The following is a 108428-nucleotide window of genomic DNA, read 5'->3' on the forward strand; positions in this document are numbered from 1 at the left end:
AAATCACGCATTTCACAGCAGGAAACAAAAGCAACAGTGGGGGCAAGTTGTAGCACAGCAGATTTACAGCCTTATCCTAACCATGCTTTTTTCAAAAGCAAGTTCCTTTGCTTGCAAAATGACTTCTTTCTAAGCATCCATGCTATAGTTAGCAGCTGAAAGCCGCATATCAGGAAGCACCTTTTCACTTTAAGAAGCATCAGACAATGGAACAAGTTGCCCAGGGAAGTAGTGACATTTCCTCCTAGGGGCTTTTAAAACACCAGGATGATGGGAAAACACACTTAAGTAATGGGCATGATTTAAATGCCAGGAAGCTGCCATTGCAGGGGGATGGCCAGTATTTATTCCAACCATTATTTCACAAGGTATCAGCTTAGCAGAAGAATTAGAAGTGTCATTATTAATGTTTTCTCAAATGGCAACCCCAGATATACCATGGCCCATCTGCTCTCCTGGTGAGAATTTTAAGACTGGTTCATAGTGGCAATGTGGGTGCTCCTGTGAATGTAAATCGGGTAGTTGTTGCTTCTCAGAACAGTTTCTCATACGGTAGGCTTAGGCCACTTTTAACCACACCAGGGACCATTGCTGGACTATGGCTGTCATCTGTAAGGGATGCCGGCAGCTACAGCAACAAAACAAGGAAGGTCAAATTTCCCCCATTCCAGATCTTCCGAATTCATATTCTTAGAAGGGAGTGCATTGCCAGTGCAATGTAAGAGACAGATCTTAAATGTCACTCTAGTAAAGAATAACAGGAGGTACCACAACTTAATGACATTGAAATCAAAACGAAAACTCCCCCACAGCTTCAGGGCTGTTTCCTACATGTAACTAAATGCACAAAGAATTATGTGTGTGGGAAATATAAATAGAAGCAAGCTCTTTTTATATGGCTATATAAGCATCATATCAATAAAGCTAAAATATAAACACTTCAGTTACAGCTCTAGCGTGTGTAGATTTAGTTTTATTCTTTTTTAATTTATAAAAATGAGATTTACTTTCATTCCTGATGTTAGAAAGCACAGACTTACTTTCTGCAAGGAGAAAGTTGGTAGAAGATGGGTAGAGTCTGTACAAAAATATACGGTTAGATCAGGACTCTCCCTGTACAGTCTACTCTACACCTTTATTGTTGAGGAAGGAGATGAAAAACTACAGTCACCTCACCAGAACCTTGGGAATGAGGAGGCCGACAGGGATGGTCCACATTTCAAGTCCCCACCCAACAGCCTTCTTTCATTTCAGGCCAAGGCGGGAGAAACATGCTGACTTTGGGGCCCATCAAAATGCCCAGAGTCAGAAGAGTGACAAGGATGCTTGATAAAGATGGTTTACATTAGGGCAGTGCAGAAGTTAGATCAGAATCCACAGATCTCTGGCTGATTTGCAGAAGACTGACAAGGGATTCTGACTCCCAATTGTTAACAATGGCAACAACAAAATGATTTTTTCTACCTAAATTAAGCTTCTGTTAAGAGCTCAGCCCAGTTCTGGTCACATTCCTAGTCTCAAAATGTGCTCAAGGGGACCTTATTCTTTAATTCTTCCTATCTGTCATTTGCACCTGGCTATGGTTCTTAGGTCTTTTGAGTTCTAGCTAACAGAAAGAAAAAGGCTCAGCAGAACCAACAAGTCGTAAGTCTACCCACCCTGCTATAGAAACGTGTTTTTTTTGGGGGGGGGAATGATTGCTTTCTCTTTCTGAACCACAGCAACGCGTGGCCGGGAACAGCTAGTAGTTTTATAAAAGTGAAAAGGATTATACACATGGTTTTATTTACAGAAATAAACACATGGTTTTATTTACAGAAAGGATTGCAATACATTTTTCTCCTCTCATTATTGTCAAAGAATTGATTTACTCTGTTCATAGTACAAAGGGGGAGGGGGCAAGTGTATACTCCTACTCCTCACAGAGGAAAATTGGGATGATCCAAAGTGCATTGGGCTCACATGTAATTGGATTTCATATGTCCTGTGCCTTCTTAGACTCTGTGGCCAAAATGGCAGGAAGAAACAATGTAGCACAGAGGAAGACAGGGATAATTTGGGAGAGCAGAAGTGCAACTCACAGTTTTCTCGCCTCTTCCCAATACCATGGATGTGGTTCTGTATTTTATTGGCACTTATCTAGATTCTGGCTCAATTGGTGCAAGTTTAAAAAGACTGGAAGTACCTCCCTAAAGAGATCTGAAATGCAGAAGTTCATCCTTGGCTCCTGCCATGCCAGTCAGAAAGGCATAGTGGGCTTGCCTTTTTACATAATTAAATGAAATTTGTTTTGAGAGATTTCCTTTTTTCTTTTGAGGTGATCCATCAACTATTTAAAAACTACAGCTTTATAAACTGTGGTCCATGGCCCCGCAAATGAGGCCAGCAATTTCCTAATTTCTTCAAGGATTGTGGCAAAAGAACATCAAGTCACTTTGTCACATGAAGCTTTAGTCTACATCTTCATCCTTCAAGCAACTGATCAATACTGGGCTTGCTGGAGCTTCTGGTTCCATGACTTCATCCTTTATGCAGCTGAGCAGCACAGAGCTTGCTGGAGCTCCTGGTTCAATATCCTTATCCTTTAAGCAGCCACCTGGCATAGGACTCAATGGGGATTCCGTGTCCATATCTTCAACCTTTAAACAGCTGATTGGTACTGGTAGCGGTGGGGCTTCAAGTTCCATTGCTGAATCGTCAAGAATTTCTTCTTTCACCTCCACAGCAACAACTGCAAGAAACAGAGAGAGGGGCTACATTCACATTGCAGGACACAATCCTCAGAGCATGCACATACACAAGTAAGAAATAAACAATAGCAAAAGCTTGTGGTAAATTACATCTATATATACCAAGGCTGGGAGACCTGTGACTGGAGTTTCCTACAACAGCAAACAGATTCTGCACTGGAAATGGTGAGCAGGAAAATAGCTAATTTACACAACCACCACCTTCCCATCTCCAATCCCACTGGAGGGGGGGCAGCAAAAAAGCAGGCGCAAGTGACACCCCTTTTAACATACTTTCATCAGAAGCTGGTTTCAGTGAGGTCTTGCTTGCAGTTTGTGTGCCCTCCTTTGCTTTAGGGGCAGTCCTTTTCTTGGCAGCCTGTGCTTTCTTCTTTACTTCAGGGGCAGCCGTCTTCTTTGCTGCTTTCTTGATGGAACGGGCTTTAGCAGTCATCTTCTTCCCTTTGTATACAGAAGAAAGGCAGTTATAAGAAAACCCACCTTTGTGGCTGTTTTGCTTCTTATATTAACATCTTCTTGTTAAGTTTTTGTTTTGTTTTGTTTTGTTTGTTTGTTTTTGGTATGGCAGCAGCATTCAGTCAAGTGAGCTCTCAGTGCAGCTGAAATTACTCAAGACTACTGACTACTTCAAAGAGAGCTAGAATTAAGACTCATAGGAATCTCGCAAGATAGGTTAGGCCACTCACTGAACTTAACAGGATGCTGAACAATCAAACAGTTCTCTAAACACACCGTTACAACACTGACACAAGTGCTACTGATAGTCATTTTGGTTTAGCTTAAATTACAAGATGAGCTTTATGGCTGAGTGAGGATTTGAACCCCGGTCTCCTAGATCCTAGTTCAGCACTCTAACCATTACACCACACTGGCTCTCATATGTTTAGTCTACAGTATTTAGTTGGCCAGTTCAATAGAAACGTAAGGCGTTCGCCATCAGGCCAATGGTTCACCTAGCCCACTAAAGTCATCTGATATTCAGCCAGAGCTCATTTCCCACCATGTTAACAGAGACACTCTTAGTAAGAGATGTTCAGGGTTTCAAACACAATTGTTGTAGCCACAATTCTTGAAGAGCCATAGCTCATGTTCTGTACAAACAAGGTCCCTGATTCTGTCACCTGGCACCTCCATGTAGAAGGACCTTGGGTATTACAGAGAAGAGCCCTATTCACAGCAAGCCATCCTCACTGGCAGCATAAGAAAGGCATGCTCCTTTAAGGCTCAGGTTGGGTGACAGAGGGACAATGGGATGATGGGAATTGTAGTGCAACAAACTTGGAAGAATCACAGGTTCCTCATTCCTGACATAGAGCCAAGTCATATATGTGGTCCATCCAATCGAGAATCCCAATTCCAATAGTGACAGCTTACGGTGATTCGCAAGAATGCATGGGACAAGGCACAAGCTAATGATGAGGCAGTCCATTTCATGTCCTGTCAGACAGTCTTATCATCCACATTTCAAGCTACTCCGTTTTGCAATGCCATCCTCACAGAAGATAGTCCAGGCAAAGGTTCCACCCCCCACCTTCTGTACCTTAATGTTCCTTGCATGTGCACTGGTAGTTCTGGGCAGCATACTATCTGCAGGAAGCCTTAGGATCAAACCTTGCAATATTTGCTTTGTTATTAAGATGAATCATAGAGACAAGGTTGTTTCAATTGCCACTCACTTTTCCTTCCATATGGCTTCCGTTTCTTCTTCGGCATCTCCTTAGCTGGCACTGGTGACATAGGCTCTGCCACCGAGGAAACAGATCTACAATCAGAAACTACACAGGACACAGGAAACGTTAAGCAGCAGCTAAGTATAAAGACACAGCTGCATAAGGTTTCCAAGCAGGAGGGTTCATGATTAGTTCCCAGTTTAACAAGCTCGGAACACTTTGTATAAAAAGGTAGAGGAGACAGAGAAGGACAATTTTCTGTCTAGTCCCCCGCAAGCCCACAAGTTTGCTACATTTGTACATTTTATTCTGGGGCCTCACAATGATTTCATCTTTTAAAGAACGTTAGCGGCTCCGAGTAAGGTAATTCAAAGGTAGAGGAAAAGCCAAAAGGCTGCTCTAGTCCTCACTTAATGGGCTGCATGTATATGGAGCTGGTACTGAGAGCAGAATCAGTTTAACGACCATTTCTGCTTAAACCCCCCCCCCCCCAAATAGGGAGCTCCTGTTGTTTTGATTTCAGCTTCAATTCCTCATCAACTACTGAACCTGCCCAGTCTGGTTCCCAGCCTTTAACATGTCCAGGTTTCCTATGAAATAAAGACATAGGGTGGGTCACATGGAAGGTACCTCTTTCTCATAAGGGAAGTAAAAAGAATAGCAATAGGTTAGATTGCCACTAACAGACCTTGAATGAAACTGGTGATGCTGGATGAAAAGAAGATACATTCTCTTACCTGGTGCTACTGGGGGCTGTAGCTGGTAGCCTATCAGCTCACACCAGCCCACAGGATAGATATCTGGGGACTCACAGTCCACCCACTGGTCATATTCGCTGTCCCAACCATCAAAGTGTATCCTGAGAAGCCGATGTACCACTCGCTTCACTGTGGCCACACAGATAAGCCTGGGCTCCATCAAGTCTACTGCTTCTAGCTTGGCACCCATCTTGAAGCCATGGTTTGGGCAATCCTGGGAAAAGGAGCAGCACGATATACCCAACCTCAGATAATAATATACATCCATGAGGGCTGCATGCTTTATTGCTTGCTTGCTTGCTTGAAGGCACTCAACGTTATTGTTTTCAGAAATCCAAATTCTGCAGAATGCTTTCTGATTTTACATTTTTAAGCGTATGCACACACACACACACAAACACACACACACAGCTGTAAAACATTTTTTATTATATAAATATTTTAATTAATAAATAGCCAATTCTACTGGGGAAGCTTAGCAGTTCAAGTTGAGGGACAGTGTGGGTGTCCAGAAATGATATTTGTAATGAGATAAGGAATGAATGTAGACCAGGGAGAAGGGGAGGGGGAGCCCTATGCATGTAAGTTAGCAGTACCAATGCCCATGTTATAAATGAGAGATTTGACTGTGCCACAGAGTGCAGTCTTCTTGATCTCTTTTCAGCAAAGCACACTGTCAAGAGTGAGGCTCTGTCCAGCCTGGATCATTGAAATTCTATGTACAAAATGAATCTTACTTCCTTATCTAGACTGAAATATCCCAGACACTTGGACCTTTCCACTTAGGGAAGCCATTCACATCCCTTGATAAATCTGATAGCCATTTTCGGTAGCTTCAGGGAAACACTTTACACAAAATTTCATCAGTATGCTTGCATCTGCACTGCACTGTATCTAATAGCATTTCTCATAAGGCCATTTGCTTCTCAACAACAGAGCCACTAGTTTGGGGGGATGCTGGTGGCCTTTGAGAACTTGCCCTCCCACATGGTACTCACCAGGTTGAACAGATGTGCTGGTGCAGCCTTTGACTTGGTCTTTTCTAGATAGCTTGTCCAATTGAAGGTCTTGGCATCATGCCCTGAAGTATGAAGTTGAGGGGGGGGGTTACTGGAATGAAACACCCCCCCCCATAAACACCACAACCAGAAGGAGCAGGAGAAGCATGCAAGTTATTGTCTGTCCCCTTGCACATATTTGCCCAAGAAGCAGCCAATGCCAGCCACAGTGGGGCAAAGCAAATGTTTGCTTTCCAGAGTGGAGATCAGACAGAACACAATGCTATTCAGAAAACCAAGTAGTTCTTGTTTCCAGAGGAGTGCAGAGGCAGGAAAGGATGAACAGAGTATGTTGGTTTCACACTAATAGTCTAATGTAAGCAAGTTTTTCTTAGCATTCTATTTTGCAGGGAAGGAGCTTAATCTGCCACGGAAGCCAGCAAAGAGAAAGAGAGCTTGGGGTCCTCACCTTTCGGAGGTGTCAGTTCAATGTTGTTCTGCTTACAGAAATTGACAGGGAAAATGGAGTGCAAGGAAGCATGGTAGCAGAACCAATCAGAACCATCCTCAGAGGCTGCGCCATCAATGCCAATCATAAGATACCCATCTAAAAGGACCTGAAAGACAGGCCAGGGGTGAGAAAGCGACCCTGAAGGTTGTTCTAAAGTATTTCATAACAGCAGTTTCTAAACTCAACAGAGAGGAGAGCTGGAGCACTCTATGGTTTTAAGTGCCTAAATATAACATACTTTCCTCTTACTTTTCTCACTCATTTATTTTAAAAATATTTATAACTTGCTTTTCTTTCAGAAACCAAGATCTGCACTCACACGTGCGTGATTTGAACATCACGTCAACACTGTACAAGCATTATTAGATTTTTAAAAAGCAGACTCATAGCACATAGCCGCTATTTTGTGACTGTTGCCTCCAACATTTTCTCAAAATTTGAAATCTGCCCACTGGCCCAAAAAAGTTGGCTCTAAAGTATATAAACCAGAGCCTTAATTTTTTATTTCATAAAAATTTATACACTACTTCTTTGTTAAAAAACAACAACCCCAAAGTGTTTCCTTTCTTCCTTCAAAGTCTGACTCCCAATTCCTTGAAAGCCCAAGGTGCAAAGCGCTGTGCTTGGCTGAAGCAGCCGCTCCCTCTTTTCAAACCGGAATACCTTACGGACCGTAGCCACACAAATGTTGCCCATATTCAAAGGGTCAATGGCTTCCAGTTTCATGCCTTCCTCAAACCAGCTACCTTCTGGGTAGACAGCACGCACCTGGAACAGATTACGGATGAGAAAGAAGTTGGTGATAAAGAAGTAAAACACATGCAGGGACATGTGTGGGTAACTAGAAAGACTGACCCTGGTGACTGGGGCGTAGGAGTTCAAATTGCTTTCCAGCTTTGCTGGCTGGCCTTGGGGAAGCAGCACTCTTGTTCTCAGTTAATTACCTGATACGCGAGAACAGCAGTGACCTACGTCACAGCACGGTTGCAAGGCTAAGTAGGATAAACATGATAAAGGGAAAGACAAAATCTCCCATTGCTTAAGCTTCCTCCAAGGTCTAGTCCTTCAATAGGGGAATGACTCTTTCCAACCACAGAAAGTCTTCCTCATATTTTTGCTGCAAGCCATCCCTGCTTTGCTTTCAACTCACCCAGGTCCTGTATCCTATCCCTAATAGCTCAACACTGTAATTTGTTTATTCGTGTACTGTATTGTCTTTTAAATAGCACCCCAAAGCACAACAGAAAAGAGACAGCAATCCATTAAGCAAAGTAAAACAGTGTTAAATCTTTGAAAAATAAAATGCAGCAGCGATTGAGGGCAAATTAACAATACCTCCTCTACTACTACTAATTTATTTCTATTGCTGCCCATCTGACTGGGTTGCCCCAGCCACTCTGGGCAACTTCCAACAAATTTTAAAACCACAGTAAAACACCAAACATTAAAAACTTCCCTATGCAGGGCTGCCTTCAGAGATCTTCTAAAAGTCAGATAGTTGTTTATTTCCTTGACTTCTGACAGGAGGGCATTCCACAGGGTGGGTGCCACTACTGAGAAGGCCCTTTGCCTGGTTCCCTGTAACTTCACTTCTCGCAGTGAGAGAATCAACAGAAGGCCCTCAGAGCTGGACATCAATGTCTGGGATGAACAATGGGTGTGGAGATGCTCCTGGAGGTACACAGAACTAAACTATAAAGAACTAAACATCAGCAAAAGTTTGGGAAGAGGCACTTCAGAAGGTGCTGAAGCACCAACAGTACTGGTGCCTGTCTCAGTTCTAGGGCAAAGTGATTCCATGGAGAGCCACCACAGAGAAGGCCCCCCCCCGACTGGTTCATACAACACTGAGCTCCTTGGGCGCTACAACAGCTAGTCCCTTGCAGGGCAAGAGAGAGATTTCAAGAGCTCAATAAACTACAATCCCACAAATGGTGCAAATCCCATCTCACTTGGAGACCAAAGAAAAGAAAGAGACCGTAAACCTTTCCCACCTTCTTGAAGAGATATGGAACAGCATCGCAGTAGATCTTCCGGAAGGTAGGGTGTTGTGCCATGTCATTAGATTTTTCTTCCAGCAAAGACATAAAAGGATATTGAAAGTATGAAATAGTGAAACGAGAAATCTTGGATTTGCTAGCTAGCGGTCATCTTTTGGCAAGGAAAATTCTTCTTCTTCTTTTTCCATTTAAAAATAGTTTATTTGCCACAGCATGCATTTCAACCATTCTCATCGTCTTAAAAACTGTAAAATAACACACCATGCGCTCCAATCTCATTAAAAAGAAGGAATACATTATATCTGCAACAATCTGAAAGGTTAAAATATATACTTCAAGTAGAAGAGTAGTTTTTCTCCTATGTAAATCCTCACCCGTTCTCTTTATACTATGGCCAACCCTTCTAGACCAGCCAACAGGGTGGATTAAGGGGCTCCACATGTGGCACCAGAAATCATCAACGCTGTCCCCGTCTTCATAGAGAAGCCTCAGGCGGCCACCAATCACAGTGTCCACGACAGCCACACGTATCCAAGAAACACGGGTCTTGTCCACCACTTCCAGTCTCATGCCTTGGCGGAAGGGATACTTCATGTTCTCAGTCATCTGAGTAAACAAGGAGAGAGATGATCTGCTGCCTTCCATGGCCCTCCACCACAGAGATTGCGCAACTCTCTGCACTTTTACACTTCCTCCTCTAGAGTGCAGCCTTGCAGTTCTTCTTAAACATGGGATGCCGCATGAATCCAACCCCCACCCACCCAATTGCTGAAGCTTCCATGTCAACATAAAAGCATTCGGCCATCCATTCAGATTGGGTTTTTCCAAACACTTTCAGTAGCCCAGGTCATACACCCATAGTTAATGGTTTAGCATGAATGCAGACGACAGAAAGGGGACGACAGAGGACAAGATGGTTGGACAGTGTTCTCGAAGCTACGAACATGAGTTTGACCAAACTACGGGAGGCAGTGCAAGACAGGAGTGCCTGGCGTGCTATGGTCCATGGGGTCACGAAGAGTCGGACACGACTAAACGACTAAACAACAACATGAATGCAGACATGGCTCCCACTTTGCTCCTTTTCTAGCACGAGTGGGAGTCATGAACCATGGTCCTTGGCTCAGCGATACATCTGAATAAATTTTGGCTTCTGGACTCATTTGATTTGAGTCCAGATCTGAATCCCCAGTTCAGATGCAGTATTAAGCCGGGGCCAGGGTTTGTTGACCCTGCTCAAGAAGCAGTAAAGCAGGAGCCATCTGTGCATTCATGCTAAACCGTTAACTATTATATACCATGAAATGTGAATGTCCCCATTGCCCCCTTTTGTGTAGCCCAGAGCATTTATATAAATAAAACCACAATCTAACCTGATTTATTAATTTGTATCCTGCCCTTTCTTCAAAAAGCTCAGGGCAGCATACATGGTTCTACCTCCCTTTATCCTCACAACAACCCAGTGAGGCAGGCAAGGCTGAGAGAGAGAGACTTGCCCAAGGTACCCTAATACCACACTGACTGTTCTGGGGGGGGGAGAGTCTCAGTCAAAATTCCAGAACCTTCATTGGATTCATATTCTGTGTTAAGGGCTCATGCCCCACATCTCTGGCAGAAGCAGATTTAGCCAACATAGTGCTGTAAACCAGGAGGTGGAGCTACGAACCAGGAAGTCCTGGTGTAAATCGCAACTCTGGCATGAACTTTGCAAACCAGACTCTCGTGTCCCCTGCGCAAATCTGCCATATGTGGATATAACTGACCTACTTTACAATGATGCTGGCCTTCTTGAAAATTAATAAAATTATTTAATGATAAAAGATACAATGTGACTGGGGGGATACCCAACTAACTCATACCCAGAGTGGACCTACTGAAACAAATGGACCTAAGCCCATTGTTTTCAGTGGGTCTCCTCTGAGCATGGCTAACATTTGGTATTATCTGTTGTAAGGATTACTGAGATAATATATGAGAAGCACTCTGAACTTTAAAAAAGCTCTGGAGGGAAAATATATATATACAAAGCATTATTATTATTAATCAATGACCTTCTGCCTGATCCTACCCGTATTTATTAAAAGCAGATCCAACAGATTGCAGTGGAAGCACACGTGCAAAGAATTGCAGCCTTGATATGACCCAGAAGCAGTAACTCACTGGGTCTCCCCCAAGAGAAAGTCTCCTTGCCCCTAACAGCCCAATATACCATCTCTAGCCAAGGCAGCCTCGTAAAAGGGGGGAGGGAGAGGAAGGCATAATGAAGTATAACACTAATTACCCTCTCACAAAGTACATTCTGAAGAGACTAATCAAGACTGCTTAGTGATTCCAACTCTGCATCACTGGTTCGTGCCTGTTTAAATGTGGAAGCTAAAATTGCAAGAGCTCTTCCTCAATCCGCCATCTCACTATTCAGAGGCACAGATTATGAAGAAAAATCCCTTCAGGCCAAAGATGCTTTCTAAAATGTGCCAGCAGGGGGCGCCTCCCCCCAAAAGCAAATATAGCTAAATCGAGTTTTTAGGTGAGCTAGTGAAGGCAACAGACCAAACAGCAGGGCTTTAATTGCTCTTTATTTAAAAGTCTTTTAAACTGAAGGACATCGTGTCATGAATGGGGGAGATTACAGCTAACACATTCTGTTCATGTCTATCAAACAATGCTCTGGGCAGAACCCAAACACTCTGAAGAAAATTCTACCAACTTTATGCTATGCTGCTTATCCCAGGAAAAGCTCAGTCCTGAAACACATTGTGTATTCCAATGCACTGCATTCACATCCACACTATGCATTTAAAGCACTGTCATATCACTTTAACAGTAACTTCTCCCAGGGGTTCTTGGGAACTGTAGTTTGTTAAGGGTTCTGGGTTTTGTAGCTTTGTGAGGGGCAGTATCGTAACAACTCTCAGCACCCTCCCAGTTCCCAAAATTCTTTGGGGGAAGCCGTGAGTGTTGAAATGCTATAAGAGTGCTATAAGTGTACGGTGTGGAACTTGTAGAAGTGTCTTTCCCTTATCACCAAGTATCACCAGGCCTTCCGGACAGAGATAGGCTCCAGCATGGCTTGCAGCCCATATTAAATCTAAACGGGCTGCTGCAGCCTCCGACTTTGTGTTCTATGTACATTTGGACTACAATTCACATTCGCCTCAGCCAGCATGAGCAATGGTCAAGGACGATGGGTGGTGTATTTCTACACATGGTGAGGGCACCAGGTTGGGCTACTGGAAGAATGGATAAGTAGAAAGGCCTTGATTCTTTCCTCTGTGTGCAGGGGGATTGGGGGGGGGGAGATATTTTCCCTCACCTTTATATGAAAATCCACAGGGATAGTCCTGGCTCCCACAAGCTTTTTCATGAGATATCCCTTCCAGTCGGTGTACTTTGAATGGATGGCTGTACAAAGAGGTATAAGATTGCCCAGGTAAATAATAGTTTTGATCTGAGAATTTAGTTTTTCTCCATTATGACTGTCTTAGTTGTATCTGTTTCGGTGTCCAATACAGTACTGTTGTTTTATTATAAAAGTGTGATTTTTTAAAAACTGCTATAAATTGCCCTCAGTATTACATATATGGTTGAAGGCTGGGATAATGATCTTCATATAATTAAAAAATAAACTTAGCACGCCTTTCATTCCTGCAGAAGAATAAAACACAGGGATTTCCTCATTTTTCTTCTTCTCTGGTTAAACTTAAAGCCTCCTTTCAGTTTACACTCACCCCAAAAATTACCTGCAGCAACTTGCTTTGCTCCTTCAAACACTGTAGTCTTTCAACAAAAGCATAAGCAACATCTAAGTCTCAACATACTACCACCCTGAACAGGCTCTAGATTTTTGATGGAAACTTTAGAGGCGACTACAGATCACCTTGAAGTGCATTGACAAGGGAAAGTTCTGCACTACAAGTAGTTAAATTATCCGACCTGCAATAACTATTTATTATTATTTATTTCATTTATCAGTTGCTTTTACAGTAAAATGTCTCAAAAGTTTGTAGGATCCAGGCTGGTTCATATGGGGAGAGGTGGTGCTTGAGGCACTGTGGTCCTGAGCAATAAAGGGCTTTAAAGGTCATAGAATCATATAATTGTAAAGTTGGAAGGGATCCTCATGGTCATCTAGTCCAACCCCCTGCAATGCAGGAATTTCAACAAAAGCACCCACGACAAATGGCCATCCAACTTTTCGAAAATGAGGGGTGCTAAAAAGTTGTAACATGACTTGGGAATTCAAAAGACATTTTGGTTAAATTAATATAATTTAGTTTTGCATGGTACATAGAATGTGTGTAAAATTGCACAGAGATAATTAAAAATGATTGCCAAGTACTTATGGTTATATTATACATTAATATTTTTATTGTCATCAACATTATTATTAGGCATTACTTGACACTTTCAGAAGTAAAATTAAATTTCTTTGGTTTTCTTAAAAGCAGTTTATGCGTTTTTTTCATCAACTGTAGACTTGCTAAGCTAAATGTTGTCCAATCACAAAAATATTAGCAGATTTTAATTCCTCACACTCAAAAACACATTTTTAACACTGCTTTCTGAAGAATTTTGCAAAAAAAAAAATGTTTTACCCCCTAAAATGACACATCCTAGTGGGACAGTCATCTAGAACAAGGGGTTGGACTATTTGGCCTAGAAAGCCCCCCTCCTCAATACCAATACACACATTTCTCCTTCATCTTTGCTTTCTCAGTCCCCTAAACAAAAATGGTCATATTGTAAGAACTCTCAAATTTACAAGCATACATGCAATTTGATAACTTTTTGCTAATGCCCCAATGTATTCCAGTGTGCAGCATTTAGGATTAATAGTCACTAGATCCAATGGGAATCATCCAACTTGAGAAAGGGCAATGATGCAAATTGTGAGTTAAATAAACCCCCAAAGCTGGGCAAGACTCAAAGACACTTACACTGGGGAGGCACCAGGATTTTGCTGTTAACAGCACACCAGCCAATAGGGTGAACGTCCACAGTACCCAAGTTGACCCAAAAGTCACTGCTAGAGTCATTCTCAAAGCCTTCATAACGTAACAGTGCCTTGTATCCTGCAAGGATTGATTTTTGGAGACAGAAAAGGAAAACAAGAGAACATTTTATTGCATCTTGAACACTGTCACCCTCCTTTTCTGATCACTATAGCAACAGTTCCTTCAAGACAAACTCTGTTCTCAGTGTATGGACCATTAGATGCCTCCAACCACAGGGATTCTACCACTTGTTTTATAGGAAGTTGCTCCACAGCCTGAATAACTCTGCCAGCTGGAAAGATAGCCTAGTGTCCTAATTCAGCTCCCCAAATCTTTTACAGTTATGCCCTGCTCTCAAGGCCCATCTGGAACCCTGGGTTGGGACACAGTACAGCATGGCAGGTCTGGAAGCCTATTCCACCAGTGCTCTAGCACAATGTTTCCCAAACTGTGGGTTATGACCTGCAAGTGGGTCACAAGCTTTATTGTTTTTACTGGGATGTCCTAAGCAGTGGTAATAAAATAGGCAAACTTGCAGTTAAAATGCATGAAACTGGTGGCTGCCAAAGATCTGAGGTCCAAAATTCATTTGACAATAAATCAATGGGTCACCTACCATGCCAGGTAAATTTGGGCTTGAGAGTCACCATACCAAAAAGGTTGGGAAACCACTGCTCTAGCACTTGCACTACCCACTTGCACTACCAAATGAACTTCCCTAGCAAATTGAGATCTACTAATAAGGCCTTGTTACAGATTCCAACTACTGTGGAGGTGAGCTTATTCTCTACAATAAGCAGGACCTTCTCTGTTGCAGCCCCAATTCTTTGGAATGCCCTCCCACAAGAGGTGCATGCAGCCTCCTCTCTGCTGTCCTTTTAAAAGACAAGCTAAAATATCCCATTCTGAAAAGGAAAAGAGAGCCTTCCATTACTGTGCTGCTAATTCACTGTTCTGTTACTTCTCTAGGGCTGCTTTTATCAAAAATGCTTTTAATGCAAGTTTTCAAATTAAATTATATTTTGAGCAATAGATCTGAAACCTGCTTGAATAGCTGTGTATCAGTGTTAAAAAGTAAGTACCGTAAATAACGTTTTATAATAGTGTTGCTTTTATTCCCTTTTAAATATGTTGCCTGCCTCAAGTCTCCAGATGGAAGCAGATGTACATTCAAATAACAATAAGGAAAGTAAATTACTCTTTTCTGTTATCCCCCTCAAGAGACCCACCTGCAATCTTAACAACAGAGGCAATCCAATACACACGACTGGGGAGCACAGCATCACTGTTTAACACTTCTACCTTCATCCCTTTTATCACATCTTCCCACTGATCATAAAGAGGCACCTGATGATGGAGTGGAGAACAGATTGAAGCAGAAAAACAGGGAGGCATAGAAAGAATAGCAAATTGTCAGAATAATTTACATTTGCTTGTGTGTGTATGGATGTGAAATTGCACACATGTGTGATGAGCAGGTGAGGAAATTGCTTTTAACAGAGAACTTTGTGCCCTTAACTCTGTTAGCTTCCGTTTCTCTAGCACTTTTCTATGCAAAAATGTGATTGTGGGAGAAAAGGGGGCATTACCTCCAACACTAGACGGAGAGTCTGAAGTTGGTCATTCTCCTGTTCACCTTCACATCCATGAATAGAACATTGTTAATCATACAGTGTATGTTTCTCATTATTGTAGAACAGCTTATACTTATTTTATGGCCATAGCAGTTTGCACTAGTTTTAATGTTAGCTAACAATTTGTTTAAATGTTCCCCTTTCTGGCAACACTGAATTTAATTGTTCACATATTTTTAAGCTGATTGCCAAATCTAATTGGGATCCATTTGCAGGATACTATTACTGTAAGCTTTTTATCATTTGGAAATCATAGCACACAGTTTACAATATGGGTATTCAAAGTCATCTTGATTTCATGTTCTTGTTTTAAAAAAATAATTAAGCTACTCTGAGCACTTTCCTGGGGACCCTTCTTATCTTATCGGGAGCCTAGGTTCTGTTGCAACACAACACATATGGGCTTGATGGAAAGTAGGGAGTGCTCACATGTTTGAAACTGCCAACAGGCGCAGCCTTGCATCCATGGTCCTGCAGATACGCTCCCCAGTCAAAGCCAACGATGAGAGCTGGGAGGGAACACAAGAGACCATCTCAACACAGAAGGTTCAAGGTTGGCAAACAGATTCGCCACAATAGGATAAGGACAGGTATGGACACATCTTCTATTGGGAGCATCATCCTCTTGGTGTAAGACACTGAGAGTTTCCGAAGAGCTCAGACATCTCTATCCAGCAGAAAGGAGAAAATAGCTAGATCTATTACAGAGAGTGCAGAACAGTCCAGACGTTTTTAGACTTATCCAAAAGCAGAGACTACTTTACAAGGCCAAAAACAGGAAGGGGACGCAAGTATCTCTCTCTGTGCCATGCAGGCACTCCTTCACCTTGCATCCACATCTATAGTGGTTATACATTCGTTCTTTTCTTTCAGCTGGCATATTCTATTCAACCAGAAATACTTTTGTGCAAGGTTCTGATGAACTTCCTATTTACCATGAGGTTTGAAGCAAGTGACAGCCTCTTACTTCCTCTGCCCACTTGCCAGCACTTACCATCCTGGCCAGTTGGCGTTCCATCTGCCAGTTGCCCTGTCCCCTGCGTATGGAGAAAAGCCCCGATTTTTGCAGACCAGGCTGCCTTGTGCAAGACTTTGGCTTTTTTCGTAGGTGGTTTGCCCTGTTAAAGTGTGACAAGACAAAACAAAATGATAAGAAGATGTTAATTCCCAATAGCCTTCCAGTGACACAAGGGGCAGGCAAATCTTGCTGTCTGTGATGGATTTGCAGGTTAAATGGATCAAACCAGAAGGGCAGCTTTAACGAGTACAATAAGTAGCTTTCCTAAATGAGAAGTAACTTTGTTATCTGTATCTGAAGATGTATGGCATGATATTTCAAAGACTATTGTTTCTCTCATCAAATGTATCTGACCCAATTCCTTCATTTTCTTTTGAGGAAACCCTCTTCTCCTCCAACTCACTCTCTTATCTTTGAACTATGCTGTGCCCTGTCAACTAGTGGGGCTGTCCTTTTTCTCCCTTCTGGTGCCTCCTCTCATACTGGAAATGCTTGCAAAAGATCACACTCTTTTTATTCTAAATTTGAAACAAACCACCACCCCGGTGTCATATTCACAATTTCTTAATTATACAATATTAGATTCCAAATAAGGCTTACTTATACAAGATTGTGTGTGTTTGAGAGATTAGACAATCTGAAATAACCACCACTTCGAGGTTCTTCTCATTACAATCACTGACAATGTTTGTTTTTTAAATCACACTCCACAAAAGCATGCATTGGAAAGGGTAGAGAAAAATCTACCTGCTTAGGCCTCTTCAGTAACCTGTTTACAAATATGAAACAGCAGTTAAAGAGCAACTGTTCTGTGTTAAGTGATCTTTAATATGCTGGTGCATGTGAGTGTGCAATTCTATGGGGAAAGCATGGCTTTTCCAACCCCAACTCTCCTCTCCCCTGCCAAAAGCTGCTTCCAAATAATTAGTTATCCAGTGCGGCTGTCTGCTAGGTGCCTCCTAGCACCTGAAGTCCCTGCTTCATGGGAAAATGGCTTTTTGAATATCCCTGGCAGGCATCCAGCACTGCTTACTGTTATTTTCATGCCTCGTTTAGCAAACAGCAGCCTCGTTAAGTGGGCCTTGCTCACCTGCAGCCTTGCCAGGATGCTGGCCTTCTTGGAATTTGAAGAGTAGCTTCTGGAGCAGGAGACGCTGCAGAAACGTTTGGTCTTGGAGAAGAAGGCATCTTTTGTGCCCACAATCCCACACATCTCACAGACAGCTGAGGGGGCACAAATACAATAGGCCTCAGCAGCAGGAAGCAAATCAGTTCCATCAGAAAAGCCCAAGGCTACCAACGGGGATGATTAAACTTAGGTTGACTGGGAGCCACCTTCTCCTGAAAGCTAGGAGGAACTATTTATGTCTCACCCACCCCCAAAACAAGGGGTGAATCAAGGGGGAATCCTAGAGCTAGTCGGCATGTAAGAAGGGCAGGTAGCAACAAAGGGGAAAGTAAAGGGTCACTTGTTGCTACTGATTCAAACTGCTCTTGTCCTGGCATTTCAACTAGCGGATCAGAAGGAGAGAGCAGAGCCCATAGTGTGCTTTAGGATCCCAAAGAGAGACACCTGAAGGAGTTAAGAGAGTGCCACTTATTGCACTTGCCACTAGGAGTATCAACCAAGTTGGATAAAAAGCACAAAGCTGACAGTACTGCATTGCATAGAATTGACTATAAAGCAGAGAGATAAACTACTTCCATAAGTTGGGGGCATGGCGCTCAAGAGGGAACCTGTACCTCCAATAGCAATTGCATAGGTTGACCCAAACATCACACAAGCACACCCTATGAGGCTGCCCAAAAGCACCTCTGTATGGCAGTGCTCCAACACAGGAAATGTGTTACAATGCAGACAGACTCCTGATTGCAGAATTTTGTCTTGAAGCCAGAATTTGATAACTTAAATTCCACCACAAAAGCTGCGACCTAATGGATTGGAAAGAGCCTCTACTCCACCCTCTCATTTTGGACACAAAGGATGGCTAGCTTTTTGGGTCCTCTGGGTATATGCACACATACATACATATGCACACATTCTCTCTCCCTCTCTCTCTCTGCCACCATCTTCTCTCTCTCCTGGGGCACCCCACTTTCTCTCCTGGCCATTTCGTTTTCATACACACACAGTCCCATAGCTCACCTCCCCATCCTTCCTACGCACTTGGTCACTCTACTTTCTGTTCAGCTTCTCATTTGTCAATCTGAGCCTTGAAAAGCACACAGAGTAGAAAGAGAAAGTGAAAAAGATTGTCATTCGTTCAACTTCCTCCTTTGCTTCTATGTACCGGTACTTTTCAAGGGGGAAACCAGAAAGCATCTAAGCCACCTCATGATGAAGGGACCAGAGAGCAGGGGGCACCATGTTGGTAACCCCAACCTTATCTAGCTCCATTGCGATATCACCATTCCACAATTTTCAAGAAAGGTTTGTAGCATGAGGAATTGCTGGATATGGTCTGGTACACTCAGCTGTGTACGGTACATATAACCCACCTTGTGGGAGTTTCATGATTTTCAGACACACTACCCCAAATGTACAAGTCTGGCCCTGCAAACGTCTCCTCTCAACACAAACCTTCTTACTAAAGAAGCTTAACACCAGGAATACGATAAGGAAAAATTATCAAGATAGTACTTTTTTTTTAAAAAATGTTTATTTCTCAAATGGATTTTGAGTACAAAATTTGAATTTTCTGGGCAGAAGCTTTGCTTGCGAAACAATATGGAATAATTGAATTGTTTAATTTCATGTTTTTTAATAAGAACATATTTTCAGGCTGTGTTGTTTTAAAGCTACCATTAAAAACAAGTGTAAAAGTTCAAATACAACTTAATGTTCAAATTGTAACATACAGTACAGTATTTCTACATACAAGTTTCCATAACTGCACTGAATTCATGGAAAATGTATGTCAAAATCTTTAACCAAACTTTTTAAAAATAGCTTGTTTGAAATTGTTTTCTTGGGAGCAAGGCCCCTGTAGATTTAAAAAGTGGGCAGAACTGCATGATACGGTAGTGAATTTTTGAATTATTCCATATTTACACACCACTGTTTTTTCATGCAATACCATATGGCTAGGCATACTGCGTATATGCAATACTCATGTCTGTATGAGATAATATATCACACACACACTCCCTATTAAAAAGCTGATACTGTATTATATTTCGTTTTGGCTCATCCTCCAAATGTAGTGTATTCCATCAACTATCTCTACCCCCCACTCTAGAAAGAATAAAGCTGCTTTGTATTCAATCATTTACAGCCTTCCTTTGCCACAAAACACCAGTACCTGGCTCAGACCCACTTTCATCTGGCAATCGGCTGGTAGGTATTTTGGCCTGTGGAGGCAATGTAGGCAGCTCCCCAGCTTCTCGATCTGCTGCTTCATTCTCACTAGAGTCTTCCAGGAAGGAGGTACTGCCACTCTCTCCACTGCTGCTGTAACGCCGGCAGCTATCATAACCCCCAAAGAGATCCAAGTCATCATCCTCTTGCTCCTCATTCTTCTGCTCCAAGGATGAGGCCTTGCAAGGGGCCGGAGACTCCAACTAGCAGCAAAACAGACCGGAGTATATTTGAAATACCCACAGACATGATGGTGGGAAAGAGGCATTCAGTTCACATATATCAGAGGCGGAATCATTTGAACAGGCTATTAGCCAAGGAAGTGTTCGGTACTTCCACTAATGATGAGGTCCCATACTCCCTCAATATGCTCCCCTTAAAATATTACATATTTATTTACAATACTGTGATGTTTCCTTTAAGCCCAAGCAGCTAACAACAACAACAAAACTAGAACAATTTAAACCAACACATATCAAATATCAAGTGAAAATATTTTTCAGACAGTAAGTGGAAGAGTAAACTGGAAGAGCTGCAGAAAAGGGCAAGCAGATTATCAGATGCTGGACTAGATAGGCCTTTGGTCTGATCCAGCAGAGATCTTCTTAGGTTCTTAACAAAAAGAAAGTTTTTTTTTTATTGTTAAAAAAGACTTTATTGAAACATTTAAAAGAAACATTACAGCAAAAGACAAACAACCATTCCTCTATTGCCATAAAATCACATTTCAAAATTTTAACATTTCACACACACGCAACACGAATCAAAATTACATTTATAATCTTACCACTCTATTATTTCATAAAAAAATTAACTTCCAAACTTGCCCACACCACTTAGCTGTAACTTACTCCTACTACTTGCGTTGTTAATCCATACAAATCAGCCCTAACATACGGTTCTCCCCCATCCAATTACCTTTCTCTATTATTCCCCGCGCTGCCTCAAAGTAAACAGATCTTTAGCTCCGTTCTAATATCCTTTTTCTTAAAATAATCCTCTACATATTCCCATTTCCTGCTAATTGATTGTTTTGACTTATTCCTAATTGCTGCCGTCATTCTATCCAAGCTCATAAAATCTATTAATTTTACCTGCCATTCTTGTATTGCTGGAGCCTCTACTTTTTTCCACATTTGTCCTATTAGCAGCCTTGCCGCCGCACATGCATAAAGAAAAATACTTTCCCTGTCTTCCGGAAGGTTTTCGGGAATCAAACTTAATAGAAAATATTCTGGATTTTTCTTAAACGTGAATTTTAACATCTTTTTCAGTTCCTCATACACTTCCCCCCAGAATTTAGATATCTTTTCACATCCCCACCAACAATGTAAATAGTCACCCACCTTATCTTTACACTTCCAACAGTGGAAGTGTTGGAAGACAAAAAGAAAGTTAATTGGACAAACAAATAATATCCGTTAAAATTCCAGGAGAATGGAAGCGTTTTCAACTGGTGCTAAAAAGGCAGAGTCAAGTCCAGCCAAGTTTATTAGGGAACGTGGCATATATATGACTAACAATATGAAAATGCATCTCTATTCATTTATCATGTGCCTTAAAATCTTTAATCCTGAAGTCATGATAACTCTCAAAATTTTAGGGTTGACTTTTTGAGGTCTTTAGTGAGCACCACATGAATTACAATAGGCACTAGTTCACAATCAGAAAACAGTGATGTGGCAGTAGTGGGCAATTGCACAAAAAGAAGAAAAAGTAAAACTGATGCACATCCTAAGGAGTATACAAAATCAAGCTAGAATAATTGGGGGGGGGAATGATATAACTGTATATCATTTCAGTCTTCTTTGATGTTTCATAACTTCAATCTTTGCTAGCATTTTCCAATTCCCCCCCCCCTTTCAGGGAACACTGTCTATGTTGATGCACCTCCTCCAGGGAACTCCTGAGCATCTGCTGTGGAATTTCTGCATATTGCAGAGGATTCTGGAGAATTCTCAATAGCTTGTCTCAAGTCCATTTGAAGTGATACCCTGGTCCATTGGGCCTAGCCGTCAACCTGACCCAAATCACCACATGAAACATGGATTCAAGCAATGTTAGGACGCTGTAGGCAGAAATGTATGAGGGGAACCCCAGCGAAGCAAACAAGTGAGTTAAGCAGACTTTGGGGGTAAGTGGCCATGACTATAGCCCAGCTCTGTAAAGACATGAGGTAAACAGTGAAGCAGAAAGAGATGTTAAGTTAAGCACCTTTGTGAGTTTAGCAACATACTGAGGAAGCCAGTGCAGTCAAACATCCTACCACCTTGGTTTTTCTTTCTAATTCAATAAGACTGCAATGTCAAGCAGGCAGCAGATACCCATAGTAGCCCACTACAATTTGGGGTCAAAAACATCTGGCCACATCCAGTAAAGATTACTTCAGGCAGATTAGTCAAATCTTAACCACTTTTTGCAAGTATAACCATCAGGACATTTCCCACCTAATGTTCAATGCATGTTTATGGGAGAATAAAAAAAACAATCTAAGCTACAGCTTATGAATATAAAGCCCCAGCAAATAGCTATTATAGACTAAGTAGTTATTCAACAGGAAGGACATGTATGTTTGCTTTTGCATATTTGTTGTGAGGGATCAAGCAACATGCTGTACTGATTTAAGTCCATTTACGCAGCAAGCCACCAAATCACTACTGAGTTCATGAAGTTCTTTGCCTACAATACGACTACTCACCCAGCCATAACGCACCCTACAGCTGGAACCACCACACCATAAATATCAAATTCCATTTCCTGTCTGAGCTCCACCTTCTTCCACAAAGCATTCCTATAATCCCAAGAATCACCAGTTTTACACTCCTAACCAATTAGCATCTTCCAATCAATGTTGCATTAGCAAATCCAACCCTTATTCCCATCTATTGTGTGATCAGATCCTACAATACATTTAAACTGTAAGTTGCCCCACTGTTGTCAGGGGAACTTGCTCTTACATTTGCACAGGATTGCAGACTGGCGAACTCACCAACCTTTGGGTCCAATCTGGAGAAACTGTCATGAGCAGCAGGTAACAAAGCATACACCAAAACTAATTCTACTGACTACAGTCTAATTTCAGTGGAAGGATGGGGCCATGTGGGGGCCAAGGAAGACCTATCCCGGCCATGGGCACAAAACTGGCGACTCCTGAACTATACTGATGGTGCTCAAACAAATACCAGTAGCTGGATGTTACTCTGATTCTATTGCTACTTAACTGTTCACTATGCAACCTGTCATTTAGTTTTAATAGCAGCCAGTTACTAATTTAATAAGCTGTTTGATAAGCAAGAAGCAGTGAGTTTCACAGAGAGCAAAGCCAGGAGGTAATTAGCCAATATGCTTTCAACAGGTCTAGCGCTGTCCCACATACATCTTTCAATACTTAAAAGAAACTTACATGTGTGCAGGATCATTCACATAATAACACACAGTAGTTGGGAGCATCACTCACATGGATTCAATGGGGGGGGGGCCAACACTTTCAGTCTATTTTTATTTTTTGTCAAGGGCCGCAATACAAAGTAAATATAGCATTGATACTAGAAACAAGGCATACTGGGGAGAGCACAGAAGGAGTAAAATGCATTTTGGGGAGGGGGTGAGCTTTGTCCCACATGTTGGTTTTCTAAAAAGAGAAATAACAGTATATTTAAGTAACATTAAGGCTCCCATCAAAAAATATTTTCCCTAAAGGAAAATCTATAGATTTTTATTATTTATAATTATAACCAATAAAATATATATATAAAACGCCTAGAAAAGAAGAATCTCTTTAAACTAAAATACACTTGTGTATGGACTTATAAAATACACTATATATAATCTGATTTGTAAAAATAAATAAATAGACACAGCATTACAAAAATCGCCTTTTGATTGAGGAAGTAACAAGTATTCAATTGCTTCCAATATCCATATCTATCCATCTACCTACCTAGCTAGACTAGGAAGGAGCAACTGTCTTTGAAAGTAAGAGAGAAAGACAAATGAGTTAACTTTCAAGGAAGCTTATTTGAAACCATTTAGGGCTAAAGAAAAGTGCATTTCCTTGCACACAGGGGTCCAGCAAGAAGGGCGGTGGGAGAGAGACACGGGTTGCGGGGCGAGCTGCTTAGCCGGAAGGGGGCACCGTCTATGAGGGAAATATACTGTTTTCCGTTTTGACATGGAACACCCCCTCACCGCCCCTCGCCCTAAGCAGGAGGCAGGCAGGTGTGACGTTATTGCGGCACCAGAGCAAGGAAGTTGGGAGCCCTCCCTCACTGCCGCCTCGTCGCTAACCGAGCAAAGCAACCACCACGACCGACTTACCGCCGGGCCCCCTTCCCGTTCCATGGCTCTCCTCTTGGCCATGCAGACGCCGAGCAGCACCGCCAGCGACAAGACGCGCCCGGCCAGGCGGCGCGCGCTCCCTTCCCCCCACGGAGCGCACGAGCCGCCAATAGCCGCGTCGCCTTCGGAGTCCTCCGCGCGCACCTCCAAGACGCATGGAATCGTTCGCGCTCCCGCCGCCGCCGCCCAATGGGCAGAGAGAGAGAGAAGACGCGGCGCCGGAAGAGCTGGAGGGGGCGGGGTGTTGGCGTGTGGACTGGACAGCCTTCGCTCTACCGCGCGCAGCGTTCTGGGAGTTGTAGTTTTTAGGAGGCGCAACTTTCACTCAGGCTGTAGACCCGTTGGGGAGAAAAACAACAACAACACACTCTTAGAACGCCTCTCCTCATGTTCTCAGTGGGGTGTTTACTTTGCAGAGAAGGCAGACCATGTGCCAAGTCCGTTCCTCGAAGGGAAAAAGGCACCGCCTCCTCCCAGGCCATTGTCTGTCGGCCCTGCAGGCAGCAGCCGTCCTGGAGGGAAGCCCCCCAACCCGCTAACATCATCTGGCAGAGGAGCGCTCGACGCTACCCGCTTTCCTGTGCCAGCAGCTGCCCGCCAGGCAATCCTTAGCAAAGGCCAGGCTGCAGTCGGGCTCTCCCTGCGTTATAAGGAGTGTGCCTGAAAAGCGAAGCGCCGCCTGCACTTTGCATTCCCGACCGCTCGCGTTCTGTCACGTAGCGAGCGAGGGAGCGAACAGGGCCCGGGTCTCCCTCTATATTGCTTCCCACAGCCCTTTGAATGTGGTGCTGATCACTGCTAGAGCAGACAGCAACTCCTCCTCAGTCTATCCGGGGGAATTCAATGGGGCTTGCCAAATAATATTTGGAAAATGCCCCTAACGGCTGCAAGCAAGCAAGCAAGCAAGCGGCCACCTTCGACTACAGAGCTAGGCAGAAAGTGGACCAGGATTTTGCTGATAGATCTCTGGGTCTGGGTGCTTTGAAGCAGCCGGTCGCAAGGATTTTTGACTTCTTGTTGATAACAATGAATGGCAGCAACAAAATTTCTCTCTCTCTCTCTCTCTCTCTCCAAAATACATACATACTGTACATACATATCTACTAAAATAAGAAAGCTGTGTGAGGGGAAAACCTGGAGTTTTGTGTACAAGGACTGTGAGTTCAATTCTGTACTGACACTCAGAACAAATTCCTGGGCTTGTGGGCTCAGAAATGACAGCTCTCACAATAGTTTGCACAAATTAGATATTGCACAAATATCTAAATGGTATAAAAGGACACTTGTTGATAGCTTTAGCAAAATGCTAAGAGTATATAATATACATACATTACTAATATCTATTACTATACTAATAAATCTACATATTACATATGTATATTACTAACTTACATTACTAACAGTGAACTCATTCTCTTGAGTGTGAATCCTTATGTAGACAAAATGGCATTGTCCTCACACAAGGAGCTAACCTCAGGGCTGAGGAAACTAGGAGGTTTGCAGAAACAGAAACAATATTTAGAAAAATAAAACCCTAAAAGCAGGCTAGGGCAGCCCATCACTGACAGAAGGGTGGAGCACTACAGAATCAAAAGTGTTTTAAAGGTATGTTTTTTTTGGTCTCATTTATTATTTATCTTTTAAACAAATGGAATAAGGGAGTTTCCCGCAAAAAAGGGAGGGTTGACAGCTATGAATAAAATGTTTAGTGTGAGGAACTCTGAAAGACAATTACACCATCTTAATCATTCTTTCCTTCCAGTGTAGCCCAGTGCTTTTTTTCTGGGGGTATGCATATAACCTAAACATTTTGTGAATCTTTGTGCTTTTGTCCAGTTACTGTATTTGTTTTTCATGATTTTAACTATAAAATGGTGGTTTTCTTGAGTCAAAATGAGAGTACCCCTAAACATTTTTTAAAATAAAAAAAACACTGGTGTAGTAGCCTACACCTCAATTTAAACTAAATTCAGCAGCTGATTTAGGCTGCATTCTATCTCCCCCTATATTCCAATTTTGAGGAATATAGCCAGACACACACACCCCAATAATTGGGGTGTTTTCTCTCAGTTAAAGCCTTACACCTAGAATTGCAGCTGCCTATTTGTTGCCTGTTAACTCCTCCCTCCCCCTGCAAAAAAGCAAAATGCTTTCCTCTTGCCACAACACAGAGAGAAAAAAACCTAGGCTAATGCTTGCTCAGTAGATCTCACTGTGTGAGGAGAAAGATAGAAGGCAGCCAATAATCACGGTCAGCACATGATTTATTTCAATTATGGGGACCCTGAGGCCCTCCATATGTTGTAGGACTCCAACTTCCATGTGTCCAAGCCAGCATGGCTAAAGATAAAGGATGACGGGTGCCAGAGTCCAGCATCAACTGAAGAGTTCCCAACTTCTGGCTGATTCAGACACTCAATCCCAACAGCCTGTTTGAACTGCATAACAGGGTTTTGTACTTTTTGGATACTACTCTGTGTTGTAGTCTGAGCAGCTAAATTCTCACTCTATTTCTTGGATGAAAAGTACTGAGATAAATTTCTAACCTATGTGTGCTCCTTTAAAATAATTAATTACAGTTTATTATTTAAACTGTGTCTTGAGGGAACAGCATCAGCTTGCAATGGAATTAATATGAAAGAAGGGGGAAGCAGCAGTATCTTGCCAGCTTCCTTAAGTTTTCCAGAAAACCTCATGAGGTGCTTTTCAACCTTTTTGGTATGATCCACAGGTCCAAATTTATGTTGTATTTACTGACCCAGTGATTTATTGTCACATGAACTTTAGACCTTAGCTCTTTGGCAGCCATCAGTTTTATGCATTTTAAGTGAAACTGCCTACTTTATAACCATCCAAGCAAAATTGTACTTGATGCCCCTATTAATGCTGAATTTGTTGAACTATTTGTAGTACTTACAAAGTCAATCAGGTTTTTTTAATGAGAATGTAAGACCACCAGTAATGACTTCAGAATATTGCTTCATAAATCATAAAAATTAATTCTATGAAAATACTAAAGCAGTGTTAGATTAAACTACTGTATTAAAAATATTCATGGTCAAGTCTGTTTTGGCAAGTATCAGTGGGATCCCTAAAGCTTGCATTTTGCCAATGTGTACTCAATGTGGGACCTGAGATTTCATCTTCATAGCAGTCATTGCTTGAAAACCTCTGGCAAAGGTATGGGCTACCAAATGGCAGCAGCACAGGTACTGCTTCATTAGCAAGCTCAGGATAAACAAACAAACAAAACAATCCTTCCAGTAGCACCTTAGAGACCAACTAAGTTTGTAATTTGGTTATATGAAGCCAACATTCAGTTAATCTCAGTTCAAAAAAAAAAATAGTGTCCTATCACATGACAATTCAATAAGTTGTTTTCCTTTTTGCAGAGAATCAGCAGACACCATAGAAGTTTAAAGCACATTTAAAGCATGTTCACACAAAGAATCCTGGTATCTGTAGTTTGTTAAGGTTGCTGGGAATTATAGCTTTGAGAGGGGGAAACTACAGTTCCTATGATTCTCTGGGGTAGTGTGTGTGCTTTAAATGTGTCTTAAACGTAAATTATTGTATTTTAATATTCTATTGGAAGCTGCCCAGAGTGGCTGGGTATAAATAATATATTATTATTATTATTATTATTATTATTATTAGTAGTAGTAGTAGTAGTAGTAGTATGGTATGTACACAGCTAAATACAGCTTTGTGATATCAGCTGCAAATGTGTTCACACACATTCACACTTCTGATTCTTCAGCAGACAAGTTGTGGACAAATATTGGCTAAGCAAACTCAAATCACCTTTGACTAAACTATTAGCTAACGCTGGTGGTAGATCCGGTGATGGTCCACCACAAGGTGCTCATACAAGTTGTTTTGAGTGACTATTACAACTTGCCTCTGATGCCTAGGTGCCACAGGTTTTCTGACCCACTGGTTGGGAAACACAAGTAGGGAGTGATTCAACATACTCTCTTTTGCAGTGGTGGCAAGCAAGGTAGACTTTTTAGCTTGCTTAGTAATGCCTGTGATCCTGTTTTAGGGCCCATTTTGTCAGTGGATTTCTAAAATGTGTAACATGGGGGTCTCAAAACGCTTTGCCTGTCACATAGACTGATGTGTCAAAATCTGGGAGACATTATTCCTAATTTTACATATGTGGAGGATGGTTGTAATTATTTTGTGGTGCATATGGTCTAACTTTTTGGTTTTTTCCTTCAAATATCTGAGGTTGAGCCACTGAGTTGAAAATAGGTTCCACTGTTAAGATGTGGTGGGCTTTCTCTTAAACTTCTATATTTTGTCTGTAGAGCTAAAATAATTAGCTTTTTGGGTTTTAAAAGAGGAAAGGGACTTGAGGTTGTTTCCAGCTTCTACTTAAGACATCAAAATCAATGCACCTACATTGGAATATTAACCAATTTCAGCGAGTCTGCTCTGAATAGAACCAAGCTGAATGCAATCCTTCTGAGAAGTGTGTTTGCTGACATGTAAGATTTTGATTTTTGGCATTGAATGGGCGTGTTCCAATAAATGTGCATTAATTCAATTATTCCATAATTAATTTTAAAATGAAAGATGCTGGAATGTCTGAAAGCTGTTTGTGCCCTTCCACCCCCATAATGAGGGGTATGGAACAGTTCCTTTCTCAGGAGGGAGGCCAAGGCACTCCATTCAGGTTTAAAGGGACATTTTCATTTGTTAATACTATTTCAGTTCTGATTTGGGAAAATGAAATTAAAAATGACAGGCCCTCCACTTCACTAGCTGTGACACTGAGAATAGTACAACCCTAAATTTGTCAAGAAGCCTCACTAAGTTCAGCTGCAGTACTTTCTTCCAGGTAAATAAACATGTATGGGATTGCAGCTTAAATTCTGCAAAATGCATGGATATAAATTACTGTAACCAAATGATATATTTCTGGCTACACATTACTTGCCTTGTTTTAATCCCCATTAGTTCCGAGGTAATCCATGAAGACTACAATTGTATACAGTATATACTTGCCTGCCAGTCCCATTTAGTTTATGCCTGAGAAGACATGCATAGTATTGCTCTGCCAAGCAGCATTAATGTTCAAAACACAGCTGGTTCTTCAGCTAAGTGGTCTCATTGGCTATAATGCAAGTTTGCAATAAATGAATGCCTTTGAAACTTGATCCCATTAAGGTTATTCACAGTACCCTAAACACAGGTACAAGTTGTCTCTCTACACATGTACAAGTGTTTGCGTTGATTCATGCCGCCAAGCTATTTACACAGATTATACACTCATTGAAAGTAACATGTAATCACCCTGTTATGTTATTTAATGATCCCAACGCAATTACCGGTAGTAGGGTTAACTTTCAAATGCAAAGCTTGTAAAAAGTGAGTTTCACCGTTTTGTACTCTGCTATTCCTAAATCCAAATTAGGGTATTTCCCCCCCTAAGGGCCAGTAAGCGGGTTTTTTGTTTTGTTTTTGTTATCCAATTCTCTACCTTTTCTCTCCAAGTATCTCAATTGCATCATAGCTTGAGCAGGTCAGTCATAAGTTTGTAGTCCTACAATAATCAACAGACCCAGGGAAAGAAAAAACCTGCCCTATCTTGTGCTCTTTCGGAAGAATCAGAGCTCAGTTGGAGCATTCATTTTGTATGCAGGCAGTTTCAACCCCCAACATCTACTGATAGGGCTGGGAGAGGACCCCACCTGAAACTCATGCTACTTATGCTCACTATCGACAATACAGAACAAGATGGACCAATGGTCTGACCCTGTTTAAGGCACCTTCCTAGGTTCCTGTGTTATTTCCTGCATGTCAAGCAGGTGGAATGAGTGCTTTCAGCATTTTTTGTACCAACAATTAGAGGTAACATTTGAAGTGATGACCATGATTGTCTACTGTTGCCATCTTTGTACTGCCCTTGCTCATTCACCTTTTAAGAATCTGATACAAAGAATGCCTCTTGTTACATGTACACACACACACCCTTTCTCAATCACAAGAAAACTGCAACAAGTAAAAAAATGGCAGCTCTGCATGCCAAACACACCAATTCCCACGAGGTCCACATGAGTGGGTATAGTTAAGGTTGAAGGAGTCCTTGAACACCAGGTGGAGGTGGTACTCCTGCTCTGCAGCCCAGGTGTACAATAACTTTCATACATAAGAGAATTTATGATATCCTATATTATGGATAGTACATTTTGCATTCTTGTACACAATGAGAATTCAAGATTAGGAGCTGCGGTTATTTTGCTCAAGGTAACTAGCAAAAGCATGAGAATTAAGGCAGGCTGGATGGTTAGGGAAATGCCTTTGTTTCATATATTTTTAATATTTGACGTTATTGCTACAGAAACCACCTATACTTCAATCTCCAATGTAGGTTTGCCCTTTTAAAAATACTGGTAATAATAATGATGCCTTCTCTGAGTGCTGCTGTCCCAGCTGAGGCGTTGCTGAATAATTTCAAGATTTCCAAGCTTGCAGCCTAGGTGAAAGGACCTTCTGGCCCTCCAGCTGTTGCTAAACTACACCTCCCATTATGTTGTTGTTGTTTGGTTGTTTAGTCAGTTGAAGTAAATAAAATTAGAAAAGAACAGTATGGCCAAATGGCTTGTAGACCAAGATGATGTCTATGGTGGAAGCATATGCATTTCTGAGGTAGGGGAGTTGCAAACATTGTATTCCTGACATTACTGCAGAAGAAAAGGAAAATGCACTTTATATTTCTGCATGGCAAGAAGAGAGCTGAAGTCAGTCAGATGTGCATACTGGAGACAGGGAGTGGGCTTCTGGCTTTGCTTAGGTTCTTCCCAAGAAAGAACTTCACATTTAGTAATCGCCTTCCTATTTCTTCACCCTTTTCTGCCTGAGAGAGAGTAACCTCATTCTGCCTAACTACAGGACACAACATTTTAAATATTCTGGGATATTGTTTATCATTGCGGATTACAAATAAAACATGACAAGTTGCATGTTGTGAAAGCTAGACCCATCTGCATACCAAATAGATATGAGAATTTTATGTTTTAATAAGATTTAGACCCAAAGTATCTCTTTAATATGGCAGTATACCTCCACTGATTTGCAGAGCTGTAAGCTCTTATTTCCTGTCAAGGCACTGCAAGTTCACTATAGAAGAATGTACTGACTAACCCTTTTTTTAAAAAAGGATGAGGCAAGTCAGTCTATAGAAACTTGATGTAATTTCTATCCTAAAATTAAGAGGGATCTTTTTCAATCCACTGAATTGTGGATCCACTATATGGCTTTAGGGACACTGTATTTCTCTGTCATTTTACCCTGCGCTTCAATTCTTATGCTGAAATCTGCTCACTGTTTTTATAAAATCCTGGCTGGATTTCATTATACTTAATATTTTGTTTGCAAGCATCTGTTATAAATGCTGTAAGTAAGTGTTAGTTCATCAGTTTTGAATGAGCATTTGGCTCAAGAACTGGTAAACGATTTCATTTTATACATGTATGTGTGCGATATATGTTTGTGTGTGAGCATGCTTGTGGGAAAAGGTTTTAAGCTAATAAATTTAAAACAACCTAACAAGGAGACAAAGAATGATGTATAGAGTGACAGTATAAAAATACAGTGATGATGAAAATCCATAGAAGATAAAAATAAAAGCTGTAGTTGGTGATGTGTCATCAACAATTGCAATTTAAAAATGGAATTTTGTATCTGCAAAATCTACTGAAGAACTACAATTTCAAATTTATCACATTGAGCGCATTGCAACTTTGCACCTTCCCCCAAACAGAGAACACTAAATGCTCATAGGACTGTAGATGCAGAGCCTCTGGCAACGTTATTACCTACAACAATTTTCTATGAGCCACTTTTATTGTATTTTTGCAAAACAAATAATTGTAAATTATCCTGAGTTTTATCATCTGTGATAATATGTATTATTTTACTTCTTTCACTGTACTTCCCATCCAACCTGCATTGCCCTGTTTACCTACTATTCTAAAACAGAGTTTGTCACGGCTAAGGCTAGAGCCTGACTTTGAAACTAAGCCAATCCAGAAAGGGCTACAACAGGCGGAGAAACATTTAGATGACCTTGTATTTAGTAGCTTAGATAAGCACCAAATTGACAGGAATTCTGTAGTACAGTACTGTACTTAATAATGCAAAACCTTCCTTAAACTCTTAGGACTATCCACTTCAGCAGAAACAAAGATGCGTCTACAGTAGTTAAATGTTAACTACATGAAACACTGTATGTGTAGCTAACTCTTTCTCCATCTAAGCTTGTGGGCATGAACAAAATTGGACTACCAAATTGCTACCCCTGGACGGCACTCATTTATAGAGGGAGGCTCAGTCTTCATAGCGCTCATCTAATTAAATTAGAACTGCTGGTGTCAGGGCAGACTGACATGCTTATAATTTGCCTGCAATCTCAACAAATTCTTCAGGTCACCTTGCATGCCAACCCACTGAATTGTGGAATGGTGTCTTGAGATTTCTGTTCTGATAGTCAAACCCTGGACAATATTCTGGACTCTGGCAGTTCTTTTGAGGATCAAGTGCTGTCCAGGTCAAATATGCAGACAGCATCCCACCTAGAGATGAAGAAAAGTTTCCATAGCACAAGTAGAAGCAAATATAGTGTCACAGCAAAATGGACATGGATCATCTTCATTACAGCCCAAAATACGCATGTTTCAAAAACACACATAATGGTATGTTACTATACATCAAATTGACCGCCGTAGTTTTTTGTTTTGCAAAAGCATACCATCTTCTTTCCCCAGTTTAAAATAAGCACCAATTGAAGGGGAAAAGAAGGGAAGCATAAAAAATCAGTCTGTCTCACACAGTTTATTTAACAATAGGTAATAAGAAATCAATTAACAGTCTATACAGTGATCGAAAGTTCATATTTATAAGTAATCAACTTTAATTGCATGATTTACAACATTTGAGGGTTTTTTGCTTTCTATTTTCAAGTTTTACAGAAAATGGAAGAGGAGGAAATGGGAAGGGAGGGATAGAGAAAGCAAGCATAAAGAAGAAACCCCAGGGATTTACTCTCAGGTTAAAATTATACCCTTGGAATAGTTTCTTACCCTCTTTATTTTTTCCTTTGTTAGATGTAAAAATAACGAAAAAAATTCTTTCAAGAAAACAAAACCACAATATATATACTACATCCATTTGGCAGCTGCCCCGTGTATTTGCAAAAAGTTGTCTTCTCTCTACATGTACAAATTTTAATACTTGAAGTTTAAGCTCAGACTCTGGTATAGAAAATTCTTGGAGGACAAAAGTAGACTTCAGGAGGGAGACTGGGTTACTTAATAATTTTTACAGTTTTTAAAAGAATTGACATCTTTCCAACCAAAGAGGAAAAATTGGTATTTATCTTTAATATATATTTTTATATATTTATATATATGCACTGTATTTTAAAGCAACATTCACCCTTTTTGTCCTCCAGTTTTAGGAAATGTTCTGTTTTTTCTGTTTTTCTTTTTTTTCTTTTTTGCAGTAGGCATGAGAAAAACCAGAATAGGGAAAAAAGTTAACCATCTGCCTCAGTAAATTATAACTATCAATATTACATATTTTCATTAATTTAAAAAAAAAATAAAACCTATTGGAGGCTAGAGAAGGAAGCCATTTGGTCAGCAGCCAAATAACTATCCCCTCCCAAGCACCTCCCCAACGCACGCGAAGGGAAAACAAAAACAAGTAAAAGGCCTGGTTATGACCCCAGCCATAACAAAAATATATTTTCTTTGTATTCTATTGTCCCTCAGGTTCATTTTGTTGGTTTCCCATTTTTAAAACCACAAACTACTGCTGCAGAGTTCAGATGTATTCCAGGGAAAAATGTTCTGCTAAGAAAGATTCAAAAAAAATTGTCTTCAGTACAAAAAGTCTTGAGAAAATAAGTTTTTTTGCTCCCAAAATGCTACAGTGTGTCTTAGTGTATGTCTAGTGTACTCTGTGAAAGGTTTGAATTCAAGTCTGAATTATCTGAGCCAAGTCCCAGTTCTGTGGCACTTGCACCATGGAGGCCTGCCATGCCTGGATTGCTAGCAAGCTGAGAAAGCATTGCACTCTGGTCCGGGCTGGCAAAGTGCCCTTGATCCATGGGGTTAGCCTGGGCAGCTACCAGTCCTGGATGAGGGGAGCTGGTCTGCGGGGAGACGTGATGTGGAGAAGGTTGTGGCTGCATCCTAGGGGACGGACTGGAGTGGGGTGGCTGGGACTGGGGACGTGGTGAAGGGACAGGCTGTGGAGAACGCACTTGATTGGTGAGCGATGACGGAATCTGCTGGCCTTGTAAGTGTGGGGACTGGGCCTGGCTAGGGAGCATGTGCTGTTGGGGACTCATAGGATTGGGCTGAGCTGGTGATCCCATCTGCTGCTGAAGTAGCCTCTGCTGGAAAACTTGCTGCAAACTGGATCCCTGCTCTGCACTCATCGCTTGTGGAAGCTGGCTCATTTGTCCCATATTCCCTTGTTGCATTTGCTGCATGTGATGCTGCATCCGCTGTTGCTGCTGCTGCTGCTGCTGCTGCTGAGGGTACCCAACTCCCTGGGGCTGTTGGAACTGATTATGGTTGGCCATGCCAGGCCCCAGCCCTGGTCCTGCTCCTTGACGCTGCTGTTCCATCAGCTGCCGTCTCATTAGGATTTCCCGAAACTGGGGAGACATGGTTGCAGGGTTCATATTCATTTGCTGTGCCTGAGGATTCATCCCGCCCATGGCCTGCTGAGGTGGTGGCTGCTGGGGTGGCGACTGCTGGGGCATGCTGGGCCTCTGGACACCTGCTTGCATTGGATTCATATTTTGCATGCCTGGATTGGGATGCACACCTTGCTGTCCTGGCATGGCCTGCTGCTGCATCCCTGGTTGCCCCTGAGGCATTCCAGGCTGTACCGGCATGCCCTGTGGATTCTGGTTCCCAACATACTTGGCAGCCCTCTGCTTGATGAAAGCAGCTAATAGCTGAGGGTTGGAGTGCAGGATGTTAAGCACCTGCTGCTGCTGCATGGGAGAGCTGGGGGACCTGAGAGTCCGCAGCAGGTTTTGTAAGGCTGCCTGGGGCACAGAGCTTTGCTTTGACGGAGCAGCGCCAGGTACCTGACCCATTCCTGGCTGCTGCGGTGACATACTCATCTGCTGCCCAGCCTGGGCCATTGACATCATTGATGGTCTCTGCATTCCTGATTGCAGCTGCTGAGGTTGAGGCATGCCTCCCTGGGCCCATGCGGGCTGCTGCTGAATTCCTGTTGGTCCCATCCCTTGATCCATATGGCCCCCAGGACCTCTGGCCATCTGAGGTGGTGTTACACTCATAGGCTGTATTTGATTCATCTGGGGCATCTGGTGTTGAATTGGCCTCTGGAAAATTGGATGAGCCATCTGCCGCTGGTGGTCAGCTACTCGCTGGATCTGCATGGCTATTTCCACGGCAGCTGCAGGGGGCCCCGGCATAGGTGGCTGAGTAGCCTGAGGAGTTGTTGGAGGAGTTACCTGGCCACCTGCCTTGCCTTGGGAGACAGCACCAGGAGGCTGAGTTCTTGACATGCTATAAGGAGGCATGTTATTGGGAGGTACGGGTTGTGGCTGCGAGGCATGTTGGGGTGGAGGCTGCGGCTGTGGGGTCTGAGGAGTTGGTGGCTGCTGGCCTGTTGGAGTTGTTGGTGTGGCTGGTGTTGGCGAGGGCAACCCTTGCTGCTGGCCTACTATGCCGGTCCTCTGCATGCTTGCCACCCTCCTCCGGAGCATCTGAGCCTGCTGCAGGCGGTGCTGAAGCTGCTGCTGACGAAGCTTGTGTTTGATGTTGAGGCAAAAGGGCACTGGACACTTGTTCTCCTGGCAGTGCTTAGCATGGTAGCAGCAAAGAGCAATGAGCTGCTTGCAAATTGGGCACCCTCCATTGGTTTTGCGCTTGCAACCTTTGGTGTGCTGGACGACCCTCTTCATCTTCTGACAAGATGGCAATGAGCAGTTGGCATTGCGGCACTGGCAGGCATGGACCAAAGACTGGATGCAGCGCTGGATGCTCAGGCGACGTGAATCACCAGGACTCTGAGTAGTGGCTGTCTGTTGGTTGTTGCTTTCATCATCAATACCAAGGCCCAGTTTCTCCATCTTGTGCTCATGGTTTTTAGAGTTATAGCAGGTGATACATAGGTCATAATCCTAAAAACAGAAATGATCAGTCAGAAAACTGGCCTTATTCTCTGACAGAGGCACACAACTATACCATCTCTAAAAAATTAAATAGCTGATAAAAGATAAGTCTTAATTAACAATGCAATCTCAAAATGCTAATTATGACCTGTCCAAGAAAAAAAAACATCATGAAACTTGGAAAGGCATAAACAAGCATTCACTGAAAATTATGCAATGACTATTAGCCAAAGTGGGACAAGTGTCAGTTCTTAGGGGAAGAACAGCAAGACTGCTATGGTGAGCAACAAAAGTGAAAGGTTGCTCCCATCTCAGACAGATGCAGACTTGAAACAGGCCAGGAGTCACCAACCCTCTCATTCATATATATATATATATATATATATATATATATATATATATATATATATATATATATATAATCTCTAGGCAGCCTAGAAAGTTAACGAGGGAAAATGCAGATATGTTGCTAAGCAATTTCTGTGAATAGAGTCAGCCTGACTTCTGCCACCTGTCAATGTTTTTAGTTTTTAGCCAATAAGTGAAGCCAGGGCTGTGATTAGTAAGTTAGGTAACAAGAATTACTTGGGTTCTGAAGAGCTGTTGTTTCCCCTCTCCCTCAGACTACTTTTCATCCTTATTTTCTAGTAGTCCTTGGAATCTCTGTAATTTGCCATTTCTTTTTCCCTAGCAACCATAATGCATTTTTCCTATGGTGAATTCATCTGAGATCAGGTAATCCCTAGAAGTTATTTTCTCAAATACAACTACACAACGAATGTGGGTGGATCTTGAAGAATCCCCCTGTCTCCAAAAGGAAAATCTGAAATCTTTGCAAAGTGGCTTAAGCATGTCTTCTGCTTTGCAGGAGCTAAAGAACAAGCACCTACTAAGAATGGTAGAGTCAGAAATTTGAGTCCCTTTGTATTTAATGGGCTTTACTCCCAGGTAAATTGGTATAGGATGGCAGCCTAGGCTTTGGTCTAGGATTGAAAAATGGGGGAAGGGAGCACTGTTGTGCCTTTAATAGCTTTATGGTACGCAGAATTTCATCAGGAAATACAACTTCACAATTACTGTACTTTCTCTAATCTTGTGTTATGACATGCCCCCATGGCCGCCATTTTGTCACTGGTACCCACAACACTCTCAAAATTAGAAATGTTTTTTTCCCCTGTAATATCCTAAGAAAGCTCTTTACTCTGAAGCAGAGCCATGTTAAAATGGAAGCGCAAGCTATACAGTATTTCAGTAGTCATAACATAAATATCAAGACATTGGAGTAGGATAGCAAGGAATATTTACTTTTAAAATGTCCTAAGATAAAACCTAATATTACAGTAAAGGTACCCCCTGACCATTAGGTCCAGTCACGGACGACTCTGGGGTTGTGGCGCTCATCTCGCTCTATAGGCTGAGGGAGCCGGCGTTTGTCCGCAGACAGCTTCCGGGTCATGCGGCCAGCATGACTAAGCCGCTTCTGGCGAACCAGAGCAGCGCACGGAAACGCCGTGCTTTCAAACTGCTAGGTGGGCAGGAGCTGTGACTGAACAACGGGAGCTCACCCCGTCGCAGGGATTTGAACTGCCGACCTTCTGATCGGCAAGCCCTAGGCTCAGTGATTTAGACCACAGCGCCACCTGCGTCCCTCTAATATTACAGTAGACAAGACTAATGAAACCCTCCGCTTCAGTTCCAAAAACCTCTTAATGATATAAACCTCTGAATATTTGTATAACTATTTCACCAGTGGCGAGACATACCTCACAGACTGTGCAGTGCCACCTTGTTTCCACGTGGTGTTTGCACTCATTGCAGGTATAAACAAAACGATCCTGGCTCTGAGTATGCAGCTCTACCAGCATGCACATGGTTGACCACATTGCCCTTCGTAGTGAGGAAAACTCAAGGTGTTTGTCTCTAGCAAGGGTGAGGAAGGCATCACGCCCATCCATTAAGTCGCACGGAATGAGTGGGTCAGGTTCAATGATGGGAGGCAGGGAATTGGCTTGAGGACCAGCAATGAGACGGATCACAAAGAATACCTGAAAAAGAAAGTAGTGGATTTTAGGCTTCATCCCAAGAGGTTTGATTCATCACCCTTAACTATACAATGCTTTTTGTTCGCTGTCTTTCAGTCTCATTGTGGAGAATGAAGTAGTCAACATGCTCCAAACATCAGGAACAAGCCACAACTGCTCTATATTTTGTCAAGTTTACTGCACGGGTAGCTGTAGTTTGTTTGGAGGCACCACAGATCAGGGGCTTTGCAGGCAGCCACTGCCAAAGTGGAGGGCAAGTCAGCACTATGAAGGGAAGCCGTCAAACCTGGCCTACAAGGGGTTGGAGAGATAACAATTTGGCTCTCAATTTGGCTCTCTGGGCTAGAAAGTTTCCCACCCCTGCACTAAAAGATACCTGAAATAGTAAAACACCTAGTTATAATACTTAGTGTTGGACAAAGCAAATTCAGATTATTTGGTTTATAATGCTCCAATTTGTATGTTTAACTTCATTTACCACAACAAAGCCAACCCCAAATCACTTTGCCACAATGGTGTCTCAACAACCTCAGCCTGATTGCATGCCCCAATGTCATCACAATTGAGCATTTTCTTCAGTGGTTTTCCCCCCCAGGGGGTCTTCAAGGGTATGCAGTACCAGCACCTCTTTTGTTGTTGTTAAAAAGTGTGACACTTACTGTAACAACTTCATGGTAAGTACCTATTTTTCTAAGGAAAAAAGCACTTTCTTTCTTTCGGAGTTTTTCCTTATTCTCACATGTGTTTGATAACATGTTCATAGGTTTACAGCATGCCTTATGCTTCATTGTGCCTTAGAATTTGGCAAAAATGCTCAACTTTCCAATTTACAATACAGCCCTTAAAATAGCTATATAGTTTTATTAGGAAAAGCTTCTGTTTTTGTATCTTATCTAAATACCCAGGAGAACTAAGATTTTTTAAAAAACCTTTTAACACCAACAGAAACATGTACACAACTATTTTCCACAATGTTCCACAAAGCATGTATGTGTGGAGTCTGCCACTCATTTCAGTACATTCCCTCAAAAGCCTCAGACCACTGGATTAAATTAACCATGGGTCTAACTTGTGTGGCAAATGCCAAGAAGATTATTATTTGGTCATGAAGTTCCCTCAGTCAACATGGAAGTAATAAACCCCCTACTTTTACAGTCCCATGATATATTTCACTTGCACTTAGATGCTGCAGCCATTCAGATACTTTAAATGTTGTTCTTACCTCCTTATGCTTTTCCATAGTGGCATACAGCTTCTGGGAAAGGTCATTGGAGACATTAGGCATTCCAGGTTTCTTTTTATTGCCACGACTCAAGCTGCTCTTATTTTTACTGGTCTTCTTATTATTTTTCTTTTTGGCGTTTTTGCTATCTCCTTTGCTGACCTGCAATGTGAATGGAGAATTGAGTCTAATTTGAAAATGGCAAGGCACATTTGGTTCCCAGGAGTAAACAAGCAACCACCAAGAATTCATTACAACACATCAATTATCCATCAGTCCCAAAAGCAAAGGTGGCAACTTAAGCCAGGTAAGGCACATATTCATGTCTTGATCTTATCCACACAAGAGGGAAAAACTATGACAGCTAGAATATTCTGTGTCCAGTTTAATCTGCCTGTTATAGATTTTAGGAAAGAAAGTGATGAATGACATTTGTTGGGAAAACATTACTTCCTTACATCAGTGCTCTCATTGCTAGTGTTCTCTTCTCTCTTTCGCTCCTCTTCCTCTTGCTCTAGCTCCTTAATGCTCTCTTCTAAAACGTTAGGCCAGAAGTCTCCTTCAAAGTAAGGCAGCTCTTTTGCACTTGTCAGACGGTCTTCTGTTGCCTGCTTAAAAATATCCTGCAACACAAAATGTTTCTCAGTACACATCACATTGATGACAGCAGCAAAAGCAGAAATACTCATGCAGAAGGCCTCCTAGTCTCTCTTTAATAATAATAATAATAATAATAATAATAATAATAATAATAATATTTGTACCCTGCCCATCTGACTGGGTTGCCCCAGCCACTCTGGGACACTTTAATTCTTCAAAGTTGTTTTTCTTCTAGGCTTCTTTTAAAAAATAGTGCTGGTGTTTACGGTGCAAGTTTTTTTCTACCCACCAATTTTGAAATGCTTCATAAGATCCAAATGCTTCTCAGACATTACCTTTTAAGTACTGTTGGCTAAGCAATATTCTCAAAAATATTTCGACATTTTTCTCAAAATAAATTCCTGTTCCAGTATATGTAAGGTGCAAGAACTAAAGGTGATATTTAAACTAATTCACAACTAACCTTGTAATCATGCACTATGCGCTCTGACACAGATTTATCCAGCATCTTTTTGTACCACTCTTGCAGTCGTTTGGGTTTGGGTATCTTTTGGTCAGGAGGATGGCAATGGAAAATATAATCATCACCTTCACTAGGTGGGCAGGCCCATATATGTCCCGTTGTATACCTAATAGGAATTAAAGGAAAAAGCCAATGCCATTAGTTCTGTTATCCATTGTAGTGTTTCACTGTGTTGCCCACTTCATTTATCCATCTTTTCAGGAGCTAGAGTTTCTTTTACAACATCCAAGCAGAACCAAGGTCAGCCTAGAAATATTGCATCTGAGGAGCAATGTATAAATGATGCAGATGACCTCCCCATCCAGGTTAACTGGTCAGACCCAAAACTGCTTAGCTTCAGAGACAGAACTGATTCATATATCTTTAAACTATTCTAAGGGATTGAGAAGCCTGATGCAGTAGCCAATGGAAAGAGCTTATTGTCCAACTCTACCCACCCAACCTCTGTTTGAAAACAGTTATAGGCTATGCTCAATAATACTTGCAAAACTGGGAGAAATTTCAGTTTTTAATGGGTTTATTAATATTGTCTTATTGAATTTTAGGCTCCTTTTCTTTGGGGATGGAAAAATAGGTCAGTTTAGAATACTCACCATTCTTTCTAAACCATTTTGCCCTATATATCCTCCCCAACAAGATGCTGGGTAGTTCTTTGTCCCTTCCAACAACAAAACCCCATTGATACAGAGCTTAAACTGTCCCTTTTGCTTATATTTCAAAATTTGTATAATCAGACACCCTTTTCACAACAACAGAGATATTTGTGGGACCTCTTTTTATAAGCATATCACTAATTATTCTACATTTTCTTCAAATCCACCCCACTTCCTGTGGCTTATTTCACTTTGTTATTTATTTAGTTTTGTCTACAATTTGGTTAAATTAATTCAGGTTAATCTAGTTAAATGAGACCTCTCACATCATGCTGGCTTTATTTATTTTCAATCAATCCACCCTGGTTTATTTTCTTTCCCTCCCTCTCCAGACAAATTATCTCCTGAAGCACCTCATGCATCAAAACTTCTACTCAGTGCTGGTGACTATCACTACATAAAATGAGACAAAAGCTCTACCCTCAGATATACATACTTTAAAAAAGAGACATTAAAGAAAATAATTCAGGGAAAAGCTAGAGACGGAAAAGAATTTTATTTGACAGCAATTACAAGAGACTGTCACATTACTGATCAATACAATAAAAGAAGACAACACTTAAGACTATATATTTTTTATAAGTCAGTATTGCAGGAATTGTTCTCCTTTACAAACACTCATATCAGACTTGACAAGCTGGAACTTCTCTATATACTGATTTCTGCCCATACATTGAAGGGACTCAAAATGTACTGTATGGTTGCCACAAGCAACCTAACTGTATATTCTTGCTCATTAAGGTTAATTACTAATTGTGGGCATATCTATACCCACAATTTACTTCTGAAGATCTATCATTTTCAATCATTTGGGATAGTATGGAGTTTATTGCAGAAGAACAGAAAGCTTACCCCAACTTTTTAACGTATTCTAGGTATCCTATTAGGATTTCATGATATACAGCAGTCCTCAGGCATTTGGGGCGGAAGAAGTGAACACTGTCAAGGTAAGATATGTATACTCTCCTAGATAAAGAACAGAGAACATTCATAAATTCAGGCCATAACCAGAAATATTACTCAAATACCTCACCATTCCATTTTTCCCCCATTACCAAGGAAAAATGTCTGTTGGTGTTTGAATTAAGGTACTTTCAACACTTGAGTAATTCGTCTTCCTTCACATTTTTTGTTTTGTTTACATTACATTGTTTACAATTACATTGCCATTTCCCTGCCCAAACTCTTTCTCTATTTGCCATGTAATATTTTATACTTTGGGTCACCAACATGGCACCTGTGGGCACCATGGTGTTTGAGGACACCCCCTTAGTGGCCACCAATACCCCGTGCCCTTCCGTTCTAATGTTTCTTTAGATGAGCTTTTGGGGGGCTTGCTTGTCTTGTATTTGTTCTGGGGAAGGTTGCCTATTTTTGAGGGTATGTTAACTGCTTTTTCAATCTGATATTTGTTATGAGAGAAGTATAGGTGTTTTGTCTGTTGGGGGGGGGTATTCTGAGCATCACTATTTTCTTCTTCTCTGAAACTGTTATCTTGGGGTGCCCATGACAGTTTTAGATCTCCAAAGGTGGCCTTAAAACTCCAAAAGTTGGGGGCCCTTGATTTATATTTTATTTTACAGCACTCATCTCTGGAAGAAATTAATGTCAGAAAGGTTCAGTCACAATGTCAAACCTTGGTTTGGTGCTACTAGAATGAACCTTCAAGAAGCTTTAGGCTTGCATGCTGTGATTTTATGTGAACTGGAAAACTAGGATTTGTCTTTGGCCAGAAAATAGGATCAAACTTTTGTTTCCAATACTGGCCTGCAGGTGAAGTACTAACCATAGTCTGACAGTGCAGACAAAATGACTAACTCTGGCTTGCCTCAGACCAGAAAGGGAACTGTCCTGTGTAATGGAGGGCAAAAAGTGCACATGCAAGTCAAAAGCTCCTTGAAGTTTTGTACTTATAGTATCAAGTCACAGTTGATATTTAAACCAGTCCTGCACACTTGTTGGGCTAGATCTCTCTCTGGCATGCAAGCCTCAGATGTTGGTTGTTCTCAAGTGTTTTGTAAGGCAAGTGTTTTGTAAAGCTATTACAGTAACAAACATTTATAGTCTCATTAACAATGCAGCATAATAAATAGTAATAATGTCAGGAGAAAAAAATGTGGTACTGGTTTACACGGTGCCACTTCTAAGAAGTACTAACATCTCTCAAATACCGAGTACTTAGCTTGCATTAAAACTTTAGGCATTACTTGACCTCTATAAATAGGTCAATCATAGGCTACTTTCCCCCGTTCAAGAGATATGGGCACATTATGTGGCTAGCACAATGGTCTCAGGATACATCTCCCAACAATTATTGCAATAGTTTAACAATCCATCCCCAAGTGGAAGACCAGTATGAGCTGATGAGCTTATTCATTTAATTCTGTAGAAAATACTGAATTTAAGAGAAAGACCTTGTTATTATTACATATAAAAGATAAACAAGCTTCAACAATTATGCTTGCCATGGGGAGTGTAACACTGCCCTCTGGTGATCCCAATGACCAGAGAGTCTTCTGCCCAACTCTGATGCTCCAAAGATGGGTGGAGATTGTCCCCTGGAAGCATTCTGGTGATCCCTGCCCTCTCCCCATTTTTAAGGTTAGGAAGAAGGTAGGGGTTGGTTAGCAACTTCATTGCTCAAAGCCCCCAGAACACTTTGAACATACAGGCTCAAAACCAACACCGATCTGCTTTGAGGGTTTCTTTGGTGGCTGCTCAATGGCAACACTCCCTCTCTCCCATAGAAGGGGGGCAGTATTTGGCCATTACTTTGCTAAGCACTGGTAAAGCCAAAATGCTCCTGGCCTGCCTTTCCCACAGGACTTCTATTGCTGCTGAGTGGAGGTGATTGCCTCCATCAAGACATGGGGGGATGGGACAGGGTGGGAAGAGCGAACCTGGCAACCACATTTTTGGCTTAGCTAGCAAAGCTAGCCAAAAAAAGTAAAACCGTGAAGATAAAAACACTCCAGCTGCTTCTACCGGTATGAAGTAAACATGGTTGTGCCTGCATGGGGGGAAATCAACCACCAGAAAGGAAAGTCAGAGATGGAGCAGGAGTAGAGGGTAACTGTAGACATTTACAACGAATCTTGCAGTTTGCTTTTGGGCAAATAATTCAACCTCTCTTAAACCTTCAAAATGGCATATCTAGCAACAATCCAAATATAACTACCATCAAAATAATAACACTTAATCAGTATAGTTCTTTACCTCTGATTGGGTTGAGGGCAATCTGATCCATACTCCTGAACATGCATACCAAAAAAGCACAAATCTACACCATCAATCTCCTCAAAAGCAAAGAGGGCTTTTGTTCGATAAGGGAACTGTTCTGCCATCTCTCCACTATCTACAAACCTGCAAAATGTAAAGGCATAATTTAAAGGCATTCTTTGAAGACAAGCACGACAGAATGAAGGTAACAGAAATTCTAGTCATGTGGTACAGTTTCAAAAATGCAGATATGGTACCCAAAGTAAAAATTAGTAACCACTGCTATTTATTTTATAATGGATTTGTTTTAACTGCCTTGTTCTGTTGTAGTTTAACCTTAATGATGAAAACAGCTTTAAATGTCTTGATAGCATAACCGCTTGTCCAATTAATAAACTACACAAAATCTAAATGAGCACACCAGTAACTATGGAGAGAATTAGAGGCATCTTCGATAAGAATTTAACAATAAGAGATGCCTGTTCAGTCTCCTTAATGTGATTAATTTACTACCCTTCATTTCCTAGTCTTTCTCAACATCTCCCCGCATACCTTTTCTCCTCACCCTTACACTGCATTGTATGGAATCTAAGTAACAAGATATGCAACCAACAGTGAATGTCCTAATTGATATAATCATTCATACTATAATAGCAGCATTAAAACACTTCACATTATGACATTCCATGGTGAGTGTGTGAAGCAAGGAAATATCTTAACATTAGAAGAGATCTGACCACCTTAAGTCTGCAAATGAAAACTTAGCAGTTCAGGATATTTATAGCCTACTGAAATATTATGTTTTCCTCCTTAAATATTATTATTAGCTATAAAATAACAAAAGCCAATGCTCTATTTAATCCCTACGATCAACATTTTTGAATTAATTCACCTTACTTAAAAAAAACTGTTATAATGGGAATGCTTTAACACACATAGTAACTGTGCAATGAGAGGATTCATAAGAAAACATAACTCAAAAGACTTGAGGAAAAACGTACCTTGCTTTCATCCCTGGCTTTACCTCTACAGTTTTCTCTGAAGTATGAACCACCCTAACTATGACTTCGCCTGACTCAGGGTGATTCTGTCGTCTCAAGAACTCATTCACTCTGTTCTCTAAGAATGTACCAAGTCTTGTGGACGGTAACCCTGTATACAACAAAGAACTCTCAGCATACTTTCACAGTAAAACATCAACACCAAAATTGCGTAATAGAAATAGGTATAGTTTTACCTTGAGGCCCACTGATTAAAATTTGCATGCTTTTGCCCTTGATGTTAATCTAAAACTTCTGCCTATTAATCTACCAATTGAATGATGTAGACCTGCCTGGACACCGATCAACTAACCTGCTAACTAACAGTTTTCAATAAAGCTAGTAATTAATATCTACATAATGTTCTCCCCAAGAAAAGAGGGTAGCATCAGGTATATATATCGCCTAAATGAAGAAAATGGAATTCATCTAGAAACATGATTCCAGTACTTTTTGGCCATATGCTTGTCAGGATCTCCCCAGCAGGGCACTAGAGTTATTTAAAGATCTATCTCCAGCATCTAAAACTATCCACCATACTAGCAAGATTGTTCCTGAACGGACTACTTAGGAAAAAGTTATCTGTGTATAGCTCACTAAAAACACGGCATGCAGCAGCAGAGAAAAAAGGCAAACAGTATTGGGAATGATTAGGAAAGGGATTGGAAATCAAATAGCATGCACAATACAACATCCCCACCCCCACCCCAGTTCTCAAGCAATGATCCCAATAAATCCAGGAAGCTTTCATTAGGGGGGGGGGAAGCAAACAGATGTTGAGACTTAAAGTATCAGGCTCATATAGTGGCTTGGTTTCCATTTTAGGATCATGGGGAAAACTCCAAGTGTTTTGCTGCAAGTTAATGTCTTCCATATTTCAAGGATGTGCAGAGATCTGGGCCTCCTAATTGCACCTTGTTAGTGCAAGTTACCAAGCCACCTATAGGCAAGGACTTGCATCAAGTGGATGCTCTGACCCCTGAAATGCATCTAGTTGAGTCCATGAGACCTTCTCAGGTTCTGTGTCCAGCCTCTGGAACTCCCTGCCAAGGGAAACTCTTCTTTTTATGAAGGCTCTTGGACTTTAGAGTTTTAATTTTCCTAAAAAGTTGTAAGTGGGCAATTGGGACTGTTATTTTAACTTGCTATTTTATTTTTGTTGTACTTGAAATTCTCTAGTGTATTGATTTTTAATGTTGCTGTTAGTCATCTTGAAGGAAAGGCAGGATTAAAATGCTTTAAATAAAACAATCAAGTGTTGAGGAAGACAAGGAATATCTTCACTTACTTCGAGCACAAAATTTATTTTCTCTCCTGGTTCGGCCAGTTTTCTTTAGGCAACCATCACAAACAAAGCTGAAATAGAATTGGAAAAAAAATCAAAATATATTCTTAATAGAAAGCTGAATAATCTCCACAAAAATATTCCTTTGATATTTTCTAACATCCTGATACCCAGTATTTATTTCAACCATTATTTCTTTTTTTAAAAAAGGATAACATATTGGATTTGATCAATGTTTTAGTATGTATCAACAATAAATTAGGAAATCACTGAAAGGTCTTATTGCCCAAAATATGTTTTATCAATTAACTTCCCTTTTCCAGTTTAAGATGAGCACTAATTTTAAGCTGATCCAGTGATTAATGTACACTATACTATCACTTCAGCCATTTCCCTACAGCACTTTCTTCAAAGGAGAGCATAAATCCCAACTAGGACAACATACGGGATGGACAGAATGGAAGGTGCTGTGCAGAATGTTGGCCTGCCTTCTGAAATACTGCATCATGGGCCATATAAATGATGCTCCCTGTGCATTCTGAGATCTGTGGCAGTAGTAGTAAGGTTATTGGAACTAGAAAATCAAGCTTCCTGGGATCTGAGTTGTAGAAAGTCCCTCTAGGCAGCACTGATATTACGCAGGAGTATGTTAACAAGTGTCTATTAAGAGGGCAAGTTTATCAACTGACTTGAAAACAGTAACTTGATGGCAAGCATTTTAGAAAAACAAATTTAAACTAGCATGGTTGCTGTTTTAAATTAGACCACCAGCACTCTTCCCAGATAGAACTGTAGTCATTTTTTTAATTGTACACAAGCAGCACATCATCAACAAATTACCATCTTTGTAAGAAAAAAGGAAAGAAAAAATCAGAAAGCAACCCACCCAGATGGCCAGATTATCTCATTGTGAAGCACACAAATCTGATGCATTTTTCTTCCACATTCTATACATTCAACAAACCTGGAAGAGAGAATCAAAGTATAAGCAACATAGGAAGTTGTTGAAGATAACTGATTTAGAAAAAAATGTGTTGGAACTGAAGATTATGTAGCCCAAGTACAAAATATTCAGAACTGTACTTTTTCAAACCTGTTGATCTGCTGTACATGTATCTTTTCTCAGCAACAGTCTAGTGTACTATGCCCAAATGCAAACCACTACTCCCTATATGGTCTACATTGATTTTAGTTATGCATTATATAGCTTCTCTTTTCTTACATTCCACTACTAAAAGAATTCAGAGCAACTAAGATTCCTATACATCTAAGTTGTACAAAGCGCAGTTAAATGTTTACAAAGAGGATTGGGAAGCTTTTGAAAAAGTGATGTCAATTTTTATACTTCAAAACAAATATATTCATTATAAATTTGTAATATTGACTAAAGTAATCAAAGGCTTTTCTACCCCAAACTCAGATCATGTGGCTACACTTAGGCAGGGAAATATTTGCTTTCTTAAGATACAACACATCATCAATATTGCAGGTGATAAACTAAGAGAATAATGCTAAAGCCTTCCACTCACCCCTCCCACCCCCTGCAAAAAATATGAGAAAATGGTGAGAAAAAACTTTATTTCACTTTAAAAATGACAAGTGATTTGAGCTGCTCAAGCATTACTTACTGTTCAGGGTCCAGTGTATCATTTTTCCTTTTAGAAAACTGGTCTTTATTTATTGTGCTGGGGAGAAAAATTGATAATCACAGTTGTAACAAAAATAAGTAGCTGCTCATAATAATAATAATAATAAATCTTCCTAGCACCTACAGGAAACCCTGCTATGCAGCCCAATAGGACTCCATATGCATCATGCTTCTTAAGAATTTAAAATTTTGAGAGGAAAGAAAACTACAGGTGAATTAAAATAACTAGGGCAATGTAGTGGCTACTTAAAAGCTTATAAGAAACCAGAGTTGCCATTCATTACCTGTGACCACACACTTAAGCACTCCTGCTCCTCTGCAGATGCTTAAAAATCCAGAAAGTCTTAGGGTAGTCACAGGGCTTAGCAGTTTCATCAGAAGCTACAGATAATTTCTTCCTCACTAGGTACAGGAACCATGCAGCCACCATGCAGCTTCTAACTAGCCAAATTCAACCTTCCATCATAGATTGGGGAGCAGATAAGCACAAAGCACCTACTAGGAAGTACAGAACGTACTATTTAAACACATTCTACAGTTTGACGTATCATGAAACCCCATTTTATAAAACATATCATCTTTATGTATTTATTAATACAGTATACAACTGTATTAATTAGTGAGACCTCCTTATCTTCTCTCAACTGAAATACTTGCTTTTACTATGATAGCCTGGACATAGTTTTCCACCCTCTGGAAATTTCAGTTTGACTACTGTTATATGTTGTATATGGGGTTGCCTTTAAAATTGGTTCAGAAACTTCATCTGGTTCCAAACACAACCGATAAACTGTTAAGCAGGACACACTAGTTTCAGCACCTCTGCAGTATTAATAGTTCTGCAAAGTTACCTAATATTTCCAAGTTCAATGCAAAGTGTCATTTTTATACATTTAAAACCCTGAACAGCTTGACACTAGAGTACTTAAGAAGGACCATCTTTCCTTATATGCACCAGCCCACCTTCCAACACCCTTTTCCAGGTGCCCTCAACTCTTTTAGTGAGAACATCTTTTCAGTGATGATGCTTTGCCTTTGAATAGTCTCTCTAGACATAAATATGGCAGTTACTTCTACCCTGATTCAGCTCAATCTACCTTGATTCAGCTCAATTCCCTTTTTACCAAGGCTTGTAATCAAATTGCTGCTGCAATATCATCTATTATTTTAGTGACTGTCATACTCCCCCCCCCCTGCTGCTTACAGGGGTACCACTAGACAGGCAGTAGCCATGTTAGTCTGTTACAGCTAAATTAACAGAGTCTTGTGGCATCTTAAAGACCAACACATTTTATTATGGCAGATGCTTTCATGGACTAGAGCCCACTTCATCAGATACATGATTTTGTTTATCGCAATGTTGCTGACCATTTCATTCTTTTCTACTATGGTAAGTGTTCCAGAGAGGCTTTGCTGAAAAGCACCCTTTTAGAACAATATCAAACTAATTAAATTAGGTTAGGAAATTATTGTTAACTGTTGTAGTACATGCTTTTGTAACTTCTACCACTGAACTACTGCAGTGTGCTATCTATAAAGCTGCTTTAGGATTTTTTTCAGAAGTTGATCCAGAATGTAGCAGACTTTTGTTGGCCATAAGAATTATGCTACACTTAATAGGATTGATTACTGGTTTGTTTCCAACAAGTCAAATTTCTGGTTTCCACATTTAAGGCCTTAACTTTGGCATCCCCAAACTTTGGCCCTCCAGATGTTTTGGACTACAATTCCCATCATCCCTGACCACTGGTTCTGTTAGCTAGGGATCATGGGAGTTGTAGGCCAGAACATCTGGAGGGCCGCAGTTTGGGGATGCCTGCCTTAACTGATCTGGGCCTCATAACATGAAGGAATACCATAGGTACCCCATATGGAACTGAAATTTTGGGGGGTGGTGCTATCCTCTCAAAGAGGTATGGACAGCAGCAGTAAGATATAGACTGGGGTCCCCAGTGTGACACCTGCAAGTACCACATTGCCCCCAGGCACCCACCTTGGTACAAGCCAAGACCCCCTTGCCCCCCCTTTTTAATGGGGAGTTGTGGTCACTCTACAAATATGTATAATTGCATTGTGATATTTAGAGTTTTCCCCGGTCTCTTTACCAAAGATCCCAAACATGGAATTTGCCTTTTGCACAGCTGCCACACAATAGGTCAACATTTTCACTGTGCTACCAATAATGACTTCAAGATTTCATTCCTGAAGAGTAACCATCAGGTCAGACTCTATAAGCATATATGTGAAGTTAGGATGCTTTGCTCCGTTGCACATTACTTCACACTTGCTTACACTGAACAGCATTTTAATGCCCATTCATCCAGATTGGATTCTTTTGGAGCTCCTCACAATACTCTCTTGGTTTTACCACTGTAACAATTCAGCATCATCAGTAAAACTGGCTAATATACTGCTCGTGCTTAATTTCAGGTGATTTATGAACAAGTTAAAAAGCACCAGTACTAACCCAAATTCTTAGGGACCCCACTTCTCAAATCCCTTCATTATAAGTTGTTGTTGTTCCTTTTTACTATGCATTTTGTGGTTTTTATATTGTAATTTAATGTGAACTAACTGCCCTGAGATCTGTGGATGAAGGGCAGTATACAAAATGAATAAATGGCAAGTTTGGGGAAGGACAGGGGAGTGGCAATTTTTTGTTTTTGTTTTTTTGTGGGGGAGGTTTTCTGCCTGCTTTGGTGTGTGTCTATCTAAGCATTACCTGTTAACCTTCTGTAATGTTTATTTAACAAAGTTTATACTGTATACTGCTTGATTGTAATAAACATCTAAGTGGTTTACAAAACATAACATTAATGTAATGCCAACAAAAAAAAGTTAAAATGGGTATTTTAAAATGTTCAAAGATCAAATGTGCATATAATGAGAGGTAAGGTGATATCACAAGTAAATGGATCCCCAACTGTTGAGGGTTTTGTATTAATATATCAATAGCAACGCCTTGAACTTGGCCTGGATATGAAAGGGTATTTTGTAGTGCCTACCACAGTTTCTCAGATTTCAGAGTGCTCTTGAACTGGGGGGGGGATGGGGACATCTAGGATGTTCTTGGTGGTGATATTCCAGTTATGAAATTGTTGCCTAGAGAAGCTCTTTCTGGCTAGCGCCCTTTCACCTTTTGAAGGTTAGGAAACTTTCCTTTTCTAGAAGACATTTGCTGCCTCAGAATCCAACCAGAGTTATACTTATGTCTCTTGAGATCCAATGTATTTTATCATTAAAAATGTATTTAAAAGCATTTTAGGCACTTATTCTCCAGAAAATCTACTACATATTTTCTCCTATAGGTTAAATTAGTGGTGGACAAGACTGAAGACTAAGTTTTTAGCTAAGTCTCCTTCCAGGCGCTTCTTGTTTAATCCTCGGCATCAGGCTCTTTCCTGCTTCTAAAACCTTCCCTGTTTATATATTTTCACATATAACCCGAATCCATCAGGCAAAGGACCCCCACTTACTGCAATTAAGTAATCTATTTCACATATTATGGAACTATCAGAGCAACATTACAAATATTGAAGTTAAAGCAAGGGAGCATTACACACTGACCAGTCCAGATTTCACGACAAGTCACACATCAGCATGACAAGAGTGAGCCACAACAAGCCTTGAGCTTGTGCACTCCCCTCCTGAGAGTTCCAATGGTTCCACTTCTGGTTTAGATTAACCGCAACATCATGCCATCTGAACTTAACTTAAACTGTGGCTAGCATTAACTATGGGTTGTTTGAAACAAACATACTTCATAACACATGGTTTGAAGTTGAGTTGTTGCAAGCCATAGTTAAGGTTAGTCACAGTTTAGGGGTTCGGACAACATGCAGTTCTCATCTCATCCTTGCAGTTGTGCCTAAGGAGAAGAGGATGTGGCATTCAAATATGGCCAATATGTAAAGGCACATAAATATTCTAAGTGTCAGAACATGGTTGCAACCTCCAGAAAACAATTCCTATGAACACTCTGCTTCAACATAACCCTATTTTTAGCAGGAAAATCTGTCACCCGTGTTTTCAAATTTAGGCCTGCTTTCAGTTAGGTACCTGCCTGAACAATTGCTTACTGGATCTCCTGCTCAACAGGTTAAAGGTAGTCATGGTGTTATGTGTGTGCATGCACATGCACAAAATAGTTAAAAGTTAAAAAAAAGCTGTGAAGTTTCTTTTCTACAAGCAGAAGCAACAATTTTTTTTGCAGGTGGGATTGGAATTCTTAAACATTAGGTCTTTATGAAATCTAGCATATAAACTGGAAGAATGCTTCTACTTTTCAAAAGTGGTTTTTCATATTCTCACCAAAATATGAGTGTGTTTTAAAAGCTAAAGCTCATTCTGAAACATAAGGTTTGTCTAGTTTTCAAATAATTCTGTCCTCCATTCCTCCCATAATTGCACAAGGCCTCAGCATTAAATAAGGAATTTTATCATAAATTTGATGTAAATTGTTTAATAGTATTTAGAGTATGAGATAGACTAATGCTATGATAAATGTTGTAAGAAATTTAAAAATAATTAGAAAGGAGATAGCTACTCACGTTTGAGGCTGTGATGGGTCGTCCCCCAAAGAAACGCTCTCTCCTTGGATTTCATTGAAGCACTTCTCACAGAAATGATACCTGTCGGCAAGAAGGCCATATTTGGGTGAACTGTTCCGTCCACACAACACAGCCCAAGCCAAGCAACGGAGCCACCAATCACAGCAGGCCAAGGAGGGGGGCGGGAGCAGAGAGCAGGTCATCAACGGCGACAGGGACATTCAATGATGAAGATTTATGGGACCCAGAGTTTGTGTTTTGTTTTGTTTTTTTGTTTGGGTTGGTTTTTTTGCAATCAAAGCCAAGTGCAGACAACGACAAGCATGAAGGAGAAATAAAAAAACAACACACACACACGAACAAAGAAATAGGGATTTGCAGGACGAAAAACAAAACACAGAAGCAAGACAGGACAACACAAAGCAGAAAGCCAAGGCAAAGCACAGATTAGCATTAATCTCTCAAATGGGATCACAAGCAGCAAATTATAGCAAATAAAAAGAGTATTCCATTTTAGTATGCCCATGCCCTCCTCATTTCAATAATCAATGCTACAATAAAGCAGAGAATCAAAATGAAGAAAGGGTAAGAGCAATTGCTGCTCTGACATCTGCATCAGGGTAGCAACTCTTTTCACAAGAACATCTGCCAGGAGAGGGCTGGAAAGGGGTGAAAACAATCCATCTTGAGAATGCTCAAATGTTGAAAGGCCAGTCCTTCCCCTCAAAGCATTTTTTGTTTGCAACATCTGTTTAAAGCAGCAGTAACAATCCCCAAAATAATTTCTATGCAATTGTTCATGATCTGCCAAAATGACAGGTGCTTTAAGGCATCTGACAATCAGCTATGCATACGTATGTTCTTAATATGTGACATAGTGATGTTCCATGACTCCAAATTGATGTATTATTGACATATTAAAAGGATTCCATCTTCATCTAAATTAATGTTGAATGCTTTACTCAAGATGTTTTTTTACCCTCAAGAGTGCACAGAAACTGCAGTCTTTCCATTGCTAAGCAAGTTAATTTGAGTGCAAACATACAACAAAAAGAAACAAAAACAAAAAACAAAACTGTGACAGTATTATAAAGCAAAGCAAAACCAACACTAGAGGAAATGTAATTGCTAAAGAACAGATCACTTCTTCACCACCTATGTTTCCTATCTTAACAGGTTAGTTTATTTATTACACTGATACAATGACAAACATTGATTTGGACATTCAAAAGACCAGTGACCAAAGAACCACTTAGTGTTATCTGCTTAGGGGGGCTTTGCCTTGCATGTTTTGGACAGCAACCTTCCATTCCACATTGTTTTTGAAACTCCTCTTAATTTCAAAAGCTGTGATATGGCATGACAGTCTGCTGATTAAAGGTAAAAAAATCCAGTAGCAATGCCCTAGCCCATGTACACACCTACAGCAGTTCTTTGGATCCCAGCTCATATGTATACATATGAAGATTTATTTACTCAAGTTGGCATTTGTGATAAAAATGACTTATGGCATGAAGCTGTAAAGTTATAGAAATAAATGAAAGCTTAGCTTTAGATTTGTTAAAGAACTAGTTGTCTACTTCAGCAACCCACCCAAAGCATGATTTGTAGCAATACTCCTGACAAAAAAAGTTGTGTTCTCAGTTTTGCTTCCTCCCTTAAAAGAGCTCCAAACACAGTTTTTCCTATCAGATGTTTTCCGATGGCTCTTGGTCTGATGCAGTGCAAGATTTAGCTTCTTAAACAAGAGTACATACTCAGGAACACTTGTCAGTTATGCCTCAACAGTTAAGAGATCCCAAGCACACACACAGTAGTGTTACTACCATAGAAATTCTAGCTGAGAGTGAGAGACTGTAAGAGGCCATGGCAGAGTGAAGTCAGCCCCTCTCTGACCTTGCAGGCACCCTGCTTTTCATGCAGCTCTTAAACAAAACACAGCTTTACAGCTACAGCTTTGGTTGAAATAATTGATCTAAAACAGGAAATATGTCTCCCTTAGGATAAGACTGCTTAAATTCAGTGATGCAAACATGCATGCTTTTCTGTGCACTGTTTCATACAGAGGAAAAAAGGATGGCTTTACTGCAAAAGCTTTGAACTTATCTAAAGCATATGGAGAGTTTATATTAACGTCCTAATTTCTGAAACAGGAAGAAAAGGTCAATTGATGCAACAAGGCTTGCATTGGAAGTAATCTGCTGAGTATGCTATAAATATAAGTGCATGCCTATATCTAATATAATTTTTCACAGCTGGTGCAATGCTGTACCCAAGCATTTCCTTACCTGTTTTGGTAACTGTAATATGTAGCATCTCGTGGGATTGTGCATAACTGTTTGCCATAGCAACATAAAGTCTGCGGTGAAAACTCCAACTGAAAAAAGAGGGGAACACAGGTTGCTTACAGGTATCCAATAAATAAGACACTTCAAAGCAAAGTTTCAAAAGCTGCTACTACACTGGTAACCCAAAAGCAGTGAAGGCACAGATCCCACCCAATGAGGGCATGTACACTACCTCCAAAGGGCAGGCTGGGCACCAAATTTCCCTAGTGGATAAGCTCTAGAAGATTCCAGACACTGTCCTGAAGAGGCAAAAAGCCCATACTTGGGATTGCACAGAAACCGCAGGTTTTTGTTAAAGTATTCATAAAGTATTATAGATTCAGTGGTGGTAGTTCAATATCAATCCCCCCCCAGCTGCTAGAATCAGAGCACAACCTACAAATTTTGTGGTGCTAATGATTATTCCTGTACAACGTAACATTTATTAGGCAGTATTCTTATCCATTCGGAATGCAGTTTACCCCAAAGAAAATGTAGGGGTAGACCAGGGACAACAAACTTCTTAAGCCTTGGAGGACCGTCTGCTTTATTGCTTACATGCAGTAGGAATACAACTGAATGTTGTATTTAATGATGAACATTAAAACTCTGGAATAAGTACTGAACACAATTTAAGACAATCCTAAAATAGTTCACCATACTTGATTTCTATATAAGCATTCAAAACAGACTTAAAGGATCCTTAAAATTAGATATTGAAGTGTTTGAGTAATATCCTGAAATTCAGCTTAAGATGACTCTCCTTACCTTTCGTCCACAACAATAGCCAAGGCTCTGCATAACTGGATCAATTTCCTGCTCAAACACCTCTGCCAGCTTGGAACAGTACTTATATACTCTAGATGTTTTGCGGTTGTAAAGCCAGGCATTGTTGAACATGAGCCAAATATCATCGACATACTGCCAGGGTTCCTGGTACTGTCCTGTGTCAAGCTTCCTCTTGATTGTAGAAAGATCCATGGGGTTCTTTACTATATCAAAGTAATCCTGAAAAATAAATAAATAAGAATTCTGAACCCTTGGGTGCTGACCTGGAATGTCTTTGCTTATCTCCTCTACAAAAGCAAGTACACCCTGAAACCCCATCTCAGAAAGGAATGGATAATAAATTTGCTTTCAGTCAGACAAATTTAAGAATGACCAAAAGAGAAGGCAACTTTGCTCTGAATGAGACTAATTTGAAAAAAAAGGAAAATAGAAAAAGATGGAGCTACAGGATTTTTTTGTTACACACAAAAGCCCTGGAAAAGTGGTTATGCATTTGAGAGAAATGTTTCTTTTCAATACACTTACAGGAATTCCTAGTAGTTGGGGATCCACAGGCTGTCGGAAGGGAAGGGACTCTGGGTCCTGACGGTAAAGTGCCTCCAAAGTTGGCATAAGTGCCTGCCTCAACTCTTCTGGCTTGAAAACTTGTGAAAGGAGACACATAAAATTAAATTAACCAAGAAGATTAGAAATCTTATTAACATCAAGACAATGCTTCATTTCCCGTTTCCCCACTCATTATCCAATGGTGAAGTGTTAGGCACTGACTAATTTGCAATAGTCAGAACAGGACTCTGATATGGAACAACAGATTTTACTCAAGAGCTAATGTGAGCTAACGTGTACAGTAAATGTAAAGTTTGGCTAATAGTTAAATTTCATAGGCTTGTCTCCTATCCAGTGTTTCATTAGATAAGGCACATCCTTCTATGGATGTCCTACCGGTATTACCAAAATATTAACATGTGAAGTTCAAGTCTCAAACTAAAGAAAGCTACACAGCTTCTCTATGTAGCTGACAAGAAACAGTAAACTTACTTTTCCTCTTTGACTGTCCTGAAGCTGGTGAAGACTGAGTACCTGGAGTACTAGGTCTTTCCTCCTCTTCCTTCACTTCTTGCTTCACTTCTGGTTTTTTCTCTTCCTGCTCTGTTGATTCAGATTTGCATTCCTCAGACATGGATTCTACCTTAACCTGGAAAAGCAGGAAAACATTTATGAGCAAAAAAAGCAATAAAATAAAATAAATAGTAATAATAATAATAAATGATCACACCTTCAAGAATAATGAAGAAAGCAGCTGGGTGACACTGTATGTTCTCCTTCTATTGCAAGTAATGAGACCATACCTCTCTTATGAAGCTTGTTCCCATTCCCAACTAAGGGACATTTCAAACACTATGCACTTCTTAGTGCTTAGTTAGTACTTCTATGTAGGAAAAGGTGTAAACACCATGACTGATATTCAACATGCTCAGAGTAGCCCCACTCAAGTTTGTCAATTTCCAGTGGGTCTATTCTAACAGATATCACCCCATGAATAGATGTGCAACAACTGTACACAAAACTATCACTGTGTGTATACAGAAGAGGTGGACAACTGCAGTCTCCTAGCACAGGTATACTGAAATAGCTCATACAATCTACATGAAGGTCACATTACTATCAACATACTACTTTCATGCTTCTTCCTCAATATGACACTTTCAATAGGAAACAAAAACTTTGAAGATAGCTATATCTGAAAAATAAGAGAACGCCATATTAAGGAAAAACTTGTTCTCTCCCCTCTGTAGCAATTGGTGATCCTACTGTAGCTACAAAGCAGCCTAACACAGGGGTGGAGAACTTCCAGCCCATGGGCCAAATCAGGGCTAGTACGGGCCCCAATTTCAAACACTATGCAAAACTGCAAAACTGCAAAACTGCAAAACTGTTTACCCAGCCCTTTAGCCTGGCATTGTGTGTAATGTCATGTGTGGGGCAGATGCAGACAGCGCCTCCAAAAATGAGCAGGAGCTTTAAAGGCCTCCTGGTTGTTCTTTTGTAAGTGAAAATTGCTGTCAAATCCATACTGCAGATGAATTTACAGCAATGCCTGGGATCAGCACTTCAAGAAAGCCAAATATTCCACCACCAGCATAAAAAGAAGCCACAGATATAAATGATTGTTCTCTGCAGGTGTGGCTTGTGCATTAACCATAAAACAATTTTTTTTAGTCTGGGTCTTCTGATGTCGCAATGAGTTTTTGCACCAAAAAGGGTGTGTGTCAATGAGACATCAGGTGACCCCACCCACCTGTTAAAATGGACCACAGGATGGGGGTAGTTCAGAATCTGACCAGCTGGCCAGAACCTGTTCCTCACATAAGTGCTACTAAGTAAACTGCTTGGTCATCACTTGAGAGAAAACTTCTAACCCCACTTGTATCATGCCTCAGAGACAGGAGATCTGGATCAAAAAAACCAAAACTGAAATGTTTTGAAAATTAGTGCACCGACTTTCCTAATCAGCAAGTCAGACTGGTATAGTGGATAAAGTACCAATTTGGGTAGACCTGGGCATTTAGAGGGTGACCTTGAGCCACTTTCTCTCTTTTCAGCCTAATCTACTTCATAGGATTGAGTGGATAAATTGCAGTCCTCCTTTCCCATATCCCTCCTGTTCTTCTTGGAAGAAAAAGATCCAGGTGTGATCAAATGAATCAATTCCTAGGCATATCCAGTGTGCATGCCACATTCTCACCTCTGGCTTCTCCTCCATTTGAAGATCTGTTTGTTCTGACTCCTCCTCTTCCATTTTAATCTCCATTTTAATTTCAGGCAAAGGCTGCTGTTGCTGTTGCTGTTCAGGAGCAGCCTGTTGAGAGTTCACATCTGCACTGTTGGTGGATGGTGGGTTTGATACTTGCCCATCAATGTTTGCACCTGGATGTGAAAGCTACAGAATGAAAGCAACAGAACTAGTAAAGCTACATGTTAAATAGTGCCACACAGTTTTGCAGTAATTTTATTCTTTGCTTTATTTTGTGCTTCTAAGCTAGATGGTATCTCAAGCAACATATGCCACATGCATCTCGATAAGAAAAGGTGCTACACAAAAAACCCCAATATCCTAACACTAGCCTACCCTGGAATTATGTCTAGCTATACCACTTTCTCTCCTGCCAACCTAGCAGTTCAAAAACATGCAGTGCAAGTAGATAAATAGGTACCGCTCCGGCAGGAAGGTAAACGGCATTTTCGTGCACTGCTCTGGTTCGCCAGAAGCGGCTTAGTCATGCTGGCCACATGACCCGGAAGCTGTACGCCGGCTCCCTTGGCCAGTAAAGCAAGATGAGCGCTGCAACCCAGAGTCATCCGCAAATGGACCTAATGGTCAGGGGTCCCTTTACCTTTACCCCACTTTCTGCACCCCCCTCCCCAAAAATCACACACATATATTTTTATCAGACATCTGTAGCTGAATTAATTCTTTGAAACTCTGCTATACAAAAGACAGCATGCATTCCAAAGTCCAGCATACTGTTCTATACCTTCATGCAATGCATGCTATTGAGAGAGCAGAAACCATTTAGCCATTGATACTGTATATAACAACCTAAAAAGATTTTGCCCAAGGTTGGACTTTCACTCTTAATAACCCTAGAAAACTTCCTTACGGGTGTTGTAGGATGCTGAGGCTGCAGTGCTGCTGTAGGGGTGGGCACAGATGCAGTTGTGCTCTGTTGCGAAAGAGGTTGCTGTGGCAGCTGCTGCTCTGCAGAAGGGGTAACAGAAACTGGAGGCTGCACTTGTGGAGTCAATTGAGCCTGGGGAGGTGTGGGGGTCTGCCTCTGTGGGGGGTGCATAGTTTGTGACGGTGGTCCAGGTGGCATCGCTTGAGTGGCAGGAGCAGACCCAATTGTTGCCTGTGGTGGTGCTGGTTGCTGCTGCTGCTGCTGCTGCTGCTGCTGCTGCTGTTGCTGCTGCTGCTGCTGCTGTTGCTGCTGCTGCTGCTGCTGCTGGGATATCAATCCTGGAGGTGTATGGTGAGGTGTGGGAGTACGGCTTGGTACTGGAGAAGGAGAGTTTCGATGTAAAGTAGACTGTGGAATAGGAGGGCAATGAATATGACTCCCTTGAGAACCTGGCGCCACTACTGGAGAAGTCACAGGACAGGAAGAGCTGGTCATTTGTGCCTGTTGAAAAACAGAACTGTCAGTATCTGAATAAACTATGTTTAGTATCAACAACTGAAAGGGGCAGATCTAGTCTCCCTCAGCTCCTGCTCCCTCAGTTTGGAACACAAAGGTGAAAAGGATGTGGAGGGAGTGATGTGATTTGCAGGCAGTTCACGTTGGGAGAATGGACGGGGAGCTTTGGCCCATCCTCCTCCTTCTCCCACTCAGTGGCACTCCTGTAGAACTACTTGCCAACCAATGATAATGTGAGTAAAATGGAAGGCAGTGCACAGAGAAGTTAAGGATAAGTACTAAGTATGCTTGCCTGAAAGATGGTCTTCACCAGATAATCAGTAGTGCCAGTAACTGGCTTGAATTAATAATTTTGCTCCCTTTTTAATCATTCATCCACGTCTACCATGCACACAAACAAATCCACATCCAAAGAGCCTGCCCACAGAACTTCTCTCAACATACTTGAGACGTGGGAGTCTGATTGCCAGGTTGAGTCATAGGCGTGCTTGTTGGATTCATTCCAGGAGACAATGTAGGATATTGGGTCTGCTGAAGGAACTGACTTTGATTGGAAGGTTGTGACACCCCTTGTTGCATACGTGGGGGAAATCCCATCTGTAACAAAGTATTTATTATGAATGAATAAAACACTGTATCAAGCTAATAGTCAAAGTTAAGAATGACATGGTACTTCCAGACACTAACATAGCAAATTTATTGATACCCTCTTATCAGATAAGTTGCCAGGGACTATCACGGCCAGAGACTTAAATGGTACTGCCTCTGGATTCTCAGCCCAGTAGCCCAATAAAATTCATTATTTGAAGCATGTTGCAGGCCTAACTTAGTTAACATAACCGGTTAAAATATGAACAGTACTCCCTATTTAGAGAGTGGACTACCAACACATTTACATACATAGGGGGGTGGTATTCAAGGTAGATCCACTGAAATTAATGAACATGACCAAGTTAGATCCCTTAAATTCAACAGGTCTACTTTGAGCAGGACTTGAGTCAAACAACGCCTATATTGTTTTGGCACAGCAGTCAACAATGGAAAGTCAACCAACCTGGCTCATGGTCCCCGTCTGGCTTAGCTGTCCAGGGTGCTGAAGGGGAGGAGTTTGCCGGGGTCCAACTGACTGCATTTGCATGGTCATCTGGCCAAACTGATTCATTCCTGGGAGTTTACATGTTTAAACAAGATTGGTGAGTTCATCAGAATATTTATACTAACAACAAGTTAAATGTGTAAGAATTATAGAAGGCAGGGAATATTCTAAAGAGGCAAGAAAGGAGGAGGAAGATGTCAGGGACAAACCAGTATCAGGACTGTGTGCATGAGAATAAGGAGACACAAGGGAGTGTGAAGCTTGAAATTAAAATGAATAGAGACAGGAAGCAAAGGCAAATAGGAACTTTATCATGGCACTGGAAAGAGACACTTATAGCACAGGCATTCTGAAACAAATCAAGAGAAGAAAATGCACCAGAAATGCAGAAAAATCAAGAAAACACAGCTTGGGGAAAATGATTACATATGGACATGGCCTGTTGCGATAAAAAGAAAAGGGTGGCTCTTGGAGACACTGTAAAGTATGTGGAAAGATATTGGCAACTGACATTGCTGCTGCCATGTCCTGCCATTCCACTGCCATGTCCTGGCCAGTGCTGCTGTCGGCCTCTCACATCTGGACAAACTGACCCAACATATTCCAGCACTTTGGAATCTATGCCAACTCAGTGCTCAGCTCTGATCTGCTGTGGTGGCTTGACATTTTAGAATGATGTTGGACACTGCATGATGGGCATAGCATTTGGGGCAATTTACATTGGTGGGCAGCTGCTAAGCACTAGCTCAGCACCCATTCTGAAGCATGCCATGCAGGAAACACATCTGGAGGAAGGTGAATAACTGATGGCGGTGGCAGCACCAAAGTGGGAGCTGAATAGGGTGGGAGCACTGTCAGGTAAGGGACCATGCTGGAGCTGGCATGGGAAGGGGTAGAGACAATGAAAAGTCCCTACTATAGTGGCAAGTTGTTCAGCTCTCTTTTTCTGAACTCTTACCTGGTGGTGTCTGCATTCGATTCACCATCTGGTTTGGCACATTGGCACGAATCATAGTTGGGTCGGGAAGAGGACCGTCTGTAGTGTAGTTGAACACGAAAGTTAAAAAAATTCAGACATTTTCATTTTTAAAAAACAAGTTTTGTCAGTTTAGGGTAAGGGGAACCTTAATTCTTAAATTCTTGGACATATTTCAGCATTTGGGGAATATTAACTTTTACATCTAGGATGCTAAACACCTAACAGCAGCACTATCTTTTTAAAATTCAGCAGCTGATCAACCAAGTTCTATTTTCAAGTACCAAATGTATCTTTAGAAATGAAATGCCAGGATGAAGGGCATTATTCTGAAGGTACTTTCAACAGAATATGAAAGCATGCACAGTTCTCCAAGCATCCTCCCTGAAATTGACGATTATGTATCACAAGCAGAGCAAAGGAAACCTTAAACTGAACTATATATAACTGAAGAGAGATTAAAGGGTGTAATGCCATTTGTGCAGAACTATTCATTTTAATGATCAAATGATTGCAATTATATAGATATATCAGAATGCTGATAATGAGTTAGCCGTTTTCACACATGCTTGTCCCAATACCTCCTTTCACACAGACACAACTACTTTGCCATGTTTTCACACTATGCACTTGAGGGCTCTGAACAAATCACACAATTATATGGGGTAAAGGCTCATATGGGTTATTCCCCTCTGTACCTAGCTGGAGAATGATTGTCACCCCTGTAATTCTTGAGTGCCCAAGAATCATGTAGATTCAAATGTCTATTGTTGTTGTTGTTAAATTCATTGTTATTGTTAAATCAAACTTTGTAAGGGTACAACACTTACTTGCTGTCATCCCGGGTTGTGGCTGCCCCATGGGCCCTTGACTGATAGGAGCTGGTGGCATGCCTGGGGCATTTGGTATCATATTCTGCCTTTGTAGCCTGGTCCTCCTCTTTTCCTCCAGTTCCTTCTGGATCTTATAAATTTTCTCTGCTAATAAGTGGTAGTACTCTGCCTGCAATTAGAAAAGTATATGAGATGCATACATAAGGAAAGCTTACAATATGTGTATTTCCAATCCACCAGAGACTGAAGGAATCCTCCAGCTACAGCATATTAAGTTGTAATCTTTTTTTCCTACACAGAAAATAGTGGCCACATTCTCATTAGAATTTCATTTTAATCCATAAAATGCTGATCCTTGTGATGATGGTATACACACATAGAAGGTGGGCCGTCATACTGTTCTGATCTAGAAAGAATGTGACTGGGGTCCCCATCAGTAGAGGCCAGGATACTTTGAAGTACCAGGGAGTGGTGTTGTACATGTAATCCCAGGATATCAAGATTCAGTGCCTTACTTTCTATGGCAACAGTGTTCAATTTACACTTCCAAGTCTGGCAGATTGTGTTCCGTAATTCAAGGGCATCATCTAGGCTGCAGTTCTAGGTTGTCTGAGCATTCAGTCCACTGACCCCAAGTACCATTATCTAGTCACCAGGCCCTATAAAATACTAGCCTCAAAAGTTATTCCAAGTAACTCATCACTGGAATGAGCCTACACCAGAATACTTTGCTAATATTCGTTTGTGGCTTTGGAACTCAGCCTCTGCCTCCTGCTTCAACTGACAGATACTAGGTCCCAGAATACAAGGTCTCAGAGTCTGCCCTTTGCATGCAAATACCCAGTGTCTGGCATGGTAGGCAGGTTTGGCCATAAGGCAACATTGTCCCAACTACAGCACTTCATTACTGGAGCAAATGGACAAATCAAAGGAGTATAACCAGGAGAACTACTGAAATGGGGGATTTATCTGCCTCCTGCCCCTAAGTTTCTTGGTCAGAGCAGGTTTCATTCCTCACATTTGCTAAATACTATCCTGTTTATATGCAGTATAGCAGGAGCTGCTCAGAAACCAGGGCTTTGCCACCCCAATCTGGCTTCTGTTTATTGTTGAAAATAGCAGCAGTGGGGAACCTCTGGTCCACAGTCCAAACCTGATCCACCACAGATTTGTATTTGGCCTGCAAAGCAGTTTTCCCCAAAGTATGTCATATATGACATCAGGTGTGGGGTAGGTAGAGATGCAGCTGTCAATGCAGCTGTTGATACACAACTATGAGCCCGAAAGGGTGCCAATGACTGTGCCCTGGAAGGAAAGCAGACTTTGCCTCTGCAAAGCTAAAGCTTCAAACACTTTAAAGCACTGTGCAGGGCTCTTTGCAATGATGCCATTCTGACATCCAGTGATTGACAGGAAGGTAGGCACAAAGCTAGCATCTACTAGGGATCTGGCTTGCGAAGCCTAAAATGTTTCCTACTCCTAAAATAGAACACGTTTGCATCCTTGGAACTTGCTTCAGAGAAAAATGGAATTTGCTACAAATGATGATTCATTGGTATTACTGAAGCATTCCTTCCAAATACTTATTACATATACATACAATGGAAAAGAACATGACTGGCTTTTGATCAACGTAATTATAGAAATGACAAAAAGACAAATTAATTTATAAATTAATACTTTGATATCAGAAAATTACAAAATAACTTACCCTGCTATTTGCTGATTCATACATGTCACCCTCTACTTTCCGAGCATAGGAAACAAGATTTGCCATGCGCCTATCTTTTAGTGCTGCAGGGTCAGGAGTTGGAAATATGGCTTGTACTCTGCAAGAATATAGAGGGAAATCTTGAACCAACTATTTGTCTCCTGAACTTCTGGGTCCAAAAATCTAATGCTCACAGCTAGAGTTTATGTTATTCTTATTTTTTGTCAACTTCTGGTAAAAGCCAAAAACAATCATGGATGGGAATTCTGGAACTGTACTGGACCAAGAGGTACAAATTGTCTAATTCAACTCACTGAAAGCTTGCAACATCCAGATAACATAAGCTGCCTTAATTAGGAATAGGTTTACAAATATGAAATTAGCTGTTGTGATGCTAACTCACAGGCAGAACAAACTCTGGAATAAGAAACTGAAGGGAATCCAGCAGAGTATAGCTTGGTACAGCAGGAAGAAAGAGAAGGCCATGATAACCGTTTCTCAGGCAAAACAAGCTTTTATAACCTTGTTATTTCAGGGAAAGCGACTGATACAGTGGAATCACCCTATAGCCTCAGAGGAAATGATAGCCTTCTGAACCTTTCAATCTGTAACATGAAGTGCCTTACCACAAGGGGCAGCAGAGCATAGATCCAAAAGTTCTCAGTTCTAGGTCCAGGGGTTCCTAACAAAAGGCTACTTTCCACTCATATTCTCTTTGAATATGATGTCTGAATAAGAACCAAAGTTTACCACACTGAAACATCTATTGTCTCAATAAAACATGTCTTAACTGGGCCAGAAGACAAACAACAAAACCAATCCTCACCCAATCAGTGCAGTATGTGAATTATGATTAAAAACTGTCCCTTACTCAACAATGTGCGGTCCGATGAGCAACACTGTTACCTACAGCGCTACTAAACGAGCCCCTGAAGCATGCTAGCAAACACAGCCTGGGCCTTTTCTTTTCAATTCAACTGTTTTTCCCCATCATGAAGAAATGGCAATGGTCTGGTCTAGATTACATGGACTACTTATTACATTCCCCTTAATCCATGTGTAGGCATAAAGTAGATCTCTGGATGATTTGCAGTAGATCCACAATGGTTTGACTCCAAATTGTTTATCAATTTGGCAACCAATGAGCTAGGCAGCAAATTGTTTATCAATTTGGCAACCTAAGGCCCGTGGGCCAGATGCAGCCCAATCACCTTCTAAATCTGGCCAGCGGGCTGTCGGGGAATCAGCATGTTTTTACATGAGTAAAATGTGTCCTTTTATTTAAAATGCATCTCTGGGTTATTTGTGGAGCCTGCCTGGTGTTTTTACATGAGTAGAATGTGTGCTTTTATTTCATATGCATCTCTGGGTTATTTGTGGGGCATAGGAATTCGTTCATATTTTTTTTCAAAATATAGTCCGGCCCACCACATGGTCTGAGGGACAGTGGACTGGCCCACGACTGAAAAAGGTTGTTAACCCCTGCCATAGTTTAAAACAAATTATAATTAAATGTGAAAGGGAAGCATGCTGCTCAAAAGTTCTCATGGCACTCCTTCCACACACACTCATGTTACACTGTGGACAGAATAAGCCAGAGCGACCTAGCTTGTCAGCCAAACCCGAGCATGTGGATCATTTTGTCCAAACGGACTATGGACTGAAACCAAGGTTTGTTCCAGACAAGCTAGTGTCTGATTTGCTTCATCTTTAGCACAGCAAGAAGCAAGGGAGAAGCAACATGAAAGTTTTGAGCGCTGTGCATCAGCATATTAAAGCACTGTTTGCTTTAAACTATGGTTTAATGTGACATGCAAACCAGGCCACTATCATGGTTGTAAGTGAGATGGATAGAGGACAATACACCAAGTATGCTATCTTGAGCTCTTTGGAGGAAAACAGTGATGTTAAATAAAAATCTTCCAAATAAATCTAGTCCAAACCAATAATAATTTCTTCTTCCTTATTGAGTCAGTATAGAAAAATGTTCTGGGCATGGTCAAGATCCTATCTCTTTGTTTTAATGGAAGACATTTCAACCCCCCTATGGATGCCTTGGGGGGGGGGTTATGTGGCAAAGGTTCTAAGTACCGAAAAATGGCTCGTAACCCAGGATAATTTATTTGGGCAGGGTTACAATGGTGTGTGTGTGTGTTTGTTTACCCAATACATCATGCACAGAATTGCCATTTAGCCCTGGAGATGACTTGTGTCTTCAGGAGCAGGGTGTGGAAACAATTACTGAGAAATTAAACACTAATGACAAAAAAAAGATAGCTCAGGACAACATGGATTACATGCTGGAACCAGATCACACAACTTGCCCCCCACTGGCTGTTTCCTCTGAATTCCAACTACAACAGCCTTTCAGGCATTTCGTTCAATGTAGAGATTCCAATGAGCTAGGCAGCAAATTGGAAGTATTGCGATCTTTGGTCATAAGGCTGATTTTCTCCTTTCATTAACAACTCTGTCTGATCTTTAGACTCCTGCTCAGTCTCCCACAACTCCCATACAAGCGATACCAGTAACTGTAATGTTAATGAGGTAAGAAAAGTGAATAGTTACATCAATTATCTATGAAAGGAATGCAGCAGATACATTTAGAAGGTTTAAGTACTTTTATTGCACTATTTCAATTATTTCATCTATAAGTTTGAAGATTTGGTGATCAATACTTACAGTTTATGAACAAGGTGATTTCTGAGGTCCTGAGTAATATCTTCATGCCATGGTTTCCGAATTCCAATGCCAGAAGGATGTGTTGCTGTTGGCATGGCCCCCAAACTGGCAACATTGGCATTTTCATTCATCATAGTACTATTAAAAAGAAGAGATGATTATCAAAGGCACAATAAACCTCTTTAAGTGAGACTTTCTTTATATGTAAACACATCACAAGTAACTCTATATGAAAGTGGCCTACTCATGCTCAGATTCCTGCTCAGCCATAGGTGGATAAACATCTCTCCTCTCTCTCTCTCTCTCTCTCTCTCTCTCTCTCTCTCTCTCTCTCTCTCTCTCTCTCTCTCTCTCTCTCTCTGTGTGTGTGTGTGTGTGTGTGTAGAAATACAATTTTGAACATTAGCTGCCATTTCTTGCATCTGGAAAGTCCTGGGTACTTGTTATTAACCAACAATAATTTACAGTGGTCAGGAGTTGAAGCTTTTTGTCCTCACTTTACCTGTGTCCCAAGCAATGAGCTGCAGTAGCAACATTATGCACAATAACCAACTTTAATTTAATTTGTACAATCTCTACCAGTCACAGCATGTACCTTTTTGTGGAACAGAATTAATTATTTAGCCTGGTATATGATATATATTCATATTATATATCATACGGTAGATCAAAACCTGTGCTATATAGCATGTGTATCACTAGCAGAATGTGCTATACTACTTCACTGACAACATTTTAAATTCCAACACTTTCCAGTCAATATAGAACCAGCAATATAAGAGCTTGCAGCAGCACTACAGAATTCAGAAACGAGACACATGTATATCCACTATGAAAGCAATGCAGCTACTGCAAGTTATTTTGCTTTACCTATAACCTTTACAAAATAAGTTTTCAGGTAAATGTGGAGCCCAGACAGAGTATCTCAACGCTAACTCAGTATGTTGACCTCAACAGATTTAGTTCAGGCGGACAAAAATGCCATCTCTATAATAAAGAGGTCACAGATAAAAATTTTAAAGTATACAATATTTTCCTTTTTAAAAAATCCCTTGTTAAAAGTTACTATTTTGTAGCTCTGCCACTTTTGTGAATTCTTTCCTCAATGTGTTACCGAAAGTTGCTTTCTATACAATTAAAAATAAACTTACTTTTGAGAATTCATAGCTGGATGCAACATTGATTCAGGTAAGAGACTCTGGGCTTGAACACCAACACCTCCATTCACTCCCATAGGATTAGCATCTAAACCAAAAGAAAGAAAGAATAACTACAACAAAACAACAACAACAATAACAACAACAACAATTTATCATTTGTACCTCGCCCATCTGGCTGGATTTCCCCAGCCACTCTGGGCAGCTTCCAACAAAGATTAAAATACATTAAAACGTCACACATTAAAAAATTCCCTAAACAGGGCTGCCTTCAGATGTTTTATAAATGTCAGGTAGTTTTTATCTCTTTGACATCTGATGGGAGGGCTTTCCACAGAAGTAAGAAGAAAGAAAGAAGTAAAATATGCTCTACTGTAGATTAATTGCTTTAGGTGCTTAAGTTGTTTCCAGATATTCTAGGATACACATGCTGCTATCATTGTCGCACAATAGATTTTGCCCCAATTACAAAACGGCTTCTTTCCCCCCATATGAATGTGCAGGAGCAGCTCAAGGGGGGATGGAGGGCTTCTGATGGCAGGAGCAGATCTTGCTTCCTTAACTGAGTCTCAGATTGCAGCATGTTTAATTTGTTTATCAAATTAAAAATGAACTCAATGGGAATCATTGAGATAACCCCTCACTAAAACTACGCTGAGTTCAACTTTTTGGTTATACTAGAGAACAATGAAACCTTGAAAACTTGCTTTTGCCATGTACAAAGTCTCACTATCACCCATTCTCCCAATGGATGCAAAACTTCACAAATCCCTTTAGTAAAATACTAGAATAAGTTGTAGTTTAGGTGTTGGTGGTAATATTTTTGTTTTAATGCGGAATTATATGTTTTATTATTGTTGCCATGATTTGGAGTTGTTAGCTGCCTTCTGAAATAAGGTGGGATATACATATTTAAAACGAAGTTAAGAACATACTTGTAGGATTCATGGGGCGAAGTCCCTGTGGTGACTGTCCTTGCTGCTGGCTCTTCACTTGAGCTTGTGTCTGCGTCTGCATCTGATTCCCTTGATACGTCAGTCCAAGGGCAGCATAAGCCCTCTCAATCGAACTGGGGTCAATCTGGTTAGTAGCATTTATGTTGGGGGTTGTCTGCTGACCCACCCCTACAGAGCCAGAATTTCCAAGTCCTACTGCACCACCACCTAGTAATGCTAGAAAAAATGAAGACATAAAAATGATCAAAAACAGTGACTAGAATGAACATAAAACACATCGATCCTTTTATAAAGTCCTTAGTAACACACCAGTAAGATTTCGGGCATTAAACTGTGTCTGTTGCTGACCTGATAAGCATGGAGGCTGCTGCCTACCACAACCTGGGCAGCTATGGCTGCATCCTACTGTATTTGCAGACAAGACTGCCATCAAAATATGATAGTGAGGCCAGAGTAGAGGGTCTGTGTATATCCAGGGTCCCTGCTGTCAGGAGCACTGCTTGTCCTATAGGGACTCAATCCTGCAGCTGGCTCTCACACCAGCCATTAATAGTATTAGGAAAAACATTATGAGAAATGAAGTGATACTGCAAATCTGTAATGCCCTAAAAAGAAATAAATTAATGACTACTTACATTGTTGATTTCTTTTGTCCCCAGCATTCTTGAGAGGGAGACACACAGGACAGTCATGCCGTGTACAATTCTTCCAGTGCGATATGATTTGTCGTGAAGATGCACAGTGAGCCACTAAAAAGAGGGTTAAAAAGCAATTTTGTTAACACTTAAAACTTCTTTGAGCCAGCTATACATGTGCTACTGATGCACAGAATCTATGCACAATTACTTGGAGTACAGTGTGACTCACACTTCTGAGTATATTGGACTGCACCTTTTATATATATATATATAAAAAGACTAATATCCAGAATTGAAAACTTTTCCCTTAGTCTTCTTTTGACTGATAGGTCAAGGGAAATCTTAGTTGATTGAAACTTATCTTATCAAAGTACAGATCAAGGCTTTTCTGCTCTTTGCAATCTGTATCTCTCATCCTGACCTTGTAATTTGTGGGCACAAATTACTGCAAGATTGTTTTTCAGACAGTATTAGCTTCCTACTGCCACAATGGTAACATTTCTAGAGGGGCTTGACTTGACTTTACAAGAACAGGACCAAAGATTTCTATGAGATGAAACGCTTTATACTTACCCTGGCAAGATTTTCCAGCCTGGCAATGTGTCATGTGGTTGAGGACATTCTTCATGGTTCGACAATGAGGGAGGTTGCACTGTCGCACCTCACCATTTGCTTGTTCCCGCCGCTGACATTTGTGAGCATGTAAGAGGAGAACAAGTTGCTGCTGAATGAGCTTGCGCTTTTCTGGGTCTGCAGTTGGTGCTCCTGATCCCATGCCCTGGGGGGCAGTTGACACCATCCCAGCCTGCTGAACTGGAGGTGTCTGCTGTTGACCCTTCAAAGGTAAATAAAGAAGACAAATGGAAGTCTAAACCTGACAGTTCTCTAACACAAAATAGTTATTCATGTCTTTTGAAAGTTTGCTTAAACCTGTAGAAGAAGCAGCTATATGAATTACTTTAAGATAACCTAATAAAACTTCTCTCTCCAAGAAAGCTCTTATTCCTTTGAAGAAAACCCATTCTCAAGCAAAGTACCACAATGCAACATAAAGAAAGCAGCCATACAACACAGCCTACTAATAAAATGAGTATGAGGAATGATTTCATGAATCAATATTTTCTTCCAGCAGCCAACACATAAATATACCATCCCAGATCAAGCACAGGAGACATAGTTATTGTAGCCACTACCAATGCAACATAGCAAACTAATATTGCTGAGCTTGATAACTAGAAATATATGCTCCTATTCTGCTTAGCAACCACCTTGCAACGCCACTTGTGAGGCTGATCTTTGGAAGTGGCATTGGAAGCATTATTCCATATTGCTTTTCATTCAACTTCAGAGAGCTTGACTTGATTAAGTTTTAAGGATCTCCAGGCTTACTTCATCAACTGCGAATGAATAATTATTGTTTTTCTCTTTTAACAAGGGGTCAAGGTATGAGAGTTCAGCACAGCTAACATAGTACCATCCATGGGGGAAATTCACTTTTCCTGTTAGCTTCACCCAAATACAGTAGTAAAGGGATTTTTTTCACTTTCAGCCTGTTTTCAAGTATACTGGAGCTTCACAGCTTCAAACTAACCGGGCACTAGAGGCACCAGTTTGAACAAAAGTTACACTAATAACTGAAATGAGCTTTCCTCTGCATTACTGATCCATAAGAACCATGCTTCATCCTTCCCAAACTGACTAAAGCATAATACAGTAGAACCTCGGTTTATGAACACCTCGGTTTATGAATTTTCGGTTTATGAACGCCGCGGACCCATCTGAAACGGATTAATTCACTTTCCATTACTTTTAATGGGAAAGTTTGCTTCAGTTTATGAACGCTTCAGTTTATGAACAGACTTCCGGAACCAATTACACCCATGTTTCAGTTTATGAACGCTTCAGTTTAAGTACTCTGCGGACCCGTCTGGAACGGATTAATCCACTTTCCATTACTTTCAATGGGAAAGTTCGCTTCAGTTTATGAACGCTTCAGTTTATGAACAGACGTCCGGAACCAATTGTGTTCATAAACCGAGGTACCACTGTACTACAATTGAATTACCCTTTTGCAATGCTGTACCTTCCAGAACTTTGACTCTTCACATGTATGGGTATTATGGCTATTCATGGTAAAACCCCACTGTCGTGAATGGAACTTCCCTATACAAGTGATAGGATTGTGGCACTCACAGATAGCTTCATTCCCTTCAAATTAATTGATGTACCAAATACCAATCACAACTGATAAACTTACTCTTTATTAGAGTAATAAAGAGTAACACAACATACCTAATTAGCATAATCTACTGTATATTCATACAGTGGAGCTTTTAAAGTGCTCTTTGCCAATGCTATATGGTGTACAATATTACACTGGCCCAGTTTGTACATAGCATTTAGCCATAGTTTATTTTAAACTATAATTTAATTAGAAGTGTGTTCCTGCCCACTCTATAGTTCCTATGGCCTTTTAAACTGTGCATGTGTGTGGGTTACTGTTTTTGCTTGTTACTATGTTATGTATTTTTGTATTTCTGTATTGTAAACCATGCTGTGATCCTCGGATAGAGGATAGTATATAAATTTAATAAATAATAGTAACAATAAATTGTTCCTCCCCTACTCCTGCATGTGCCTGCCCCTCTCTCATTGAGGTAACTGTTTGACCAGTTCCTTGAGTGTTAGAAACAGAGATATAAAAGCTATTTGTCATATGGCCCCTTAAACCTAGGTGATGGGCACACTAATGGAATGTTTAGGCGCTTAAAAAAAAACACACAAAAACAACCATGCTTACAAAGCCGAAAATGAATTTTGTATACTGTCAGCTCCAGCTAAAATCTGACTCATGCCATAGCACAGCAGCAAAAAAAACCCAACAAAAACCAATGCTGCTGTGCGCCAGCCAGTGGCGGAGATGTCAGGTGCCATCTTGGCACCCAGGCATCTTCATTTAGTTGTAAGTGTCTGATAGCCAGGTGCAAAATGAGCATGGTGCCTGGCTAATATTGAATGCTGTAAGAGAGGCAAAAATGTTTACCCATTCCAAGGGAGAGTAAGTAGAATTCACTTCACATCTGAATTTATTAGGTTAGTCAATTCTCATTATGTGCCAGTGTCAGGAAGCCTCTGCAGAGGGAGGCCAATGTTTATGCCCTCACTCTAATTCATTGACATGACAGTAAACTGCCTATACTCATTAAAACATACTTTGAAATAAACTATAGCTTAATGTATTGTGTGGACCAGTCCACTATGGGAATCTATTAGATCTGAGAGCCAAAGCAACTGTTGCTTATTGGCATGCTGATCTGATGAGCAGCGCAACATGCTGCCCATGTGATTCCCAATTGGTTTGGATCACATCAGGAATATGGCTTAAAAGTTAATGTGAACAGTACATAATGGAAGCAAGCAAAGAGGAGCACTGTAAGATGTTTTGACTTCTAATATTCTTTGTTCCCAGTATTTTTTAGGCAAAAGTTCAGCACAGTTCTATTAGGATCAATACGTTAGTTCACTTTTAAAATGCCAATACTGTACCTAATGATGTACAATTTGACCATAAGATGCATAAGACATTCTTTTTAGTCAGCAATCAGAACGAGCTTGAAATAAGTGAACAGCTACACACCTGTGCTGCTCAGAGTAGATGAAGATGATGAAAAAAGATTTTAAAAATTATAGAGCAACACTTGGCTACAAAGATTACTGGCAACAGCAAGCCATTCAGAAATAGCAGTCTAAGAACGTTTGGGGATCTGACTTACACTCTTAGCTTTCCACTTTTTAAGAGCATGGTTCCATGCATAGTCTCAGGCCACACATACAATGCAACATGAGATAAGTAATACTGCATGCATACCTGCAGTTGTATCCTATCCAAGGGTGGTAGAAAAATTAAGACAAGCTATACATGACCCAGGAATCAGCTCTACACAGCCTCTTCAGAGCTCCCCTCCCCAGCTCCAGCCTGCTATTCAGTGTGGCGCCTTCATCGCCCACCGCCCAGGCCCCTCCTGACTTCCCAGAGAATGGAGCACTGAAAGCTAAAAAAAGCCAATATAGGCCACCTGAAAGAGAGGTGGTAGCTCTGCATGGCCTTTTCAGACCTCACAATCCAAGTCAGTCAGTTTGCCCATCTTCACCACCGCCCACAGCAAGGAGAAAGGGACATTGGAAGCTCCAGGAAGTGTCACACTCTCCATGTTCTGACCAGCCTGGCTCCTCCAACATCTTACCCAGCTACATTCTGCCTCCTCCTCCACCTCTGTATTGCCCAGTAAGAAGAGTATGTTCCTTGATACCCCTGCCTCCAACCTCTCCACCATCCCCAGAAAATTGCTGTTAAAAATACCAATGAGGCACACATCATCTGGAAGGGAATAGGGATGCTAAGAACCTTATGAGCATGTACAGGCACCTTCCCACTCACACGACCACTGACACATGCATCATTTTTTGTGCCCAAGGGGGGCAGAACAGGACAAAAAGGACTTGTGTGTGTCCCACTGACATGCACAGTTACTGGGAATGGAATCTCTATGTACACAGAGATTTTCTTGTACTGCTGTGTCACTAGCTCAGCACTGTGGAAGGCAGGATTAACAAGAATCAAGTTAAGTGTGTACACATTCATTACACTGTCTGCTCATTGGGAGCTCAGGTGTATCTGTGGTGCAATGCTCCACTGAATGTGTTGGCTCAACGGCTGCAAACCATAGATTGGCAAATGAATGAACTGATGCAATCACTCCTCATCAAATACATCTTAAATCCTGCTATGACAATGCACCTATGCAAGTTCGCATAAAGTCAGTTTTCAACAAAAAGCAATTTTATGTCATCCTTTTCTTCCTGTATCCCATTTCCCCTCAAACTTTCTGCCCAAATTATCAACAAGCACATGAACACAGTTTCAGAACACATCACAGTTATTTCTATATCTTCTCCAATATATGGATGGAAATAGTACTCTGGGCCTCCTAAAAGGCTAGAATTCAGATGATGAAAGGGTAGATATGAGAGTTATGCAAAAGACAATGAGATATGGATCAAATAGAAATCCCATTCAAAAGAAATTAAACTCAACTAAGATGCTTTTTTCCTCTAGGTTGAATACCCTTATTTCTCATGGTTTGACACAATATGGAACCCATTAAGACAAAATACTGAACTAGCTGTACAATAATTTGAAACAGAAGTTACTACCTACCATATTAGGCATTACTGGACCAGGCACTGGCTTCTTGTCCATTGGAAACTGGGGTAAACTGTTAGGTAATACAGGCTTATTTTGCATCTGGGGACCAAGTCCACTGGCTCCAATTGGTTGTCCAGGATTCTGGCTGTATGGTGGGACATAAGGACCGGGGTTGTTCATCATTCCCATCTAGAAATTAAAGAATGACAATTGAGGAATATTTTCATTTTCTTCTGTTCATTTCATGGTATACACTATAGTTAACTACTGTTTGGTTCAAGGAATGGAATATCAACAAACTGTAAAGTATTAACAAATTCTGATCTACATATACCCTCTTAATACTATCCATCTCTTTCCAAACCCCAATTCAATATTGGTTGTACTGACAATTAATAAAATTTTGCTATCATTCAATACTTCTTGCCTGGACACTGAGGTCCAGCGCCAAGGGCCTTCTGGCGGTTCCCCCGCTGTGAGAAGCCAAGTTACAGGGAACCGGGCAGAGTGCCTTCTCAGTAGTGGCACCCACCCTGTGGAACGCCCTCCCAGCAGATGTCAAAGAGAAAAACATCTACCAGACTTTTAGAAGACATCTGAAGGCAGCCCTGTTTAGGGAAGTTTTTAATGTTTAATGTTTTATCGTGTTTTCAATATTCTGTTGGAAGCTGCCCAGAGTGGCTGGGGAAACCCAGCCAGATGGGCAAGGTATTAATTATTATTATTAACAGACCATTGTATTTTAATATTTTGTTGGAAGCCGCCCATCTGGCTGGGGTATAAATAATAAATTATTATCATTATCATCATTATCATCATCATTACTACTACTACTACTTTCCATTTTCCCTTCATTTTAAATCAAGCATTTCTTCATATACCATATATTCCTCCAGATATTGAATTATATTGAGCACCTCAAAAGTTAATTTATCCTTGAATGCTTATGATCCAAAGATGCACCTTCAATTTTACAATCTGGATATTGAGCCTGATTCCAGTCATAGGTCATAAAAGAAATTGAAGATTTGAAAGAATGTCAAAAAATGGCAGATTAACAAAGAATTATATACCACTTGATCTAAGAAAACCTCTAAGCAAATTACAAAAATATAAAATACAATTATTGATAGTTCCTAAATGTCAAATTCTTACAAGTGCAGAATGAGTATTATGAAGCACCTGTAACAGTGTCAGTGCTGCAGACTGAAGCTGTCAAATGGGCATATATACACAAAATAAGCAGAACACTTTACTACAGGCACCCCCAAACTTCAGCCCTCCAGATGTTTTGGACTACAATTCCCATCTTCCCCGACCACTGGTCCTGTTAGCTAGGGATCATGGGAGTTGTAGGCCAAAATATCTGCAAATTGTCTCCCACTAGCGCAATGGGACTTCTCCTGCTCCACCAAATCTACTCTGGAGGGTCAAGAGAACCCCTAGAACATTGCACGGGGGGGGGGGGGTGTGAAGAGAAGGGACAGTTCAACCTGACAAGCAAAAATGCACGCACTGACAGAACAATCATTACAGCATGAAGCTGAATTCCTCCATATGTACAATGGTGGACTGGTCTAAATCATGACAATCTTTAAACAGTTATCAAAAAATGCATGAGTTTTCAGTTGAAATTGAAGCAACAAGGCTCTGCTCTTCTCCCCAGCTCCAAGCTGGTGGACTCCTGCCCGTTATAAATAAAATACACAATCTCTTGTGCTTCTTTCAGAAGTGTGGTCTACCAGAGCAGGTAATTTCCAATTATTGGTTCTTTATACAGGAAGATTTTCTCTGTCTCAGGTCTTATCTACTTGTCCAAGTAAGTTCATTTAATACTATTTTGCTTGTAAAGTTCCTAGATAGTAGGAAATCTCTTCTGGAAATTGTAAGAAAGGTCTGCTGGCCACAGTCCATTTTACACAGAGATTTTAGTTGCAGAGAAAACAAGCACATTGTTTTTAAGAGAGAGAATATGTGGTTTAGACAAAGTAGCAGGTACGAACATAATTAAGAAACCAGCAGCAGTTAAATAAACCTAGATGGCTATAGTGGAAGAGTTCATTCTATGCACTACTGTAACATACTGGAAATTCCCTTCCAAAACTTTCTGATATCATTATCTTTTACATTATCTAATACTCATCAACATACACAATTCAGTGCCCTGTCCTCCAGTAGCGACAGCTGATGCCACCCCCTAAAAAGGTCACACTGCCAATAAGTTGAGGTGAATATAAAACAGACATAATTCTGTAGTATAGTACAGTAGTAGTAATTAGGGCTGGGAGATATCAGCTTTTCAACATAGCGGTGTATCGCCAGCAAAACATGGCAGTTTGGCGATATACCACAATGTTGAAAAAACAAGATGAATTGGCCTCTGCCAGCGAGACACCAGGTGAAACTGCCCCAGCTCTCACCTTGAGAGCTGAGGCAGTTTCACCCCCTCCCCAGCTGAGACAGCCCCGGTGCTCTCTCATGTGAGCAGCATAGCATTGGAGCTGCTTTGTGCCACTCAGCTGGGGGGAGAGAACGCCTGGGAGTGGGCGGAGCATCAGGGCTCCTTTAACTGCTCCCTGCGGGTAGCAGCAACCACGCTCTCCTCAGCTGAGCAGTTTCACAGCGCTGCTGCCAGCTTGCAGAAGCTAGCGCAGGGCTGGGGGCTCCTTTGACTGCTCAACAGATGCAAGGGCAGCTGCACATTCCTCAGTCAGGCAGTTTAAAGATGCACTTCATCGATACAGCTTGTTTCTCCCTCTCTGTCATATGAGAACAAAGTGGGATGGCGGTTTCACTCAGCGAAATACTGCTGAGTGAAGCAGACATCGCGGTCTGCTCCTCATACCTGTCCTGGGCGATATATCGCCCAGGTCTAGTAGTAATGGAGAATCAGTGTTCCTTAGCCTCAAACCTAGAGAAGCAAGGAAAAATAACTGAACACACAAGTTTGGTTACATCAGTGTAGAATGGAGCCTCTCTGCTATCCTTCTATTGGGGAATAGAAGACAATTGCAAGTTGTTCGGCTCTTGCCAAGTCATCCCATTTCCTCTGTCATCCTTGTGTCTTCAGTTTGTGTACCTCAAAACATGCCACATAAACAACCCTGAAAATTTAGACTGCATAGGTTTAGATCCACCTTGACAGCATAGATCAGGGGTTCCCAAACTACGGCCCGGGGGCCGGATGCGGCCCAATTGGGCTGCCAATCCGGCCCGCGACGACCCCCGCCGCCGCCACCCGCTCTTACGGTGGCAGCGCTCTTCCGGGTCGGGAAAAAAGCGCCGAAAATCCTTTGTGCGCATGCGTATGGGCCTCTCCCGACCCGGAAGAGGTCATTTCTGGTGCACTTCCGGGTCGGGGGAGGCCCATACGCATGCGCACAACGGATTTTCGGCGCTTTTTCCACCCTGGAAGCGCGCCGCCGCGCCAGTAAGCGCCTGTGCGCATGCGCACAGGCGCACACTCCTCCGCCCACCGGCCCGCACAGGCGCGCGCTCCCCCGTCCTCCGGCCCGCCGCACGATCGGCGCGGTGGGAACCGGCCCAAACGCCGGTAAGTCTGGGGACCCCTGGCATAGATCATGAAGTTATACATAAACTGGCAGGCACAGTATGTTGTTCCTCTGGTAGTTGCTGTGGCCAACTTCACAGTCTAACCGGTTATAGTTTATTGTTGCTTTTTAAAGAATGTGTTTTAAAGTTTTCATTTGCTAGATCATAGGAGGTGGGAAGGTGCTCAGTATGCTGTGCACAGGAATCAAGTGGACTGCTCGCAAAGAGATGAAACATTTCCACCACTGCCAGCTCACTTTTCATACTGGATTCTAGAGGTCAAGCTCCCTACTACCTGTCCATCCTAGAAAGCAAGAGAGCTGGTGGCAGAGAAAAGAAGCACTTCATTCCTCTTCCACCAGCCTGTAGTACCTCTATGCTACACAAGTAGGAAAAGGGAGAACAGGGAGGTGTGGAGTGACCCGTGCCTCTGCCACTAGTCCATTTGCTTTGTTTGCTGGATTTGCAAAATGAGTCTTTATTTTCAAGACATAAAGTATAGGAACACAAAAGGCTTGGTGCCCACTGTGTTTCTAGCCTGTAGAATTCTTTACTCTGCTTTTTACCCATAGCAGGGGCTGGCAAAGTATTCTATTCATCTTCCATCAGCCCCTCTTTTGAGTACTGTTTTTGGCTGGCTGTTAACTTTGTGGCCAATTTATACTATTATTGTCATTAAGGTAATTTTTAAGTAGCCTTCTGCACAATCATCTCAAAGTTATGTACTACATGAGAAAAGTGAAAAGACAGTTAAAAACACAAAACACAACAGCAGATACATTTAAAACAAAACTCAAATAATATAAAGTAGATATAGCAAAGACCGTTTATCCAGTTGAGAAAGCTTGTGCACAATTGTTATAATCCTATTATTTTTTAAATATTTGATTGATCTAGGAATAACCTCCAGCATTCTCTTCCATTCATAATTTCATGTGAAAGCTCACTATGGACTATCAGCAGTCCCTAGATTCACAAGTAAAACTCAAGAGATAAATGCTATGACCACCAAGGTCCCTTGCAACTCTTACTATTCTAAAATATCAACAGATTTTAAGTTTAAGGTTTGTAAAGTGGACCCATTTGGGTTCATAACTAAACTATCTTCATGAGCCATTCTTCCAAGCCTCTAACTAACTAACTGAATCATTGCACCAGTGTAGCCCACTACCATTAAATGGAATATGGCTGAGACGTGAAGAGAAAATCTGTTCAAATGCACTAGCTCGCTTACAGGGTACTACCGTATAAGCAGGCCAATTGTTAAATCCCAGTTAAGGCCATATTACGGTATGTTTGGACCACTCTGTGATCTTTGGATGAAGAGAAGTATATAAATTTAATAAACAACAACAATTGAAATAGTATTTATTCTTCAGTAATTGCTCAGGGTGCCTTGCAAATGAACCACTGCTACAAAGGAGTAATTGACAATATTGTCAATTGCTTAACATAACAATGAGTAGTAGAAGCTCCTATATTTGGGAGGGGGTGGTTCTCCACACATGTTCTTGGCAGCAAACTGATCCTCTAAATACTCAAATTTGGAAAATTCTCTATAGATGCTAACAGAGCAGATGGCACTGGAAACTTCTGTTTCAAGAATGCAATTTACTCCCCCTCCCCTGTTAAATTCAATCTGCAGCATGTGCATTTTAAAAGCCCAAAGTGACCACACTCCCACTGTAAACCAGTGTTAGAAACTCAAAACTTTGAGAACTTAAGAATAGCCACTTTATCCAGGGACATTTCACACATACATATAGGCCTATTCTTACCTCTTTTTCTTAATGGCGACACAGACTATTCATAATGTAAGAATATTCTTCACAACTGTGAGCAGGGCAGTGGGGTGGGGTAGGTAAAGAGAAGCTACAACAATGAACTATAACGTTGTTCACCGCTCCTGCTCAGGCTGCACAGAAAAAAGCATTTTGGTTCCTGAAATTCATTCTGATTGTGTAGATAAAATAAAACTTATAGAATTCTACAGGATGTGTTATTAGTGTGTGAAAACAATCAAGATCCAAGGATCCCCAGGCATGCACCTCCAGATGATGGAAATGTCAGGCGCCATCCTCGCACCTAGGCTTCTTCACTTGGTCACAAGTGGCTGATAGCCAGGCGCAAAATGTGCCTGGCTAATTTCAAACACTGTTGCAAGCTACTCTAACATGTTTGCTCTAAGAAAAGACATGTGAACCATCATCAAGAAAAAATAAAGGAGAAGATGGGATGAACTTTCCCCAGAAATATAAGATTACAGTGTTTGAATTAAATTCAGTATATACCAGTTAACGAGGTTTATTATTGCAAAGCTAAACCTTTCAGTTCATTTTAATATGTGGCATATTGAATCCTTAAGTGGCCAAAACACTCGTTAGACAATGCCAACATGTAAAGCAATGGATCAAAATGTAATTAAGTCCTTTCTTGGAGTTCATTTATGTATCAAATATATGATGTCTTTTTTTACTGAAGCCCCAGAAACTATGCTATTCAATTATGACTTTGTCAGTTCTTGCATACATTTAAGTTTTGAACCATATCCTTTATACAAAAACTCCAGGATTGGGAACCAGAGACCCTCTAAGTGGGCTTCCAACTCCTATGAACTCTGACCACTGGCCATGCTGACTGGGCCTGAAGGGAATCGGAGTTCAACAACATCTGAAAAGGAATACATTCCACATCCTTGGTGTTGCTAATATGGTGCACAAGAACATAGGAAACTGCCTTAGACCAAGTCAAACTATTGCTGCTGCTAGGCCTATATCATCTATAGTCTGATTGGCAGTGGCTCTCCAACATTTCAGACAGTAGCCTTTTCCAGCCCTACCTAGAAATGCCAGGGGTTGTGTACAAGATGTCCCAGGTTCAAACTGTGCACATTTCCTATTGTGAACCTAATCAGAGATTTATCCCAATTTCATCCTGACATTTCCACTTCACATGTGGTTGTATAATTATGTTATTCTGGGATGTCTTGTACAATTGTTCTTTGAAATTATTTTTTTAAAAATAGATTATTAAAAAATAAATAAAAGTACAAACAAATATTTGCAACCAAGTTACATCCCAACTTCATCTACTTCTAACTCCAAGATCTTGTACTGCAGTCATTGCTTAATTCTACTTGGACTGCATAATGTTCAGATATCAAGGTTTGGTTATTCTACACCATCAATGATATTTACTGTAGCTCATGTATACTAATGATATGCCAAGTAACTACTACGGTAATCCATAATTCTTAACTGCTGTTCAAGAAAACGTGACTCACCTTTTCACACACATAATAAAATTAAATTACTGCTCAAATGCAAGAGTTCTAGAGTATATTATTCAACGGCACCAGAAGATTGTAGAATCATTGTACTGTGCTCAATTAGAGTCAGAACAGGCCAATTTATATGAATGGATGGAAACACACCTCTTTTAAAAAACAAACACTGAACACCTGAACAGAAGTAATATCAAACTAAGCCACTTCAACTTAAATGAACACAGTTCATTCTTTCTCTCATGTACAGCTGTTTGGGTTTGATAAAATTAGTACATATTAACCATTTTCAGTGCTTCCATCCCCCCCCCATTAAATTTAAGCAAAGTTCATAATACTAAATTGTCTTAAAATAGTTGCAAGTAATAAAAAAAATTATTAGTAAAACTTTGAATATGATTTACTAACATTTATACCACATCTATAGTACAGAGTGTTGTATGGTATAGAGTTTTGAGACAGCTATATATAGTATAGACTAAGTCCAACAATTATCATAATCAGATTTGCAAAGCTGATTTAAACTGGGCATTGGAAAAAATTAGATCCATTTTAGAAAATGGAAATTCACACCACTGCTTTCCACCTATTTAGAATTCAGGATAAGCACAAATACAAAACCTTTGCACAACAAAGTATTAGTTAATAATCATGTTTCCTGCAGATAAAGCACCTATATATTATAACCCCATGAAAGTAGAAGAAAATGCTCGTCCTGATATGCACAACTGTCATGCCATTTTGCTTTGCCATACAAAAGAAGCCAAGTATTTCATTTGAAGATGAAGCTCAGCTATACGTACTGTACGCTACAAAATACGTCCACACTTTTCATTTTTAGACCCCTCAAAAACCTCCTGTTACCCGTTTACTTTTCTAGACTCGGTTGTGGGGTATTGACAACAGCTGGTTGGAGAGCAACACAGATCAAGCATGCTTGTTGTCAGTTTGTACTAACTCCACCTCAAAAAGTGAAACTTGGGCTCTCTGCCAACAGCCAAACCAGTTGAATACACTCTTGAGTTTCAGCCTCCATTTCAGATTTCCCTCTAATAGGCTAGCTTAAGAACATACATTACAAATGGGGGTGTCCAAGCTAAAAAGAGTGTCCTTTCTGCTAAAAGTGACAGAAGCAGAGCAAAACTGTATCGATAATTTATGTTAAACAATCTTCTTTGCTTCTCCAATTACCACTCAAGTAAATTTCAGGATTTGAAGACAGTATACTCCAATTGCTCATTAAACTGAATCTTCACATGTTAAGTATTATTAAAGTTGTCAGACTATTAAAGAAATATCAGCAGCGTTTATCAATCTTGTGAGGTATAACCAATAGACTAAGCCTGTAATGATATGTACATTTATCATTAGTCCTACTTTGTGCAATGGATTTGCTTGAGTAAGAACGCACAATACTAAAAAACGCATTTTGAGTAAAAGTGCATTAAAATTTAGTTCTGTATACGTTTGCATATGAATGAAACTGTTTAAGGGAGAAACATTCAGTTTTCAGATTATTTATGCCTGTGTTACAGGAGGCACCATCCTAGAAGAACATTCACCTTTCTGAAGAACAAAGCTATGCCCCCAAATTATGCCTGACACCTGCAGTTTTTCTTAAGAACTTTTGGTAATAAAGAAATAGTTTTGTAAAAATCTGTATACATAAGCCAACTAATCTTCAGGAACTGAAATTCTCATTATAGAATTATGAAGCTTCTTCAACTAATGAAAGGTTGCAGTACTGCATTTTGTAGGCTTAAAGTCACAAAGCTAGGTCTGGTAGCAGGGTCACTATCTTTCCAACTGCTATTTGGCTATCTGAAAATGCCTGCAGTTAAGTTTCTCCTGCAAATTCCAAAGATCTCGGAAGCCCACTCTGCAGTAACTTGGAGCAGTGTGTAGCTGTCCCACTCTCTGTGGAATAGAATTCCTGTCAAGATACAACAGGCACCCTCTCTACCTGTACTTTCCTGAAATAACTGACATGTTTGTACTAACAGGCTTTCCCAGCAGCATTAACTGGTCTTTATCATAACTGTCTACTTTGCTTTATTTCAGTTTTGTTTTAAATGCATCTGCTGTTTTTGTGTTATAATTTGTTTTAATTATACATCACCTTGCGATGGTTTTTAAGAAGGTGATCAATAAATTAATGAGGATTATATTTGCACCCCAGTACCTAGCAGTACGGAAGCACGTCAAAGTGCAAGTAGATAAATAGGGACCGCTACAGCGGGAAGGTAAACGGCATTTCCGTGCACTGCTCTGGTTCACCAGAAGCGGCTTTGTCATGCTGGCCACATGACCTGGAAGCTGTACGCTGGCTCCCTCGGCCAATAACGCGAGATGAGCGCGCAACCTCAGAGTCGGTCACGACTGGACCTAATGGTCAGGGGTCCCTTTACCTTTACCTTTAAATTTAGTTAGTGAGATAATGGCACTAAGGTCTGCAGAAGGTAGTAGGATCAGTGAAAGGTGTGTTCCCTATCTTGAGAGCAGAAATACTTTTCAATACAGCAAGGCTACTATAGGATACAACCATATGAAATCAAATTCTAAACTGCCACCTATAACTGTGTTGATCAAATACTGTACATATTTGCATCCATTTGAAAGACAGTGTTGTTGCTTTGCAACTTTGTTGTTAATCTATACTGATTTTTATTGGCTGTAAGCATCTTTAGGTAAACATACCAGTTTTGCTCTCAGATTCAAAACTTTTCCCAAACCAGGGTTAGCTTAAACAATTGCCACCAAGAAAGAACCAGTAAGAATTTCTGCTGGCTCAGACCTTGAGGGCCTGAAAGATGCAGTTCCAAGGCAGTATATAATCAGGTAATAAATAAAAATGTTTGCAACTTAGAATAATTCTAGGTGCTTTAGGAAACAAAACATACAAGCCCCATAGATTGAGAAAAGAAAGCTGCATCACTCCATAGCCACTATTCATGTGTTTCATGTCCATGCAAGGCACAAGAGTTCTCAACAATGTGCAGCAGAAAACTTTTCAGAGCTTTATTTTCCCATGGGAATTTCCTTTCCTTTGGACCACATCAGTGAAGCTGAGAAGGTTGCTGGATGCCACTGCCTTCAAGCTGCAACTCCCAAGCATGCATGCTACCCTGACCAGGTGATGAGGTGGAGTGAAAGATGTCTGCTAGGGAGGGGCACGACCAGCAAATTGTAGGGTCTTGTCACTGTCATATTTGTTCTTTACTCCACATTAACCCTGTTTCTGAAATAGTGCTTCCACAACTTCTATCAAGATGCCACCAAAATCAGCAATGAGTAAAAGACTTCCCTTTTCTATGCATCACTGTCCGCATCATTCATACATACCTTGCTAAAAATCATTTCCCATGTAAACCAAAACAATCACTAGTAGACAAAAATGAAGTGATTCTACACCCCCAACTTCCAAATGGGAACATGTACCTACAGTAGTCACTCACTGGTAGTTAGGCATTCTGTAGTGGGTGTGTCTAACATTCACTTTATTTTTTAAAAAAGCTGCCATCTCAAGCACAGAAATAGTGATGGAAGTACAGTAACGCAGCAGTCCTGTCACAAAAACATTCTTCAATAGCAACAAGCTCTCTCATGTCAAGCAAAAAATGTTTTTGCTTCAAGAATTTGACTACAAAACATGTTGATTAATTCCCTGCCTCTGGGGCCAGGATTCCTCTACTCTTCAATTTAGATTCCAGTAAGTTTTCAGACTAAATCAAACACACGTGCATTATCTTTCAGGGTTAAGACACTGTTCAATTGACCAGCCAAATATACAATGAAATCAAAAATGTTGATAAAGCATGGATCATTAAGTATTTTTGTTTGGGGGTGTGTGTTACATTTACAATGGCAAATTTATTTTATATTATAAGACGGTGTTGTTTCAAGTTATACTGAGCAGTGGTGCTACATATTATTCTGAAATTCCAGATTTCATCTTGCTATAAAATTCGGTAGTGCTTTTGATAATTTGAAAGTCATATTTTGTCACTTGAACATGTGTGTGGTCAACTGCACCTACAATAGTAGTTACATTTAATTACTAAAGCCTAGCCTCTCCTGTCTTCCCACTGCCTGAATTAAAAAAACAAAAACAAAGAATTCCAAAACACAGTTCCATTTCCCTTGCTACTGACAGTGTGATGTCCATTCTCCCCATAAAAAACAAACTTTCTAAAAATAAAATTTTATTCTTATTGTCACTGCACCTAAATACATTCAAACTTTAAAATCTTTGTTCTACATTGTTACTTAAGAGCTAGTTATTGCCTTTAAAGTCTGCTTATGTCTGAAAACTATCGACTGAGATTCTGCAGACCTTAGGAACCTGAGACCAGAATTTGCTATACCCCCTTTACAATTTTCACTCTTTGACAAGCTAAACAGCTCACAAAGATGGAAATGTAAGGCAAGCAGGTTGACTGATCAAGCAAGCTCATCAGCCAGGCAACTTGCAAACCCAGTCTGCATCTAAGTAGTAAACCATACCTGCCAGTGAGGGTCATGCTATGGCGACTGAACACATTGTTATTTTTAGTCATTAGAGCAAATGAGTTTTCAAAAGACAGATGAAAAGGTATTATATGCAAAGACTACATAGATCTATTCTACTAAAGAAATCCTCACCAATGTGGCACCCTTCATATGTTTTTGACTACATCTATCACCAGGCATGAGAACCCTCTAGGCTGTGGGCCTACTTAGACCTAGCACTGTTCCCAATTTGGCTTGTGAGACTGCTTTCCCAAAACCACACCCACCTACTCCACAACTGATGTCATGTGATAGCGGTATGGGGCAGATTGTGCATTGGCAGTCATTATCTACTGGGAGCCTTAAAGTACACTCCCAATTGTTCATTGGCAAGGGACACTTGCTATCACTGCTGATCAGCTGCTTTTGGCACTGACAGCAACCCTGCTGGGATCAGCTGAACCATGGAGTTCCCCACACAGTACTCCATAATGCACTGAATTCCTGCTCAAAGTAGAGCATGAAGTTGGCCTGTATCAGCAGCTTGATGGTAACTTTGAATTCAGGCTTGAATGAACTAGAATTTCCTTTGTAGCACTGCCAAGTAAAAATGTGTCAACTGCCATCACAGTGACATAGGGTAATTTCCAGGTGGGCAGAGGCTCACCAACCCAGGGTACAGCCCACCAGCTAGATACAGTTCCCCACCCATTTTACATAAAGCACCCAATACCTCTATTTGCTGCTCTGTGCAATCATGTGTTAACTCTCACTGGCTACCACTCAATGAGAGCAACCTGGCAGTTTGCTACATATTTCCCACAGAACAAGCACCTGCTAGGCAAGTACCTATTGAGGACTCATTTTAGATGCTTAATCTAAACATTGTACCAAAATAAGTAAGAGAAAATCTGTTTCCTATCCTTTCCCCTGAAATAGTAAACAACTATGTGCAGAGGTTATACCAAAGCTATATGATTAGTAATGAAATGTGCAGCATTTTCCTGCTCCACCACTTACAAAGCACTAGGTTATTCATTCTAATTAGTGAAGATACTGTTCTTGGTGCCTTATTACACTCACAGTACTGTTTTTTCCACGTACTGAGATATAAGAAGTCCTGCAGGAGCAAACCTACAGGTCTACCATCTAATTTGCAAAAGTGACTACAAAATATCTACAACCACCATGCAAACTCTCCTTCACTGTTTGGCACCAGCATCTGTATTCAGAAATGCTGCATCTGGAGGTTGAAGTTATCAATAATGGGTAACAGCTGTGATAAACCTAGCCACTACTGTACTTAACAAATCAAGGAAAATATTGCATGCACATATATTCCCACCCCACCCACAATTATAGCAATGTTTCACTGAAGAATAGCAATATTAGTCTGCCCAGTAGTTTTAATACTAGGGAAAAAATTCATCTTCAGTATCAACACCACCTGTAGGATTATTCTGCAACTGAAGAACTAATACACCAATCACAGGTACTATTGAAAGCTATAAACTCAATAAATCATTTTGAATGGCAGTACTGTAACTGGACACAAAGGTTTTTTAGAAATACAACTTTTCATATAATGCTACATGCTTCCTTATCATCTATTAATATGCTTAAATATTCCCAGGTATCATTCATAATTGCAGTGAATGCTTCTCACAAGCCTGTTTTCTGGAAATGCTCAGGTATTTTGAAATACTATACTTCAAAAACTTAAATGTGATCACAAGAAAAACTTTGTCTTACCTTGCCCATTGCTCCAGGCTGTGGACCCCTCAAGCCTGTCTGTCCTCCTATCTGCGGAGAACCTTGCTGCAATGTCTCAGCCAACAAGTTACCAGCATTACCCATTCCTGGGTTTGAGTATGACATGTTGGAACGTCCTCTTCCTGCTCCAATCGAACCATTCAAAACTTGCCCCTGCATCATGCCTTGTCCATTTCCTGAAGCCAACATACCAGGATTCATGCCAGCATTTATTCCTGCATTCATTCCCATTCCAGGCTGATTTACTGGATTGTTCACTGCTGGCATCATTCCTGCAGTGGGTTGAGTAGACGGACCTTGATTTGGTCCACTTGCACCCATCCCCAAATTTGGAGATGTCAATGCTGCCTGTGCCATGGGGCTTTTGACCATACTGTTTAAGATTCCCATTCCAGGATTGTTCTGCTGGGGTTGGCTGGCCATGCCCTGACCTGGCCCACCAACTCCCATATTAAGGTTTGGTGAGCTACCAGCACGTAACAGTTCAGACAACTGTTTGTGTTTTGAAGCAGCATCTTGTGCCATACCAAGACTAGTCTGCAGCTGATTAATGTCACCACCATTGGTAAGTCCCAATTCTGTGGAGCTGATCAGTTCATCTGGTAAGTCATGTTCCAGATCAAACAGGGATCCAAAATCTAGGGAAAACAAAAAACAAAAGAAATGGTTTAGAACACTGAGAAGATATTTCATATCAAAGTTAGCTCTTTTCAATGCTGTCACAATATCACTTTTCTTAACTAATTAACTATGGAGCAAAATCTAATTAACTATGGAGCAAGCCTAGAGCATAAACAGTGGGGTTTTTTGTAAGTTTTTCACATTCCCCCAACTATATAAAAGCCTCACACAATTGGCTACCCTTCTTCTCACTTCATTAAGACTAAAATGGGGAAAAGATTTTGGAGAACAGAGGAACAATTCTGGGAACACATTTGGAATAAACTGCCATTTGGATCCATCTCAATTAGAACTTGAGAAAATGCTTTAAAGATAGCACATCACTGGTACATGTGCCCAGCCAGATTATATGGAATTAATCATAACACATCCAACCTTTGCTAGCAGGAATGCAATTAATCTGGCTCTCTAGTACACATGTGTGGTTTTGCCCCCAAATTATTCCCTTTAGGGAAAACGTTTTTCAAACAATCAAATGATGGGACAATCACTACAGCCCTACAATAATTTTTCTCCTCAGATTAAGAACATAACCAATAAAACCTGATTCTCCATTTATTAACTGCAGCTAGATTAGTGACTGCAAAAAAAATCGGAAAACTTTAAATGCAAATCTTTATGAAGCCTGGATTTCATAGGTATTGTGCTTCTGGTCAGATTAACCATTTTACAAAAGGAATATTGACTGGGGTGGGGGAGGAAAACTCACACCTTCTATATGACAAGTATCCTTTTATTGACTTTATTAAGACAATTGACTCATGGAACCTTATGAAGAGACACTTTCATTTGGAACATCTAAAACTACAACCATCAGCCTCTATTTTTCTTTCTTTTCTGTATAACTATTAAGCTCTGCATTCCTTGTTTTGTTACTTGAAGTTAAAAATTAGTTTTAAAAATTCACATTTTCCCTCCACAACCCTACAGAATTTGTCAGGCTGAGCAATAGTAACTGACCTAAGGTGAACAATGCTTAGCAATGGCTTAAACCAAGGGCTCTCCTGTGCAAATCAAATAAAATATCAACTATACCACATTCCTTCATATTTATATATTCAAGGCTTAATTTCTTTTACTCCTGCAAGATTCTAACTCATGTTAAAAGCTTTCATTGTAAAAATAATGTCACATTGTGTTTGTAAACCATTGATTGTGGTGAAAGAACTGGATCTGGCTGGGAGGCCAGATACCCGCCTCCCCTATCCTGCAACCCCTCAGCAGGTTTGCTTTGACAGATGGGCAGTGGTGACCACCTATCAATCATCTGACATCACATGGCTCCTTTTCCTTTTTGCCCATGCAGTTTGAAATGAAGCCACTGCAGGCAAGGCACAACATTTCTCAAGCACCAATGATCAGTTGATTGTTGGCATTTGTAAAGCACTGTGCCTTCTTGGTTAATCCCAGTGGGGCTCACTGTCAGTGCACATCACCTGATCAACACTGTCAGCAAGTCCAGTTTGCAAATAAACAATTGGAAGCCCACTTTAAGCTTCCAATTGCTCATTTGGAGCCACGTCCTTGCCTACCCTATCCATGACATCACACAGTACTTCAGGTGTCAGGCAGCTGGCTGTGGCTTGGAGCAGCCAGCCTTGCAGGTCAAACGCTAGGTCTAATAATTTACACAAGCTAGAGGTTCCACACCCATGCCAGATATGAATTTGGTAAATCTTACAAATAGCCTTCCAAAGTAGGTCAGTATTAAGACCATACTGAAGATGGGGGCAAGAAAACAGTAGCTAGTGAAGACACCTAGCAAGCTCACAGCCGAACTGAAATGAACCAAGAACTTACTATGCAACACCAGTTTTCTTCATGTGCTATTATAAAGAATACTTCCTCCTTGGTTTTCTTTCAGTAACTGAATTGCATGGACTAAAGGTCTTAAACACGCTGTCTATCGTTCACACAAGTATATTGAGTTTGCATCAGCTCAATCTACTTAAACCTAAAGCAACTTTAAGCACAGAAATACAGGCAGGAAACCTTGGCCCCTGGCCCCCATACGTGTCAGTGGAGCACATATAAGCACACTCTGCTTCTGTTCTGCCTTCTTCTGGGTCCCAAAAGACCCACGTGTTGGTGATCACATGTCATTTGGACACGCCTAAAATTCTCACCACCTGTAAGTACACATGTGTTTGTACACACACATACCCTCCATCATGAAAAAATACTTTGATTTAAAAAATAAATAAATCACAAGATCACAAGCCTTTTAAACATCAGTGGGTTGGGGGGAGAAGAGTAGGCTTTAAATGCTACAAGCCTCAACTGCCAAATGTTAGGTTTAGTGCATCTATTCATGCAAAACCATTTTCGACACACAACAAAGGAAATAAATGATAGTGCCTACAACTAAGCAATTACATCATCTTTTTATTGACTCTGGACTTTCAGTTTCAAAACCTGTTTCACCCAACTCAAGCTAGAAAATAGCCCTAGACACCCACTAAAAATGCGCCTGCAAGAATCTGCTCCATCTTTGGAGCACCTCCATACAAAATGAAATTCAAATGTTCAACATACTGTACTTCAGCAATTTGATATTTCAATAAAATATGTACTATAAAAGATATTCCATATTTCTGTGAGAGAATGACCTGGTTCACACATATTAGTTCATGGTTTAGTATTATGTGTGAACTTGACCCAGTTCCTCAAATAAAATAAGCCATGGTTGGCCATCTGACATTAACTATGTTTTAGAGCAGGCACCCCCAAACTGAGGCCCTCCAGATGTTTTGGCCTACAACTCCCATGATCCCCAGCTAACAAGACCAGTGGTCGGGGAAGATGGGAATTAAAGTCCAAAACATCTGGAGGGCCGAAGTTTGGGGATGCCTGTTTTAGAGCAAGGATGAGAAATCTCTGGCCCATGAGCCAATTAGGTCCGGTGTGTCCGGATTCTACACCATTTCCTCCTAACCATGTCTATTTGCCCCACAACTGAAGTCATATGCTATGTCAAGTATAGGGAAAATATGTGGCTTGTTCCTTTGCAAATGGGGCTCACTTACAGCCCCAAGAGATCTGCAGAACTACTTGGATTCAAACCACACCTGCTGTCTCCAGAGGAGAAATGTCCATGTGTAGATGCAGTATGAATGCAAACTTTGCCAGTAAATGGATTTCATAAGGGTTTGCTGTAACTGGTCCCACTTATCTGTCAAAGTTGGCACATGAGAAGTGGGAGAATTAAGGAGCCAACCTGCCAGGCATATCCAGTTCTGCACCTCTAGTTTAGAGATGTGAACCAGGACAATTTTTGACTATGTTTTAAGTGTGGTTGTTTGTTCCACATAAAGGTACAGAGACAGTAGTAAGATCATAAATGATGTCACTGCTAGATCTCCCTGGTAACATGGTCCTTTCCCCCACACAATTCTTCCACCTCCAGATTTCTTAAAGCAACTTGTGTTATAGCAACTATTAATAAAATTGCATTCCTTAAGAGAAATTTATCTGCTCTGACCCACCTTTACTACACAGAAGAGTTGTGGAGTGGAGATAAAAAATTAAACAGTGTTTATTTCTCATTACGACCAGCTTTCCCCACTTCACTTATTGTCTACTGTTTACAAAGCTTGGAAGCCTGTTGCTAACATTCAAACGCCATGCTTGCATGAGTGAGTGTGGGGCTTTTAAAATTATTTTAAAAGAAAACTATCATAGAAAACTACCCATTGGTTGGGATATTGGGTTGTTTTTGTTTGATTATGCATTTTGTATATTCTGCTTTTATCCTGTGAACTGCCCTGAGACCTGTGGGCATAGGGCAGTACAGTGGTGCCTCGCTTAACGAATGCCCTGCTTAACTAAATTTCCGCTTAACGAAAGGATTTTTCGAGCGGAGGTTGCCCCGCTAGACGAATGCGTTTTACGAAAAATTTGTCTAGCGAATCACGGTTTCCCATAGGAATGCATTGAAATTCAATTAATGCGTTCCTATGGGCAAAAAAGTAAAAAAAAAATTCAGTGCATTCCTATGGGATTCGCTAGACAAATTTTTCGCTATAAGAAAAGACCCATGGAACGAATTAATTTCGTCTAGCGAGGCACCACTGTATACAAATTTAATAAATAATATAAAAATTTATCTGTAGATTCTGTCCACGAGCAGCTGTCTTATGGATACTCTTCCCCTCCCCCAGTTAATTTTCTTTCTTCTCTGCTTCTATGATTCTATCGTTTCCTATCTAAATTACTATACATGTCTACTCAGAAGTAAACTCCAATAAGTTTAGTGGGATTTACAGCTTGGATACATTCTAAGCCAGGCTTCCTCAATCTCGGCCATCCAGATGTTTTTGGCCTACAACTCCCATGATCCTTAGCTAGCAGGAACAGTGGTCAGAGATGATGGGAATTGTAGTCTCAAAACATCTGGAGGGCCGAGGTTAAGGAAGCCTGTTCTAAGCATATCAAGTCCCAAGACTGGATTTTAAACAGGAAAAAGGGAGGAGGGACACTTCAGGCTACCTTGGAAAGGATGAGATAGGTGAAGTAATGCCAGCAGCAGCAACTCAATGATTTCCCTTTGGACCAAAACCCACCAACACACATACAAAGTCCTATTCTTCCTCCCAGAGGACAAGTGTCCAGTTCATGGAATCTTGCCTGTGAAAGAAAATTAGTCCCTCTTCTCTAACTCCACTCTAAGAGTATTTGCAACAATGTTAAACTTTGTCTTCTCACTCACGATACATTTCATTCATTGAGGAAGGAGGGCAGGATTCCGTTCTAACCAAGGTAGGAGCAATGGAATTATGTGACAAAACAACACTATGGGTGACTGGTGGGTAGGGGAATAAAGCAAAGCAGTGGAAGGAAAAGGTTAATAAACTACACTGCCAAGGATTTTAATGGAGTAAGATTTCCACTCCAGCCAGCCAATGGAAGGAAGCATGGTGTCAAAGTTAGGCAATGTCAGTAGACATTTTCTGAGGATATCAGGTGGAGGACAAAGCAGGCAAGGAGGCAGGGGGGAAACAAGCCAATGTTTGCCTGATCATCTGTGGGGGACACCTGTGATTATGGTATTGTTTAATAAACTATGTTAATTTGGCTTAGCGTTATCTGCAAACCAGGCCCAAGCTAGCTTAGCATTCCCATCTACACGCTCTGTTCCCATGTGCAAGTCTTTCTTGAGAGGGCAGTTCATAGTCAGACAGCAGGAATGCCTGTAAGGAATGGAAACAGCTCATCTTTGCCATATAGTGGCCTGCTTTGACATGACCGTGCTTGATAAGAGTTTTCCACATGAAGTGCTAACCCCTATGAGCAGTATGCAAATGCCAGTGGCCCTCCAAATGTTGCCAAACTACAGCTCTCATTATCCTGGGCCATTGGCCATGCTTGCTTGGCTGATGGAAGTTGTAGTTCAGCAACATCTGAAGGGTTCTAGTCCTTGGAGTCAGCATGCACACATGCAGCAACATCTCACTAAGGAGCTCATGGATTATGCTATCCTTCAGCAAACAAGGAAGAAATAAAGAAAAACACAAATGATATCTGCCACACCCAAAGAAACTGCAAGGCAAGCAACCCAACAATGCCATGCAACTTTTTAAAGGGAGCATTCTAAATCAAAAGTACAATTGATTTATTTTCGTAGTGAAGAAAGAGAATGGATAATACGAATGTCTAATATAAAACACAATGCAATGAGGGTTTTTAAAAACCTCTTACTACAATAGATAGAGGCTGCCCTTCTAATAGCATTCTGAGTGGAAAGTGTACATTTTCTGCATGTTTAGAACTATAGAAACTATAGAACTATAGAAACAAAAACAATATCTTTTTCTAGAGATTTAACACTTTCATTAGTATTCAATTAACCAGGAGTTCTACCGGTATGATATTCTTAACCTATCGTTTATTTGCCAGGTGTTGTGAAACTGCAATATGAATGTTTGGTGCACCTGATTTGGTTTCCCCTCCTCTTACAACTGATTTTAAAACTGAGAAATTTTAGGTTGAACTCACTTTAAACTGATCATATCAAACATGCACTCTAATAGAATGGAGATTGTGTGCTTCTGGCAGGCCAGATGACTACTGCACTACACTAAGGCCAGCAGTTTACAGGGTTGCCATTATATGCCAACAGTTATTTTGAAAAGGATTAGTTCTCAGTGGTATGGTTTCCTCTTTTAGGGACATGTTAGTTCTAGGCAAGAACAGCAAGGTTGTGTTTTGTTTTTTAAATGGAGGTTCAAATAATCAGACAGACAAGAACTCTTCCTAATGAGGTGTGTTGCTTTTTCACAAAAATATTAATGCAATTTTAAATCACAATGAATGATATTGTCAACATTCTTTACTTTAATGTACACTTGTGGTGAGGAACCACTGAGCCAAGACAAAGTTAAGCCTCCCAGGCTAGCAAGGCCATTTCTGTCAAGCCACAGTTGCCAACCTCACATGTACTGTAATGTCGTATACGAACTCAAGTTTGGAACAGGTAAAGGTCAAGCTATGGTGGAAGGGGGGTTGCAGGCAGTGCCTATCAGCAGTGCCTGCAAAACCCCATGCAGAGCACCAGTGATCAAAGCCATCACTGCACCCACATCCATTAGATTCAATTTCAAACTATATCAAAAGCAAGTCACCTGACACTGATGTCAGGTGACTGAAGAATGGGTGATCCCACCCATCTAACAAACCTGACCCACAGGGAAGGAGGAGATAATGATTCATCTGGGTCCAGTTCCCCACCCTTGATGTACATGAATAGTTTTCTTTGGCTCTTCACACACTTGAAGAAAACTCTCTCATATTGATCAGGATGTTTCTTTCATTCATGAAATGGTGGAAAGCATGAGGTTCCCGATACTAAAAACCATATAAACTACAGCCCTATTTCCATCCTGCTTCAGTTTAGTATCAGCTAAACCTTAAACAACTACTGTAACTTTAAACACTAAATTTAGCTGTTATTTGTTGTTATTGGGCTTTATTGGCATAAATTTATATGATTTTATTGTTTAAAGTCATCCAAATACACTGATAATCCAAACACATACAATATATAAAAGACTAGATAGCCACCATTGAATAAATCAGGCTGTTTTAATGCCAGTTTAAAAAGTTCCATTCCAGAAGTCCATTCAACTTCCAAAATGTTTGGAAACCAAAGCACGGCTTCTGATTGGCTGCAGGAAGCTCCTGCAGGAAGCTCCTGCAGCCAATCGGAAGCCACACAGGACGTTCGGCTTCCAAAAAGAGTTCGCAAACCAGAACTGTTTGCGTTCAGGAGCCAAAACATTCAAGAACTAAGCTGTTCAAAAACCAAGCTACGACTGTATTTCCTAAGACATATCCACCTCGGGTTTCTGAGTGCAGGTTGAACTTGGAATAAGGGAATGGACAAATTGCAAATACATTTGGCACTTCATTCAGATTTGTTATTTGGGTAGAATATTTAGTTGTTGCTTACACAACTGAGAATAGAATAATCCAATCCTAATTATATTTATTTGGAAGTCCTATGGTTGTCAATAGAGCTTAATTTTCAGAATGAAGTCTGATTAGTTACAATGCAACACAACACACAGGATCACATGAAAATAAACTTTTTGCAGTTTTGCTATTGTTTCCAGCATTCTGTATTTCAATAAAATGAACTTAAACAACAAAAAGAGTCTCATTTCAAAATTCTAGCCATTCCTGTGCCATGTTGCATGACAAAGTAAAATGTATTCAATCTAGATTTCTGTAGTCAATAACTGTTTCCAAGCAAAGCAGAAGGGTTAAAATTCTGCATTTCTCTTCAAATACAGTAGTTAGCAGTTTCACAGTACTTCCAAGGTCTATTTTGGACACAATCATATGAAAGAAAAATCACAGAAGCTAAACAAACAAGAAGTTGAAGTGCTCTCAGGAAATATTTCCCACCTCTGAACCCACCCAACACATCTCTTCCAAGAAATGTCACCTTTTTAATAGAAAATATGGTATAGGGCAAACTAGTTAAAGCACAGAAGCAATTCAAAATGTGGACCAACGTTTCCTTTCAGGCTGTTTTTATTCAGCCTATTTTTTTAATAGACAAAAGTTAATCTTTAGGACTGCTGGTTTTCAGAAAAGTAAGATAGCCGAAAGTTCCTAAATAACCGAAACAAAATCTATTGCAGCATACGTTGACTAGGTAGTAGTCATTTGGGGATGCAATAATTCTTTCTTTCTTTTGTAATGATGTATTTGTGTTGTGGTAGTGCTGTCATAGTTGCAACCAACAACCAGAGCCTACTTCATTAGATTCGTGAAACACTATCCTCAATTATACCAATTACATATATGTAATTGCCAGAGAGGAAAAGTTGTGAACAGTAGCGCCAAAAGGCCATGAAATGCAACTAATAACTATGGGTCACTTTCCTGTTTCATTACCACCCTGCAACTTTGACTGCTTTACCAGCAGTCCATCGTTTACGCAGGGGGTTACATTCTGAGGCACTGCACATGTTGTGTATAACTGAAACCTATTGACAAAGCCTGCAAACAACCCGGTTCCCTCTCACCCCCATTCCACCCTTTTAATGACATCTTTATGACGTTTCCGGGTCATTTCTGGGTTCTGCTATGGGTGTATACATGGTAGCGCACATATAAAACATGCCCCTTTCCCTAATCGCCACCAACCTCACTTCAGAAAGCACGGAAGCTCAGAAAAGGGCAGGTTCATGTGAGACACCAAATGTGCCCCAAGTGAACACCAGTTATCAGAAAGTGAGTTACTGGCACTGGTGGTGACTAGGACCGGCGTCCAAGTGATTAGATGCCAACTCGGAACCAAAAAATTTCATTACACTTCTCAGCATGAGTTTATTCCTTTAAAAGTTAAATCTACTGGATATGTTCATATCAATGCTAACCAAACTACTGTAAGTTAGACCTAGCACTTTATACCAGATGACTCCTGCTTTGATGTGCAGAGAGCTCTGCAGTCAATATCTTTTTTTGCAAATCACGTCCCAGGAAATTAAGAAAGTGACTAGTCTGTAGACAGTCCATGCACGCAAATCTTTATCAACAGGAGATAACAGCTCCTTCCAAAGACATTTCCCTTTACAAGAGGCTGAGACTCAGAGAAAGTTATGAACCAAACCCTAATTAGTTGCCTGCAGTAGCTGCAGCTGCCTTAAGAGAAAGTAGCCTGGAAACTACTTTTATAAGGGGTTTATTCAAAGGCTGTACAAGACTACTTATGATTACCTGGTGAATTGAAACTAGTACAAATGACCCATAACTTCTCATGTTCTTGGGATGAGTTCAAGCAAAGTCCTGCACATTATTCTTTAAGGGGAAAAAGATACGGATGTTCAACAGCAATACCTCAGAAAGTTCTGTTTTGCTTTTGGTCATTTAGAATCTATGAACAGAAACCAGATTTGAGCATCTCCTATGCAAATGACATGATTTTTCAGTATGTTCCTCTGAAGTTACACCAAAACAAAGCAGAAAGCCTATTGCTTGTATCTCACGTTTCTTTTTAAGTTCCCCAATCATAGAGCAATGAGATGTTACTTGTATTTTCTAGATTTCCCCCCCAAAAAACTTCTTTTTTACATCAATTATGAATTGACTGCTAAGCTCCTAATGAAGGGCTGATCAGGAAACTGTCAACTTATCAGCAAGATTCTTGCATATACATTCAACTCAGCATGGAAATTTGATACCCTCCTGGTCGTACTCTTACATCTCAAGGGCTACTACATATCTGACAACTAAGAATACCATGCATTTCATAAAGTGGGCTCTGATATATAAAAGCCTATGGGACAACAGGTTTTACTGTGCAATTACTGTATATGTCTTACAGTCAAATGTGTTCAGGATTACAGCAGGACCAGCTCTGGTGGGCTGCCTAACAAGCTTACCTGGTGGTTTGAGCCATTTAAACATTTATCACAATGCCCAGCAGCACCTGATGTAGTGCTGTGCGTCTATTGCAACTTTAGTCTTTCAGGTGCCACAACTAAGTAAATTTTGCTGCCCCCTTGCAAAACAAACGCTTTAACACTAAATATAACTTAGTAAGTACTGTAGAAGCTTGTTCTTCAATCATCCACATACTACACAGATGAATTGTCATTGTGATCCAAAACTCAGTGTTTTATTTTATTTGGAGGGGTGCTTCACCTACAATGCATATCTCAAAAGTTCTGAATATTTATGCAGCTACTAGTTTGATTTTACCGGTATATACCAAGAGTATATACCAAGAGTTCCAATTCCTACAACATACTTATACCCTGTTTCTCATATTTTAAGACATACCCATAAAATAAGCCATAGCAGGATTTTTAAGCATTCAAGGAATATAAGCCATACCCCGAAAATAAGACATAGTGATAGGCGCAGCAGCAATGCCGGCCACGGCAGGAGGAGGAGGAAAAAAATAAGACATCCCTTGAAAATAAGCCATAGTGTGTTTTTTTGAGGAAAAAATAAATATAAGACATGTCTTATAATATGAGAAACACGGTAAATCTATGTTTTCTACAGAGTCTAGTACAGTCATACCTCAGGTTACAACTGCTTCAGATTGCGTCTTTTCGGGTTGCGCTCCGTGCCAAACCCAGAAGTACCAGAATGGGTTACTTCCGGGTTTCAGCGCGCACACATGCGCAGAAGCGTTAAATCGCAACCCGCGTGTGCGCAGACGTGGGTTGCGATTGCTGCAGGTTGCCAATGTGCCTCCCGCACGGATCACGTTCGCAACCCGAGCGTCCATTGTATAAACTTTTGCATTAGTACTGATCAGTGATAACTGAAATTGGTTTAGGAAAGTCTGTCAAACATATTATTTCAAGTTACTTGTTAACAATTAGTCTGCACCCATCTGCAAACTCTTTGGCTTTTGTTTGGATGACATTATAGTACTGATGTAGTGATGTAAAAAGCAGTCAAGTGTTTGAAACGCACTGGGACCACCATTTGGAAGTAGATACACTATTTACAGTGCCACAATTTAATAGTGTTGTGAAGCACTATTTTAATCATACTTACTTGGCAGTAAGGCACCACTGATTTCACTGGCACTTCGACATGTGAGTTTTCAGGGACTGCAACTTAGTATTCTTCTGTACTGTTTAACAATTACCTTACAATTGCTAAAAGCCAGTGATACATGCATGCACACTGAAATAAGGACATCTCAAGAGCTACACTCTATAAAACTAGCTTACATTTTTCAACTCCCTACATTAGAAGACAGTAAGGAACACTGGACATTAAATTGCTTATAAAAATATAATTCTGCCAGGACTACTTGCTCTATTTCAAATTGCCAAATCATGTCTGTAGTCTGAAACTAAGGCTCCATGGCTTATTACCACCATTTCGGCTGGGCTCCCAGATCAAAGGTATTCACCACTGGGGAACTGGTCCTCTAGGTTCAACTGCTTGCTATGAAAAAAGACAAGAACCCTCTGCCACCTCTCCCCAGTGCTCCTGATTCCAAGGACAATGGCAAGGTATTCCTGCTATGTGGAGAAAGGGAAGTAAAGAAGAAGTAAAGAGGAGTATGTACAGAGATTGGTCTCCTCCACTATCCACTTCACCTGCAGTCCTAACTCTCCTGACATGAAGGGAACTACCAGCACTGGTGCCAAAGGAGTGAGAAAGAAAAAGATGAACTACTATTCCTTAGTCCCATCTTTCACAGAGAAAGTGAAAACTTATACTGTACTAAAGAACTTATACTTTCAAACAGGAGATCCTACTCCACTACAAAATCGATTTGAAACTGAGGGAACCTTCAAAACCATATAGGTGCAGTAAAAATCTCATGAAGCCCTTGAGTATGCCCAAAGCACCTATTTGGGTCCTGACTTATAGAATCTGAATAGCTATGTACCTGCAAAGCTATTCTGAATGTACACTGCACACATTTACAGTTTTGCCTGTTGCTGCAAAGTAGCCAAGATGACAGAAACAATTTGTTTCTGTAAAATCGGTCACATACCAAACAGAAGAAGCAGGTTTAAAATGCAGGTCCCCTTACCTACTTTCTGCCTCATTTCCCAACATCAGCACTGTATGTATATGGATGATATCCCAATTTTTACTCAAGAGTTCTTTTCATACCTAACCTTCAGAAAGACAACTGAAATGCAACCTTATAGGTTTACACTAACTAAAATTCTCAAATATGTATTTCATTTCACAAATCACAACTAAATTAAAACATATACTGTAGGTTTAATAAGAGGTTTCATAACACAATGCACTACTTTATGGATATGGCATACAGTAGTTGTGTTCTCTCTCAATGCAGCACATGCTTGTGTTGTGTTCTAACCTGTGTTTTTGGCTGAGCTCATACAGGACCACACAACTTAGTTATAATCAAATGAAAAGACATCTCAATATGAAAACTATTAATAATACACATATGTTTGAGGAAAGGGGGAAGCACCATATTCCAGAGTTCTGATAGCAGTCAATACAGGCAATGTGGGAATTCTAAGCAGTAATACTGCTATTCAGCATACAGACAGAAAAGCTGCACAGATTGCCAACTTTATTCTTATGGCAATGACATATCTAGAAATATTTCTTATTTATCAACCATCTTATCTGCAACATTAATATCTCCATATACCCAAATGATGTCAGCATTAATACAAAGTATTTTACAACTATATATGCTTTTAAATTTGTGTTAAATATGTTTTAAGGCATCAGAACAAGAACACAGAAATAAGGCACCTAGGGCTTCGATTAGCTAGAAAAAGATGCAGCACAGTGACGCAGCATTATAGGGGGGAAGACCACTAGTTTGTTTCCAAAATGAGGTTTACTACCATACCACGTTAGTATATTTAAAATTACTTCTCTGCATATCTGTATTCTGAACACATAAAGTAAGAGTCACTATCATATTTTCCCATTCTAAATATGAAGTAATGTATCTGTACAATCTAACCTCTAGATAAAGTACTTCTGAAGATTAAATTTGAGTAGCCCTGGTTCCAGTATGCTGAATATACTTAACATTTCTCCGAACACGGCTATTTCACCGAGGATTCAATCAAAATGGGCATTATAGATCTTTTATTACTAGTCAAAAGCATGAGGCAATAATTACCTTTTTAAAGGAGGTAACAAGCCTAGTAAACAAACCAAGTAACCATTACAAGAAACTAAGCTCTGTCTAGTATACTTCTCAAATAAGGTAGGAAGAGATGTGATAGCTTACCAATATTATAAAAGAACAAAACAACTAAAATATGCTTATTGGATAATAAGAGTAATGCAATTCTCATAGGCAAAGGAATCATTCACTGAACACAACTACATAAAGGGTGCAATCTTTAGCATATTCACTGTAATCCTAACCCCTGTAATCTGGGAGTAAAAACTCCATTTAGACTTCTGAGTAGACATGGTTAGGATTGCACTTTTGAATCTCAAAACAGGACTTCTGAGTAAATGTGTGCAAGATTGCACTGACTTTTAAGCACAGGCATGTCTACTCAAAAATCAAAACTACTCTTAGTGTGCATAGGGTTGCAGTCTTAACATTTAACTACATAGCTTCGTTCTGTCTATAGAGAATGACCTGACATGAATCTAAATACCACTCTGTAGCATAGTATGCAGAAATGAGTATATACTGCATTACATATGTAGTATTTGCTTTTTGGCCAGAGCTTCTAATTCTGCTTTCTTACCAGTACAATGGAACCTGTTGATTTTCAGGTAAATGCAATATCCCAATAAATGGTGTAATTAATGCTGCTTCATTTGAAATCTAGTTCCTAAACTTACTACAGTGGTCTTAAGGAGAGTGGATTCAAGAAAAAACATTGCTCAGCACTGAATGCTTAAAACAGCTTTCTGAATTATGCTAAACCAACCAGTATTCAAACTAAAAGACAAGAAAATAACTTGTTATGCATCAAATAATATCAGCCATTTCCCCCTGACTTCATATATTAAGTAGTGCTAACAAGTTCAATGTACAAAACTGGCTACCATCAGTAACCACAATGCCTAGATATGTGGCTGAAGAGCTCTTCTCCTCTAATAAAGTAAGTTAAGAACTAACACTGCATGATCACTTACTCCCCATACCTATACCTTCAGAAAAGCAATAACAGTATTTGTATAGCCAGTTGCATTCTACAGTGATTTAGTTCCCTGAACTTCTAAAACAACCAGTAAACATTTGTTACCAAATGAACACCTGTAACTTGCATCCATAATTTCTAAGGAGTTCTAGAGTTCTAACTGGCTGGCTTTTACAAACCTCAAGAACTATCATATTAAAATACAGACAGGAGAGTTAAGAATAGTTGCACTCATCCTCACATGCAGAGAGACTATATGGGAATTTCAGACATTTTGGTCTCAAAGCAAAGACGTAGAAGATGCTAAAGTAAAAGGTGGCTCCAGTTTCTCAATGCAAATCAGTTGAACTATTTAACAAAATGTCAATACAAACCTTATTCACCAATTAATATTACGACTCTTGACCGAACATAAATGTTGGCATTTAAGAACGCTTTGTGGTTATGAAAGAAATGGTGGAGGAAACAAACTATCCATCATAATACTGTTCAAAGCGAAAAAAATATATTTTAAGCCTAAATGCCTCATCTTTAAAAAGCAAGACTTTACAAAAATCAGGACTCTACATGCACAAAAATGTAGAACACAGTTGTGTAATGATTTACACTACAACTGGAGTTTAGGATTGTTGGTGTTTTTTTTTAACAAAGGTTTCATTTGCTGCAGAACAGTGAACCGGGTAAGCAAGTAACCCAGGCAAGCTTATAGCCCCTTCAATGAAAGGGCAGCAGCAGCAATTAAACACCCAATGTGATTAATGCAGCAAGGTGCAGAGAAAAGTAGGTACACAGAAAGGCAAAGAGAGATAGTATAAGAAGGGTACTGGACAACAGACTGTGCAAAACATGGGGACATTCAATAGGAAAGGAAGGGAAGGAACCCATATGCAGTGAGGTAAAAGCAAGGGAGACTGACCTGTGCCATCGCTTGCAGAGACAGAGAGCGCCGGTGAGGAGAGTTTAGGCCTCTTGGCTGAAGGCGGGCCCGACTCCACCACATTCTCGGCCATTTTTAATTCTTTTTAGACAAACAGAGCCCAAATTAAAGATGGGGTTCGTCAAAGTCGTCAGCCTTCTTCTTGGATCCGGAATCAACTGAACAACAGTAAGAGAAGGAACTGAAGAAGAAAGGGACAAAGTTCCTCTTTTTCTGCCCCTCGGGATCTATCTCTTTTGGGTAGCAGCGACTAAGGGGGAACAGAGATGGGAAATAGGGTGTGGAAGCAGTCTTTCCTCCGGCCCACAGGGAAAAACAAGGATGAAAAGAACAGAACAAACCCTTCTCCAAACACAAATATGCGGGGTTGGTGGGTTTACAAATCGAATTAAATCCGGCTGTGGGGCTGCTGGTGCTTCCTCGCCGCCGCCAACACCACCATCTTCATCCTCCGGGGGGTCGTCGTCTTCTCCTCCTCCTGCTGCCTCTTCGCCGCCGCCATCAACCTCTTCCTCCTCGGCGTCGTCCTCCTCCTCCTCATCGCCACAAGGAGGCGGGCGAAGGAGGAGAGGAGAAAAAAAGGAGAAAGAATCTCTCTCCTCTGCTCGCAGTTCCTTCCCTCTCCTTCCAAAAACCAGCTTGCAATGCGGGCGGGGGGGGGGGAATGCCCACTGCTAGTAAAAAAAGGACTAGGGAAGGGGGTCACAGACGGAGCGTGTCGAGGGTCCCCAACTCCCCCTGCGCCTTTCTCGCCAGTCACTAATGGCTGCAGAAAGGGGAGCAGTAAGGAAGAGGAGGAGGAGGATGAAGCTAAGTCCCAGGAGTCTCCGCTTCACATCTTGTTGTGCAGGAACAAGGAGGCGGAGGAGGGGTTGTTGTCCCGATGGAGGCAGCAGAGATCCCGGGATGGGAGCTGGAAAGGGTGGGCTTCAGGACTCGCACCCCGCGCCCCCACCTTTTCTTCCTTTCTTTCTCTGTAGCAGGGTGCCCCCCTTCTGGTCAGATGGAGGGATCGATCCCGGAGCAGGAGGAGGAGAAAGCGGCGGCGGCGGCCCCTCCCCCCCTTCTCTCTGCCTCTTCCCCCTCCCTGGGGGATAAGGATGGTTGCGAGCGCTTGGTCTGCGGAGAGAACAAGACTCTCCTCGGAACCGAAGACGCGATGCCTCAGGCGTTTCTGGAGCGGCTCCGTCTCATGTCCGCCATGTAGGACCTGGGGAAGAGGGAAGGGGGGGAGCGTAGAGAAAAGAAACAGCTTTCCAAACCGGAGCCAGGCGGCCTCCTAACCCCGCGAACGGGCTCAATAGCCAGGAGAGGCTGTGGGTGGGGTCCACCCGGGGTCCCGAGTCACTAGCCGAAGCCGGGAGTGCGTACTCCCCTACTGGCTGCGAGGCTGGTGTAGTGGGTGTATCACGGAGGTTTCGGGTTCTCTCAGGTCTGGCCGGCCAGGGGCCCTGAGCGGCTGTCGGTCTCTGTCGTTGCTTTTCCACCTCCCAGGCTCTACCCGCCCAGCTCGGTCCCTCTCGTTCGCTCCCTCCCCTCAGTAGCTCACACACAAACAAAATGGCGGCTGTTGTTTCTTCACTCTCCCGATTCCTCAGAGGGAAGCGAGCGGCGGCGGCCGGAAATGAGCCAAGAGAAAAAAGGGGCGTGGTCAGAAAAAGGAGAGGCGGGGACGCACGCAGCTCGCACACACAATGGAACGCGGAGGGCTGAGGAGGGGGAGAACCCGAGGCGGGGTCAGCTGCGGTCACGAGACTTGCTCAGCCACTCGGCTTGCGCTCCCGGAGCGATCCCTTCCGCAAACTCTCTCGCCTCCGCCTCTTAAAGGAGAAGGAGAAGATTCTCGCCCACTTCCCTCCGCCTTTCCTTGTATTTTCTGTCGGCCAAAATAGACCGCGAGGTTGCTGCTTGGGACAGGCCTATTGTAATGGGGGAAGGGGGGGGGGCGCTGAGCTTGTGTACTCTGGACCTGGCAGTGCCCACGGTACGCATCGGAAGCCCTCCGTAGGAAGACAGGCCCTGCTCCTTACTTCCCTCATTTGCTGCTGCAAAGACAGCGGCCCAGAGTCACAGCCGAGGGGTGCTTTGGTGGGGGGGGGCGGAAGAGAGCAGGGTTTGGCCGGCCTTCTAGCTTCTCATGTAGGCACACACACACACACCGATGTGATGAGGACGACGACTCAGGGTGTACGTGCACATATAGACATAGGACATTAACCGTAACCTGTGATAGTATGAGAACAAAATCATCACACAGCCTCAAGGTGGAGGCGCAGAGGTCTTTTTATCAAGCGATCTTGCATAATTGCGTTTTCCTGTCAACATCCATGTTCTGTTCCTCGTAAAGAAGAAGGGAAATTCACGGGGGGGGGCTTTATTACGCGAAAAGACGTGGGGTAGCATTGTGCTGGGACTGATACGTATTCCCTGTAATGCAGCGAGTCTGGTTTATAACGCTTCTCCTATGTTTTTATCGTGATTTGCTACCGCGCTCTTTCATACAAGAATCAGCATAATGCTCTGTTAAAGCAGGGATGGGGTGGGGGGGGGGTCACAGTAAAGTAATGTATAGACTAGGAGAGCCTTCCGTTGTTCAGTATGTTCTGTGTAGACACATGAGCCTTTCTCTGCAGACCCCCGGGAGAAACAGCAGCACCTTCCCCACATATGCATTCCTTTGTAAAACGTAGAGAAACGAGAGGATTCCGTGTTCTTTCCTTTTCCTCTTCGTAGGAGAGGTGAACAATCAATTCACAAGACCACTGGACACATGGCTTGCTTCTTCTAGCTTGGTTTTTTATAAGTGCCTGTAGGAAACGCCTCACCTGAGCAGCGCACATACACTGTAATATGGAATTCCTTTGCTACGTTCACTTTTCCAAGGGTTTTCTGGTCTGTGCTTGCGCTAGACAGTTCTGTTAGTCCGTTCATCACAATAATTGTTTTATTAAGGTTAAAAGGACAGAGTAAATCAGAACATTCCACCACTTGTGTGAATTGGTCTTTACACTTGTAGTGGATTGGACTATTGAAAGTGATCCATTACGTTATGGTGACATAGAAGGGATGTAAAATCCAGGCAACTGTGGCCCGGACCTAGTTGCTGAAAAGAACAGGAAGGTACGTCTCTCCTCCGGTATGAGCTACTATACAGAACACCGAAGGACAGCAGGATTGTGGAACACCACTGTCTCTTGCTCCTTTTGTCTGTGCTTCTTTCCTCATCCCAGTTATTTCTCTTAAGCCTATTTTCAGTGAAGCTTAACTTGCGTTGCTGTCAAACTTTGATGGAGATGTGTGAGCAACACAAGCAGGAACCAGGAAATCATCTTCAGTAAGAGGGGAGATACAGAAACAAACCCAAGCAAGAACAGATCACTCCCTTTCAGTCTAGTCCTAGTACAGCTTGCAGTTCCTAAATTTTCTGTTTCGTTTCATGTATCTGCTGCTTTTCCACATTGGACTGTGCCCAAAGCAGCACACAATAAGCACCATTAAAAGACCATTAAACAATTCGTTACAAAACATAACAAATTTAAATAAGGGGGAAATTGAACCATTTTTCCTCAAATTATTTTGCATGCAAAAAAGAATGTCCATCTTCATAGACAGTTCCTGAAATGTGTCTGTGGGTGTACCAAATAGAAAGATTTGTTAAAACTTATTTCCTGCCAAAGTCCTATGGTCACCATCCGTTTACTGCTCTTCTGAAGAATGTCCGGGTATCAGAGAGTTTTGTAAAAAGTATTTGCGCCCTTGGTAATCCACTGTCTGTGAAGCATTCAACAGATCTCGCCATTAGGAACAAAATAATACCTGGTCTGCTTCACCCAAACTGCACAAAACCTTAGCACACCAAACAGTAAGTCAGTGGTACATTGTGACACAGTAAAAGAATCCTACCTTACGTGGGCTTGGGGTGGGGAGAGGGTACTAGTGCCCTCTAGATGATGTCACTATCATGTCCAATATCCAAGGATAATGGAAGCTGCACCAGCAATGTCTGGAGGGCCTCGGGATTCCTGTTTGAATCCAAGGCTGCAGCGATGGGGGAAGCAAGGTCCTCTTGGAGTT

General features: G+C 41.0%; 2 protein-coding genes across 4 annotated transcripts; both read right to left on the minus strand.

Annotated features, from left to right (window-relative positions):
- Positions 1-1796: 1796 nt before the first annotated feature.
- Positions 1797-24193, minus strand: L3MBTL2 (L3MBTL histone methyl-lysine binding protein 2). Of its 3 annotated transcripts, none has more exons than XM_035127957.2 (17): positions 24009-24193; positions 19636-19894; positions 17424-17557; positions 16310-16433; positions 15745-15824; positions 14911-15028; positions 13625-13759; positions 12001-12089; positions 9062-9293; positions 8682-8758; positions 7351-7455; positions 6646-6793; positions 6177-6259; positions 5158-5392; positions 4427-4492; positions 3024-3191; positions 1797-2731 (listed from the first exon to the last, which is right to left on the minus strand). In XM_035127957.2, exons 1-17 carry the CDS (start codon positions 24048-24050, stop codon positions 2451-2453), a joined length of 2376 nt encoding a protein of 791 aa, XP_034983848.2. In that variant the 5' UTR covers positions 24051-24193; the 3' UTR covers positions 1797-2450. The 3 variants fall into 3 exon arrangements, with proteins under 3 accessions (XP_034983848.2, XP_034983847.2, XP_060135780.1); XM_035127956.2 differs by having other exon boundaries at positions 4427-4525; XM_060279797.1 differs by lacking the exon at positions 24009-24193 and adding an exon at positions 18480-18546 and having other exon boundaries at positions 1798-2731; positions 4427-4525; positions 19636-19761.
- An 8661-nt stretch (positions 24194-32854) lies between these two features.
- EP300 (E1A binding protein p300) lies at positions 32855-105970 on the minus strand. Its single transcript, XM_035126525.2, has 31 exons — positions 104334-105970; positions 88626-89284; positions 75563-75739; positions 70918-71179; positions 70342-70455; positions 69686-69922; positions 68745-68838; positions 67594-67731; positions 64912-65029; positions 63198-63369; positions 62350-62427; positions 61350-61459; positions 60740-60892; positions 59762-60280; positions 58846-59040; positions 57138-57294; positions 56625-56743; positions 56079-56318; positions 55272-55360; positions 52984-53064; positions 48414-48470; positions 47672-47749; positions 46789-46856; positions 45462-45612; positions 44458-44604; positions 42094-42207; positions 40529-40694; positions 39924-40088; positions 39466-39627; positions 37965-38246; positions 32855-36210 (listed from the first exon to the last, which is right to left on the minus strand). Exons 1-31 carry the CDS (start codon positions 104425-104427, stop codon positions 33979-33981), a joined length of 7428 nt encoding a protein of 2475 aa, XP_034982416.2. The 5' UTR covers positions 104428-105970; the 3' UTR covers positions 32855-33978.
- Between the last annotated feature and the right edge of the window lie 2458 nt (positions 105971-108428).

The sequence above is a fragment of the Zootoca vivipara genome, chromosome 10, assembly GCF_963506605.1.
Source record: "Zootoca vivipara chromosome 10, rZooViv1.1, whole genome shotgun sequence".
Taxonomy (NCBI): Eukaryota; Metazoa; Chordata; class Lepidosauria; order Squamata; family Lacertidae; genus Zootoca; species Zootoca vivipara.

Coding starts and splice junctions, on each gene's coding strand:
- L3MBTL2 (XM_035127956.2), bottom strand. CDS start 24,050: ATGGCCAAGAGGAGAGCCATGGAACGGGAAGGGGGCCCGGCG. Junction 5,393..6,176: donor CAGCACATCTGTTCAACCTG/GTGAGTACCATG, acceptor TCCTTTTCCCAG/GATTGCCCAAACCATGGCTT. Junction 4,526..5,157: donor ACAGCCCCCAGTAGCACCAG/GTAAGAGAATGT, acceptor TGTCCTGTGTAG/TTTCTGATTGTAGATCTGTT.
- EP300 (XM_035126525.2), bottom strand. CDS start 104,427: ATGGCCGAGAATGTGGTGGAGTCGGGCCCGCCTTCAGCCAAGAGGCCT. Junction 55,361..56,078: donor GCTATTGTTGTGGACGAAAG/GTAAGGAGAGTC, acceptor CTCTTTTTTCAG/TTGGAGTTTTCACCGCAGAC. Junction 45,613..46,788: donor AAATAAATTTTGTGCTCGAA/GTAAGTGAAGAT, acceptor TGTTGTATACAG/GGTTACCGTCCACAAGACTT.